We start from the raw sequence: 140,130 nt of genomic DNA, 5'->3' as shown, positions 1-140,130 counted from the left end.
AAAGATGTTGGTTGACTTAGGTAGTTTGTAGGATTTGCAAAGCGAAATATAATGTTTGGTTACTCACACTCCAGTGTTACAGTATTAAGGCTCTGAGCAGATTCCCACTTTCACCACAGTGTTTTTCTTAAGCATAGTTCGTCTCTACATACATATCCTATGTGAAAGAAAATTTAGAGCCCTCCATTTTAAAAAAGCTTTCTTGCTTTGCATAAAACTTGAAAATATTTAATTTCAAAGTTATATTGATATTAAAACATAGATTCAGTCTTGTCTTAAAAGTGTATTACAATTTATTTCTTGCCATTTTTGTGTAAAATTTACAGAAAGAGTGTTACACCGTGCGCTCCAAAGGTAATGTCTCATTACTCTAAGGCTCTCTTTTTCTTTCTTTGCCTTTATCTCTTTAATCCTATTGTTATGTGCATTGAACCATTTTAAGAAAAACTTTCTGCTTGATTTATGGCAGCAATACATGTAAAACAGTGTGTTTTATTGTTGGTGGTTAATCCTGGGAAGTATATTTTAATTTCGGTGGCTTGTTTCCACACCTCTTCTGGGGGAGGGCGGGAAAGAGGGTGTATTATATATAATGGTTTAGATTGCATTTCAGTACAGAACTGTTAATTTCTGTATAAGGCCAAAATCTTCTTTGATAATGGTATAATAATGCAGATTGTTTTTTGGAGTAATAGTGACACTTTTCAATTTTTGGAATTTACAAAGTTAAAATGAATCCTCATGCATATATTTTTAAAGTGTGTTCAGGGGGTGGAGGAAACTGGAAAATCAGTGTCTAAGTGACAGGAGAAAATGGAATTGTGAAAATATTGAAAGCTTTTATAATTTGAAATGTTCTTTGTGGTTCTTTCTCCTTTAGGTATGTTTTCATAAGTATGTATAAACTTACATATTTACGGTAGCCTCTGGCCTTAAGGTCTGAACTTACTGAGTGTCACCACTGCATGGGTCTTTACCACTGTATAGTTTTGAAAGATCAGTACAATTAAGAGTTGGAGGGATGAGATCTCTTTGTCTGGTTGAGTGGGATTGAGTAGCTTGGACCAAGTATATCATCTCTCCCTGCCCATTTGGCAGTGTCCTCTGTTTATCCATGTCTGGTGTTAGCCTAGTGCCAGTCTGCCTGCTTTACACTGTTATTTCTACTCCTGCAATGTAGGCTGAGAATCCTGAGGGGCTTCTTTGTTAAGATACTTTCAGTATTCTTAATATGTAGTCTAACCTGATTTAAGCATACATTTGTATTTCTGCCTCCTGAATTGTGGGTGCAAGCGATGGACTTAATTATTCACACAAGTTTAGGCACAGCAGTCCAGCTGAAGTTTGTCCCTGAAATAATTGTTCTTGTCTTCATTTGTTTTCTTCACTATTGCAGTAAAGGACCAAGTTTTTTTTGTCTTCAGTTGTCATTTGAATTCAAAACAAAACTGGAATCTGTCATAAAGCTAGCAATTCCATCCTCAAATTGAGTCTCAAGTAGTATGTTGCTATTTCACTGGGGTTAGAGTGTTTTCATTTCACCATTTGCTCCAAAGATTTGCCATAAGGTGGTTTTTACCAGACTCTGTTAGCCAGTGTGGCAAACTGAATGGGGTTCTGTGCATTTTAAAAAAATTTGTAGGCTTTTCCCAAAAAGACCTGAGAGTTTGAGAGACAGGATCAAGGAAGGAGGAGGAATATAACTAATCAATAAACCACTCCTTGTTTTCACTGCTACGTATTTGAAATCGATCCCATAACATTGTAGGACATTTTTTCCTTTACAAATTTTACCTCTTACATCTTTCATACAATGGGATCACTGTCTAGCATATGTACTAATTTCTTCCTGTCATAAGCGTGCTTTGGTAACGTTTTACATATATGGGAAGCACATTTCCATTTTAAGGTTATTATCCAAAGTAGTTTCTGGATGCTAGTTTAATTATTTGAGCATTAGTTCCTCACCTGCTTTCCAGATTTTCTGTCTTTTTTTCTTTCTTCTGTTTTTACTCATTTTTTACTATTATATCAGCTTGAATTACAACTTCTCAGTCTTCTAAGGAGAATTTGAGACTTTGTGGTTTTAAAACTCAAGATTGCTTTTAAAATTTTGGAACTTCTTAAATTGACAATTTTTAAAATTAAATTCTGTAGTGCTTTTACAGAACTGAATATTCTTAATGTAAGTATAAATGCTACCATTCCTCATAGAATAATGATTTTTAACATTGTTGTGAAGGTTAAAATTGTGTTTTGTTGAGTTACACGTAATATGGGAGATCCTAGCACAATTGACTGCTTTAACCATGGCCTGATATGCAGTGTCCTTTCTCAAATTCTTCTATTTCTCATTCTTATAAACTCAAATTTTTGTAGTACATACTTCTGAGTCTAGTTATCTGCTTTTGAATTTTTTCACTGCAATTCACATAGTGTGAAGATTTGTGAAAATGCTGTGGGAAACAACCAGTTTGGGTTCAAAATGTCTTAACAAAATAAATGTACCCCATAGGCTTCCCAAGAATGACTGTCTGCCAGTTTGTGACTGTTGAAGAAGCAGGTTGGGCATTTTGTGGGCCATAGAAATGTAAAGTGTCTATAATGTTACCACCCATCATTACTCACTTGCTGTCAGAAGTGTTAACAGAGGGAAAGTTTGCTCCCTATTGTGTTTTCAGAGTTGCTTTGAGTGGCAGAGCTTCACCTTAGGTGGGAGGGGCAGGAAGTTCTGGAAACAGGACTCCTGAGGCTTACCTCCATCTGCCTACTTAAAAGATGCAGACTGACTCAGTATGAGAAATAACAAATAGAAGAACTCATTTAGGTGTGGGGGCCGGGTATTGATCACACTTTTCTTTCCTTAGGGCTAATGATAGTGCTTTTTATTCTCTTTAATTATCTTGATAAATTTTGAGTTTGTGTTTGCTTTTGTTTTGGATTCGAGAGTAACTTTAATGTATTTTTATGCTATTTCAAAGCTGTTTCATACATATGTATTAAGAGTAGTCTTCATATTGGAGAAATAAATACAACTTTGTAATTTGTTATAATCTTGAGTGATTTTTTTTTTAACCAGTAAAATGGCTACTATTGATGTTTGTAAGGTTTTTAAGTTTAGATGTATACCACATTTAACTTTTTCCTTATCTTTTTATCTTTACCTCTTTGTTCTCTACATGTTGTGCTTTAAACCCTTCTGCTCTGTTCACCTGAACACCTGGTTTTCGCCATCTTCTTTGTGTTGATGTTTATTACACAGTACCACAAAACCTGCTCCACACCTGGATGGGTAAGAGTGATATTTTATTACCTTGGGGAGTTGTTTGGGTGGTCAGTCCAATACAGGTTGGATCATGGGTGAACCTCAAGGGGGTGCTCTTGATCTCTGGGTTAATCTCATAGCCAAGCCCCTTCTTAAGGATCACAGGTTGGTCAGTCCTGAGAACTCATAGCTGTCATGTCACTGAATGGGGTCTTTATCTGGGCACATGGGTAGACTCCCAGTTGTGCGCTCGAGTGAACCTGTAGCAATAGTTTCTGAGTATCAAGAGCAATCTGACTGTTCTCAGACTCTTTACCATAAAATAGTTAAGAAATATTGTTTTAGGCAGAAAACTGAGGCCCAGTTTGAATAATTGTTGTTTTTTCCTTTTATAAAGCAGATTTCAAGTTCTAATTCCCTTCTAGTTGTTTCATTCATCAAACACTTTGCTTTTATTTAAAGGTCTATAGACACGTCATTTATAGCAGTTTTGATTACTACTTATGGCTTAATCGTCATCAAACCAATTCTTTCCTGAATTTGTATTGTGACAGGGTTCATGTTGTCTTTGGATTAGTTATTTCTGGTTTTGAAGTAATCGAACAGATTGAAAATCTGAAAACAGATGCTGCAAGCAGACCTTATGCGGATGTGCGTGTTATTGACTGTGGGGTGCTTGCCACAAAATCAACAAAAGATGGTAAGAGTTTTTGGGAAGTGGAGGGAGCTAGGATATAGGTAAAACATGTTGACGACTATAACTTAAATATACCTCCAGGATTTTAGTAGTGGAGGAAACCATACAAGTAGTATAGCGATATCCCCGATGCTTCTGTATCATACCTTCTATCCAAGCCACGCACAAATCTTATCAAATCTCCCTTCTTTTTACTTCCGCCTGCTATCAGCCTTGTCCAGACCTGGATGATTGCAGTAGCTTCATACCTGTTCCATTTACCTCTGTCCTTCTCTATATCTTTTCTCAGCAGCAGTAAATTTCAGACTGGTCTCCTTGCTTGTACTCATGAGCCTCTGTAATCTGTCCTTAACAGCAACCAGAGTAACCTTCTCCAAGGGCTCCCTTCTCAGTCAGCCAAAGCTAGTCTTTACTTGGTCTGTAAGGCATCTGCTCTCTGCTGTTTCTCTCCCCTCTTCCCCCTCATTCATTGTCATCCTGGCCATGTTGACCTTTACTCAGACACGCCAAGCTTGCAGGGACCTTCGTGCTGGCTGTCCCCTCTGTCTGCCGCACATTCCATCCAGATATCTGTATGACCCCTTACCTCACTTTCTTCGGTCTCTGTTCCAGTGTAATTTTCAGTTACCCCCCACTCTCCCTATTCCCTTTACCCTGTTTTTTTGTGTGTGTTTCTCTCCTAGCACTTTCCATTTGTCATATTATGCAGTTTTTGTGTGTGTTTCTCTCCTAGCACTTTCCATTTGTCATATTATGCAGTTACTTATTTTCTTATCCGATCCAACTAGAATATAGGCCTCATGAGGGCAAGGGCTTTGTTACCGTACAATCTCAGCAGCAAATTGTATTATCAACATGAAGAAAAGTTTATTTAAATTTTGTCTTTAGTTTTCTGTTGATAAAGCATGTTTTACGATACTAGGTAGTCACATGTTTTACTCTGAAAGGTAGGCACTGAAATCCAGTACTAATATTCTTGTTAATATTTCTTAAAAGTTTTTGAGAAAAAAAGGAAGAAACCAACTCATTCAGAAGACTCGGANNCCTCTTCCGATTCCTCTTCCTCTTCAGAATCTTCTTCAGAAAGTGAAATTGAACATGAGAGAAGCAGGAGGAGGAAACGTAAGAGGCGGCCAAAAGTTAAACATTCTAAAAAGAGACGAAAGGAAGCAAGCAGTTCAGAAGAGCCAAGGAGTAAACATATAATGAGCCCAAAAGGGTGAGTGCGAAACACCAGGTGAATCTTAAGCTAAAAAACACACACGTATCCTGATGGGGAAAGCTTGTGCAATTGTGTAAACTTAGCTTCATAACCTGTTATTGAAAAAGGATAAGATTTTTTGGACTTTAATTTGAAATTTGACTATTCTAGGGGTAGCACAGACATTTCATATCAAAGATTTATGTGTTTGCACATAAAAAAAAAATCCTTGAAACTTAAAAAAGGATCACTTGACAATTTTCGTACCAGAATTTTAGTACTATGGCATTTAGCACTGTGTTTATATGTTCTCTTTGTGAAAACTGTACAAACCTTTTGAGTGAGATTTGTAAGTTATCAAATCTATTTTATTGCTATTATTAATTACTACATAGTAATATTTAAGATTATCGTGAAATGCAAACATTGCACATTTTAATTGGTGACATTCTTTGTTCTTTCTAAGTCACTCGGAGAGGAGTGATACCAATGAAAAAAGGTCAGTTGATTCAAATGCTAAAAGGGAAAAGCCTGTGGTCCGCCCGGAGGAGATTCCTCCAGTTCCTGAGAACCGATTTTTACTGAGAAGAGATATGCCTCTTGTCACAGTGGAACCCGAACCGTAAGTAGGGTTATAAACCGCTGTGTTTTCATTTCTGTGAATGATAATTCCATCAGCTCATTGCGGTTCCACACTCATTTATTGAGCATGACCTATAGTCAAAGCACTTGGAACTATACTGTGGGAGATGCCAGGTTAATGAATGACATGTACCCTGCCTTTCAGAATTCACATTCTACTTGTAGGGTAAGAGGGTTGGGCAAGTTGGCCAGGGGAGAAGTTCTTACTGGAGCTCTGGAAAGGTTTCTTTACTAATTTTTTTTCCTTTGCTTTTCATTAGCGGTGAGATTTGGTTGTCAGAACAAAGGGTCAGTTGAACTGTTTGGATTCAATTGAATGATAAAACGTGTTCCAGTCTGAATAGTGTAAAATTAATTGCATAGTGATTGGGGATACAACTTAGTATCATAAGTATGTGACTCTTGCTAACTTGCTCAGTGATAACTTCTCTGCATTGGGAAAGATAATGTGTAGCTTTAGATGTGGTCTCAAAAAATACTATGTAGTATATTTTGTGTGTTATCTCAGGTTGAGAATTATTAAAAGAAATGTTTGAACAAAAATACCATAATGTGGCATATCATTGATAAGTTCCCTATGAAGAGTTCTGTTGAAGGCTGAGAAGTGATGCAAATGTCCCTCTTTTCAGTCAGGTTTCTACATAAGCTTATCATTCAGTTCATTAAACATTTTTAAAGCCAAATATTGTCTCATTTTAAAAAGCTGTTATAGGGGGTGCCTGGGTGGCTCAGTCATTAAGCGTCTGCCTTCAGCCCAGGGCGTGATCCCAGAGTGCTGGGATCGAGTGCCGCATCGGGCTCCTCCCACTGGGAGCCTGCTTCTCCCTCTCCCACTCCCCCTGCTTGTGTTCCCTCTCTTGCTGGCTGTTTGTCTCTCTGTCACATAAATAAATAAAATCTTAAAAAAATAAATAAAAAGCTGTTATAAAATAGGATGTATCTTTTCAAAAGCTTTTCACATGCTGATATTTCATTTCAAATTCCGGCTTGTTAGTAAATTTTAGTGGGACTCTTCTTTCTTAAAATACAAGACACCAAGTTCATTGATCAAATCTGTTTGGCTTTCAAAAGGCAGGAAACTTGAAAGGTCAGTTTCTCTCTCATATGGCTGGCGTTGTCCATGGGCTATTTTTGTACAGCCTATGAGGTTAAAAAAAAAAAAAAGTTTTTACATGATTAAATGTTTGTAGAAAAAATAGAGTAGTATTTTGTGACGTTTGGAAATTAAATGAAACTCCAATTTCAGTGTGCGTAAATAAAGTTTTACTGGAACACAGCCATACCCATTTGTTCACTGTAAGAAAATATGAAAGGGCTGTTTCCATGTGACAGCAGCGGACTCGAGTAGTTGTAGCAGAGTTTGTATGTGGTGCCCTGTTGCTTTACACTGCAGCTTGGTGCGCTGCGAATCACAATGATGCTGTGTACAGCTCGCCAGGATTTCAGGTCCTGCATCTATAACCCCTGTATGTGAAAAGAGATTTTTAAAGATAAAATATGAACAATCTCATTACAGATCAGCATTACTGGAAGAACAGCATTATCTGTTTTGATAGGGAACACGATGAATCCTAATTAGGTGAAATGTTATTTGCCACCCCCCCCCCAGCCCAGAAGAACTCCATTCCTCTCCTTAGTAGATCTTTATTACAAAGAAATGATATCAGTTGTCATGTTGCAAATTTTACTGATTAAACATTAGTGAAAATCTGTTTTCTCACTTGTTATCTGAGTACCTATATAAAATCTTAATTTTCTTCTTGGCCTACAAATCCTAAAATACTTACTCCCAGATGTTTGTCAGAAAAAGTTTGCTGACTTTTTTAAATCTGGTGTTACTAAGCAGTGACTGCGTTTGTGATTGAAAAGTGCTGATAATTTTTTTGGTCATCACTCTTTGGTCACATAACATTTTTGGAAGTTATTTTGTGCAGAAGTATTTTAAATTATAATTGGCTGGTAGTTGTGTCATTTAAGATAGCACAGTTGGTCTATTTTATTAGGATCTTTGAGATTTTGACCAGTTGTTTGGGAGCTGTAATTAAGTGTGCTTCAAGAACTCAACATATGCAAGGGAAAGAAGCAGGGGCTATCAGCCATAGTGAACTTGCCACCTTACTGATTTACCAGCAGTTAAGCTTTTATCATTTGTAATTTGCTTAGCGGAATTTGGATTCCACACTTGGCTCTAGTTTATTTGTTCTCAACCTTAGCTGTAACAGCTTTAGAATAATTTGCAGGCTTTTAAAAATACCAACTTCTGAGCCATACAGCAAATCAAATCAGAGTGTTCTGGGGAGAGGTGGAGGGTGGTAGCATTGGACCAGTACCTAAAAGGTTCCCAGGTAAACTTTAATTTTTGCTGAACACGTTTAGGCAAGTTCAGTGCTTTTTCTTCATGAGGAAAATGGGGTTAACAGTTGCCTACCCAGAGTACCTACTTATCTTACTGTGAGAATTAAGTAATGTCATGAAATGACTGAAAAAACTACACATATACTTTGTTAAGATTTTTTTATAGTAACATTGTATGTTTATCTGGAGCCCGATTCCTGGAGCCTTAGAAAACCCTTTTTGTTGGCTTTAAGAGTCAAGTTACATTTCTTTCTGTGACTTAGGGCAAGATGTGTAACCTCTTAATCTTAAAATTCTCTGTCTTTAAAAATGCTAATAGTACCTACCTCATAGTGTTGTTACGAGAATTCAGTGAGCTAAACTTTAAAGTGCTTACTAACAACCAGCAATGAACAATCTGAAAAGGAAATTAAGAAAGCAATTCTATTTAAAACAACATCTAATAAAATACTTAGGAATAAATTTAAAGGGGTGAAAGACTTGTACAATGAAAATTACAAAATATTTAGACCTAAATAAATGGAAAGACGTTGCATGTTCATGGATTGGGAGACTTAATGTTGTTAAGATGTCAGTACTCTTCAAAGCAAGCTTTGGGTTCAGTGCAGTCCCTATCAAATTTCAGCAGCCTTTTTGCAGGAATGGAAAAGTCAATATCAAATCATGTGGAATTTTAGGGGGCCCCTGAATAGCCAAAACAGTCTTTGAAAAAGAAGGACAAAGTTGGAGCACTCATACCTTCTGATTTCAAAACTTAACACAAAGCTACAGTCATCAAAATAGTGTGGTACTGGCATTAAGATAGATATATAGACCAATGGGGTAGAATTGAGAGTCCAGAAATAAACCTGTACCGGTATGTATGGCCAGGTGATTTTAGAAAAGGATGCAAAATCCATTCAATAGAGAAAGAAGTCTGTCTCTTCAACAAATGGTGCTGGGAGAACTGGATTTCCACATGCGACAGAGTAATGTTGGACCCCTACCTCACATGATATATAGAAATTAAAATGGGTCCATGACCTAAATACAAGAACTAAAACTGTAAAACTCTTAGAAAACATAGGAGTAAATTTTTATGACCTTGGGTTTGGCAGTGAATTCTTACATTTGACACCAAAAGCATGGATAACAATAATAAAAAGCTCAATTTAAAAATAGGCATAACATTTGAATAGATGTTTCATACAAATGGCCAGTAAGCACAGGAAAAGATGCTTAACATAATTAGTCATTAGGGAAATACAAATCAAACCCACAGTGAGATAATACTCACCTGCCAGGATGGCTATAGTTTAAAACAAAACCCCAAAAAACTAGTGTCAGCAAGGATATGGAGAAATTCCAATCCTTATACATTGGTGGCAGGAGTCTAAGATGATTCAGACGTTGTGGAAAATAGTTTGGTTTTTCCTCAAAAAGTCAAATATAGATTTACCATATAACCAAGCAATTCCATGGCTAGGTATATATTCAAAAGAATTGAAAATAGAAAATCAAACAGATACTTGTATGTCAGTGCTCATTGCAACATATTCACAGTAGCAAAAAGGAAGAGACAGATCCCAAGTTACCAACAGATGGTTGGATAAACAAAATGTGATGTGTACATGCAATGGATGTTATTTGGCCATAAATTAGAGGTTACCAGAGGCTGAGGGAGTTCAGGGGGATGGGGGGGAGAGTATAATGAAACAAGTTTTAGAAAGATAGTAGTGATGGTTATACAACAGCAAATAATTAATACACTGAACTGTACACTTTTAATGGCCAATTTTACGTTACATACATTTGACTCAATTATGTTAATGCTTATTAACATAATGTCTGACACATCGTAAGTACTCAATAAGAGCTAGCCATCATGTTAGTAATAGATAAATTTGAGGTATGAAGACTTCTCATGCATGGAGGACGACAGCTGCCACAAAGTCTATGCTCTTAGAATTACCATAAGGCAGCAGATTCAGAGCATTGAAGAAGGGGCAGCTTATTGTAGAGTGGGGGAGACAAATGAGTTATTAAAAAATGTAAGATAAAATAAAATATAGTTTTAAAAACAAAATTTAAGCATCAGAGTCAGAAATATCTTAGGATTCTCTTAAAACATCACTGTTTTGACAAGAGACAGGTAAAAACGGGTTTTGTTTAAAAGTAGTACTATATTTATAAAGATGCATAGTATCATACATACATTTCTACCCAATTGGGTTTTTGGGTTTTTTTTTTTTTTAAGGTTTGGCATTTAAAGAGTTTGCCTAGAAAATGAGGTTACATGGAGTGCCTCATTCTACAAAAGTGTTAGATCTAAATGAAATGATTTTTTTGTATTATAGGAGCATAAATTCTGCATTTAAATATTGAGAACACTGCCTAGCATTTGCTTATTTTTAATTTTCAATCTTCTTTTCCAGGAAGATTCCTGATGTTACACCCATTGTAAGTGATCAGAAACCATCTGTATCAAAATCTGGACGGAGGATTAAAGGAAGGGGCACAATTGTATGTGTGTTAAGACTTTTCTTATTTTCAAATTACTTATCTAAGCAGTATAGGCGAAATCCTAGCTTTAATTTTAGGTACAGTCTAAGATCTGTTAAAGAGCTAGTTGTATTTTCCATAGGTACTGCTATTAGATAAAAATTTCTTGCTGCATTTTAAGTATGAAGTGATATGTGAAACAGTGAGTGAGTATGTTGAAAAATCTTAGTATGTTGACTAATCTAGGCTTTGAATGTAACCATTAGGACTTCCAAGAAAAAAAAATCCTGTTTAGTTTCTTATGTTTGAGATAACTTCATACCATCCTTTTGCACTTTAATCGTTCTTGCTTTTGAATGGCATCTGAGATTGAGTCTTCTACCTGTGTCCTACTGCAGACTGTAATTGAGCAGTGTTTTAAAAACGGTTACTCCTATCTTTGTTTTTGAAGCGCTATCACACTCCTCCAAGATCAAGATCATGTTCTGAATCAGACGATGATGATAGTAGTGAAACTCCTCCTCACTGGAAAGAGGAAATGCAGAGATTAAGAGCATACAGACCACCTAGTGGAGAAAAATGGAGTAAAGGAGACAAGTAAGAGCTTTGAGTTTGAGCACAATCCTGTGTTGACTATATTTTAAGTGTTAAGAGGCTAGAGACTTCTGGACTTTTCATTAAAGACTTAACATTTAAAGTTAGACCGTAACCAAAGAGAATACATTTGGGAATACGTGGCAGAAAGAGAGCTATTAAGTAGAAGGGCTGATGGGCTTCAGGGTGCTTTTAAATCAGAATTCTGTCTTCCCTCACAAAACCATAAAACTACTGAATCTTTCAAAGATATCGTGTACAATTTTAGAAATAATCAGGATTTAAAAATCATATAGCAGATTCTTTCCTAGCCAGGTCTCTTAGTCACTGATGAATGAATTGGTAGGTAGGAAAATCTGTGCCTGGCATGTGCATTAACTTCTGACCCCATGGACTGTTGCTTCTTCAGAAGTGCACCCATCGCTTACCCTCAGTAACACCCCATAGTGGAATAGCTATTGTAGAAATGGGGCTGGCTCTGGAACAGCTAGTGAAAAATACACCAGTGGACCCTCTATAGTTGTTCATGGTAGCAGTCTCTTCTCTGTGGGTGTCCAGTAGAATGGTTAGAAGTGGGAAGAGGGAATGCGTCTGCTGTGTAAGAGTGATTTAGACACAGTGGTGTAGATAACTCTCAATTTTGAGCCCTGACATTACGCATTACCACTAAGATTGTAAAGCCTGCATCTATTTTCATATGCTTTTTCCTCAGTTTCTGTAGTAAGTAATTTAAAATCTTAAGAGAAAGTCTTGATTACCTCTGTGAAGCTGAAATAAAAAATAGCCATGCTAGCTTCTTAAGAGGCTTCCTCTTTAAAGTTCAGGCCGCTGTCCTGTATCTAGGAATCAACAGAATTGTTTGGAAACTTGATTTGATCTCCCTCAGAAATTGTTCCCGGAGGCAGAGGGTCATGAACATCCTAGCCAGGGAACTCAGTATGTCAGCAGTGGTCTCGTGATGAATTGTTTTGGTTTGGTTCAAAACCGTTTTTCTGTCAAATTTGAAATCTTTTGCTTAGTTAAAAAATCCTTTTATAAGTGAATCTGTTAGTAGTTGTCAGTGTGTATCTCTGAAGTTATGAGGTCAAGATGGGGCCTATCAGCCTTTGATATATCCTTCCTATGTGTGCTTCAAGTGTTGATGGAGTCAGTACTTTGTTCTTAACTAGGCTTTTGTCAATACATTTGTATTGACAACAAATGTGTTTTAAACTTAGAGCATAGAAAACATGCTTGTAAATAACGGCATGCGTATTGTGTCCTTTTTAATAGATTAAGTGACCCCTGTTCAAGCCGATGGGATGAGAGAAGCCTGTCCCAGAGATCCAGATCGTGGTCCTATAATGGATATTATTCAGACCTTAGTGCAGCAAGACACTCCGATGGTCACCATAAAAAACGCAGGAAAGAGAAAAAGGTTAAACATAAAAAGAAAGCTAAAAAGCAGAAACATTGCAGAAGACACAAGCAGACTAAGAAGAGAAGGATTATTGTACCATCAGACAGAGAATCCTCAAAATCTTCCACCCGACGAATGAAATCCTCTTGTGACAGAGAAAGGAGATCTCGTTCTTCCTCGTTATCATCTCATCACTCATCAAAGAGGGACTGGTCTAAATCTGATAAGGATGACCAGAGCTCTTCAACCCATTCCAGTAGAGACTCCTATAGATCTAAATCTCACTCGCAGTCTTACTCTAGAGGAAGCTCAAGATCAAGGACTCCATCAAAATCCTCATCACATTCTCGGAGTAGATCAAAGTCCAGATCTACTTCCAAGTCAGGGCACCAAAGGACAGCATCAAAATCACCAAGACGAACAACGTCTCAGTTAAGCGAAAATAAACCAGTTAAGACGGAACCTTTAAGAGCAACAGTGCCACAAAATGAAAATGTCGTAGTACAACCAGTGGTGGCGGAAAATATTCCTGTAATACCATTGAGTGACAGTCCCCCTCCTTCAAGGTGGAAGCCCGGACAGAAGCCCTGGAAGCCCTCCTATGAGCGAATTCAGGAAATGAAAGCTAAAACAACCCATTTGCTGCCCCTCCAAAGCACTTACAGCTTAGCAAATATCAAAGAGACTGGAAGTTCATCATCCTACCATAAAAGAGAAAAAAATTCAGAAAGTGATCGGAGTGCTTATTCAAAATACAGTGATAGAAGTTCAGAAAGCTCACCAAGGTCAAGGAGCAGATCTTCTAGGAGTAGATCTTACTCCAGATCATACACAAGGTCACGAAGTATAGCTAGTTCACATTCAAGGTCTAGGTCTGCCTCATCCAGATCTCATTCACGAAATAAATACAGTGATCATTCACAATGTAGTAGATCATCGTCATACTCTTCTGTTAGCAGTGATGATGCAAGACGAGCCAAGAGAAAATTTAGATCCAGTGGGAAAAAAAACAGCACTTCAAATAGGAGGCATAGCAGCAGCTCTGAGAAGAGACTTCGCAATAAATATGTGAAAAGCAGAGAGAAGTCTTCGAGTCAGAGAAAGTATAGTGAAAGCAGGTCATCTTTAGATGATTCTTCAGACAGTGAACAGTCAAGTGTTCAGGTTACACAGTCAGCACAGGAAAAAGAGAAGCAAGTCCAAGTGGAAATGAACAACAAGCAAGAGAAAAACAGAGATGAAGAGAAATCCAAGCCTGGACAGGGGCCTTGAAAGAGAAGCTTTCTGATCACCTTAGAAATGGCAGTAAGCCCAAAAGGAAGAATTATGCTGGGAGTAGATGGGACTCGGAGTCAAACTCTGAACGAGATGTAACTAAAAACAGTAAAAATATTTCCCGGCCATCTTCTGATAAGGAGGAAGGTGAGGCTACATCAGATTCTGAGTCAGAGTTTGGTGAGATTCACAGCAAAGCCAAACCCCCAACAAAGTCTTCGGCAGGTAGTTCGCTGCCTGATGGTAATGGTGCTTGGAAATCAAGTAAGCGGCGGTCTTCAACCTCTGACTCTGAGGGGTCCTATTCCAATTCAGAAAACACTAGAAGAAAGGCACGGAAGCACAAACATGGGTCAAAGGAAAATCTTAAAAGGGAACAGACCAAAAAAGCGAAGGAGAAATTGAAAGGGAAAAAAGACAAAAAGCACAAAGCTCCAAAACGAAAACAGGCATTTCACTGGCAGCCTCCGCTAGAATTTGGTGAGGAGGAGGAGGAGGAGATTAGTGAAAAACAAGTTACTCAGGAGGCAAAAGAGAAAAAACCAGTTTCTGAAAATAGTGAAACCATGAAAGAAAATACTCCACACACTGAGAAGTCCTGCGAAGAGGGCAGCCTTTCAGGTAAATGTAATCCAGTCATGACTTCATCAGATGCTGATCAGCCTACTAAAGAGGATAGTAAACTCAGCGCTTCTCCCACGGCTTTCAATACTGAGGGACACGGAGCCACTTCTCCCTCCAGCATTCAGCGTGTTGCGGAAGGTGTCCCAAGCGCCGTGGAGGATGTGCTGCAGACAGATGACAACATGGAGATTTGCACCCCTGATAGGAGTTCCCCGGCCAAGGAGGCATCCCCTCTAGGGAATTCAAAGCTTGCCACCCCAGACATAAGCAGCGTTCTGAAACAGGATATGCACACAGAGCATCCTGAGACCGAGGAGGTAAAACAGGAAAGCAGCGTGTCTGAAAGCAAAATGATGGGGGACGTGGGGAAATGGGACACCAGCCCTGCTAGCCTGGCCAGTGCTGTAGAAAGCACTGTGAAGAGAGAGGGGGCTGAGAAGAGCCAGATTGGTCTCCGGGATAACAAATGGAAGCCCCTGCAAGGGGTGGGGAACCTGGCGGCACCGACGGCTCCCACATCCAGCGCCATGGAGGTGAAGGCGTTGACTGCTGTCCCTGAGATGAAGCCACAAGGCTTGAGGATAGAAATTAAAAGCAAAAATAAAGTTCGGCCTGGGTCTCTCTTTGATGAAGTAAGAAAGACAGCACGCTTAAACCGGAGGCCAAGGAATCAGGAGAGTTCAAGTGATGAGCAGACACCTAGTCGAGATGGGGATAGCCAGTCCAGGAGTCCAAGCAGATCTCGAAGTAAATCGGAAACCAAATCAAGACACAGAACAAGGTCTGTCTCCTACAGTCACTCAAGAAGTCGATCTCGAAGTTCCACGTCATCTTATCGGTGAGCAATGTAGTTAGCCCGCCCCCCCTCCCTCCCCCCCTCCCACCGCCAAGGAGCGTCTGTTACTGTTTAACTTGGAAGAACATCAGAATTACAGACAAGATCACTATTTCCAAATATCTGGAAAGGAATAAGGGGAAGTCTTGTGCTGTGTGACTAAGAGAGCCGATTGAGGACATAGGAAGTGGGGATTTTAGGCGAAGAAATTTGGATTCAGTGTCAAAAACTATTGCTTGTCAATTAAAGCTCTCTGGCAGTAGAAATGAATTGTCATGATAGGTGGCAAGTCTCTCTCTCTAATGGTGTGACGCTGCTCTTGCATCTCTTAGTGATGCTATAGAAGGAATCCTGAGTTTACAGAATTAGGTAGGCTTTAGAGATCATTAATCTAACGCTCCATTTTACACAAGTGGAAGGGGGAGCCAGAGAGCCAACGCTAACCTTCCCAAGACCTGCATCTAGTTGATCTTTATTCAAGGGTTAGCAGGGAGGGGAATGGTAAAAACCATCATCTTTAAATTTATTTATTTTGGTTCAAGTTGCATCTAACTTTTGTCGTCAGCATAGACTGGATTGTGCAGAAAATGAGAATTTTTACAAACTAAAAAAATTAGTGATGGTGATACGAAGTTAATAAGTAATTTGTGTTCCTTTTTTTTCCCCTTGTAAATATTTCATGGTTTTACTTCACTATCCCTCTTAATTGCTCATATTTCCTTAGTATATTGTGCTTGCTTTTCATCACTTGAGTCTAAAATAAAAAATTGATGGGATTTTTCCCCCCCTTTCTAGCTATTTATCTTCCCTTTCTCACCCGGATTTCTTTAAAAATAGGAACCAACACTTGCCATCTGTAATAACTGTCTCCCATTTACTTTTTAGTTGCTTGCAGTGTGTCTTCTGCGCCTTCCCTCCCCTGCTTCTTCCTAAAAGGGCTATTTTCGGGTACTTTGCATGAGTGCCAGAGCATGTTTTCAGTCCTTTTGGTCCTTCTGGAACCTGCTGCTAGCTCTCCCTGTCCCTCTCAGACCATTCCATGCTTGTGTTGCGGGCTCTTCTTCCTCCTCCTGCCCTGACTCCCAGCAGGCCCGAAGAGCTGGTGAACTGTACTGCTTTAGTTCCTTGTCTTAATACTAAATAATCTAAATGATTAGATATAGATAAATAATTTAAAATGTCATATAGGTTCAAAAAAATTGAGCTTTGACATACCTGATACATCCCTACCCAGTGCCACCCTACTTTCTCTCTTCTCTCCTAGAATTAAACATTATTGTAAACTTTTGTTGTAGTTTTGTTTTTCTTTAGTTTTGCTACAGATATTTCTATTTGTATACAGTATTTTTGCGTGTCTTCAAACAAAATCCATACAGATATACATAAAGTTCTATGCATTTTTCACTCAACATTATGTTCTCTGTTGATGTGTGTAGCTGTACTTCATTCAGTTTTCCTACTCGAGAATATTTTACTGTATATCTGTGCTTCCCCCCACACACACACACGCCATTCTGTCATTAATGGAGCTTTGGATTATTTCTTCTTCCAGTCTTACAAATAGGGCTCCAATGAATATACCTTTACCACCTTTTCTGGTTTATTTCAGTCTGTTCAGTTTAAACCCTCATTTGCTGTCACTGTCAAACCCACTGTGAAGAGTTTGTGGACGACCTTCCCTTTTGTTGTGTTCTCCCCTTCCTGTCCTACTAATAATTGAACAGCATGGTGAGTTAACATAATTATATTTTTTCACCTTAATTGTAGATCAAGAAGCTATTCTAGAAGTCGGAGCAGAGGATGGTACAGCAGAGGCCGCACCAGAAGCCGGAGCAGTTCCTACCGCAGTTACAAAAGTCATAGGTGAGTGTGGGAACCCCACCCTGCCATGTGGTCTGCATCCCGTCTGCTTTTCAAGGCCTGCACAGGCAGAGTGGGGGAGCTGTTGATAAGAATACTGTCATTGCTCAGTACCAGACAGGCCTGTTGTCTCGTCTAGTCGTTTCTTTCTAGGAACTGTCACATTCTCACTGGCTATCCTCAATCTTATCAGACTGAGGAAAGAGAAGCAATAGAAATCTTTTAAGAAGGCCCTGCCCACTATCTCCCCACCCCCCACCTCCAGTATATCTACCTTGACCTCAGTTCACATCTGCAGTCACCTCTTGGCTTGGGTTAGGGATTGGGCTAGGATTTGGTAATGGGCCACAGGGTGGAGCATGTGGGGGGTGATCCCAGGGTTGTATTTCTCCCAGCTTCATGAAACCCTCTTTTGCCTCTCAGGTATTTTCCACTGCTGCAGCTTCACTTTACCCACAGTGTCTGACCTGTTCAGACTTCCCCCTCCCCACCCAGTTAGAACCTCCTCGGTGACTTTGGTGATGTGCACCTCATAGAAGAACAAAAAATCAGAATGAAGTCCTTTAAAAAAAGGATTTTAAAAATCCAACGTACTTTTGTTAAAGAAATGAAATAAATACAGCTACTGGATTTCATTGTGTTTTTTCCTTGATGGGCAAATAAATGTCTAGATTTTTGATATTACCTGTCCTGACCCACAAAATGATGGTTCCTCATGTGATTCCTATTAGGACATCCAGCAGGAGCAGATCCAGGAGCAGCTCGTACGACCCCCACAGTCGGTCCAGGTATGGACAGCAGGTGGGGAACCACCTGTGGGGGCAGAATTAAAAGGCTTTGTTTTATAAAACCCTTCATTCCCTTTTAAAAAGTGTTGTAGTCTATTGAAAAATTTAAATACATGTATTTGTCTCATGAAATCATCTCCTGTCTACGTGAGGTTTTTTTGACAGCTTTTATCTGTCATTTTATCAATACAATGTTGGCCCATTGTATTCTAGTGTCAAAGTGACAGTTGATGTCCAGTTGTAATGGCAGGTATTTATTGAATATAATTACCTAAGAAGATCCACCAGATTCAGTCAAACTAAGTCAGTGTTAACTTTGTGATATTTTTCAGTGCAGAAAAGAACATTTTTCTGTTCCATGTGGTCAGTCTCACTGGCGCACTCGTTCAGTGTCTCCAGTACCTGCCGTACAGATGTGTCCTCACACGGTTGTATCGTGCCCGTGTTCTCAGAGAACACTGATGAGGTAGATCAGAAAAAGAAATGGAAGCATGTGAGTATTTGAGTGGGGAAATTAAGTGTCTGTTGTTGCCGTTGAAGCAGGTCCTACACTTACGATAGCTACTCCAGCCGGAGCCGGAGCCGGAGCCAGAGGAGTGACAGTTACCACCGAGGCAGAAGCTACAACAGGCGATCCAGGTGGGTCTCCTCCTCTTGCTGACTGCAAGGTATTGGGGGCACTTGGGTGGGGGAGGTGACAGACGGGCTCCAGGAAGAGAAAGCATAATCCTCTGAGGTGAGAGATAACTCCTTTCTCTTGAATTTCAGCAACCTACAGGCATCTACCAAAAGTGGCTTTTGTATTAAGGGTTGCTGGGTCAAGTGTGTTGGTTATTGTTAATGTTTGAATCTAAAATGGATTTTGTAATATTTACATACCCTCGGACAAACAGTTTTTTTGGAAGAAGTAAAGAGAGAAGGCCATTGAGACCATGTCCCACTCCTTTAAATAGGGCTAGTTGCTAAAAATAGCAAAACCAATTTTTAAATTAAAAAAAAAGTATACTAAAATGTCATCATTTGCTTCAGTAGCAGGGTTGAGGTTTATATCATCAATATTTAGTAAAAATATATTTTTATGTATTACAGATATTTATAGATACTATATTTTATATAACCTGTTTGGGCTGGTACTGCCAGTCTTTATGGCAACTTTTTGTAATGTCCCTTTCCTGGTTGCTTTTGGTCTTACCCTTCCCCCATCCATTGCAACTACAGTCAGTGATCCTTGTCTAAAATCAGTGTGATCTAGACACCCCCCTTGTTTGAAACTTGAAGAGCTCCGTACTGCCCAAAAGGGCAGGTCCAGGTTCTTTAGCATCGCATGTAAGGCCTCTCCGCCTACCAGCTCCAGCTGGGGCTTTTCTGTCTTGCCTCCTTTAATGTGCTAGAACCTGTCCTTCTGCCTGGAGATACACACGCCTCTTGAGATGGCCAGTTCCCACCTACCTACCCTATAGGTCTCAGCTGCAGCCCACCGCCCCAGGGGGCCATCCTGACTGATAACCCTGAGTTATGCCACCCCCGCCTCCCCGCGGTATGCCCTCTTTGTCTTGTCCACTATTCTGTGCAGTCCTTGAGCCCCAGGAAACTATATCTGGTCTACTGTGTATGTCCCTATCAACTAGCAAAGTGACTGGCTCCCTGAATATTTTTCAAAATAAGTGAATGGTGACCATTGCCAGGTCCTCTTGACACAGTATCCCAGTGGTCCTGTCCATGCCTGCCCCACCTTCACCCCTCACGGGGTCCCCATTTTGGTTTCCATATTTTTAATGAAACTCTTCATGTACCTTTTTTTATCCCTTGCTTCTTTGGTCTAATTAAATATTGATGTTCATTTTGGGTAACATGGAAAATTATTCTGCTCATTTGCATGAGTGGATTTCAAGTAATTTCCCAAGATGCGATGTTTCTTTATCTTAACCTTGATATTACTGCCATCTGTCATTTAAAACATCTTTGAAAAGTCTACACTGTTGCTACCGTCAGGACCCCACTCATCCACCCACTGTGCTATGCCATATCAGTATTGCTTTCAAGCCGCTCTTATCAAAAAAGAAGCTTCGGGAGAAATTCAAAGGGTCGAAGTTAAAAGGTGTCTGTGTATTTCTTTTGTCATACAGGAGTTGTAGATCTTATGGCTCTGAGAGTGAAAGTGACCGAAGTTATTCTCATCACCGGAGCCCCAGTGAAAGCAGCACATATAGTTGAAAATGTCCCCTTTTTTGATACAAATTATATCTCATTTGTAAATATCTGGTAACTTAAAAGTTTAAGAAAATTAATGGCAGTCTGTTGTTCTATTTCAGTATTAGAGATAAGTTTCAAAAATAGGCACTTCTTAATTGTTATTGTCCATTTACATGTGCACAGAATTTAAAATACAGATATGTCTCCTAAAAATATTTTTATGCCACATTTTACAGTAGCCAACTATGGAAATGAATTTCATTTTCTTGAATCAAGAAATCATGAAATTTAAGTATAATTTGCAATATTATTTTAGATTGTTTCTTTCCATCTCATGTATTCCTTAGAATACAGATTCTTTTTGCCCGTTTTTCAGGTTTTAGCATATATGTTGCCAAGCACAGAACTGTGAAGAACTGTTAAAAGGTGGCCAAATATTTATATACCAGTTACACCATCTTATACATATGTGCTCTTAAAAACAAACCACCCAGAATTGATACTGATGGTAGCCAGCAGTGTAAGGCAGTGGCTCTGCAGTTCTTAATTCATTCCTTCTTTCTTGGTTGTCTCAGAGGATCAGGAAAGTGGTCATCGTACAACCCATCATCTGTATTAGTCCAGGCTGGCGGGTGAGGTTAAGAAGAATAAATCAGCCTTAACTATCAATACCTGCACTGTCTCTAAGGCCCTGATGTTTTATGTGCTTTTTAATAAATACTACCAGAAGTTTAGATCGTAAAAGACAATTCTATTCCCGTTCATGTTTTGGTGCTCGGTACCTTTGGTGCCTCTTCAACTATACTTTACATTAGAATCTCAGAAGTGATTTTTTTTTTTTTTTTAATTTGCTGGCACCAGGCATGGTTCCTTCTGAGCTATATTCACATTAAATATTTGGAGGGTTTCTCTCAAGCTCAGCTGTGGCCTGGGGTCCCCTGGAGCAGGCAGGATTGGCACAGAGGGTCGTGTGGCCCCTTGGGGCTGCTGCCAGTAACGGGCACACGGGCCTCTGGAAGAGCAGATTGAAGAGCAGACTTCAAAGTACCACCAGAACCTCACTGCCACCATCCTGGAGACATTGTGGAGGGCTTTTAAGTCTTTCAAGTAGGAGAGATCTACCACAACAGCAGCTGAACTGTTCTAAGCACCAGCATGTTTTTCCTCTTTCTGCTGTGACCCCTTCTGACTCAGTGAAGCTTGCACGCCATGAGTAAGTCCAGGACACAGGGGAAGAGGGGTCTACAGGACTGCACAGATGACACCTTTTCAGTTTTGGGTGGTTCCTCCAAAAATGATTTGACCTGTAAAAATTGGTGGGTGTTTTTTTTTTTTTTAAATCTTTGAGTTTTTTCCCCCAAGTGTACTTAATCACCTTAGTGCCAGTTTAAGCCAGTTATGCAGAAGAAATTCATATTGGATGTTTGATGTGGAACTCCGCACCACCCTACCCAGGCCTTGCTTGGGGTACTTGGGAAGTGGGAAAGAGCCCTCGATTGGAGGGATCTGACAAACCTTGATGGGTGGAGGGGTGACCTTGGATATATTAAAACCATCACCCATAAAAGGTTCATAAATAGGGTTAAAATGGTCAGCTGTTTGCCAGGTTGATAGATGAGAGTACATTAGAAAAACAGGACTCAAGTCAAACAGACATACTTCATAGTGAATATAGAATAATGCGTGATTCATGTGAAGGGTTTTCAAAAGTTGCCTGTAATACTCTGTGAAAAAAAAAAACTGCATTCAGAACTCACAGAAACTGCCGGGTCTAATTAGGTTAAGAAAAGTTACCCTTGGACAATGTATTCGTTTTCTATTGCTATGTAACAAATTACCCCACACTTAGCAGCTTAAAACAACACCCATTTCTGAGCTCAGTTCTGTAGCTTGTGAGTCTGGCGTAGTATGGCTGGATTCTCTGCTCAGGGTCTCACAGGCTGAAATCAGGAGTCAGCAGGGCAGCATTCCTTTATGGAGGCTCTGGGGAAGAATCTACTTCCAAGTTCATTTGGTTCCTTGCTGGTTGTCAGCTGGTGGCTTCTCCCTCAGCTCCTGAAGGCTGCTCGCATTCCTTCTTACACGTTCCTCTCCATCTTCAGACCCTCAGTGGCCCATTATGCTTCCCATCCCCCTGCCTTCCTCCTCCATTTTTAAGGTTCGTATGATTAGATGAAGCCCACTGATCAAGTCTCCCTGTTTTCAGGTCGGCTCTGCCATAGATCATAGCGTAATCACAGGAGTGACTACATAGGTGCATGGTCCTGGGGTGGGGGCACGAAGTGGAGGGTGCAAGTGGGGCAGGATGTTCTAGAACCCTGCCTACTCCAGACAATAACTGCCCACTGCGGGGGAGTTCATCCCAAAAAGGTGGGCCCTGGAAGCCTCGATTGTTTCCTCCATGGAAAAGAACAGCCCTCAGCCACAGCATTCAATTGTGTGTTTACTGAATGAATTACAGAAATAGCTTTGCCTAGAGGGGATTGTTCTGTATTTTAAGTTATTTTTTAATAAAATTTAATTATGTTGTGTATTGTGCTTCTTAATAGAAAATGTATTATTGGACTGTTTTTGTAACATCTTGTTTACTGCAAATGAAACATGATATAGCTGGTATTCAAAAACTGTAGAAAATACTTTTGTACATATTGGCAATGTCTAATTTGTATACACTTCATTTAAATGTTCCTAAAACTTGAAAGGGGGACCTTGTAGAAATTAAAATATATACTTAGTCTAAATCTGTGCCTGTTCCATCTTTGTTTACTCGTCCAGACTTCAGATCTTTCTGAAGTGGAAAAGGAAATGTTGAGTCTCTTTGCTGACCCAGCCAGTAGGGAGACTTCATCTCTGCAGCTCACTTTCATCCTGTCGCTGAGTGTTAGTGGTGGGGCATGAGGTGGAGCTGGAGAGAACCTCAGGCAGAGATGGAGATGTTCGCCTGCCCACAGAAGCATTGATGGTACTTGGTCTCTCTTCCCCTGCAAACTCCACATTTCCTCCAGGCATTGTGGTCATTCAGCTGAGGTGACCGGCATGCGCATGTCTTTGCTGAGGAAGGAACAGGTCCCATCTTACCTGGGAGCTGCTGCCTCGGGACAGCGCACGTGCCTGCTGCACCACCGACAGCCTCCACACTTGCTCCCTGACAGCGGTTCACTGGGCACTGAGCACTTGCTCCTAGAGAAAACATTCATGGTGATATTTTTAGTGTCCACGTGAGAATTTGCAGGGCAAGTACAATTAACTTTTTTCTCCTCAGAACTCAGAGGAATTTGTATTTTCTTAGTGAATACAACACAACCTCTCACAGACTTCCAGAGATTCAGTTTTCAGAATCGAGTTAACAGTAGACCCCCAAGTCAGAATCCCTGACGATAGTCAAATCTAGACGCACTAAAATACAAAGAAAATATCAGTCTTTTTGCTGTAAGGAAATTCCCAAGTGAGGTTCCTTTTTAGTGAGCTCCAGCATTTTGTTCACGTTCTGATAGTGACCACTCTGATCAGCTGGCCAGTACTGGAGGGAAATGTGTCAAGGATTTTGGTCTTGGCTGTTCTGAATTAGCTGGGCATTAAATAAAAGAGGTAAGAGAATTCAAGAAAAATGCCCCTATCACCAGTGACCATGAACACTGGCTTGGCATCACTGTTGGGAAGGGAGAGGAAGCTGTAGTCAGCGTAGAGAGAAACTTGCCATGCTAGTGATGCAAATTAGCTGGCCAGGTGAGGCCTGGAAGCCGCGCCTCATGCTGGAGCCTGGTCTCAAGAGGGCTGGTTTCTAGAGTCCCATGAGGGACTTGGGATAGAATGAGCTGGGACGCAAGCTGAGAGGAATCCTGCTGGGCGGGAAGAAGTCCTTGGATGCTGTAGAGGTGGCAGGCAGCCTCAGGAGTTGGAGAGATCAGGGGGTAGGCATGGGGTACCCTGGAAGAACAGGGTACCTGCTTGTCTCGGGGCAGACCCTGGGCAGCTCCAGTCAGTGACCAATGTGTGTGGGAGGCAGGGGGAGCGCACTGCCACGAGACAAAGGGGCAGGAGGCTTTAATGGTCCATGTAAAGGTTTTGGTCGAGGGTAGAGGCAGTGCTTCCTTGCCCCTTGCCCCTCTCCTCCCTGTGAATCAGAAGGCCACGGTGGGGCTGTGCCAAGCTTGAGGCCAGGTACTTCTGCCTCTTGGAGACCCTCGGCCCACCATTCACAGCTCCACAGGCTAGCCTGAGGACTGTTGGGTCTCCTCAACCGGTTTAGAGCCCCAAGAAATCGGTCAAAAAGGAGTGACCCGGAGCTGCAGGAGAGACACCTGCGTTCTGCATCTGGAGACCTGGCCCTGAGCCTCTGACTGCTCATGTGTACTGAGAGGACTTGGACTGCCCGTTGCTTGGCTCACAAGCCCTGAAAGAGGGTGTGCACAGCTGGCGTAACTGGACATGGAAATCGGTGGTGCCCATCCCTTCCCAGGCCTGCCTGGAGAGGAGTCGGCCACCCAGAGGCCCTATAGGGGATGGAGGCATGGGCTGGCACTTTCCAGCCCCAGGTTACCCGGGTCCTCCTGCAACCAGCATCTCTACCAGCAGGCCAGGTTCCCAGAGACAGGCTGAGAAGGACCCCACTGATCTCAATGCCTCTGGTCTAATTTGATTTTATTTTGAATGAAGGACCTCTATGAGCAACTCTTCTGTGGTACCAGTCCTGAAGGGATTTGAGCCAGAGCCACACTGCCTGGGTTCCAGTTATACTCTGTTAATTCCTAGTTGGGTAACTAGATAAACTGCTTGAGCTTTATAATTCAGCTCCTCATTGGAAAATCTGGGATACCAAGGCCTCCCTCTTAGAAGTAGTGAGAATTAAATGCTTAGCATACATCAAAGGTCCAGGGACGTCGGCCCCTGGGATTGCCTCTGGGAGGAGGGTAGGAACCGATGAGTTTCATGTGGATGGCCAGGCTCAATCACTAATGAGAAGCCCAGGGTCCCTTGAATCAAAAGGGTGCGAGAGGATCCTGGAAGCTTCTGGTGAGGCCTTGAATGCCAGGGCCATGACGTTTACGCAGCAGGAGGGAACTGGGCAACCTGCTGGTTTGAATTAGGCCCCCACCCCCCAGCAGCTGTAGCCTATTAGTGTGGTGCTCAGTGGTGGCAGAACACAAGAGCAACACCCCAGCTCCACACCCAGAGCTCTATGCTCCCCGATCCTGCGGGGCCTTGGGTCAGCTCCTAGTGGGTAGCTTGAACCCTACCATCCCACTGACTTCATGCTGTTGTCCCCTTCTGTTCTGTGGCACTGTGCCCTCTGCTGTCCTCCTGTCTCAGCTACAGCAGCTACAAAACCTCCTGCCCACCTAGGGAGGCTGAGGCCTGCCCTCGCACGTACACGCACACGCACACCCCTAGCTGTGTGTTCTTTCCAGGCTCAGTAGGGGAGAGTCCGGGGTCCCCAAGCAAGCCTGGGAGCTGCCCTACCACAGTTTAGGTCTGTTTCTCCTCCTCGACATGGGAAAGAAACGGGGCTAGATGCTTAAGGAAGTCATGAGAACACCTATGAGCTGGCCTCTCAAGACAGGGGCATGGCTTTGCTGACCTTGCCAGCACCCAGCCCCAAGTGTCTGAAGGACTGTCCAGCTCTGCACCTGTCTCCACAAACTCCTGGATTACCCCTGGGGCCTGTGAGTCTGGCCTGGGATCCTCCTCCCCAGTAATCCATTCCTACCCTACCCCCTTCACAAAGCCTGCCTTGACCAACCTTGAAGTGAAGCTCCCAGGGCAGGCCCCTGTCCAAAGCCAAGAGCAATTTTGCCCTCCCTGTCCAGCCACTCCCACCCGACAAGAACCTTGACTCTACCACATCAAATCGCCTCTAGTTCTCTGCAGATGCTATCCTGTCTCCACTCTCCTGGCCTTTGCAGGTGCCGTTCTCTGCCTGGAGTACCCCTCTTCTCCCTCTGCTCTAGTTAATGTTAACTTTCAGGCCTCAGCTCTGAGCAGCCCCATTTGAGCCAACCATATTGGGTTCTTCAAACAGTCCCTTTCTGCCTGGTCTCATGGGACCCAAGTGCCCTTTCTGCCTGGTCTCATGGGACCCAAGTGCCCATAGCCTCTGCCCTGGGGCTCCCCTAGTAGATGGGCTAGAGACCAGAGACACAAGAGGGGAACAGCTGTGGTCTTCAGGAAGACCCCTATTCCCTCTCTTCTCACCCCAACCTCCGGCCCCTCCTTGGCTTGACTGCTGCAGCCAAGGCCAATCCCAAAGAGGCCAGCAGCCCTACCTTGGTTACTTAATGCTGGCCATACCCCCTTGCCAAGCCTTGGCTGGAAGTGGGCCCAGGAGTGTCCCGTGCAGTCCTCTCTGCCAGGCTCCTCCTAGCCTGAGGGGGAGGCCACACTCTCCCAACCTCTTCTTTCCCCGGCTCCTGACACTGGTGCCTGGCTGCATGATTTGTCCTGCTCTGGGCCTCACTGTTCTTATCCAACTAATGGGTACACAGCCTTCCCATGCCATCTCCCAGCTCACTGCAAGGATCCCCTGAGTCAGGTGAAGTGGGTTGGAACAGAGGAAGAGGCTGAAAGCAGCACTGAGGTGACCAGCTGGTCAGGCATGCTGGCCACTCTGGCCTGGCCTCAACCTGAGGCCTCTGGGAGCTGAACCAGCTGTCTGCACTTACCATCGCTACGGAAGTGCAGGATGGCAGGATGTCTGCAGTGGCTGCCTCCGGGAGCATGTCCCCACCTGTGCCCCCACCTCTCCCATGCCTTTATCCACCAGGGGCTCTCCCCACCCTCCATCTAGCTCTATGCTTTCTTCCCCTTCGTCTTGGCACTCTTTTGGTCACCCCCATCTTTGCCCCTGAGATGTCTTCTCCCTGGCCCCGGGGGTCCCTGCCATCTTACAGGACAGACCATCAGACTTTCTGATGGCACCTGCCTGGGATCTTCACCTCTGCTCCATTTCCTCCCTTGGCACCCAGAACCGAGTCACCCTGAGCAGGCCCCAGAGTCCCTGCCCACTCATGAGGAAGATGGCATTCCCAGGGGTGACTGCTCCAGCAGGGCTGACTGCCGTGTAAGCACAAGTGCCCATGTACGGGAAGGGGTGGGCGTACCGCCGGGATAAGGGTACTCTCAGAGTGACCAAAGATGGGGCAGCAGCCAGCCTGGGGTGGGGTGGGGGCACAGGAGGGCATCTGAGTGATGACATGGGCCACATGAGACGCCCGCAGAGGCCCCCTCTCCACCCTGGTGGCCCGGCTACCACCTGGGCCCTGCCAGGCCAGCGCCCTGTGGTCCCCACCCTGCTGTCTGCTCAGCCTGGCAGCGTTCCTTTGCAGCCTCCTGCCAGCACAGCTAGCCCCCTGCCCCCACTGATGTCCGTGCCAGAGCAGCATTCCGCAGGCCTGGCTGCGTCTCCCCAGCAGAGGCTGAGCGGGAGGCTACTCAGCAGTGGTCAGGTCACACGGCTGAGGGGCACAGTGGGGCCTGGGCCTCTGGCCCCCACTCCTCTCATCTTGCCTGTTCTGCGCCTGGGCCGGCCACCTTAAAGGCTTGGTCGCTGCAGCTGTGGTCTGGGTTCTTGTATCTCCTGCCCTGTGCGGGCGTGAGCAGCCAGAGGAGGCCACCAGGTAGGTATGGGTGCACCAGCACAGAGCAAAATTAGCCTTGGGCTGTCCTGGGGTAGGGGCGGGGGGCCGGGCTGGCTGGAGATCCCAGACTCACCCTCAGGTCAAAGCAGCCCAGGCCAGAGGGTGGGGGTGGTGAGCGAGGCTAGGGTACGGGGGCTCGGTCTCAGCGTGGGGTCGCTCAGGGGAGCAGGTGGAAGGCTTTCTGCAGCTGGCTGGGGAGTGGGCGCGCCCAGCTTCCCGATTTCAGGGCCGCCTCCTACTCCGACCCCGCCTCTGTGGCGCAGCTGGAAGGCACCGAGATTAGACTCTGGGACGAACTTCCCGGCAGAAAGGGGGCTCAGCGCGGGAGAGAGAGGCCGGGGCCCATCCGCTGGGATGGGAGCAGTGGGGCCTGGCTGGGGGCCCCGGCGGCCCGAGGCAGAGCAGACTGCGCTGGGACCGCGCACACCACGCGTGTCCGCGCCCCCCGCCGGCACGCAGGGCGGCCTGGCCCTTTAAGCGTCCAGACGGCGGCCCCAGCTGACGCGCGGGCTCCAATCGGCGCCCCGCGCCCCCCGCCCGCCGCGCCCGAGGCTCTGGGGCCGCAGCTGCTCAGCGGCTGGACTCGCCGCGGCCCTGCGCCTCCACCCGCCCGGCCGCGCCCCCGGGGGCCATGGTCGCGGGGCCCTGCGCGGGGGCGGCCCCCAGCGCGGCGCTTCATGGAGCGGCCCCGGCCCGGCCGCCGGGGGCAGCGCGATCCCGCGGGGCCCTGTGAGCCCCCAGCGCCACGGCACCATGGTACGCAAGGCCCTGCCTGTCCCCCCGCTTATCCGCCCACCTGCCCGCTCTGCCCTCCAGAGCGCACGGCCCGCCGGCTCCGGGTGGAAGAGTTGGAGGGATCTTCTCCCTCGCCGGGTCTCCCCGGCCCCTTCTCCCGGGTCCCCGCGGGCCAGGAATGCGGCGCTGTGGCGCGGCCCTCGGCGGGGAGGGGGTTAAATTCCTGGGGTGGGGGCGCGGGCGCGAAAGGCTGAGGTCTTGCTAGGCACCGGCAGAGGGGGGCGCTTCTCCGAGCCTGGGACGGCGCCGCCCTCGGACTGGGTGATGGGGGGGAGGGGGGAGGTCGGATTCCCGCCTGGGCCTTGGGCCACGTGGGCGCTGGAGCCGCCCTGCCTGGGGATTTGGGGCGACTGGGCCAAGCGGGGTGTGTTGGGGCGGGACGTCCGCAGCTCTGGTCCAAACTACTGTGTGACCTTGGGCCAGTCCTCTGCCCTCTCTGGGCCTGTGTCCTGGGAAGGGAGTGGGGCCATGAGTGCAGAAGAGGCTGGCACAGACACCCCATCTCCAAAAGGAGGCGCCTGGAAGTCATGAACCTGTGCCCCCTTGCTCAGTGTGGGCCCCACCCCCGGCTGCCCCGTAGTAAGGCTTGGCGTGGGCGTTTGGGGGGGTTGTGCAGATGCGTGCCCAGGTTTCATCCCAGGGCCTCCAGGGAGGCACTGGGGCAGGCTAGGGAGCCGGTGGCTTCATGGCACGGAGACAGGGTACCCCTCCGATGCAGAAGGCTCTGGCACTGGCCAGCAGTCTGGGCAGGTGTCCCTGGCACCTGGCCTCCCCCCACCCCCCACCCCCCGCCCCCAATGTCGTTGACCACTCCCCTGGTCTTGCATCTTAGATAGGCTGACCTGGCCTGGACTTCAGGGTGGGGTGTATGGCTGCAGCTGGCCCAGCCCATAGGGAGGGATGTGTGCAGTTTCAGGGAACTGGCACATCTGGCTGGGGAAGGGGTCTGGCACAGCTGGCGGGCCTTGCATGGGAGGTGCCAGCCAGGGGGGTGGCTGAGCCCTGCTGAGGTAGTTGATGGGTTAGGACTCCGGCAGCATGGGTGTGCCCTGTCAAGGAAGTCCAGTCAGGGTGCCTGGTTGAGACTCTTGGGTCCCTCCAGGGTGCAGGGTGGCGCTGGCTTGGGGCTTACTGCCGTGGGAACGGAGTCTTTGGGGCACCAATGTCCTCCAGGCTAACCCCTCCTTCCCTGCTGAGGCCAGAGGACCCTGAGACCAGATCTGCACACGGGAAGGTCAGGCACTGCCCTTTTTTTCCAATGCCAGGTAGGCACTGGAGGGCATTCTGTGAAGGGAGAGCAGAGTGGACTGGGGCCCTGTGGCCTAGGATGAGCTCCCCTCAACAGGCCTGGCTTTAACCAGCCCTTGTCCAAGCCACTTCTGCCACTATCTGGCCCCTGGTGGCCCTTAGGGGCCCTGTCACAACCTAAGTTGCATCCGGCCCCCTCACTGGCCTGCAGGTCAGTAGCTTGGGGGAGGAGGCTGCAGGTTGCAGGGCGTAGCGGTGGGGTCCGGGGAAGCACCGCTGATCCCCTGAGTCAGAGGTTCCCCAGATGCCTCTTCCTGCTTTTTAAGGCATTGAAAGCCAAGAAATCCATCCATGGGGACTGGTGTCCAGTCCAGCAGGGAAGGGGTGGCCTTAGCAGAGTTGGGAGTCCAGGAGCTCTGTTACTGCCCACTGTGCGACCCTCCCTTTCTGAGCCTCGGTTTCCCCATCTGTGCAGTAGTTTGGTCCCAGAAGATGAATCAGAATGAGTCAGAGGAGGGAGATGGGAGGGACTTGGCACCATATCCCTGTCAGATTGGCCAGGCCTGGACAGGCCAGCAACCCTGAGACAGAGGGGGCAGATGGGTGGCTTCTTGGCTGAGGGGAAGGAGGCGTGGGAGAACTCAAGGAAGATGGCGTCCATGGTCAAGAGTCTGGCCAGACTGGGATCGGAGAGAGCATCGGGTAGGTGCTGCCCTGGGTAGCTGGGCATGCAGTGGGGGGGCCCAGGGCAGATCTGGAAGCAGGCTGCCCCTGTGGCTCCTGAGGCCCCGGGCTGATTCTCATTCAGGTGACTGAGAAGTCGAACCCCCAAGCCCAGTCTGGGCCCACCCACTACTGCCCCACCAATGGAAGGACTAGCATGGAGGATTGCGGTGGGCTGTGAATGGACAGAACTGGGGTTTCATCAGGGCTTGCAGGGAGGTGCTTGGAGGAGAAGAGCTGATGGCTTTGTGGCAGTGGGACAAGGCACCCCTCAAATATAGGAGGCTCTGACTCAGTTCGACAGGGCTTGAGGATGGCCAGAAACTGGAACCTGCGGGGTTGGTCCAGCCAGGCAGGTGGTCGATAGATATTAACTGAACGTCTGTGCACTGGAGCCAGGCAAGGGAGTGGGCAGCCTGCCTCTCGGTGCTGTCCACCTTTTGGGAAAGCTGCTGTGCAGCAGCCAGGAATGATTAAGCCAGCCCTGATTCTGGACACTTCACAGGTGCTGGATGTGGCTCAAGGGCCTGCTAATCTGACCCCTAAGACTTTGAGGGCCTCTCTGGGACTCCAAAGGCCCGAGGAAGTGTGGCTTCCAAGATGGGGCCATCTCAGAGCCTCTGGGCCTGGACCATACCTGACCTGGGGTCTGGGGGCCTAGAGGGAAGAGGGTCCGGGGCAGGCCTTGGGGGCCTCCTGTCTCTAAACATGGTGGACAGGCAACACAGTTCTATCCCCACAGAACCCCTGTGTGAGAGGGCGCTGCCGGCAGCCAGGCCTGAGGCCATGGGCAGCAGCCTGGCCCAGTAAGAAGTGGCTGGCTAGATCCCACCAGCCTCCTCCAGCAGGGCAGGAGGACCAAGGCCTGGGCTGGATTTCTTCCCAAGAATTTCTACTCCTGCAAAGCCTGAGGCCCAGGCCTTGAGGCCCACTGCTGGTGAGGTGAGGGGTTTCCTAGGTACTATCCCTAGGGGTGCAGTAGCAGTCGGAGGCTGAGCAGTGAGCTAGTGAGCCTGACTTCCATTCTTGAGGGGCCTGGGGCTGGGCAGGCGTGGTTTTATTTGTATGTGTGAGTGAGTGTGAGGGAGAGAATCCGTGGAGCTCAGGAAATGTGAAGGAATGCTCACGTCTGGGGTGGCCACCTCTCCCGTTTGCCTGGATCGGCCCCAGTGTTAACACAGAAAGTCCCACATCCCAGGAAACCCCTAAGTGCCAGGCACCCCTGGATGTTGGTGACCCTAGTCCCTGTTCCTTCCTCTTTCCTTCTCTTCCCCTTCCCTGCCCAGGGTGACTTCTTGTTTCACAGGGAAGAGCTGGAGGCCCAGAAAAGTTAACCGACTCACCCAGGAGCTGCTGGTCATGATTGGAGTCTGAGCTCTAAGGGGCAGCTGGCTCGGGCCTGAGTCCTGATTCCCCTGCATCCTGGCTCGAGCTTCGGCTCCTTTTCTAGAACGCGGAACCAGGAGTGACGGGCAGGCTGCCTCCCGGATGGTGGGCGCTGCCCAGGTTGCTGGCCTTGACCTGACCTGTGCCCTGTGCCCCACAGTTGCTGGTTGAGAAGACGACAGACTCACCGGCGGCCGAGTTCTCGCTGGTGGAGGACGTGGCACTACACTTCGCCTGCTTGATGGGCCGCCTGAACGAGCAGCGCCTCTTCCAGCCTGACCTCTGCGACGTGGACCTGGTGCTGGTGCCCCAGCGCAGCGTCTTCCCGGCACACAAGGGCGTGCTGGCCGCCTACAGCCAGTTCTTCCACTCGCTCTTCACCCAGAACAAGCAGCTGCAGCGCGTGGAGCTGTCCCTGGAGGCGCTTGCCCCCGGCGGCCTGCAGCAGATCCTCAACTTCATCTACACCTCCAAGCTGCTGGTCAACGCGGCCAACGTGCACGAGGTGCTCAGTGCCGCCTCGTTGCTGCAGATGGCCGACATCGCCGCGTCCTGCCAGGAGCTGCTGGACGCCCGCTCCCTCGGCCCCCCGGGCCCCAGCGCAGTGGCCCTGGCCCCGCCGGCAGCCGGCTGCACCCCGGCCGCGCCTCCCTACTACTGTGACATCAAGCAGGAGGCGGACGCCCCGGGCCTGCCGAAGATCTATGCCCGCGAGGGCCCCGACCCCTACTCCGTGCGTGTCGAGGACGGGGCAGGGACCGCGGGGGGCACAGTGCCTGCCGCCATCGGGCCAGCTCAGCCCTTCTTCAAGGAGGAGAAGGAGGGTGGTGTCGAGGAGGCCGGCGGGCCCCCTGGCAGCCTCTGCAAGCTGGAGGGTGGGGAGGGGCTGGAGGAAGAGCTAGGGGCTTCTGGCACGTACAGCCGCCGGGAGCAGTCCCAGATCATCGTGGAGGTGAACCTCAACAACCAGACTCTGCACGTGTCCACGGGGCCCGAGGGCAAGCCGGGCACCACCACGGGCCCAGCCACCATGGTGCTGGGCCGGGAGGACGGGCTGCAGAGACACTCGGAGGACGAGGAGGAGGAAGAGGAGGAGGAGGAGGAGGAGGAAGAGGAAGAGGAGGGTGGCGGCAGTGGAGGGGAGGAGGAGGAGGAGGAGGAAGAGGAGGAAGGTGGCAGTCAGGGAGAGGAGGAAGACGAGGAGGAGGAAGGGCACAGCGAGCAGGAGGAGGAAGAAGAGGAGGAAGAGGAAGGGCACAGCGAGCAGGATCAAGAGAGCTCAGAGGAGGAGGAGGAAGAGGAGGAGGGCGGGGAGGCGGGGAGCAGGCAGGGGCCGGCGGGGAGGCGGGGCAGCAGGGCCGAGCCCCCTCCCCACAGTCGCATGGCCACACGGTCTCGAGAGAACGCCCGGCGCCGAGGCCCCCCTGAGGCTGAGGAGGCCAGGCCACGGGGCGGGAAGAGGCCCAAGCCCGCTCCAGGGGGAGCCTCTGCAGCCTCCCGAGGGCCGCAGGCCGCCGACGGGCTGGGGGCCAAGGTGAAGCTGGAAGAGAAGCAGCACCACCCGTGCCAGAAGTGCCCTCGCGTCTTCAACAACCGCTGGTACCTGGAGAAGCACATGAACGTGACCCACAGCCGCATGCAGATCTGTGACCAGTGTGGCAAGCGCTTCCTGCTGGAGAGCGAGCTGCTACTGCACCGGCAGACAGACTGCGAGCGCAACATCCAGGTGGGCCTCAGCCGCTCCTCGGGCGGGGCAGGGCAGGAGGGCCGCAGAAAGGCCACCCAGGCCACGCGCCCAGTGTCCTGCTGCCTGCACTGCCCAGACAGACTTACCCCTGGCCCGTGGGGCCAGCCCGAGCCCAGGGTGGTGAGAGCTCAGGGGATAACATTAAGGAGGGCTTCCCAGAGGAGGCAGGTAGAACTGGGCTTTGGCACATGGAGACATGTGCAGACGGGACAGGAACATACAGTACTCTTGGCCAGAGGGGCGAAGGGGAGAATGAGAGGAGGAGGGAGTTGTCTGAGTACTTGAGGCTGGTGGATAGCCAGCTCCCAGGAGGGGTGAGCCCGTATTTTGGTAAATCCTAGGGCTGCTGGAAGGTCAACAGGGTCATCCTGCAGAGTTTCACAGACTGTGCACCGCGCAGAAGCACAGATGAGATGGGGCAGGGTTTGCCCGGAGGGGGCGCCATTTCTACTTGCCACAAAGGCTGAATAGAGCAAGAGGTGGCCCCGAGGAGGAAGCCCCTGCTGTCAGCTCTTTGGAGATGCCAGCTGGCCTGGGCCTGGGAAAAGGGATTGGATGAGAAGTTTGGGAAGAGCAGGGGCTGCCGGGGCCAAGCAGGGGAGCTGGGCTGGCTGCCAGGCCTCGGGTCGGCCTGTGAGAGTGCCAACCCGGCCTCTCAGGGTGCAGGCAGCACAGGGCCCGCCAGGCTGCTTTTTATCTTTGCTGGCCGGGAGGGGTTGTGGGGGCAGCAGGTAGGCGGGTGCTAATTGCCTGAGCTAATTGCTAATTGCAGTGTCCTGTGGAGAAAGTGTTACCTGGGGGGTTACCTGGGCTCCTGCCCCACCCCCCTGTACCTGTTCCCACTTGCCTGCCCACTGGGCTGCCCGTTGCCTCTCCACCTGCACACACCTGAACCTTCCTCCTGAAGGGGAAAGGTGCATTTGCCTCTTCTGACCTGGGCACCCTGACCCATTTTCTGCCCAAGGCCTGACCTACTCCAGCCCTCTGGAAGTGTCTCCTGAAGGGATGGGGAGGACAAGAGGAGGAGGGGAGCATGGCCCCTGGGGTTCCCACCACTCTCTCTTTCCTCAGGGGACCCGGGAGCTCCTGCAGTCCCCCTCCCCCAGCCAGCACTTTGGTACCTCCCTCCTTGGGGGTCTCCAGGGTGCCAGGGCATGGGTCCCAGCAGGGGGGAGGGTGGACATGTGATGGAGAGGGGCTTCTCCATGTATTGTGTGTAGCCTGCTCACAGGCCATGGCCCTTCAGCCAGTTATGTGTCTCCCCTCTGTAGACAGGTGCCTTGTTGAAATGAGCACAGAGTAGGGGCTTCCTGGTATAGGTGGCCCATGACGAGTTGAGTTCAAGGATGAGGGAGGGCCCCAGGCCGCAGCCCTGGGTAGGTGGGCCTGTTTCTAGGGAGTTACCATCCCCAACTCCCAGAACATCAGATTTGGCAGGTCACTGGAGCACAGGCCTCCAGCACAGGCCAGGTAGAGAAACTGAGTCCAGAGAGGGGCAGATTGTCCCAGGTCACATGGTCCTGACTCAGGACCCAGGGCCTAATGTCCTCTTACCCTGCAGTGTGTGACATGTGGCAAGGCTTTTAAGAAGCTCTGGTCCCTCCATGAGCACAACAAGATCGTGCATGGCTATGCAGAGAAGAAGTTCTCATGTGAGATCTGCGAGAAGAAGTTCTACACCATGGCCCATGTGCGCAAGCACATGGTTGGTGAGTCTGGGCCAGGAGGGGATGAGGCCTGAGGTCAGAGCTGGGCCAGCTGCTGGTTGTGCTGGGAAGGACTTCCCATCCCAGGGCCGTATGAAGGCATGAGAAGGCCCCTCAACTGGCAAGCCTGGGGAGGCTGGTTGCAGTGGCAGGTGTGACCTGGAGAGGCTCAGAGGTCGGGGCTACCATGTACCGTTGGGCAGGTTGAACATTGCACAAGGGTTCCTGGACAAGATGGCAGGTGGAGGCCAGAATCCAGCTGGCACACTGCTAACCAGACTATGCATCTCAGCATAGGGTTGTGGCCACCAGGGAAAGAAGTATCTTTTCCTAAATTACACAAAATGCCATATGGGCTGACACAGGCCCTGTCTCACCTTGAGGACAGCTGTACCTCTAATTCTTTCTCACCTTCTGGCCCTTATAGGGCTTCAAGCTCCTCTAATTGAGGAGGCCCCCACAGATGTGTGCTGGGCTCCTCCTCTGCCTTGGCCATGGCTGTCCCTCCCCTCTAGGAGGGCCTGACTGGGAGTCTGGTGTTTAGGGGGCCCTCCCTTCTTTGCCTGCTTGGGGCCCGGGGCTCAAGGGAGGTGTGGTCCCTGGCCAGGCCTCACCCCTTTCTCCAGCCACATGGGAGCTGGGACCCTGGGGTGGAGGTCCAGGCCAGGAGCATGCTGGGTAGCCCAGGACTGGTGGTCTTCCTGGGCTCAGCTTCCCTAGGTCTGAGCTGTAAGGGGGACTCTCTGGCTCCAGTTGCTTCCTCACAGATCTTCCTTGAAGAGTTTGTTAGTCCTCACCTGTCCATGGTTTTGGGAGCAAAGCCAGCTCCCTCTGGACTGCCCAGTGTCATCCCCTGTAAAGCCCACCTTTGAGGCTCAGTACCACTCCTGGCCTCTCTCTGTAGCACAGATGCTGTGCAGAGAGCCAGTGGTGGGCCAGGGTTTGGGCCAAAGCCAGTCCTGCTCGGGGTCCTTGCCCGGAAGTCAGCCGCAGGTCCTAGACGGAGGCTCTGAGGCAGACCCTGAAGCAGGGGGGCCTCCCAGGAGGCTCAATATGGGAGGTGGTCAGGCAGGGATCCCCCAGGAGCAGCCATGGGGGTCCCCTTGAGACATAATGGCCTGCCCCGCAGCCCACACCAAGGACATGCCCTTCACCTGCGAGACCTGCGGGAAGTCCTTCAAACGAAGCATGTCTCTCAAAGTGCACTCGCTGCAGCACTCTGGGGAGAAACCCTTCCGATGTGAGGTGAGCCCCTTTCTCCACCTGCCCCAGGGGCCACCCTGGATGGGCAGGGGTCAGGAGCAGCAGCTGCTTCACAACCAGGGGGTTGGGAGCAGTGGAGTTCAGGATTCAGAAAGAGAGGTGGCCCCCCTGGTGTCTGTGGTCCCCGCCTCCCACAGCATCCTGACCCCGCTGCCCACCTGCCTGCCCCCCACCCCCACCCTCCGCCACCCCACCCCACCCCCTTACATTCAGGGTGGGCATCTTCTTGGGCTGCAACCAGGCATGGGGCAGGCTTTCTGGAGAGGTGGAGAGAGGCATATCTCAGGCACAGCAGTGATAGAGCTGCAGGCTGCAACGGGGCGGGGGGGGGGTGGGTGGAGGGGGGGGCATTCCAACAAGGAGGAAGGATGGGAGGGCCTTGGCTTTACACATGAGGACTCCCTCCATTCTGTGGCCTTTTCCCACTTCCTGCCTTCTGTACCCGCCTGGGCCCTGACCATCTTTGGCCCCTTCTCTGCCTGTGTGCTGCCTGCCCCAGGAGTCCCTCCCCATGTGTGTCCTCCCTGGGCCTTGCAGTCCCAGGCAGGTGCTCCCCACCCTGCCCCCGGGGCCTCACCGTCCACCCCCCACTCAGAACTGCAATGAGCGCTTCCAGTACAAGTACCAGCTGCGGTCCCACATGAGCATCCACATCGGCCACAAGCAGTTCATGTGCCAGTGGTGCGGCAAGGACTTCAACATGAAGCAGTACTTCGATGAGCACATGAAGACCCACACAGGTACGGCCGCCTGGGGGTGGGGGGGTGCAGGATGGGGATGCCTGCCTGCGAGGGCCCCAGCCACGCGCCTCCTCCGCTCTGGGGCTCAGTGCCATCCTCCCCGCCTCTCCCCGGGGTAGGTGGAGGGTGGGAGTGGGGGGGCAGGCAGGTGGGCAGCGGGGTCAGGATGCTGTGGGAGGCGGGGACCACAGACACCAGCTGGGCCCTACTGGGGTTCCGCGGGCTGGGGTGCGCTGACTTCGCGGTGACGCCCGTCTGCCCGTGCCGGCGCCCAGGGGAGAAGCCATACATCTGTGAGATCTGTGGCAAGAGCTTCACCAGCCGCCCCAACATGAAGCGGCACCGGCGCACGCACACGGGCGAGAAGCCTTACCCCTGCGACGTCTGCGGCCAGCGCTTCCGCTTCTCCAACATGCTCAAGGCCCACAAGGAGAAGTGCTTCCGCGTCAGTCACCCCCTGGCTGGCGACGGCCCCCCTCCCGGCCCAGGCCTGGCCCCCGCCCAGCCTCCGGCTCACACGCTGCCCCTGCTGCCGGGGCTGCCCCAGACCCTGCCGCCCCCACCCCACCTGCCGCCCCCGCCGCCCCTCTTCTCTACCACGGCCACTTCGGGCGGGAGGATGAGCGCCAACAACTGACTGCCGAGGTGCCCACGCGGGGCCTGGACCGGGCGGCCTCCAGGAGGGACCCCGGCCCTCCCTCCTGCCTGGGGGAGGCCAGCAACGCCGGCCTGGCACTGCCGCCCCCGCCTCCAGACGTGGCTGGACCTGTGCTGCTTGAGGCCCCTGACCGTGCGGGTGTGCGGGTGGAGGACACTTCACTCCCAAGTGCCCCCCTTTTCAGTGACTCCTTGAAGCCTTTGCTTTTTTTTTTTTTTTTTTTTTTTTTGGAAGTGAAAGAAAAAGAAAAGAGAGGAAACTATTTGCAGCACCCCCTCCAGGTGAGGGGGGTGCTGGAGGCGGCAGGTACAGCAGAGAGGGAGGGGCTAGGGAGCAGGTGTGACTGGTCACGCTGCTGAGGCCTGAGCCATAGGAGGTTGGCCAGGCAAGCCTGGGTCCCCTTCGGTGGCTCACCTCTGCCTCCCCTGTGCCCCCTAACTTGCCCCCTCATCCTGGAGGCTTTGGGGAAAAGTTGGGGTGTCAGCCTCCCTGGAAGGAGTCGTGGATCCTGTCTGTGGGCTGTGGACACTGAGGCAGGGGCTTGAGGGTGGATGCCCATGAGCGTGTTGTGGGGGGAGTGGCGAAGTGTGAAGGCTGCAGACCCAGCTTTGCACCGTGTGCAGTGGGGAAGGCAGGGGCTGGACCCCAGGCATTTGCTCTCCCACCCACCACTCTGCCAGCAGGCACAGGGATCCCTGATCTGTACCAGGCGGCATTGAGGACATCCCCAGAAGCTACTGGGCCTCAGGGGGCTGGGGGCTAGGCCCTGGGTGGGCAGACGGGCTGGCTCCCGCAGCACCAGATCCCAGGGGCTACAGTTAAAGAGTCCCTGCAAATGGGTGAACCCCAAGGGCAGGCCCTGAGAAGGAGGTGATGTTTTAAGGTTTCAAGGTGCTATCAGTGGGGCAGGGGGCGGGGCCGCTGTTCACAGAACACCTGGGTCCTCACCAGCTGCCCTGGTCGTGTCTCCCACACCAGACAAGTTGTGTGTGTGTCTGTCTCCATCCCTGCTCTGAAGGCAGAGGCCTCATCCTCTTCCCGGGCCTCCCATAACCCACCCGAGGCTTGTGTCCAGCATCCCTGTCCTTCCTGGGTCTCTGCACCGCGGGCAGGGAGTCTGTAGCACTGTTGGTGGGAGGAGCCTACACATTCAAGCCCCAGGGTGGGGGGTGGGGGTTCTGGGGGAGCCCCAGCCTGTGCCTGATGCTTGCCCCCATGAGGCCCGGCACTAATAGGACACCCTTTTTTGTTGTCATTTAACGTCTTTATTCCTGCCTTGAAAATGGGGAGGAAGATTTCCATAAGCTACGTGTTTCCTAGTTAAGCTCTTTCCTTTGTGTTTATACAGTTTTGTTTGTTATACTCTGCACCTTAAAACCCCATGACTACCCCCACACCACCACCTTCCCAAGCATGGCTGGAATGGGAAGAGGCCTGAGCCCAAGGGGGACAGTGGCAGGAGGCGGGGGCAACTGGGCCTCATCAGCCCAAGGGCTGAGGGGGTCAGAACCCCTCTGACCTCCTTGTGAGGCCCATGGCGCTGGGTGGGGGTTGGGGACATTTTAATCATCAATAAACGAAGCACTTTATTCTGTACAGATGTGGGCAGGTCCAAGAAGCCCGAGTGATTTGAGGATTTAATAATCCAAGCTACACAGCCCTGATTGTTCTCTGGGTGCAGAGGGGGGCAGTGCCCTGGCCTAGTTGCATTTGGGGCTGCGGCAGGAGTAGTGCAAGTCAGAGCCTCCAGACAAACCCTCAGAACGGCCCTGCTGTCCTCTGCAGAGAGAAGGTGGGCCCCTGAGAGAGGAAGCCTCCCTGTCTGGCTCCCAGTTCTGCAGCTCCCTCACCCCAAGGCTGGGGGTTCTGGACTCCAGCTTTACTCTAGCTCCCTCTCCTGCACCCCTTGATCTCTGGGCTTCCATGACGTCCTCAGGGTCCCCCTCCCCCCTGTTTCTTCCTCTTCCTTGCTATTTCTAACCTCTGGTCCCAGTGCCTGGCAGCTCTTCAGAGCTGGCTCACATTTTCCCCAAAAAAAGTTGATCTCCCCCGATGTGCTGTAGGTTGGGACCCCCATGGATTTCCCAACCCCTGTCGCTGACACCATGGTTTCCCATAGGGACTGCTGGCCTTGTCACCAGCTAGCCCCACTACAGCCTTAGTGAGTGAGCCTGGAGGGTCCTGGCTAGGCCTGGTCCCTATGAGGCCACCCTTTGATAAGCAGAGGCTGGAGATGGGTATGAGGGGGAGGTGGTGTTGAAACTCTGTCCTAAGACTTGGGTTCCCTGTTCTAATACACCTCTCCTCTGAGGGCAGGGGTCCAGGCAGCAGGCTGGGCTCTGATCAAAATGGTCATTGTAGCTGTGCGTGGGCACAGCCAAACCCTCTCCTGGGAGGCACCTGTCCCAGTGGGGACAGGAGCCCTGGTCCCTGGTGCTAAATGCTCTCTTCCCCTTGGGCCAGTGTGGGTGGGAGCTCCTTTCCAGCCAGATCACAAGGGTCTGAAGCAATAATGGAACCTCAGCAGTACCAGTATGGGTAGGGGTTCTTCTTTTACCAGCTTTTACATTTCCTTTTTATTTTTAAAACAAATGAACAAGCACCTAGATATTGGAGTAAGGGGACTGGGGCATCATACCCACTTCCCAGGGCTGGTGACAGGAAAGAGGGGTCGGGATCATCACCTCCCACTGGAGATGTGCTGGGTGTGGGGAACCCCTCAGTCCAAACTTTTCAGCCCATTTGGCCAGAACTTGGGTCTGAGACCTGGGCCTGCCTACTCACCAGTTCTCCCTGGGCTCCCTGGTCTTGGGCCAGCTGGGGGTGAGCAGAGAGATGAGGTGGGGCCTCAAGCTGGGGCTAGAGCTTCAGCCTCTGACCTTGGCATGTGTGGCCACCGTAACCCTCACCAGGGGTGGTCACCAGTGGCAGAATGGCTGTGCCAGGTGTGTGGACCCTTGATGTCTGGGCCCCAAGTGCATGGGGGGATAGCAGGAGGGTGAGGACAAGAGTGAAGGGGAATAAAGTCAGTACAACTGTCCCTTGGCCCAGCCTCTTCTTTACATGTTGCCTGCCCTGACCACTGGCTGGAAAGACCCAGACCAGAGCAAGGGAGCAGCTCAGCGGCAGGCCGCATGGGTCACTGCCCTAGAGCACCTGCAGACTCCACATCTCTCCCTTAAGGGGGCCTGGGCTTTAGGAACACCCAGAGTCAGGAGCTGAGGCAAGAGCGGAGACGTGCCCCCAAACCGGTGTTTGGTCCTGAGCTGGATACAGAAGGGGATCAAAAGAGGAGAGGTCCTGGGGCTGCCGACGCTGAGATCCCTACAGGCAGCGCCCACAGGAGGCCAGGGCCCCTGCAGGATGGTTTTCCACGAGCAGGGGGCCTGCCGCCACAGGAGCCCCAGGACAGCCGGGGCCGCTGCCACTCATGTGCTCAGCACTTGGCAGGCAATGGCGGTTCGAAGCAGCCAGCTATCAGAGATGCTGACGTGGGCACCAGGAAGACAAAAGCTCAGATGGAAGGCAGCTAGTGGCCTCCAAGGAGGGAGCAGACGGCTCTCCGTGGGGACCTCTGAGAATTAATTCGTTGCGCAGGTAACACATGGAGCCTTGGCTCTGTGCCAGGTGGAACTCTAGGCCCCGGGTCTACACGGTGAACGAGGCCCCTGTGATGCAACCCTTGGCCCCAGATACATGAGGAGGGGTCTGACCAGGAGGGGCTGGGTGGATTCCTGGGCCAGAGAGCAGGTGCCACTGCCCCAGTTCTGTGAGGCCACGCTGACAAGCAGAGGCTGGAGATGGGTGTGGTGGAGGGCAGGGGTCCAAACAGCAGGTCCCAGAATTTGGGAGCCTGCACTCTTCCACACAGCCCTACTTCTTTGACCAAAATGAACAGATCTGCTCAGGTCACCCTGAAAACGAGGCTCGCCAATGAGCTCGAGGGCCTGGCTGCTCCCCCAGACTCTTGGTATTCTGCTTCTGTGTTTCTGCTCACCACCCGTCCCACCACCTGTCTGCTTGCATGGCGCCTCTCTGCACAGCCTCTTCCTTCGGTCCCCCGTCACCCCCCTCATTCTAACCTTTCCAACTTCCTGCCCCAGTGCTGCTTAGGCATGAGTCTCGCTGGGCTGGGAGGAAGAGGCCGTGGGGTGGTGGTGGGCACCATGGCTGGCATCTCTGGAACCCTCATTCTCCCCCAGTTTTGCTCTTTGGGACCAAACAGCTCGTTAACGCCTCATGTCCCGGAGCACGGGTCCTCTACTTACACCCTAGTCGCCAGGGAGGCTGGGAAGGTGAGCGTGTCTTCTACTTCGGGCAGGTAGCACTCACGATCAGACGATGGCTGTCCAAAGGCACTGAGTGGCCACAAAGGGTCCCTCTCCCACCCCGAGTCCTGGTTCTGGGACCCAGGCGTCCTGAGAGAAACCGTGGCTCATACCTGCCTCCTGGGCACAGGACTGGAGTGTCTACTGCATCGTGTAGGAAGCTCCCAGCCTGGCAAGGTGAAGCCTCTGGGCTGGTTCCATAAGGGATTCTTCCCTAGGCAATGCCCCCTTCCATAGCAGCCCGCGGCTCCTGGGCCAAGGGCAAGACCAGTACATGTGGGGAATGCCAGCCCAATGCCACACGGCATCGTGTTGTGTAGAATCCTTGGGGAAATACCGATTTTTCTGCAACTAAAATTTTTCTTAGACATGGTTGAAAAAGCCAAATATTTCTGGACTATTTCCCAACACACACACACAGCTCCTCTTTCCCTTTTTCCAAGCATAGTTATAGTATTATTTGGAGTTGATTAACATTCAATGGATATATTATTATGACTATGTAAACACTGGTCTCAACCAAGCCATGTCATAGAATATGATTCTATTTCCTTTCCTGTATAACTTTTTACTTTTGTCTCTCTTTAAAATGTGGGCACTTCGGTTCCTAGGTGCTCATTGCTTCGTGTCCCCAAACCCTGCCATAAGTATAACTCTCCTCGTAAGTGCACACACAGCAGGTGTCCCATCGGCTCTCTCTTGGCACTGTCTCTCCAGAACCCTCCTCACATCTGGACTGGTTGATTTCCCCCAGCTGTCAGGGTGGGATCTCCCACCCTTCTGAGGATTCCCTTTGCCAATTCCTAGACGGATCTCCCCTTTCCCCCAATCCTCTATTTTCCTCTCTCTGGGTTTGCTCCCACAATTTGGTGAAGCACACCCTCCAGGGGCTTCCTGAGGAGGGGCTGATGGGCACGTGGAAAGCCGTGGCCAGGCCCGACGTGATCGGTCCTCCCCTAGTCACGCAGGAGGCAGCAGAGCTAGTGACCATCACCGCTTGTGAGCAGGGTGGCAAGATGACCCTGGTGTGCACAAAAGTGACGCCAATCTCCCCTAAGGACACTTCGGCTTAAGAACATCCCTGGACCTACATCCCCTGCCACGCTGCTGAGACTGTATCCCTTCAGATTGACTGCAGAAAACTAACTTCTAGAAGGCTTATGTCTTAGTGGACTACTTTTTTTCTAACCCTGAAATGTAGCTTCTCTTTGGGACCACTTCAGGGAATGAAATTCTGAAGATCTTGACTATTTTTATTCTACCCTCACACAGGGATGAGTTCGCCTGGGTACAGAACCCTAGGTTGGAAATCACTTTCCCCTTGGGATTTTTTATTTTTAAGATTTTATTTATTTCAGAGAGAGAGAGAGAGAGAGAGAGAGAGAGAGACATGAGAGGGGGGAGGGGCAGAGGGAGAAGTAGACTCCCCCCCTGAGCAGGGAGCCCGGATGTGGGGCTTGATCCCAGGACCCTGGGATCATGACCTGAGCCGAAGGCAGACCCTTTAACGACTGAGCCACCCAGGTGCCCTTCCCTCAGGGTTTTAGATGCCAGTGATCCGCTGAGACGCCCGATCCCCGTCTTGACCCCAATGCTGTGTGGGTGGCCTGAGTCTTGCTCTCTGAAGCCTTCACGGCCTCTGCTCCGCTTCCAGCGTCGTGAGTCTTCACAGCGAAGTCCTTGGTGTGGGTTTTTTCTCACCCAGTGCCCAGGGGACTCAGTGAGCCCTGTCAGTTCGGGAAACTATTCTGAATGATGGCTTTCAACTGTCCCTTCTCCAAGTTTTTCTCTGGTATTCAGCTCCTGTTATGTGGACATTGGAACCTCTGGACGACTTCTCTCATTCTCTTACCCAGTCTCATGGTCTTCACCTTTTTTGTTCTACTTTCTGGGAGATGTTCTCAAATTTGTTTTCCAACCGTTCTATTGAATATTACATTTCTGCCATTATACTTTTCAATTTCCAAAAGTTCTTCTTTGTTTCTCTGGGAGTTCTTTTTTTATAGCGTGTATCCCTTTATTATGTAAGCATCTTTCTGATACTATTACTAGCAGTGGGTGAATTTTTTCTGCTTCCAGCTATTTTTTTTATCTTTGTTTCCTCTGATTTCCTCTCCTTTTGCTTATTTTTTATGAGACTTTTTTTTTATGAGGCTTTCCTTAAATGTTGGGTGGTCTTTGATCATTTTCCTCATTGAAATTTTTATTGCAATAGGGGCACCTGGGTGACTTAGTTAAGTATCTGCTTTCGGCTCAGGTCATGATCCCAGAGTCCTGGGATCGAGCCCCATGTCAGGCTCCCTGCTCAGTGGGGAGCCTACTTCTCCCTCTGCCCTTTCCCCTATTCATGCTCTCTCTCTCTTGCTATTTCAAAAAAATAAATAAAATCTTTTAAGAAGTTTTTATTGCAGTAATTAGATTCATACGCAGCTATAAGAAATAATACAGAGAGACCTCCTGTACGTTACCTAGTTTCCCCCAAAAACATTTTGAAAAACTACTACAATATTACAACAAAGACATTGACAGTGACACTCCACCGATCTTACCCAGATTTCCCGTTTTACTTGTCCTCACTCGTGTGTGTTTTTACTTCTATAGAATTTTATCACACTGTATGTTCACATATCCACCACCACAACAGAGACAGAACATTGCAGAACCACGGGCTTCCGTCTCTTGCCCTTTTTGCCCTTTTATAACCTTACACAATCCCCTCCTGTGACCACCCACTCTGTCCCTAAGCACTGGCAACCACCAAACTGTTCTCCATTTAAAAATTTTTGTCATTTCAAAATGTTACATTAATGTATCTGGTATGTAATCTTTTGAGATTGACTTTTTTCTCTCAGCCTAATTGCCTGGAGATTGACCCAAGTGACTGTGTATGTCAATAGTTCATTCTTTTGTATTGACGAGTATTGAAAGTAAGTTTTACTTTCTCCGGGATAAATGCCCAAGAGGACAATTGCTGGGTTCTGTAAATAGTTGCGTGTTTAGTTTTATCAGAAACTGCCAATGTGTTTTCTACGAGGCTGTACCACTTTGCATCCCCACTAGCAATGTGTGAGGGATACAGTTTCCCTTCATCTTCACCAGCATTTGGGTGTTGTCACGATTTCTTATTTTAGCCGCTCTGACAGATGTGCAGTGATATTGTGGTTTTAATTTGGATTTCCCCGATGAGTGATGATATCGGACATCTTTTCAGATGATTTGCCATCTGTACATTATCTTTGATGAAATATCAGTTTGGGTCTTCTGCCTATTTTCTGGTTGGATTGTTGGGTTTTTTACTGTTGAGTTTTGGGATTTCCTTGCATGTCTACATATTGCAAATATTTTCTCCCAGTCTTCAGCGTGTCCTTCCAGCCTCTTCACATGGGCTTTTGCAGATTGAAAGTTCTGTATTTTGATGAGGTCTAACTTATCAAATTCTCCTTTCATAAAAGGATCATGCTTTCAGTGTTGGGTCTAAGAACTCTTTGCCTAGCCAAATGCCAAAGCTGTTCTATTGTTGTTGTTTTCCCTAAAAGTTACTTAGTTTTGTTTCACATTTTTTTGAAAAAAGATGCTCACTTACCTTATTCTTTAGGAACTCCAACTCCAGTCGTGGGACCAACAGCGCTCGCTATGTTGTTTTTTTTTACTTATGGTAAAATACACATAACATAAAGGTCACTGTCTTAACCATTTTTAAGTGTACAGTCACCGGCACTGAGTACATTCACACTGTTGTATGACCATCACCACCAACCATCCATAGAACTCTTTTCATCTCGCAAAACTGAAACTCTGTACCCATTAAACACTAGCTCCCTATGCCCGCCCTGGCCACCCCCAAGCCCTGACAACCACCATTCTACTTTCTGCCTCTTTGAATTTGACTATTGTGGGTACCTCGTATGAGTGGAATCAGACAGTATTTGTCTTTTTGTGACTGGTTTATTTCACTTACTATAATGTCCTCGAGGTTCACCCGTGTTGTGGCATGTGTCAGAATGTCCTTCGTTTGTAAGGCTGAATAATGTTCCATTGTGTGTATAAACCACATTTTATTTATCCGCTCATCCGTTGATGGACATGTGGGTTGCTTCCATCTTTTGGTTATTGTGACTCATGCCGCAACGAACACAGGTATACCTGTTTTTAATACCTTTGGGTGTATAACCAGAAGTGGATTACTAGATCACATGGTAATTGTATTTTTAATTTTTTGATGAACGACCATACTGTTTTTCATAGTGTCGGTGTCTGTACCATTTTACATTCCCACCAGCAGTACACAGAGTTCCAATTTCTGCACATCCTCATCAACGCCTATTTGTTTATTTGTTTGTTTTTAAATAGTAGCCATTCCAGGGGCGCCTGGGTGGCTCAGTCAATTAAGCATCTGCCTTCGACACAGGTCATGATCCCAGGGTCCTGGGATCAAGTCCCATGGCGGGCTCCTGCTCAGCGGGGAGTCCGCTTCTCCCTCTCCCTCTGCCCCTCCCCCCTGCTCGTGCCCTCTTTCAAATAAATAAAATCTCAAAAAAATAAAATAAAAAATAAAAATAAATAGTAGCCATTCTAATGGGTGAGGTGGCATCTTCTTGTTTGGGTTTACATTTCCCTAGTGATTAGTGATGTTGAATATCTGTTCATGTGCTTATGGGCCATTTGTACACCTTTTTGGAAAAATGTTGAGTCAAGTCCTTTGCCCACTTTTTAAAAAAGATTTTATTTTTAAGTAATCTCTGCACTGAACATGGGGCTTGAACTCAGAACCCTGAGATCAAGAGTCTCACACTCTACCAACTGAGCAAGCCAGGTGCCCCTATTTGCCCATTTTTAAATCAGGTTGTCTGTTTCATTGTTATTGTTGACTCTTAGGCATTCTTTATATTTTTTTGATATTAACCCTTCATATGATTTGCAAATATCTTCTACTATCCCATGGGTTGCCTTTTCTGTCAACTGTGTTCTCCCATATACAGAAGTTTTAATTTTGATATAGTCCAATCTGTTTTTTCAGCATGGATCCTGTACGTGTTTTGTTAGGAATAGTCATAAATATTTCAATTTCTTTGGAGTGAAACTATCACTGGATATAGAATTCACCACTGACAATCTTTCAGTTCTTGAAGAATGTTGTGCCACTTTTGGCCTCCGTGGTATCTGATGAGAAATTCACCATCATTTGAATTCGTGTTCCCCTCTAGGTCATGTGTTTTTTTCTTTCTGGCTGCTTCCACAATTTTTTTCTTTGTCTTTAGTGTTTGGAAGTTTAATTATGATGTGTTTCAGCATGGATTTCATTGGGTTTATCCCTGTTTAGGGTTTGCTCAGCTTTTTGAATTTGCAGGTTTGTGTCTTTCATCAAATTTTGGAAGTTTTCAGCCAGTTTTCTTCAGCCAGTTACTCTTCCAGTCCCTCTCTTTCTCTTCTCCTTCTGGGACTGTCATGAAACAAATGGTGGATCTTTGGTTACTGTCTCATGGGCCCAAGATGCCAACTGTTGTTTTTGGTTTTTTTTTCCTTCACCTCACTCTCGCTCTGTTCTTCAGATGGGATAAATCCTATTCACCTGTCCTCACGTGCCCTGATTTTTAATCTCTGTCATCTCCTCCTTAGAATTGAGGTCGTCCAGCAAGTCTTTATTTCTGTTATTGTATTTTTCAGTTCTATTATTTCCATTTGGCTCTTCTGTATAACTTCTATTTCTTTACTGACATTTTCTCTTTTCCAAATTTATTTCAAGGGCACTGTATTGATTGTTGAAGCATTTTTATGATAGCTGCTTTAAAATCCTTGCCAGATAATTTCAATATCTGATTAATGTCACTGTTGGCATCAGCTGATTCTTTTTGCATTTAAGTAGTGATTTTCCTGGTTATTATTATGACGGGTGATTTAAAAAAAATTTTTTTTTTTTTACTGTACCCTGGACTTTGGCTTTATGTTTAGAAGACTTTAGGTTCTATTTGGTTCTTTTTTAATAACAGGCAGTTGTCCTGTTTAAGTTTGGCATGTAGGTGCTGGCCTACTTTTGTGGGCTGAGGTTCCAACGACAATTTAATTTTCAGAGCCTTTGCGGTGTTATTTTCACCTGCTTGGTTTATCTGGTGCTGCTGGGGCTCCCACCTGTTCCTGCTGCTGCTGCTGCCAGAGAGAGCAGAAGGAGTTTCCCCAGGCCAGGTTGCCCAGGGTCCCTCGGCAGGGGAGGTGGGTCTCAGGCCAGGTATGGAAGGAGAGCACTTTCCCCGGGTGACTATCAGAGTGGCTGAGAGCAGAAGTGAAACAGGATCGGCCATGAGCTGGTGACTAGATAGTTGCTGAAATGGGGAGATGGGTATATGGGAAATTGGCATATTATTCTCTCTACTTGTGGATATATTTGCATTTCCATAATTCTAATCAAACAATAAATAGTGGTTCCCCATTTCACTGAAGGGAAAAACTGGTCTGCGGGGCCCTACGTGATTGATTCCCTCACTCTTAGGCCTCTGCCCTTATCTCCCCCTACTCATCTCCTCATTCATTGTTCCAGCCCCACCGTCTTCTGGCTTCCTTGCTGTTTCTGGAACCGGCCAGGTGCGCTCCTGCCTCAGGGCTTTTTCTCAAGCTGTACACCCCACCCCCCACCTGGAATCCTCCTATCCCATGGCTGGAACCTGCTCAAATGGAATCCTCTCAGTGACTCCATCCTGACTGTTCCACTAAAATTATTACTACTACCACCTGTCCCTTTCCATGCTCTCTTCTCTGCTACTTGTCACTTAGCAGTTATTATCATCTGACATCCTGTATAACTACTTGTTGCTGACTCCCCCCCCACCACTTTGGCTGAACATAAGCTCCATAAAGACAGGAATTCCTGCCTGATGTGTTCACTGTCGAATCCTCAACATGAGAAGAGTGCACAGTGGGTTCTCGATGAATGAATGAGCCACATATAAATATGCTAGCAGAATGCCTGGGAGGGAGTAAGCTCTATGGGATTCATCATAACCTAAAAATACGTCATTGAGTCATTTGATAAGCATAAGTTAATTGTTCCGTATGTACTTTCTGTCCCGGTCTTTGGAAAATGAAGCTACCACTAATTTTTTTGTTAATTTGTGGGAAGCAGTATGGTAGGGAGGGATTCCCACAGTCTTCGGAGGTGAGCAGATCTGCTTTGAATCCTGCCTCGGCCACTTGCCAGCTCTGTGACCTAGACCAGTTGCTCAGCCTCTCAAAGCCTGATGTCCTCACTGATGGCGCCTGTTGGAAATGCCCTGCAGTCCAGGGATGGGCTGGAAGCCCTGGGGTGAGACTTAACTCTTTCCGCAAGAGAGACAGGACCACCTCCAGAACCTGCCCACTGCTGTGCCTCTCTAAGACCTGCTGGTGGGGTGAGCAAATGATGGTTGAAGGCACTACTCAGGAGGCAGAGGGAGTGACATCTCTGAGATCATAAAAAAGGGGGATAACTCAGCCCTGACCCATCCTGAGGTCCCCTCTCCAATCCCTCTGCCCCTCAAGCCTGAGGTTATAAACAAGTGACTCAGAGGAATGATGGGAGAATGCCCCATAACAGTTCACACTAGCGTCCTGGGGGCTAAATTTAACCCACAGCTGCAGCTTCTGGCACTTTGGGAACAAGTTAATCTTGGTGGCTGAGGCTGGTGTGTGTGGGGGCGGGGTGGGGGGAGGGTGGTAAGGAGTCCAGAGAAGTCTGGGCATCAGGACTGGCTATCCTGGGCCTCTATCCTGACACCCGTTAGATGGTAGACAGGGTGCAAGGGCCCCAAGGCCAAGATAGGCTCAGGTCAATCTTCGTATGGACCAAGAACAGTGAGCACAGACAGCTATCCTGGAATATTAAACTCTTAGAGTGTTACTTTCTGAACACTAGACTTCAGACTGTCACTCCTCTAGAATGTTAAAACCCTGGGAATTTAAATACCTAGAATAATTGAATCCTAGGAAATTACTTTTCTAGCACGTCTGACACCTTACAATGTTAAAACTCCGTGACGGTGTACTCCCAGGAGCACTGAACCTCAGTGCTTCTGAACCTCAGCAGAACTATAACTGAGGCCCTTAGAATCTAACTCATCCAGTTCTCCGTTGTAGAAAGGGGGAAAGGGAAACGGAGGCTCAACAGAGCCATGTGACCTGTGCAGGCCCTTCAGAAAAGTGGGGACAGTGTTTACCCTAAGGTACCTTCTTGCTTTCTTGCACAGTCTAAGAAGGTTCTCAGATCTGGAGTAGAAAGCAGTAAAAGTCTTCCCATTTTAAAGGTAGGGCAACAAGGTCCCCAATGAGTGAGTGCCTTTCCAAGTTCATTGAACAGGAAACCCAAGCACACTGTATCCAGGGATGGCTGCGGTGAGACATACTCCAGGGAGGAAGAGAGAAGCACCCAGAAAGGCCCAGAAGGCATGAACGACGGGAGTTCCTGGAGGAGGGACACCAATGCTTCTCCCTCCCTGGACTGAGGGGCAGAGCTTGGGTCATCCCCTCCCCTCAGGGGCATTGCCTGACCAAGGAAGGTAGTCAAGGCCTTGCTGTGCTCCATTTAGAAATGAGGCATCAAGGCCCTCAGAGTCCCAAATACCCCACCCCTGTCCCATGAGCCCCTGGGGCTGAGTCAAGGCTGCTCTGGGAGGGGGCCTCTGCCCAGCTGTCCCCTCTGCGTCATGTGCAGGAAGCCAGGCAGCTCGCCTTACAGAGCCCTGTCCACCTCTATATATAGCCCCGAAAAGACAGCTGCGTAGACCGAGAGTGACCCAGAAGGAAAGCAGGGGACTAGAAAGAGGAGGCCCCTGGCCAGGCAGCGGCACCCCAAGCCTCCCACCATGACGCTGGGCTTGGAGCAGGCGGAGGAGCAGCGCCTGTACCAGCAGACGCTCCTGCAGGACGGGCTCAAGGACATGCTGGACCACGGCAAGTTCCTGGACTGCGTGGTGCGGGTGGGGGAGCGCGAGTTCCCATGCCACCGGCTGGTGCTGGCCGCCTGCAGCCCCTACTTCCGGGCGCGCTTCCTAGCTGAGCCCGAGCGCGCGGGCGAGCTGCGCCTGGAGGACGTGTCCCCGGACGTGGTGGCCCAGGTGCTGCACTACCTGTACACGTCGGAGATCGCGCTGGACGAGGCGAGCGTGCAGGACTTGTTCGCCGCGGCGCACCGCTTCCAGATCCCGTCCATCTTCACCATCTGCGTGTCCTTCCTCCAGAAGCGCCTGTGTCTCGCCAACTGCCTGGCCGTCTTCCGCCTCGGCCTCCTGCTCGACTGCGCGCGCCTGGCCGTGGCCGCCCGCGACTTCATCTGCGCACGCTTCTCGCTCGTGGCACGCGACACCGACTTCCTCGGGCTCTCGGCCGACGAGCTCATCGCCATCATCTCCAGTGACGGCCTCAATGTGGAGAAGGAGGAGGCGGTGTTCGAGGCGGTGATGCGCTGGGCGGCAAGCGGCGACGCCAAGGCGCAGGAGGAGCGCCAGCGCGCGCTGCCCACCGTCTTCGAGAGCGTGCGCTGCCGCCTGCTGCCGCGGGCCTTCCTGGAGAGCCGCGTGGAGAAACACCCTCTTGTGCGTGCCCAGCCCGAGCTGCTGCGCAAGGTGCAGATGGTGAAGGACGCCCACGAGGGCCGCCTCACCGTGCTGCGCAAGAAGAAGAAGGACAAGGGGAAGGAGGCGGCCGGGGCCAAGGCTGCTGACAAGGGCGCGGGCGAAGCCAAGGCGGAGGACGACGAGGAAGAGGCTGAACGTATCCTACCAGGGATCCTCAATGACACTCTGCGCTTTGGCATGTTTCTGCAGGACCTCATCTTCATGATCAGTGAGGAGGGGGCCGTGGCCTATGATCCAGCGGCCAACGAGTGCTACTGTGCCTCCCTGTCCTCCCAGATCCCTAAGAACCATGTCAGCCTCGTGACCAAGGAGAACCAGGTCTTTGTGGCTGGGGGCCTCTTCTACAACGAGGACAACAAAGAGGACCCCATGAGTGCTTACTTCTTGCAGGTGCCTGCCCAGCCCTGGGAGGGGCAGCCAGTGCTGGGTTCTGCTAACGGGGGTGGGGGAGTTAGCTTTGGGGCCCACGAGGGGCTTGTCTCTACTTGTTGGGGGTGCCATTGGGTTTAGGATGAGATGTAGACCAGGGAGGTTGACTGACAGCCACTTGCCTGAAGGTTGAAGACAGTTATAGGCAATTGACAATTAGCTGCCTAACTCTGATGTCTCAGAGGGATGTGAGCCCCAGGAAGGTCTGATACGTTGGAGGCCCTATCTCTGCACAGGGATTGGGGCCAGGCACAGTGAGAAGGAGGAGCAAGTCAGTGTAGGGGTCTGGGGCAGGACCTTTGCATGAGGCCAGGAGTGGAGTATAGAACAGAGTGTCCCAAACACAGAGACCATCCTGCCTAGTGTTCTCACTGTACAGATGAGAAAACTGAGGCCCAGAAAGGACCAGTAGAGTGGGGCGACCAGTCCAATCTGTAGTTTACTGTGGGATCTCAGAGGCAGAGATGGTTTCCTGGTGACTGGCCATGTAGGTTTGAGTCTTGCCATTTGGGTGGAATTTGGACACATGAAGGGGAAGTTAGGGTGTCTCTGCCTGAGGAATGGTGAGCAAGGGGCAGAGACTAGAATGAGCCTAGTGAGTGGTGTGCTCAGTGAGGCCTGACCAGGTGTGGAGAAGGGTGAGGGGCAAGGAGGTACCAGGGTTAAATCCCGGCAGGGAGGGAGGGGGCAGCTCCACCAGTTACCAGCCAAGTCATATCATGGGCATTCTTTATTTTCTCTGGGTCTCCGTTTGTAACTGGGGATATTATTCTTCCTGCTTGCTAAGGTTGTTTGAAGGTTACAGGCGGTTATAAAGTGTTCATCCGCACATTGCTCAGCCTTCAGAAAACTTTCCAGAAAGATGAGCCACAAATATCGTTGTAAGACTGTGGAGGTGGGACAGGGCCGCAGACTTACACTAGATTTTAAGGGACGAGTGGCAGAACTATATTTGGAGGTTTTCTGTGCAGTGGGATGGGGTGGAAAACGGAGGGGCAGGCAGGCCTCAGATTCGGGGTTGTACTGGGGAAGGGGCAGGGCTCTGCGTGGGGTGCCCCATTGTGGTGCTGTTGTTATGTGGTCTCGGGGTGCCTACCTCTGGAGGGCCTCGGTTGTTCTCAGCCTGGTAGGAGGAGAGGGCACTGTCTCCGGAGATGGCCTCCAGGCTGTGCTGGCCCTACCTGGAGACCTGGCCTCTTCTGTGACCTGGGGGTGGCCGGGCTGGGCTGGGGGAGTGGGGACGTGGGGGCCGATGGGTGACTGGGCTCCCCGCTCGCAGTTTGACCACCTGGACTCCGAGTGGCTGGGGATGCCGCCGCTGCCCTCGCCGCGCTGCCTCTTCGGCCTGGGAGAGGCTCTCAACTCCATCTACGTGGTCGGCGGCCGAGAGCTCAAGGACGGCGAGCGCAGCCTAGACTCGGTCATGTGCTACGACCGGCAGTGAGTGAGGGCCGGGGGCGGGGTTGCGGGGCCGGGGGCGGGGCGGGGCCAGGGGGCGGGGTTGAGGGGCGCGGCGGGAGCCAGGGCCAGAGCCCTGGGCCGCGGGTGGGCGGAGGCGGGCTCGGGTAGGGGCGGAGCGGTGGGCAGCGGGGTGGGAGCCGGGACCCGAGAGGTGCGGGTCATACATCGGGTGCACCCCGAGCATGTGTTGGGAGGGGTGGGTGAATGCAAGGACAGGGACCCAGCGCACTCCTGAACCGGGCGCTCGCCCTATTCCGGTCTCCTCCAGGTCGTTCAAATGGGGCGAATCGGATCCGCTGCCTTACGCCGTGTACGGCCACGCGGTGCTCTCCCATATGGACCTGGTCTACGTCATTGGCGGCAAAGGCAGTGACAGGTGAGGCTCGGGCCTGGAGCGAATGCGGCAACAGGGTTGTAGGGTCGAGCGGGAGCACAGGCTCCCCAGGCTGTCGGGGATTCGTGCGGGCTGCCTGGCAAGGCGTCCGCCGCCCCTGAAGCAGACGAGGGGCGCGGTGCTCAGACTTCCGCCCTCGCACTCACTGTCCCCCACTCCTCAGGAAGTGCCTGAAGAAGATGTGTGTCTACGACCCTAAGAAGTTCGAGTGGAAGGAGCTGGCGCCCATGCAGACTGCCCGGTCCCTCTTCGGGGCCACCATCCACGATGGCCGCATTTTCGTAGCCGCTGGGGTCACAGACACCGGGCTGACCAGTTCAGCTGAAGTGTATAGCATCGCAGACAACAAGTATGCCCGTTTCCCGCTCCTTCCGCTGGCCAGCCAGGGACCAAGGGCCCCACTGTGACTGCCTGGCTGTGAGGCTTTGGACCTGCTGGTTCTCTCAGTGACGGCCCTGCCAGGAGCCACAGTCGCTGCCCCTGGGTGTCTGCTGCCCAGCTTGGACATCCGCACAGCTTCCCCCACAATGTGGGGCCAGGGTTAGGGCCTGCCTGGTTGGCAGGAGAGAGCTCCCAGGAGTGGGGCGGGAGAGGCCAGGCTCCTCATTCAGAGAGTCATACCGGGCAGTGGTCTGGTGTTCCGGATACAGTGGTGATGGAGACAGAAGCTGCTCTGCCCTGGGAGGTCAGGAGACAACTGAGCTGGCAGTCCACTTGCGCTTTGCCAGCAAAAGGGATGGTGGGAGAAGGATGCCCCGGGCCAAGGAAAGTTGGTACCAAGGCAGTAAGGAGAAAAAAGGCAGGCCTGTTGGAGGAAAGGTTGGATGTGGGGTGGAGGGGTGGGGAGGGAGCACTGCGGCTGGAGAGGTGGCAAGCAGCGCTGAGGGACTTAATCCCGAGGGTGGTGCAATGCCTATGATGGGTTTTAGGCTCACATCTGTGTTTTATTAGGGGACAGCTGATGTAGAGGACAGATTAGAGATTTCCCAGGAGGCAGGGGTGCAGCCCAATAGCAAGAGGGGGTGGTGGCCTGCAAATGGGGGCACAGCCGAGATGGGGCAGAGGGGACGCAGGGGATAAAGACGTAGGCCAGGGCTTCTCACACTGTGATGTGCACACGAATCTCCTGGGGGTCATGTTAAAATGCGGATTCTCACTCTCGGGCCTGGGGAAGGGCCTGAGTGTGTATTTCTAGCCACCCCCAAGGCGATGCTGATGCTGCTGGTCCACGGGCCACACATAGAGTAGCAAGAGTTTAGGAGATAGAAGAAATACGATTTAGAGATTGATTGGATGATGGGGATAAGAGGGAGAAGTGGATGCTTTTGAGAGAGGGTGGGAGGTCATTTACTGGAAAACCACTGGGGTTAAATCGGAAATGTGAAGGTCCAGTTAGGACATGTGGATTTGAGGGACCAGGGAGTGTCCAGGAGGAGCCTACCAGGGCAGAGAGAATGCTGAGCTGGAGAGATCTGGGGCCAACAGTAAATGGAGGGGACGTGCTCCCTCAGGAGGGAGGGAAACTGAGGCCCAAGCCCTGAGGGATTGTGGGGGCAGATGCATTATCCAGGAAGGAGGCTGAGGACATGAGAGGCTGGGCAGGTGGGAGGTGAGAACATCGCATCAGCAGAGACGTGTGCTATGCCTGGATTTTATGCTCTGTGGTGGCTGGGGACCCGAGAGCTGTTTTGGAGGGTAGGGATGAAGGCCCAACTTCAGGGCCAGAGCTGGGGAGTGAAGATACCCTGAGAATAATTGGGCAGTGAAAGGGGGAAGAAGGATGGGGCAGGGGTGCCAGGGGAGGGCAGCTCAGTGGCCACTGAGGTAGCCAGCAAGGGAGAACTAGTTCGGGAGCAAAGGAGGGCCACTGGGGAGATCCATGGTGGATTGCACGGAGCAGGCTGGATGCAATGACCAGGGGACCACGAAGGGAAATGGGAGGGGCAGGAGAACACGGAAGACGGGAGGGTGGTGCTGGGAGGCTCAGGACACAGGAAGCTGTGCTGGGAGCTGGGAGCATGGGTGCCCGGGATTCAGGTTTCCAAGGGGTGTAGCTGAAGCTATGGGCCCTGGGGCTGCTGAGGCCCCTGGGTGACACACTTCTTCACACCCCCTCCTCCCCGCCAGGTGGGCACCCTTTGAGGCCTTCCCACAGGAACGCAGCTCGCTCAGCCTGGTCAGCCTGGCGGGCACCCTGTATGCCATCGGTGGCTTTGCCACACTGGAGACCGAGTCTGGAGAGTTGGTCCCCACAGAGCTCAACGACATCTGGAGGTGAGCCCGGGCCCAGGGAGGTGAGGGAAAACCCAAGCAAACTCATCTGGGGCTGGGGTGATCCCTCTTCTAGGGAGTCCTGTGGGGAAGGGACAGTAGACTGGCCCTGCACAGCTCAGTTCTTTCTGGTTTGCCTGGCAAGGTCCCGGTTTGCTCACAGGGCTCTACACCCCACTGTGGAGTCTCAAGCTTGCCCCTCTCAGGAGCTGCCCAAGCTTAGGGCCCAGACCCATGGAAACAGGCCCCGGAGAGTAGAGGGGGCCCTAAAGAAGCAGCCAGGCCTTTCCTCCCCGCTCCGTCCTGGGGACTCTGGCTGGAGGCCAGGATTGAGAAGAAGTTGGACCCCAACTTCTCAGAGCAATCACTTTCCATGCTGGCCCTTTCTGGGAGTGGAGGGAAGAGGTTGCAGAGCCTGGGGCACCCGCTGAACCTTCAGTTATTCCCACTGCTGCAGGCGTGGGGGCGGGTGGGTCTTGGGGGGACTTCTGGAGTGCTGAATACAGAAGTCTCCAGAGGAGGGGCTGCGGAGATGTGGGGCTTCCTGGAGGAGTATGGCACTCCTTGAGAGGTGACCCTCCCTGGAATGTGGGGTGGCTGTTCTGTGAGGGTGGGTCTTGTAGGGGGCCCCCCTCTCCCAGGGCATGAGAATTCTCTAGAAACAGACCTTTCTGGAGATGGGCCTGGGGCTTCGGGGAAAACTCCCCAGGGGTAGGCCTACTGGGGCCCACTCTGTACTCGGCTGACCCTGCTCTGTGTCCCTGTCCCACTCTTCCCTCCCACCCCCAGATATAATGAGGAGGAGAAGAAGTGGGAGGGCGTCCTGCGGGAGATAGCCTACGCAGCCGGAGCCACCTTCCTACCTGTGCGGCTCAACGTGCTACGCCTGACCAAGATGTGACCAGCCCCAAGGGCCTGAACTAAGCACCCCGCCTGTCCCGCGGCTACACAGGCCTGGACTTCCGGGGGCTCCCGAGAGGAGGCTGGGAGAGGCCAGAGCCCCCTGGGGTGCTCTTCAGCAGGGGAGGGAAATCGCTGCCCTGTCCTAGCCTTGCCGGCAGGGACCAGAAACTTTAGGGCTCTCCGGTGTCCCCATATCCCCAGTCTTCTTGTTGCATGAGCCCGAACCCCAGGGAGGTGTTCCAAGCTGCATTCTGGGCCAGTCCCAGCCTGCCTGTGCACAGGTGATTGTACCCACAGGACTCCATCTCCTTGCCTGTCAGATGGAGAGTGTCCCTCTCAAGCACACTCTGCAGCCTGGATAAGTCACCTTCCTTCCTTGAGAGGAATAAAGTGCCTTCTGAGCAAGTGGCTCAGGGTCTGGTCAGGTCCTCCAAGAGTCAGTGACCAGGTGGAAGATTCCAGGCTTCGGTGTTCAGCTGCCGGGTTGCCCAGGTCAGTGGCCTCCGCACTCCATGTGGGTATCTCCTCCGCGTTCTGTGCGCATGGAGAGCCTGACCCCCCTCCCGGGGCCCAGAACCCCCACCTCCTCATACAGCATGGACAGGGAGCCAGGAGATTGCTGGCGGAAGGGACAGGGAACAGCCGAACTGTGGTAGAAAAGTCTTTTATTCTAGTGGTCAGGCCCCATCCGGGCTGGCCTTGGCCCGGGCCTGGGAAGAGCTGAGCAGAGCCCATCCCTCTCTCCTCTCCCTCCTCCATCTACTCCAGCTTCTCTTTGTCCTGCTGCCCCTCCTCCATTGCCAGGGTCCGCTCTCGCTCCTTCACCAGCTGGACACCACAGTAGGTGACAAACAGGACGGCCAGAGTGTTCCGGGGAAACCCTGTGTGGGGACAAGGTCATCGATGCCTGGGCGCAGGACCCCAGCCTCAGTGCCTCTTTTCTTCTCATGCCTCTCCCTACTTGACTGGCCCGCCCCGCTGAGTCCCCAGGGTGTTGGGCCGGGGTGGGGGCATTTCAGGAGGTCACAGTCCTCAAGGTTGATGCCTGGCATTTTCTGTATCCACACCCCCCTGTCCCTCACCTGTGAGTAGCAGGCGCCTGGCAACCAGCTCTGTGAACTCAAGGCTGTTCAGGCTTACAAGGTTGTACATGATGATGGCCCAGAAGTTCATGGCTCCAAAGAGGGCCCGGACCCTGCGAGACATCTGCTCCGACAGAGAGGCCTGCCCAGTCCAGGAAAGCATTGGCAGTGGGGCAAGAGGGCCAGGGGAAAGAGGACACGGTTGGTTAGAGGCCCTGCCTGCATGGCTACCCCAGGTCCTGGGGATGTGCGTGGGTCTCTGAGAGTCCCCAGGGCAGCCCTCCCTCATTGTTAAAGATGGAAATACTGAGGACCAGAGAGAGGGGAGGGCCTGACGACCAACACAGCCTGGCCCAGGTGTCCACACCCCGCAGAAAGGAGTGCTAGATACCCACAGGGGGAGCCATTGTCCTGACAGCCAGAAAGTTGTGGTGAGAAAGTTCTGGACTGGGGGTTCTTCAGCAACTCCAGGTGTGGCTGGAAGATTCCAGAGAGCAGCAGTGCCACCCCCTCCAGTGACCCAGCCAACCCCTGTCCCAGACCTTCCCCACTCACCTCAATTTGTGCTAGAGGCCCCCACTCTGCCAGCTTCTGCACCCAGAGCTCAAAGTTGAGGCCAAAGCAGTTAAGGAATGACCATAGGTAAACAATATCACAAGGTCCAAGCCACAGGGTAGTGATGGCAAATGTGGCCACAGTGGCCCCGAGCTCTGGGATCACCTCAGAGTGCTCCCCACCAATGTGGTCATACACATACCTGCAAGAAAGGCAGGAGAAAGGACCAGCGGGGGTGTGGGAGAGGGCAGCTGGGAGACGGGCAAAGGATATACGACAGGGGCAGCCCTCCTCAACACCGTCATCCCAGGCACGTCCAACATTCCTGACCTCAGATGGCTGCTCCTCCCCTAACCGACTTCAGAATGTGGAAGGCTCAGCTTTGAACTTCGGTATCGCCTCCTCCATGCCCCAAGCAATCTCATCCAGACCCAAGACTTCGAACATTGTGTCTCTAGCCCGCTCTCTGGACTCACAAGTCCAACTGTCACCAGACGTCTCACTTGAATGACTGAGTCCCCCATCCCGGTCCAAACCCTCTGCATCCTCATCTCAGATAATGACACTTCCATCCATTCAGTAGCATCCAGAAGCCTTGGTGCCATCTTGGACTATCGGCTCCCCTCTCCACATCCACGCCAGCAAATTCAATGGGTTCCACACAGTCCTGACTGCTGCTTGCCACCCCCACTATCACCACCCTTGGCCAGCAGGTCTTCTCTTCTCATAGATTATTACAAGAGTCTCTTTAGTCATTTCCCTGCCTCTGTCTTTGGACTCCACACAGCAGCCAGAGTCAGATCACATGACTTCCACAATCAAACCTTCCCCAATGGCTCCCCATTACAATGAGAATAAACCACTTCCCTACTAAGACTAGGAGATCCCACGATGTCTGGTTTCTGCCTCCCTCTCTGACCACATCACCCACCATTTCTCCCTCATTCTTGCTTTACTGGCCTTCTTGTCCCTCAGACAAACACAGCTGGTTCCTGCCTTAAGCCTATGCCCTTGTTCCTTCTCCCTGGAATTCTCTTCCCTAGATTTCCTTATCACTCAAGTCTAAATTCAAATATCATCGCACAGAGGCCTGCCCAGACCACAACTGTAGAAGCTTCTGTCCTGTGGCCAGTTTCTATCCCATTACACTTGCTTTATTTTTTTCATAATGCTTACCACTCTCTGAAATTATCTTATTTATGTGTTTGTTTACCTGTTCATGGTCTGTTTCTCCCCACTAGACTGTAAGCTCCATGAGTTCAGGGTCTTTGCCATATTCGCTGCTGTATCCCCAGTGCCTAGAACAGTGCCTGGCACATAGTAGGTACTCAATAAATATTTGTTAAATAAATTCAGTAGAAGACCCATTGAGTTACTGGTCTCTTCATGCCTTGACCTCTTCGTTTCCAATGGTTTCTTCTCCACACCATCTCAGCCACCCACTCTCATGGTCATACTCCAACTTTGTCACCACTTGAAATTTCATTCTTTCCTAGTTACCATTCTCCACCCAGACCCTCCTGACGTGGGCCCCCAGCTCCAGTTCTTCAATCTCATTGACCCCTCCCCCTCTTCCTCACCTTTGAGACTCTATCTTTACCACCCTCTTTAACTGGCTTAAATTCAATGAGTCATCCTTATAAATAAACTAAAACCCCTTATCCTTCACTTCTTCCTTCTCACCCATCTGGGCGATCCCCATCACCCGTGTTCTCCTCACCTGCACCCAAGAAGCTAAGCCCTGATAAGGAAAATCTCACACCTTCACATATCAGAGCCCGTAAATCCACTACCTCCAGCCCCACCTGGGCTCTCAATGCCTAGGTTCCTCTAGTCAGCTTCTTCTGCCGTGCTCTGCCATGGCTACTCCACCTTAACTCTCCCCAGACTGTGAGTGGGTGTGGTGAGCTGGGCAAGAGGAAAGCAGGCACGAAGATGCTGCCTCCCTCCATGCCCAACCCTGCCACTCTCAGCTGGTGACCTTGCCTCCTACTTCCTGGAGAAAATGGAAGGCTTCAGGTGGATTCCTTACTTCTTGACACTAACCTGCCACCCTGCATCCAAGCTGGCTTCTCTTCCTCCTCCCTGGCCTGAAGCCAAGCCTCTGCCTCGCACTGGTTCCATCGCCTCCTCCCTCCTTGGGGACCTCACTCTATTAATTACCCCTCTATCCTGCCTCCCAAACTTAGGCTGCTTCTTAGCAACTAAGCATGCCCCACGATTTGCTGTCTTAAGAAACCTCACTTCTGGGGCGCCTGGGTGGCTCAGTCATTGGGCATCTGCCTTCAGCTTGGGTCGTGATCCTAGGGTTCTGGGATGGAGCCCCACGTGGGGCTCCCTGCTCAGCGGGAAGCCTGCTTCTCCCTCTCCCGCTCCCCCTGCTTGTGTTCCCTTTCTCTGTCAAATAAATAAATAAAATCTTAAAAAAAAAAAAGACACCTCACTTCTCCCCTCAGCAACTCCTCTGTCTCCCGCTCAGTAGCTAGCTTCCCCAGCAGCATCTGACGCAGCTGCCCCCACCATGCCTGAATGGTCTTCCTTGTTTCCAGACTGTCATGTGGTCTTGACTGTTGTGCTCCTCTGACAACACCTTTCAGTCCCTTCTGTCACTCTCCCTCTCCCCCAGTGGGAGTCCTCCCAGCTCCAATCTCAGGCATACCTTCTCTTCTCTTCTTTACTCTCTCACCTTGGGACTTACGCACTCCCAAGCACTAAAGACCACCCTCCCACACTCCTCATGCTCAGAGCTGCATAGGTCCTCCAGACTTCTCTGAACCCCAGACCGTCAGACCCAACCACCTCCCTGAACCTCCACAAGGATATCTCCCAGATTCCAACCATTTCTTACACAGAAACCCTCTTTGGACACCACCCCTCCATCTCCCCAGGCAAATAGGAATCTGGGAGTCATTTCCCTCTCCTTCTTGATCCCCTCAATCCGTGGCCAAGTCCTGTCCAGACTCCCTGCTGTGTCTCCACTCCTACCATTTCTCTCACCTCCAGCGCCCCCACCCATGTCCTAACCTCTCTCTTTCACCTAGACCTCTGTGACGACCTCCTTCGTGCTTCCTCTGGCCCAGGGCTGATCTTTTAAAATGCGGACCCATCTCTGCACTGCCCTGCTCAGACGCCTGGTGGGATGACTGTGACCATTGCCCCACCCCACCCCAACTCACTTGCAAAGCCAGTCGTTGATGCCACGGTCAAAGTGCCTGAGGGATTAGAGCGGATGGGTGTGAATCAGCCAGGAGCAGCGCTCTGGCGGAATGGGGGAAAGAGGCTACGGGAAAGTGGGGATCCCAGCGGCGTGTCCCCCGAACCTCGCACTCACGTTTCAGCGAAGACATAGAGCGTGGTGATGCACTTGGGAGGCTGGGGCGGGTCCAAGTGGTCAAGGCGCGCCACGGTGTTGACCACGCCGAAGAGGACGGCCGCCTTCACCCAGTCGTACACCAGGTTTGAGTAGGCTAGGCCAGCTGGGGACAGGTTGTCGTCACTGCCTGGGGGGCGTCACACGTGTCTCCGCTCCCTGGATCTCCCAAATCATGGTGGGGAGGCGCAGAGCCGGGCACTTCCCTACCCGGGACCTCTCTCCACAGGTCTTAGGGGAGGTGCTGGCAGCTGGCCCACCGCCCCACGGAGACCCACCCCCCCAGTTCCTGGGGGAGGAGCTGGGCCCTGCCCAGCCCAGGGAGACCCCACCAGGGCTGTGGAGATCAACCCGAGGCCCTTGTGAGGCGGGCTCTGCCCATACGACTCTGGCCTCACAGAACAAAGGTAACTCCAACTCCCAGGTATTTCCAAGAGTAAATCCGGCTCCCCCACTCTAGGACCTGGGAGTACCCTAGGTGCTGTGCCCTTGCAGGGTGTCAGCTCCCAGCAGTGAGGCCATGGGGTGCAGAGGGTCTGTCTTTCTGTCTTTCCCAGTCCCTGTTCTGGCCCGGACGTGCACCCACCGAGAGCACTGTCCGGGAGGCGGTTGGCAAACTTCAGGTCACTGGGGATGGTGAGGATGTAGAAGAAGTGGAAGAAGATGTCCACGGCCATGATGGCCACGACGCTGAGGCCGGCCTGGGTCCGGATGCGCCACAGCTCGCCCTCGCGCCTCACCGGCTCCACCTGGCTCATCTGGGGGATGCGAAGTGTCTGAGTGGGGAGGCAAGCCCTGCCGGAGGAATCCTGTCTGAATGGGGGGTCACCAACTGCCCGGGGATCCAAGGGTAAGGGGACACACACCTTCATCCTGGTGGCCCTGCCTGAGAGTGGAGTCACTTCTCCAGCCTGTGCTCCCTGTCTGAGCAGGGAATGTGGCCCCATCCCTGGGTCGGAGGAGGTGGCCTATTATGGCTTCATCCTGGAGTCATGCCTGAGGGTGAGGACACAGCCTGCCCTGGGAGCCTTAGCTGAGATGGGAGTCCCTGTCTGAAGAGAGGGACCCAGCCCTGTTCTGGAAGCCCACAGGGTGGCCGCTCACCTGGGCGTGGAAGCGATCAAAGGTCATGATGGGCCCGAAGAAGAAGAAAGGCAGGTAGAAGTTGTACTTGAGCAGGTCAGCTAGGGAGTAGCGGCGGTCAGGGTGGGCACAGCTCTCCAGCGCAAAGCTGGTACAACGCAGCACCGTGAAACCGCTTCCCCCGTGAAACAGCACCTCTTGAAGATCAAAAGTGCCTGTTACAAACCCGCTCTGGATGGGAGAGAACAAGCCGCCAGCTCACCAGGTGCCCCTGTCTCTGGGAAGCCCACCCAGCTTCCCACAGGGGCCCAGCCTTGTCCTGCCCCTTCCTCTCTTGCGGAGTCGGTCAGCACTGGCCACTGAGGGCTAATCCATGTTGAGTGCTTAGATAGAGCAGGGAACGAGCTGGACACGTCCCTGCTGCAGTGGAGGGGACCACTTTGTGGGCAGATATGTGCCATAGTCAAAGGCTTGGAGACAGGTGGGAAAGTGAAGGATATGCTTGGGGAGACTCGGAAGCAAGGGCTTTGGATAGGGTGAGAAGTTTGGGGTCCTATTCCTGCACCCTCCACCCTTGCCCCTCCCCAGTGCACACCTGCCAGGAGATTAGGGGATCCAGCTTGAAGGAGGCAAGGCTGGCCAGGCCGAGGCCAAGACAGAGCCAGGGCTGGCCCAAGAGTGAGGCCACATAGAGGCTGACACAGTGGCCAAGCAGCAGCAGCAGGTACCAAGGGCCCATTGTGCCCAGCACAGCCAGGGCCCCATACACAGCATACATCCAGGAGCGGAACTGCGGACAGGGAGAAGGAAAGGTTTATCTATCCATACAAGTGGAGGTGGGACCCCAACCCTTGTAGCTCAGGGAGAGCTGGCAGGGGAGGCTGGGGTGGCTCAGGTCCAGCTCACCTGGGGGGCAACCATCGTGCAGAGTTTAGCAAACAGCACATGTCCAGAGAGGGCGAAGACGATGATGTTGCGGAAGGAGGTGAACCACATCACCCACTCGAAGTCAGCCACGTCCTGGGGCAGGCCGGGCAGATTAAGGAGGGGCAGGGGGCAGGATGGGCTGGCCCTTCGGCTGAGCAGAGTCCCATCACCTCCCCAGCCCCCATATTCTTATGCATTAGAGGACAGCCATGGCTGGAGGCTCTTGCCTTCCCCTCTGGGGGAAGTACCAGCCCATGTGAGAGAAACAAGGGGCACCATGTGAGCTGCCCCGGCTCTCAGAGCTCCCCCTCTGTTCAGCATATTGCCTGACATTTCATTAATGGCACTGTTCCTGGGAAGGATGGTGCTGGAGGCCCCTGCCGAAACATGTCTCAATTTAATTCCTAAAGGAGCAGCGTCTGGGGGCAGGCTGGATGTGGCCCCAGGAGGACACAGGATGGGCCGGTGGAGAAGTGGAAGGCTCTGAAGCTCAAGCCAGAGACCCTCCTCACTGTGAGCCCTCTGTTACATGGGAACATGTGGAATGGGGGGGTCAGAAAGGGTCTGGGATGGGGGAGCCATGCCAGGGATCGGGGACCTCAGTCAGGGACACTGGGGTGTGGGGGACCTACCATCTTCCGGCCAATGTACTCCCAGCCAGGTCGCACAGACTCCCGGAAGGCCTTCCTGTGGGCCCCATCTGAGAACAGAGTGCGACCTCAGTGGGGGCTGGGGGGACTTCACACCCATACCCACACCTGCCCCTACAGCCAGGCCGACCCCCACCCTAAGGGGATGGGAATGGGTCTAGGTCTCTCTCTCTCTGCCTCTGCTTCTCTCTGGGTCTCATTGTGTGTCTCGGGCCAGGTCTCTGACTGTACCCCCGAGTGTCTGAGTCTCTGTCTCTCCGTGGCTCTGTGTGTAGGTCCTGTCACCGCCTCGGCATCTGTCTCTCCCTGTGACTGCACCTAGCTCAAACCAAACCCCTGGGCTTAGGGAATATCATGGGTCTGGAGCCTTTAAGTTTATGGCCTTGATGGGTGGAACCCTGAGGGCCGCAGGGGAAGGAGGGTCCCACCCCCTGCTCCAGAGCCCGGCTGTTACCTTGAGAAGCTGCAAGGAGGCCCCGACCAGCATAGGCCAGAGCCCCACTCAGCACCAGGGAGTATAAGCCCAGCTCCGCCGCGGGCAGTGCTGTCTTGATGCCCATAGCCTGGATGGCGCTGGGGGAGACAGATGGGGTGAGAGCACTGCTGCCCCCCAGCCCTGCCTAGCCCCACCTGATGGTCCCCCACAGAGGTGATGGGGATCCCATTCTGAAGAGAGATTGCCCCCCCTGCCCTTTAGGGATCGCATGCTATTATCCTACCCTCCCCCGTTCCCCACTCCTCCCAGATGCCATAACATCCAGGGCCAATTCCTAGCTGCTGCTCTAGCTCTCACCTTCCCTTTGAAGGCTCTTGAAAGCATAATCTTCTCTCTCAGCCTGCCTGCCCCACCTTCACTTACCCCTTCATACCTTTCAGGTGGACCGGTCCCCACCCTTTGCCCGAACTGCTCCTGCCGAGGCCTCAGATAACCTTCATGTGGAGGGACTCCATCTATGGTACCTCAATCATGTTCCTGGCCCCCAGGGTCCCCACCCCCGTCAGTAAGCCTCCTTCAGTTCCTGAAAATGCCCCCACCCCCACCTCAATGCCCCATTCTCTGATTCCCACACCCCTCCCGAGCGGCCTTTACTTCCCTGAGATCTCCTGGCCTCCCAGGTCCTCTCCCCAGCATTAAGCTTCCTTACCTCTCATTCAGCCTCCAGCCTCTCACTGATTCCCATTGCCCCAATCAGCCCCTGAGACCCAGCCTGCCACTTCCCTTGTCCCTGCCTTGTGTCTGTGGCCACACCAGCCCAATCTCTCAGTGCTTGTGTCTGTGGCCACACCAGCCCAATCTCTCTGGATGCTGGCTAAAGGCGGTGCTATTTGAAGAGGTGCCCTAGGGTAGTGGGTGTGGGGCCAGGCAGGGCCAGACGGGACCCCGGGACAGTGCTGGCCTCTGTCCAAGGTGCTGACAGGTATCAGGCTCAGGGTGAGCCTAGCTACTCCCTTCTTCCAGCGCCTAGTTCATCCCCAGGAGTCCGGCTGGGCCACCCCCTCCTATGCCCCTCCTATGCTCCAGCCTGGCCTTGGGCTTTCCCAAGGGTGCCATGGTTAGCAGACCCAGGGCCAAATTAAAGGAGGAACATGTCTAGGCACTTTCTTGGACTGGGCTGGGCCAAGAGGTGGCTGGCGTGGCCCTGTCTGCCACCCCTGACGCTCCCCCAAATCTCCCTTACCAGCACTGCAACCAGCTCTCCCAGGGCCCCCATAGTCAGCATTCTCCTCACTACATAGACAGAGGGATCATGGACCAGAAAGGGGCAGGGAACTGTCAAGGTCACACAGTGAGCCTGGGACAGGATTGTGTGTTCTCGGTGAGCCGTCTGGAATCCCAGATAAGAGAAGAGCATTGCTGCCCCTGCCCATACCGGGGGACTTCCCAGACTGACTTCTGCACTGCTGGCCTGAGGGCTGAGTGCCTCCTCATCGGCCAGGTGGGGGAGGGAGGCCTAGAGGATCGGGTTAATGGAGCAGGAGCTTGAAACCGGAGCACGGTGAAGAGCCCGCGAAATAGCTTTGTCAGCTGCCTCCCACTTGCCACTTTCCAATTTTAGCTCCCCATGGCCGGTGTGGGGTGTCCCCAGTGAGGCCTCCGTGAGCAGGGCCAGGTCTGGCCCCCGGCCTGGGACCTCTTCCGATAGACCCCCGGACCTGGGCCCCCATTGGATACAGCAGTCCCCCCTGCCCCCAGGTCCTGCCTGCCTCAGGTGCACCTGAGATAAAGACTACTTTGGGGCCTGAAGTCTGAGATGAGGGGCTTGAGATGGGCTCCACAGGTCTCAAGGACCCCAGAGTGGCTGAATTCCCGGCTGGCACTGACCTTGAGGAGGCTGTGAGAGACCCTGGCAAGCTGCCCACCTCAGGGCTCCGGGGTCCTGCGTCCGACCGTGCGTCCGTCCGACCAGCTAGGCTCTGGGGCCACAGTGGGGTGTGTCCAGCCCTGGGGTCCCCACCCCCTCAAGGCTACGAGCGGTGAGTGGTGACAGCAGGAGGAGGGTGGAGGAGGGCAGGGAGGAGGTGGCCTTCCTGGAGCGGAGCTGAGCAGAGTGGAGCAGAGCCGAGCGCTGCAGAGCTGCTGGCCACAGGGAGCCGCAGGGAGGATCGTGGGGGTGGGGAGGAAAGGGTGGCCAGTGGCATCCTGGGCCTCACTTCAGCCTGCCTTTCCTGGTCTGTAGAGCCTGTGCCTCCCTCTCACTGCCGGCCAGGACTCCCCTCTTCCAGGAAGCCTTCGGGCAGCCCCCACTGACCTCTTGTGAGTCCTGCCCCCATTGCACGCACACGCATGCACACTTCATGCTCAGCTCCATACTCTAGCCTGCACCTTTACATGAGAACTCCCAACGGCTGTCCCAGGGCAGATCCATCTAGTCCCCTGCCCTGGTTCATTTCATTATGCCAAGAGTCCTAGCTGGCCAGGTATTACGCACGCTTGGGGGAGGACTGGCTTGACTAGTCGGATTGGAACTGGTATGAGACATGTGGCAGAGGGGGTACCATACCCCAGCCCTCTCCCATACGCAGTTGCCCAGGTGGAGGGGTGCTAGCAGGTTCACCTGGCAAGGCTTAAATAGGTTCCTGGAGTGGCTGGCCTCTCTTGAATCTCCCTAACCAACCAGGAGCCCTCTGGGAGCAGAGGGACATGGCCCTGACTCGTGAAAGGGGCAGCCAAAGCCTCAGCCCAGCCTTCCCAATACGGAAAGGTATCCTGAAGAACTTGCCAAGAGGACAGGAACATCTGAGAGTCTCCCTTTAGGAGGAGGACCTCAGAGTCTAGAGGAGTTGGATGTACTTGTGCCACCTCTGGGGGGGCCAGCTCATGAAAGTGCAGTGAGCAGGACCTGCGGTCTGTGGGGTTGAAGGAGCTGTGTGACTGTAACAAGTCACAGGACGGGTCCTGGAGCTCCTGCTGATCCCTTACTCCAGCCATGGGCTCAGCGGAGGAAGGGGCTGTGCTCTATGTCCCTCCCCCACCCCCAAGCAGGGTAACTTCCAGGGCCTGACCAAGGTCTGAGAAGGGGAGAGTCTCCTACCCTCCTGCGATGCCCTTAGGCAATGAGCTTCCTCCCAGGCAGACAAACTGGCCCAGAGGAAGAAGCAAGGAGACCCCAGAATACATAGCACAGAACGACACAGAGGCCTTCGTCTCTCGTGCCCGGCCCCGAGAAGTATACACCAGGATTACCGCACAGTGTAGGTGCTGGGTGAGGGCCGCCGTTGGGTTCATGGGCACTAGAGTGGGCCAGCATCGGGGATGGATGCCTGAGCCAGGCTGCAGGGGTTAGGGAGGGCTTCCTGGACAGGGGTGGGGGTGAGGGTACACCTGAGCAGAGTCCTGAGGTGGAGTCAATGGTTGTTAGACGGACAGTAAGTTCACCACAGTAGCTGGGCGCAGTTCTAAGGCTTTACGTGGACTCTTTTCAATGTCACAACCCCTAGGGAAGGTGTTCCCATTTTCCCCAGTTGATAGAAGGGGATCCTGACACACAAGGAGTACAGCCCCGTAAGCTCCTGGAGCTGTCACCCCACAGGGGCAAGAACCCCACTCATCCACCCTGGGTGCGGGCTGAGACCAGCGTGGGCCATCCGTCCAGTTGGTGCCCCCATGAGGCTCAAAGAGACGGACTCAGAGAAGCAGGTGGGGGCTTCGGCTCTGCAGTTCAGAGTGCCGGTTCAGTCGGCTGACTTGCGCCTGAGCCCGAGATCTGCCTCGCTGGTGGGATCCACTTCTCAGAGCCTCAGATCCTCATTTGTAAATGGGCCTGCTCTGACCTTGTTGGGCTTTTGGGGGGATTCCATGACTCGCTCCACGAAGGGCGTGGCTCACTGAATTGCTCATACAGAGAGCCACAGATGCCGCATTCCAGAAGCCCAGAGAGGCAGGGCTCACATAGCAGGACCTGTGTACCAGGTGACCCCACGCAGCGGGGTCTGCAGGGAGCCTGGCATTTGGGGATGGCAGGCTGGATAGAGGGCTAAGGAGGCCTCTTGGACCTGGCGCTGGACAGTCCAAAGCCAGCTGTACTCTGTATGAGGGTGGTGTCAAGGGAGGGTGCCTGGCATGACCAGCCCACAAAACAAGGGCAGGAAGCTGACTGGGCTTCGACCAGCACAAAGGCCTGGGGTCAGCTTCCCGAGTCCTGCCAGGGCCACTGAGAAAGATGCAATGGACAGGGGGACAGTTCTCTCAAGTCTCAGCATCCCTTTTCATTTCTCGGTGTGTTGTTGTAAAGTCAAAATGCACAGAGAGTATCCCGTGTGCCTGTAATTGTGTTTTTGTGTCAGTTGTATGTGGGGTCTGTGTGTATGCTTTGCATTGCGCGTTGTTTATGGCAGGTTTGCTGTATATGCGTGTGCTGCGTGCACTTTGTGTGTGCACGTGTTGAGTCTGTATGTATGTGATGTGTGTACTGTGTTTGTGGGTCTATGCAAGGCTCAGAGACTGTAGGCAGTGCCTGTGGAGAGGGGGTAGTGGGACTGTGGGCTCGCTGGTGGTGGAGAGGGAGAGGCGAGGCTGGTTCTGGCCACTGCAAATGGGGGCTCTGAGGAGGGCCCCACTGTAAGCCATCCTGTCCTGAGCTCCGAAAGCATGGAGGGGGCCCGTGGTGATGGAATATATTTGGGGCTCACATCAGCCTGAGCCAGGCTGTGACCTTGTCCAGCTCAGCTGCAGTGCCTGAGAGGCCTTCATTGGGATGGTGGCCAAGCCACACCCATAGCTCCGCCAGGTCTCACCTGTCAGTGTGGGAACCTGAGCACCAGGCCTGGGGTGCAGCCAGGGACAGTCCTCACGTGAGGCCTCTCCCCAGCCCAGCCTCTTGTCCTTGCCCCTCTCTCCTCCTCCTACCACCTTTGGTTCTGGGCAGGGACCTCAGTGTTCTCATCTGTGAAAGGCAAGTCCAGCTCACCTGCTGCGTACCGGCCGCCCACCTGCCTGAGGGCTGGGGAGGTCCTCCTCAGGGTCCCAGGGACAGATGGTGCTGCTCAGGAGGGGCCACAGGCACTAAGCTGGACAGACCAGGCTGCCCACTCCCCACTGGGCCCACTTGCATTAGATCCTCAGGGCTCAAGTCCTTGGCCCCTTTGATAATGTCTCCCTTCCTTAAAAAGTTCTTCTCCCCAGCTCTCCTGGGCCTTCCCCTTCACCTGCCATCCCCCTCTCCTTAGGGAAATATGGACAGTCCCCTGCCCACCCAGATCTGGGCGATGAGCCTGGAAGCCTCAGCACAGGCGGTGAGAGGCTCTGAGGAGCTGTGTTCTGTCTCTGCATCCCAACCCCCCACCCCACACCATCCTGCTCCATCATGGCCCGATTTCCCGAGCCTCTCTGACCTGACCCTGAAAACAGCAAGTCAGATTCACCTGTGGGCCCCTCACAGGCCTGAAGAGGCTGGCAAGCAGGTGGCTGGCCGGCTGAGTGTGTGATGTCCTGTAAGTCTGTCTGCCCAGCCGGCAGGGGACTTCCTAGAGCTCACCCGACACCGCCATCCCTGGGGTGGGGGGCTGCTCAACTGGTGCCTGCTGGACTAACCGAGGTAGTGCTGAGGGCCAACATTTATCGAGTGCTTTCTGTGTGCCAGCCGCTGCTCTAGCACTCGACACTTTTTCACGCAGCGACTCCCGCAGAGGGATGTGATGGCGGCCGGAGCAGCCTTGGTCTTGCTAAGCTGGGGTGCTGATGGCAGGTGCCAGCAGATGTGACAGGGACTCCTGGCTGGCAGCTCCACAGCAAAGCTCGCAAGGCTGCCCGCAGAACCTGTAAGTTGAGACAGTTGTCTTTATGCCCACAGTTGGCCTAAGCAAGGACTGGACGCCCAGACTGACCTCTGCAAGATGCCAGTTAATCAGTGGACCCCAAATGAGCAAACAAGATTTACTGTGCCTGACTGCCGTTTTTCTGCCCGCTCTCTCTCTTGAAAATCGTGTTTTATCTTTGTGGAATGAAATCAATCTATTGATACATGTCCCTTGTACAGAAGTGAAAGGCAACCTAATAATTAGCTACATGTCTGTGAGCTATTCTCTGACACATACAACAACAGCCCCTGAAGGAGGTTTCTGTTCTTGTGCCCATTTTACAGATGAGGACATGGAGGCTCAGGGAGGTTAAGCAACCCGCCCAAAGCCACACAGCTGTTGAATGGGGAGAAAGGGATGTGCCCCAGGCGCACCTATTGAGACCCTGTGACTTGATGCTATTGCCTCTCTCAGATGCAGCCTGAGCCAGGAAGGGTGGCCAAACCACCCTCGAGTGGTTAGAGTGTGGCTTATGCCACCCTGCACTTTCCTGAGGTGACCCCTGCCACTCTGCCCATCCCTGAGGAAGGGTAGCTGGTCCTCTGCCTGCTTCTCCCTACTAGGGACTCCACTGAGGGCCAGAGCCCGCACCCGCGCACACTCAGATCCCCCCCGGGGGGCTCCCCCACGCCTGCAGGGGAAGGTACGGGCTACTCGGTCTGGTGCCCCAACTCTGCGTGGGGCCCACTCCTCACCGTCACACACCGTTCCCTCCTGGCACGGGGCCTCTCAGTCCCCCCGGCTTTGCCTGGCCATCTCCTTTCACAAGGAATCAGAGAAAAACCCTTCCTTTCCCGGGACCCCTAGGACCGCGTCAGCTTTGCTGCTTCATCCTCATGGCCTTCACTGCACATTGCCAGGGGACCTCTAGACCTGAGTCATACCAGGCAGGGTCAGGGGCATCCTGGGGACAGGGGCAGCACATAGTTCCTCCACAGCCCCACCCCTGAGCAAGGGCCTGAGCAGATGGGTCCCTGGAGCCCCAGGTGGCTTCCCCGCGGGGGGGTCTCCGCCCAGCACGTGCGCCCGCACCTGTGAGTCACTGTGGTAGTGACTGGGCTTCCTGTGTGGGAGTGTGAGCGCATGCGCATGTGGAGGGCCTGTGAGTGCGGAGCCGGCACTGGCTGGGGGCGCATGTATGCACCATGCAGCTGTGTGCTTCTGAGTCTAGGTATTTCTGTGCACCTGCTGCTTTGCGGGGGGCGGGGGGGCTGCTGTGTGGACACTGGTGTGGCCAAGAGGTCTGGTCAGAATGTGTGGCTTTGGGTGACTTTCCTTAGGGCCACCCTTAGCCAGAGCTGTGAGTGCAGTGAGGCAGGGGTGACGCTGTGACCGTTACAGAGGGATGTGGGGGGCTCAACCCTATGTGGCCATGAGGGAGGAGCACCAGGCCTTGGCCTGGACTCTCTGACTTAGAACCCTCCGGCCCGGAGCTCCTGCCCAGCCCCTGCCCCTCCCCCTGCAGCCTTGTGCAAGCAAATGGAGGGGACTCGGGAACAGCTGCCTGGGGGTGGGCACCCCCACCCTGGGAATCGCTCAACTTGGAGGACCTTGCTTTCGCAGCCAGGCGGCCCAGGGTTAAATGTTAGCCCCGCTTCTTTCTATAAGCCTCAATCCCGGGGTTACTAGAGGACTAGACGGGGTCAGTTTCCACGGTAGATGCTCACTCACTGGGACCTGTGGCGATTGTGAAAATAATCATTATTATTATAAATCCGAGGGGCTGCGGCTAAGGAAGAGCCCTGAAGAGTGGGCTGACAAAGTGGCTGCGAGCATGTGCCCCCAAGTCTGCGAAGGTTGGGGGTGGCCACAGATGGAGCCGTGCAGAGGGAGCTGGGTGACGGCAGGTGTAGGCCCTGGTGAGGAGGGTGGGTGGGGCTGGGGGAGGCTTGCAGCTGGAGCCCTGAGAGGGGTCCTGTGCGGATGGATGGAGCCCTGTGGGCACACAAGGCCCAGCTAGGCCCAAGGCCAAGGGCGACAAGCACCTGCCCTGGGGGCTGCATCTCTCTGTCCACGGCCGGCTTGTCCTGGAGCTCTCGCTGGTGCTGAGCAGATCACCCGGCCTCCTCCGCTGCCATTGCCCAGCCTGTCCGGGGTCGCCTCCAGGGCTCCGCCAGAGCTTCTCCTTTGCCCTCCTGGTCTGAGGTGTTGGCTTTGCTCACCCTTGGGGAACCTCTTCTGGGAGAAAGGGCTGAGCTGATTGCCCCAAGCTGGCTTCTGGGAGCACATGGAGTCCTCTCCGGGCCTAAGACTGCCCCGTCCCGCCAGGCTGACACTGGGCCACCATCCTAGTACTGTCCGCCTTCTGTTGCCGCAGGGCCTGCAGAAAGACCCCTTTCACCTGGCCCAGGGTCTCGTGGTACATTCGGAAATCCTCCTCCTTTCCACGCAGGGCACTGCCCAGGGCAGCCTTCAGCATTTCATTCTCCTCCACCTGGATGGCCAGCCTGGGCCACACGAAGAAAGGGCTCAGTGTGGCCCACGCTGGCATACGTACACGATCACGCGTGTGTCCAAGGGTGCTGGGGACAGGGCTGCCAGCGTGGCTGCTCTCAAGGCTTGGGGTTCTCTCTGACCCGTCCCCTCCTCCCACAGACGCTGGGGGAATACCATGTGGGATTCTTCTCTGGACCTACCCACAGCCCTGGGCCTGGCACCCAGTAGCTCCCCCAAATGTTGGCTGCCTCAAGGATGAGTACTAATCTGTAGGGGTCCTCCCATCCTTCCTTGAACATCACTGCCTTTGACCCTGAAAGTTTAACTGAGAAAAGTGGCTTCAGCAACCCCAGCTTAGTCAAGCTCTTGGAACTTTGAGGTCATCAGAGACACGGCTGGGTCTCTCTGCCCTCTGATGGCCAGCTGCTGAATTGTGGGCTTAGAACCCAGGACCCAGCAGGCAGCCCTCTGGGCAAACAGAAGTCAGATGGGGAGGGATCCTTCTGCCCATGAAAGTACCTCCACCGAGACAATGCCACCCTCAGGAAGACGGGGCAGGAGAGCACCTGGTGGTCAGCTCCTCCATCTGTGATTCCATGGGCACATTGGAGAGCTGGGTGAAGGATGGGTCCTTCCTTTCACTCCCGTTCGGGTTGTGTCTGGTGTTGGAGGTGGGCAGACCTGTGGGGCAGTAGCAGCCACTTTGTGTGATGAGGCCGTGGCCCTGTGTAAATGCTTTCCTTCTCGCCTCTCCACCCCACTGCCTATGTTCTGCTTTTCCACTCACTGGAACATTATACTTCCTTCAAGTTGGAGGACAAGGCATAGCATAACATATTAAGTTGTCAAATCACTGCGCTGTACACCTGAAACTAACACTGTGTGTCAACTATATACGTCAATTAAAAAAAATTGTTTTTTAAGATGCAGGACAAGGGCTGCCTCCCTCCAGAAGCCCTCCCTGATGCCTGCTTTGCATTGCCTTGGACTCACACTTTGGTCTCTGCTACAGCCCTGATTGTGTTTGCTTTATACCAAGGTGGTTCCTCTTGTTACTATCTCCATCTTTGCACTTCACAAGTTTCTGGAAGGCAGCCAGGCCTGAAGTCTGCTCTGCCTGTTGAGCCTGAGTCTAGATCATCCCTGCCTCTGATGCCCTCACACCACTGGGTCCCCCCTGCCTCCAAAGCCTACCCTGACCAGCAGCTCCCTACATACATACAAGGTGTCCAGGGTGGCCAGGGCCAGAGGTCACAGAATACTCGGAAGAAAAAATCAAAGGCAACTGGTGGGAATTTGGGCCCAATCCAGCGTCAGAAAACCTGTGCTGAAAAGGCCTTCAAAGGTGGTGTGGTTCTCAGGGATGGAGTGGCCCAGGGAAAATCACCTGGCATCAGGAGACTTGGCTTTCACCCCCTGCTGTGTGGCCTCGGGTAAACCATCAACCTCTCTGAGCTCGTTTTCTCATCTGTAAAATGAGGATAATAGTTCTTGCCTCTAGAGCTTTGTGAGGTCTGGGTGAATTCACATTTATACCTCAAGGCCTTGTGTGATCGGACCACCTCCTCAGTATTCTGTCACTTCTCTGACCTTGCCTCACACTCCCCTCCCTTCCCCCATGCCAGCCTCACTTGCTCCTCCTTGTTGTTCCTTCAAGCCTCCAGCCAAGCTCTCACCACAGTGCCTTTGCACTTGCTCTTCCCTCATGCATCCATATGCCTCACTCCTGCCCCTCCCACTGTCTCTGTGCAGATGTCAACTCCTCGGTGAGGCCTTCACTGGCCTCCTGGAAACCAGCTGCTCTCTTAGCACCTCCTCTCCCCTCCCCTCCCTCCTCTGCTTCAAGCCCCAGCACCTGCCTCCATCTCAGTTAGCATGTTTTTTACTGGTGTTTGGGTAATTATCCATCTTCCCCACTGGACTGGAACTGCCATGCAGGGACCAAATTCCAGAATCAGGTCTCCTCATTCTACAGATGGGGGGGGGCTCTACTCCCTGAAGCGGTGGTGCTCTGCCCACGTCGCAGGTCAGCAGGGGACAAAGGCCACATGGACGCTTTCTCTCAGGCAGCCGCTCTGTGCTGTCTAGGCAGAACCAAAATGGTTTTTCCTGCCATGGCTGAGCACCCCCTGGGTGGGTCACTCAGGACATAAGCCCAATGCCTAGAGACACCACACTCCTAGAGGACCTATTCTTGAGGGCCCCGCAGGGCTAAGCTAGAGGGACTGTCCTCAGCCTGGACTCTCAGAGGCAACTGGAAGGGCCCTTGAGTGCTGGGCCCTGCTGGTGGGGGAAGGGAAAAGGGCCCAACTCCTGCTCTGTGCCTCACTCCTGGCACATCCTTCTGAAATGTTCTGATCTCATCTGGCCTGGAGACAAAGGTCTGCGTGTCCTTGCTAGGGCAGGGGGTGGGGGAGATACTGGGGTGTGGAGAGGCAGGGCAGGGGGGTAGCACCTTCACTGCAGGGCCTGTAGGGGGTTGGGCTGGGGACATCAGAGGGAGGCAGGTCTAGTCCCTCCACACTAAAGGCTCTTCCTTCCTTGGCTTCTGGCTCTGGCACCCTATGCCCCCAGCTGGCCCCAGCCACACAAGATGCTGACTCTGCTGGTCCAGGGACCACAACTTAAGACTCACTGGGTTAGGGGCGACTGGGTGGCTCAGTCGGTTAAGCATCTGCCTTCAGCTCAAGTCACGATTCCGGGTTCCTGGGATCGAGCCTCACATGGAGCCCAGCATCGGGCTTCTGACTCAGTGGGGAGTCTGCTTCTCCCTCTCCCTCTGCCCCTCACCCCACTCTTGTGCTCTCTCTCTCAAAAAAAAAAAAAAAAAAAAAAAAGAATCACTGTGTTGGAGCAATAGATCTTTTAGTTTAGGACAACAAAATCTCCCTCTGCAGCTAGGCATGGTCACATGACTAGGATCTGCCCAGGGGATGAAGGCGGAAGTCACACAAGCAACCTTAGGATCATGCCCTTAAAAGGGGAGGAACAGGTTGTCCCCGTCCCCCTTCCCCTTCCCGCAGCTGATGGGGAAGCTAAAGCAGCCATCTTGGGCCACGGTGGCTGCATGTTGAGCATGGTGGAACCCAAGACAGAGAAGCCTGGTCCCCAAGCCTATGGAGAGGCCACTTCATCCCTGCTCAACTGCTGGGAAGCAGCTGACTCTTCTCCCGGTCAGGCACTGCCGTCCTGGCCTCCTCAGCAGGCCAACTTTGCCCCAGGACCAACTCTAAACAGAGTCAGCTTGGGACAGAGGGTTAAGGGCTGGGGTAGGGGTGACCGTGGGGGTGGTAGCTGAGGGCACTTAGCGGAGGCACTGCCACCTCATAGAAGGGTTTGTAGGTGTCTGGGTCAGGGCCACCCGCAAGCCCTTTGGGGCTCCTGGTTCTGACTAAGAGGCCAAGGAAAGAGGACCCCCAGTAGCATGGGCAGGCAGAGCTCCACCGTGATGGAGGCCTCTGCTTCCCACATGCTTCTCGAAGGGACTGAAGTGGTGCTGCTGACCGGTTCCTCCATTAGCAGCAAGGCCGCCCCCTGCCACTGGGGCCCCTGATCCAGCCCCTACCTGTTTTGCTCCTGGGGGCTGCTCTCTGACCAGCTGACGTCCTCCCAGTTTCCAAGCGCATCTTCTCCAGATGTTGCTCCAGCACCACGCTGCGTTGCCGCTCCTCCTGCAGCTTCTTCTCTGATTCCAGAAGCTTGCTGTTGCTCTCCTCCACCCTGGTGATTAGACAGGAGGGGCTGCCATACCCCAGGGTAGGCAGGGGCAGCCCCCACCCCAGCGGCTCTGGCTCTCAGAGAGGCAGGCACATCTTACACTGTGATGGTGTGACTTGTTCTTTATTTTTACTGCAGGAACATAGGAACATGTGTTTAAAAATCATATAGTTCTCTCCAAGGCTTAAAATGAAAAGCTTGCCAGCCGCTCACACTCCTCCCCACTCTCATTTCCGGCTCTCCAGAAGCAATCACTTAGAACACTTTTAGCTGTTTCTTTGAATATTTACTGCCATATTTCTACAGATGCCCATACTGCTATTTTTTAAGGTTTAAATATAATCTTTCGACTTCCTGTCATGCAACATGAGAATTTAGTTTTAGTTTAGCCCTCTCCCCTTACCAAACAGAATCACCCCTCCACCTCCCAGTGTAGTTACATACCATTTGTCAGCTGAATTAATAGTAGGGGGTGTATTAGTTTTCTATCGCTGCTCTAACTAATTACCACACACTTAGCAGCTTAAAACAACACACGTTTATTATCTCAAAGTTCTGGAAGTCAGAAATCCAGCAGGCTCTGTTGGTTTGTCTTCTCCAGGTTCCACAAGGCAAAATCAAGGTGTTGGCTGAGCTGGGCGCTTACCTGGAGGTTCTGGGGGAGAATCCACTTCCAGGCTCACTCAGGTTATTGAGAGAATTCAGTCCCAACTGAAGGACTAAGGTCCCTGTCCCCTGCTGGACTAAGGTCCCTGTCCCCAAATGGCTGGGTCATTTTCATCTTTTAGAGGCCACTTGGCCCTCTCCATCTTCAAGGCCAACCAAACACCCTTAGCATGCTTTGAATCTCTCTCATTTCTTCCACAGTATCTCTCTGACTGACCCCAGCTGGAGAAATTTCTCTGCTTTTAAGGGCTCAAGTGATTAGACTGGGCCCACCTGGTAATCCAGGATAATCTTCCTATTTTAGGGCCCATAACTATAATTACGTCTGCAAAGTCCCTTTTGCTGTATATCATAAAATATTCACAGGCACGACAGTGAAGGGCATGGGGGACAAAATCCTGTCTAGCACAGGGAGTCACATTAGAACAATTAATTATTCAGACATGGAGCATGGTAATGATCACATTTTCTTTCTTATTTAATTTTTTGCTTTTCTCGGAGTTAGTGATTGCTGTTTATTATTATTTATTTTTATTACTTATTATTATTTTGTAAAAGCCCATCATGAATTCACGGGGCTTGAAGAAATTGCCATTCAGGCATTTCACATGAAGGATTTGTCCAATCTCACTGGGGCTGGGGCTAAGGTCTTTCCTGTGGCTAGGTATGGCATTCCAGACTTCTGTGATACAAAAGGCTCAGCTGGAAGGCCAGGACTCCCTGAAATTTAACCTAAGCAAAGGGTTGCATACACACATGCAAATCAGGGTGGAGGTCTGGAAATTTACAGTGTTGGAAGAAGTGGTCTTCCACTTTGGTGAAGAGTCAAGAAGGAGCAGAATGGTGACAATTTTGAACAACATACAACTATTAACACAAAGCTGTATACTGACACAGTTATACAGCTACTAACATGACTCGTTCAAGCATGTTCCTTGAAACTTCATTTGCGAAAGCAAAAAAAAAAAAAAAAGTCTACAGGTCCCTCAACAGAGGAAATACAGAATAAGTGGTAAATAGTCATACCACGGAATGTGATAGAATACAACAGGCTTCAACACAGTGGCTGCCAGCCTCATGTCCACAGGTAGCTATTTCGATTAAAATGAATGAAAATGAAATATAATTAAAAATTCAGTTCTTCATCACACCAGCCACACTTCAAGTGATCCAAGCCACATGTGGCTAACGGCCACTGCGTTGGACAGCAGAGTGAAGGAACAGCTGCAGCATCACAGAAAGTTCTGCGGGACAGCACCGCTCTGGCAAGGAGAAAGAATGAGGTAGAGCTCCATGTACAAACACAGATCTCTGAATCACAGGGCTGGAGAAGAAAAACAAGCGCCACAAAAAGTCATACAACAAGACGCCATTTATGTAAACACAGGACAAATAAATCGTAGTGGATTAACACAATGAACACACTCCTTAACCAGAAAACGACTATGTACGGACCTGAAGAGGATGTCTGAGATGTATTATTGAGTGAGCTAAGTAGCAGGAGATGATGCATAATATATGACCTAATTAAAAATTTCATAACAGATTAAAAATTTAAAAACAAACAGATAGCAGTGCTACTGAAAGTCAGCTGGCGAGCTGACAACAGGGGTGCGCGGGGGTCACCGACTACTCAGCGGGGGGTGAGGGGCTTTCTTTTCTCGGTCGTGTATTTCAGCAACGTTTGCATTTTGTTGAGGTTTGTATTGTGTGTGCTAGGGGAAATCAGAAACTAACAGCAAACACCCTATCAACGCTAAAGCACTTTATGAATTCCGACAAAATTTAGGAACAACCAAACTTTTGGTTTCTCCTCCCAGAACGTGCCTTCCTCATCGTGAGAAATGTCACCACCAGACATGCAGTTGCCTGGCCTACACAGCCTGGTGTCCTTCTTGCCTGCTCTCTCTTCCTGGCTGCTTTCAGCTTCCAATTTACCAGCAGGCCCTGCTGTTTTCCTCTAAACACACGCCAGAGCCAGCTCCTTCTCCCTCCTTCCCCTGGGAGGCCTGGTCCGGGGCGGCTCCTCCCTCCTCCACCGACCTCCCCACCCTTTCCCTTTCTACTCAACACTGCCCATTGGGATTCTGAGGATTCTTCTTTGACAGTCTTCATTCTCACAGATTTGTTTCTTCTTCAATCATTAACTGGGCTAATTCGGCTCCATGCGTGTTTGTCATGGCTCTGGGGGTGACTCTCACAGCTCTCTCACACCACGTGCATCAACCTCCTGACCAGATTTTTTTTGACTTTAGAATTGATTTTTTTTTAAAGATTTTTATTTATTTATTCAACAGAGAGAGACAGCCAGCGAGAGAGGGAACACAAGCAGGGGGAGTGGGAGAGGAAGAAGCAGGCTTCCAGCAGAGGAGCCTGATGTGGGGCTCGATCCCAGAACGCCGGGATCACGCCCTGAGCTGAAGGCAGACAGACGCTTAACGACTGAGCCACTCAGGCGCCTCTTGGTAATTGATTTTTATTATATTTCAAGAGTCTGACCACATTGACCCAATGGCAGTGTAAAGTGAACAATATTAAGTAAGGCAAGTCATTAGAGAATGTTTTCATGTAAAAATTTTGCTTTCGTGAGGACTGCAAGTGTGGGGATACGGATAAAGGATACTCAGATAAGGAGGACCCCCTACCCAGGTATTAATTCAATGTAAATGATACAAAACAAACATACCTAATACTATACTACATACATAATACTATATACATAATTCATAAAGAGCTCTCTATGGAGGTAAAGAAAAATTATAATTGACTCCCTAAAAGATGTGCAAGAGTATGAATAGATATTTAACAGGAAAGAGCATATAAAAGGCTACACACATGTGAAAAATATGCTCACCCCCACTTTTGGTTACAGCAAAGTAGATAAAAACGACTGAGATAATAGTGTTTCTTTACTAGTTTGGCAAAAATGTTATGCACTGATAAAACTTTGTAGAGGAGAGGGTATGGGGAAATGGTAGATAGTTCACATTATTAATGGGAATGCAAATGGATTCGTGTTAAAAGGGCAGTTTACCATTATTTGTGAACATTTAAATGGACACATTCTTTGATCCAGTGATTTCACATTCAGAAATTTAGTGATATACTCTCGTAAAAATGTGAAGATGTGTTTAGTGTCAGTCTATCTTGTAATAAAAATGTCAGTGCATATACGTGCACATATGTATATGCACATTATACACATATAGTTGCAGGTACCTTCTTGGATGTGCAAAGAAAACATTTTAGAAGTACTGACAGTTCTTTTCTATGAGGAATGGAGAATTGCAGGTCGGAAAAGGAGGCTTTTTACAATAAATAAGTATATGTTTGTAATAGAAAAACTAATTAAACTTCCAATAGCATAGAGCAGGGATTTTGATGCCAATGTGAGGGCAGAAGCTGTAAAACTGGGCTCCTATAAAGCAGCAAGCTGCAAGGAAGCTCTCTGCATGATTCTGGAAGCCTCAAGAGTGCCTTGTTTGCGATAAAAGACTGAGACATCCGTAAGCCAGGGAAGTGGTAAGGAAGCTTGTAGTCTACCAGGACCTTAAATGTGGGAGATGATGGGAAAATTGAAACACAAGGCCAGCGCTCATGTGCTCAGGAAATCCTAAACCAATAAATTAGCAGAAGTACCAATCAGAGCCCACTGAAACCCCCAAAGTCCCACAGAGACAAGAGCAGAATCATTCTATAGGAGCACTTTCATAACCCCAGAACTCCCACAAGAAAAAACCTCAAAAAACCAACAACACTGAAGACAAGCTCACAGAGATAACACAGAAGTACAAACCACATAGAGAAATTATTCACTGTGGGGAGAAGTCAACAGCCATTACTCAGGATCCTAAGTAATGAAGATGAGATAGAGCAACTCTAAAGGGATGAAGGAGCAAAGCAAGAAGTCTTCATGAAGAAGACTTCTTTTACACAAAAAAGAACTGCTAGAAATGAAAAAATACAGTTATTAAAATAGGTTTTGTGGCAGATGAAGTCCAACTGAAGAGATTTAGGGAGCTGAAAGGCAGATTTGAAGAAACTACGCAGTTATCAGCCCAAAATATCACGAAGTTTTAAGTACTGAGGAGGAAAAAAGAAGGTCTAACAGGGGCTGACTAGGCATTTCAGATGAAAAGAACAGAAACAATGGGGAGAGGCAACATATGGAGAGATGTCCTTGGCAATATATAGATTGAAGTCCTTGGAATGAAAAAGCACACCAACTCCTAAGTGGGAGAAATAAAATGAAATAGAGTACCTAGACCCATCACAGTGAGACCTCAAAATACCAAAGACAAAAGGAATATCTGAAAAAACATCTAGAGAGAGAGGACATAACTACAAAGGAACAGCAACCAAACTGACAGCAGATTTCTTTTTGGAGATCGCGGACGCTCAAAGACAATGAGCTATCATAGTCTTCTGGTGCTGACAGAAAGTACCCAACCATATAGAATTCTACACCAAATGAAATTCTCCTTCAAGAATGAAGATTCCAAAGTAAGCAAAGATGCAGGAAGTCTACCATCCACGAGGTCTCACTGAACTGAAGGATGCACTTCAATAAGAAAGAAGCTGAACCCAGAAGGGAGATTGGGATGCAAGAAGAAAGAGTGAGGGAAGACATTTTTAAGTGTGTTGGCCAAAGTCAATGAACACTGACTAATTTTTTTAAAGATGAATTTGGAGGGTAAATTTTAGAGGGTTTACAAAGAAGAATGCAATATTAGAGAAATATTAGAAACCAGTAACATGAAAGACACAAGTAGGGGAATCAGAGTTAAACACTGTAAACTTATCGGGGCGCCTGGCTGGCTCAGTCAGAGAAGCATGTGATTCTTGATCTCGGGGTTGTGAGTTCAAGCCCCACGTTGGCGGTAGAGATTACTAAAACAAAACCAACACCTATAAAGTTATCCTATTGCTCAAAGGGATAACATAGAAATCTACTGACTTTAGACTTGCTGAATTCTATGTTAAAAGTCACAGGTAACCACTAAACGAATAGAGATAGGATGTATAACTTCCAAACTTGCATGGAAGAGAGGGAAATAAAACCTGACCTATCCAACAGAAAGGAGAACAGAGAAAAAGGAGCAGAAAAATCATGGCAACTAGAAAATACTAACTGAGATGATCAAAATATTTCCAAATATTACAAAAATGAAAATGGATTAAACTCTCCTCCTCAAACATCAATTCTCGGACTGAATTTCAAAACAAAGCCAAGGGGTGTCTGGGTGGCTTGGTCGGTTAAGTGTCCCACTTGGTTTCAGCTCATGATCTCAGGGTTATGGGATTGAGCCCTGCATCCAGTTCCATGTGGGGCTCCACACTTAGCAGGGAGTCTGCTTGGGATTCTCTCTCTCCTTCCGCCTCTGTCCCTCCTGCTTCTCTCACCCACACGTTCTCTCTCTCTCTCAAATAAATATATGAGATCTTAAAAAAATAAAAATAAAAACAAAGCCAATTATACGCTTTTCAAAAAGAAACATGTTAAGTGACCTCTGTCATGGCAGACTAAGCAGACTAGCCCCTCCTATCGTTAACAAATAGAAAAGTGGGTAAAATATAAGAAATAAGAAATAGCAATGTTCACAGACACTGGACAACAGGACAAGAGGCACAGACCACTGGACACAAGACTTGCGAGAAGGGAAACAAGGACGAGCTCTATTGTGGTTTTTAGTCTGACTGCACCGGGTGAGGGAGTAAGGGGACCCCAAGCAGAGCACAGCGGTCTCACTGGGATAAGGACACAGGGCTGGAGACTTGCAGGGAGCCTGAGGCCGCTGGAAGTGGTAGGGCAGAGTGTGAGAGTGGGAAGCTCTGCCTCTCTGATGCGAGACTGGAAGAGACTCCCCAGAAAAAGAAGGGAGTAGATACTGGGGATCTCTGAGAAGGGCAGGTCCTATACTTGGGGTGAGAAATCCAGACAGGTTTGGGGGCATCCGAATGCTTTCCTTGTTAGAGTGCTGGGAGACAGCAATGCCCTAGAGCAGAAAAGGCCATGTGTCTTGGCCAGTGGGCCTGGGACAGCCTCAGAAAGCTAGCTCCCCCACACCCCAAAATGACACAGAGCAGCAGAGTGAACCCAAGAAGGTCAAGCTAAGAGAAAATCACACACACATGACTCATAGTGAGTGCCCCCTTAAATTTTGTGCCCTGAGTGCCTTGCTGGCCTCACGCAAATCCCAGCTCTGCATGGGGAGACCCTGGAAGAGGAAATAGCACGTGGAGAGAAAAGTCAGGAAAGGAGAAGTGAGGCACCTCTGCTGAGCTTCCAGCAGAACCAGGCCATGTGGGTGATGCGGGGGTTATGTGGAGTAGAATCCCCTAGGTGACCCACGGAACCACGAGAAAGAATAAACCATCGTGTTCGAAGCCATGGAGTTTGGAATGGTTTGTTACATAGCAATACGTAACTGAGTCACCCTGATTCACAATACTCCCCAAAACTCAGGTGCCACTCGAGGGAAATGGGAGTATGTATCTTCCGTGTGATACACTAGAGGCTTGTACTATCTATCACATTTCAGTTACAGAAAAAGAATTAATTACTTTTCTCTTATCCCTGAGTATGTCTGAAATTCATATCCTCTTCATGGATTACATGGAAAAAAAAAAACCACTAAAGCCGGTCACGTCTCACGGCTTAGGTACTGGCCATCCATTGACCACTTCCCAGCACCCCTCACTCCTTCTTTGGTAATGGTACTCTGTTTTTCCCTTTGGCAAGCTGCCCCTCCTCTATTCTATGAGCACCAGCAGGTGCTTCCAGTCAAGGTGCCTGGCCTACGTCCAGGGATGGATCTGTGAGCAACCCAGGCCAGCCAGACCTTCTGTCCCAGAACCTGCTGGCACAAGAACCGGAAGCCATCGGGCCTGTGTTGTTCCAGGGCCCCAGGAGAGACCGCCAAGGGTTCCTGCTACTGCATCCAGCCCCCAAGATTCCCAGACTTCCTTGGGCTCCTCTCCTGCCCCGCCCCTTGAAGTCTGCCAGCACCTTCCAAAATCTGCCTTTCCTTTAACCTAGCCAGAATTGGTTTCTGCTGCCTGTCACCAAAGAGCCTGGCCGTATGCCCTGGTAGGGCAGGAACTCAGTAGTGTCCTTTATGTTTTTCAGTGTGGAGGTCACATGGTTGGGCCATGCGTTGGCCTGAGTACCTGCAATCCTTGCCAAAAGGGTCACTTGAGCGAGGAGCACTGATTTATCTGAATGGGAGTCTGTCAACAGCCCCTTGGAGAAAACTATGCCTCCTGGTCCACTGCCTTGGGCCACATGCTTCCCTCCCCCTCCCCAGAGAAGTCTCAGCTGCCATCTCCGAGCAACTCTCTTGTTCTTTGTAACTCGGATGTCCGTCTAGACTTTGTCTTCCCACCAAATGCCCCAGTGCCCTGAGGAAGGTGGACTGTTCATTAGAGATTTTAATTATTTGTGGACTGATTTGACTGATTTAACTACTGCCGAGGGCCTCTCCCCTGAGACTCCCACCTCCTGTCCACGTGCATGCAACAGTCCCATTGAATACACGTAGGACAGGGTAAACCACAAGTGTGACAATAGGGCCCCAAGGCTGTGGGACACCTAGGTGAGCACACAGGTGGTAACTGGGAATACCCTAGACCAACACCGTGGAGGCCAAACTCTGCAGGAAGGTGGACCCAGTCATAGGTGAGACCGGGTCCCTGTCCAAGAAGGATGCCCTTGTGCCAGGCTGTCACACCCCCAGCCCACATAGGCCCAAGAGAACATGTCCCTGGGTGCCATGTGTTACCGTTTCTGCAGGACAGTGACAAACTCGGTGAGCCGGTCACGCTCCACTTCCGTGGCCTGCCAGAGGGCCTTGAGCTCTGTCACCTGTGCCTGCCAGCCTTTTTGTTCGGGGGAGTCTGAGAACCTGGGGACCAGGGTGGGGGCAGAGGACAGAGGTCATTTGAGGGGTTATCTGAAGACATACACTTACCTGTGATGGTGGGAGGGATTGGAAGAACATTCAGGGATCCTCAGAGACAGCCACAGAGAAGGAAGTCAACCCAGTCCTTCCTGGCCCTGCTCGTCCTCCTGCTCTGGCTTCTTCTCAGCCCACCATTCCTGTGCCTGCTGAAGTCTCTAGACCTCACTAAGCTGGCTGCACAGCCGACCCCACCGGGGCTGGAGCTGTGTCAGTCCCTCTGTCCATCCAGTCCCTGTAGGGGCCGGGAATTAGGCTGGCTGCTAGGGAATTTGGCCCTTGAGGGCCTAGGGTGCCCTGGGTGCCTGTGTGGTCGGGGGCCTGGCCACCCTGCCCATTTCTAGGTGGGCCCAGCCTCTGTCCCCTGTCAGCCTGCCCCACCCTCCTGCATCTCCTGGCTTGGCCCCAAGCCCAGCCCACTTTCCTAGACGCTTGGCTTTGTGACTTGGTCAGTTTTCTTCAGTGCTGATCTAGCTGGTCACTGCTTCCCTCCTCACCCCTGGGCCTGCCCACTAGCCCCTGACCTGCTGGCTGGAGCCCAGACAGGAGCTCTGCCTCCCACCCAACCCTCCCCCCGCAGCCTGCACGTGAGTCCCAAGCTACTCTGTGCTTTGCCCTCACCTTTCCCCCTGAGACCCTGGGGGCCCTGGGTTTGCTCTTCTAGCATCACAGGACACATGGAGAGCTGGGCTGGGGTGGGCGAGGCCAGAGGCTAACTGGGTCTGGGGTCTTGGGCAGATCTCTTTCCATCTCTGGGCCCGGTCCTCCCTCTGAACACTGAGGGGGTTGGCTGAGATGGGCGTGAGGACTGCAGACCCCTCCGTGTCCTGACTCCTGAATATACCTGAAGGCCTTGCTGCTCAAAGTACAGTCTCCGAGTCGGCGGCTACGGATCCAGACCTGCCGAGTCAGAGCCTGCGTCTAACCCGGCAGGTACCCGGCTGATCAGTGTGCACGCTGCACTTCGGAAAAGCTCTGACCACGATTTTGGGGGGTGATGGGGGGGCTGCGGTGGGGGGGAGTAGGGGCAGCTGCAGGAGAAAGGGGCTCTCTACTCAGACACCCCATCACAGTCACCACGCCAGCCCCAGTACACACCCTGTCTGGGGTCGCTCCCGCCTGTCTTGTCGCTGATGGAAGAGGACTGTACGCTCCTTGGGGGTAAGGCCCACACGTGGTTGGGTTCAGTAAGCATCTGTTGGCCCAGAAGCTTGAGAACCAGCAGTCTGGACAGCTGAGCAGCACATCTGCTCCCGCCTCCCTGTGCAGTGCAAAGGCCACAGCCACACACACCTGGAAGGGACCTTGAGGACCATCTTGTCCTTCTTCCTGCTCCCACTACTGTGACTAAAACCTCGGAGAGATAGAGCCTGTCTCCCAGGACATTCTCCCTGGGGCACCAGGAGGCCACCCACTCTCAGAAGCGTGGCGTGTGCCCTTGTGGCTCGGAGCAACCCACTCACCCCCAAGTGCCCTTGTGACCCCAGGCTGATGGGTGGGACAGCTGCAGGGCTGGCCTTCGCCCACGGAGGTCCCACGTGCTGCCAAATGTCAGGCCAGAATTCTTGGGAAACAGCATCCCTGAGAGGACCAATGCCTGGAGCCACGGAGCAAGTCGAACACGGACTCGGACTCGAGCCCCTCCGAGGCCTGGCCTGGAACCTGGGCTGACCTGCCTGAGGGGTGGGGATGGGGGCCGACAGCAGGCGCATGGCTCCACGGACAGTGGGCAGGGCTCAGGACAGGGCTGGGAGGCAGGACAAAGCCACCATTTGTCTGTGAGCTGGCAGGAAGAACAAAAGGCCCATTTAAGCCCTAGGCTTGATTCTAACAACAAAGAAGGGGCTAGAGAGCTAAGGGGATATCAGTGACTTAAAGTGGGAACCCATATGACATGAAATTCTCCCCCTAGAGACTGATTCTCAGTGGGGAAGAGAAGACAAGGAAAGGAGCTGGGCTCCTGGAACTGTTAAATCTGTGGAAGCAGGAAGGGACACTAGACTGCAAGCCAGAGGCCAAGACTCTGGTTCAGTAGCCACTTGCTCTACCAACTCGGATAAGGCTCTGGCCCTCCCTGACCCTCCATGTCCTTATGTAAACTTGGAAGAGTCCCTGGACTTGGCCTGGCCCCAGTTTCCCCTCCTTTTAGTGGGATGGCATTACTGGCTGAACGATCAAGGGTGGGAGGGACTGTGAGGGCCCTGAGGTCCTGGGTTCATACCTGGGAGAGGCCCCGTGAGGACTGGGCAGAGAAGGCCACGTGAGAGCAGATTCCACCAGCGTGTGGCCCAGGCTGGTCACGGAGCTGTGTGAATGCAAAAGGGGCTCATCACCACAGGAAGGCAGGCTGGGCCCCGCCTGGGAGGAGAGCAGAGGCCAGCAGAGATCTGGGGAGCCCGAAGAGGTGGCCAGCGCTGACCCTCGCGGCAACCCTGGCCGGGCAGTCCTGTAGATTTGCAGCCCTTCTTTCTAGAACTCTTGCTGGCTCAAAACGAGACAGAACCAGGAGACATCAGAGCCTCGAGCAATCCAACACAGGTCTGTCTGAGAGTCCTAGAAACAGGTGCGTTTCAAGACCAGCTCAGAGAGGATATTACAGGGAGCTGCAACCAGACGTCTTACAGTAACAATATCTGGGTCGGACCGGCTCCTCCATGCAGATGCAGGGCTAATGGAATACGAGAGGCCCACATATTGGAAGGACACAGTCATCTTAAAATTGCACCCGTGGCTTCCCAGCAGAGGCAACCTTTCTTCTGAATAATTAATATTCACTTTCCAACCCCTGTCTCCCATTTTTTTTTTCTTACCGAGAAGATCCAAGCCTGCCAACGTGATCGCCTGCTGAGGCCGGGGGCTTGGTCTGGCCCGGGTCCTCCAGGAACTTGGCGTAGGCGGGGTTGCCCTCAGTCCCACCGGACCCTTTGCCCACTCCTTTATTCTGAAGATACTGCAGGGAACAGATGTGGGTTCGATTCTCAGCGCTTTGGCTCAGAGGCCTGGAGAAGGCAGGAGGGGGCCTTGGCTTGAGTTCGGGGCTTTTAGGGGATTTGAAAGAGGCTTCTTTTCAGGAGTGAAAAGCGAGGCCTGTTTGGTGAAGGCACTCCTTGCATGATAATGACAGCTAATAATGCCTCTCTTCAGAAAGGGAGCTACAGGGCTCGAGGTGCTGACGGGGCCAGGAAGCTGTTCTACAGTCAGGTCCCAAAGGGGAGTGCATGGCCTTTGATTCAGGCCAGATCAGAGGCTGATGTCTTTGAGTGGACCCACCTCTCGGGGGCAGCCCCACCCACACAGGGTGACTGCCAGGTGTGACTTGAGGCCAGCTGCCTTTGTCAGCTGGAGACACTTGGACTTTGCAGACACCCGGAGCCATAGAGGCTGGCTGGGCCTCAGCAAGGGCCAGCAGACTTGGGGGGAGGCTGGGCTTACCAGACCACCTTCCCTCCTCCCGCCTCCTTCTTCTGGATAGCTGGTGAGGCCAGATTGAAGAAGGAGCCCTGGAGGACCCTCAGCAGGGCGTCAGGCCATCGGGGGTGGACAGTTGATGTGAGCCCCAGACAACCTGGCATGTCCCCCAGCCCCACCCATCCTGAGGTGCATGCGTCAACTGTCTGGTGGGTAACGCTTGTCCCCCAGTCGGCTGATGATCTCTGAGGTAAGAATCGGTTCCCTTTTGTGTGCCTGGAGCCAGGACAATGGTGAGGTGAATGTTCCCATGTGTTCCTTCAGATTTCACTTCCCAGTGGGAAGCAGGGCTAGGACTGCAAGGCTACTCACTGCCACACACACCCTGTCCCCAGGCCTTTGTCAGAACCCTGGGCTCCCCCTCAGCCCTCAGGGGTCCCATGCTGCCCTGGCCTCTGGGGATGGATGGCTCCAAGATAAACCACCAACCCCAGCCAACACCAGCCTGCGGCTGGGGCTAAGGGGCTCCCGGGGTCCCATGCTTTTGACAGGACCATGGATCCCTGGGAATAAAGGGCAGGGCTGCTCTGCGACATGCCTTAGGCTATACCAGTCAACCTGGCTATGAGGCTTCTCTGTCACTGGGAGACTTGTGTGCCTGTCAAGGTCACCAAGTCCCCTCCCCGCTGAGCACCACCACCACAGGAGGGAGCCACAGAGAGCCCACGGGGCCTCACCCCCAGCAGCCCAGGCTGTGCTGGTATGGCATCTGTCTTCAGGGGCTCCCTCATTAGAGGAGCATTTATGAGCACCTGGCTGCTCCGCCCTGTGCCAGGCAATGAGGCACCAAGGTATGCGCCCCTGAAGAGAAGAGGAATTGGAGGGCAGGAAAATGATCACATAGGGTGACACAAGCTTGTCTTGGGGATGCACAGGGAGTTAGAAGAGTGCCCAGGAGGGGCATGGGACACAGCCTGGGCCCTGGGGCTCCCTGGAGGAACTCATGACCTAGTAAGACGTAAAGGCTGGGGGCCCCGGCCAGGTAGCGGCAAGTGGGGGAGGAAAGGGAAGGCACCTGCTGCAGGTGTGCGCACAAGCCTGGAGTGAGGAGAAAGCAGGGCTATGTGAGGAGCTAAATGGTGGCCATGTGGCCAGAGTGTGGAGGAAAGGGAGGGGTGAAGAGGAGAAGCAGGAGGGGTGGCAGCAGGAGCTTGTTACGTGGGGCCCTGCAAGCTGGATGGAGCGCAGCTTCCTTTCCGCCATCCCGCCGCCTGGAATGTGAACATAAAGCCTGGCACTGTAGCCACCATCTTGGATCGTTAGCATGAGGGCCACAGAGGGGGTGGGTGAGGAAGAGCTGGAAGGAGCCTGGACCCTTGAGGATTGGGTGAGGCCAACGGTGACAGGGAGCCACAGACAGTTTTTGTGCAGAGACGGGAGACAATCAGGGATGAGAGGAAATGTATGTGAGAATGCGTGAGAAGCCAGATGGAAGCAGGGGACCAGAGTGGAGCCAGGGAGGACGTGGCGTGGCCTGAGTGAAAGCAGGTGGAAAGCCTGGAAGTTGCCGAGATTTCTCTGGACGGTAGACAGGCTTACCGTGGCTTGGAACTGGCCTTCGGGCCAGGCCAGTGCCCTACTCACCTGCATGCTGAGTTGGCCAATCTCCAGCTCCAGCTGCTGCACCTTGGCCTCCCGCTCAGCCACCATGGCCCGCAACTCGGTGATGAGGCCGCTGCTCTGCTGAGCCTCACTATGGACCCGCTGGTCCAGGCGGAGCTGCGACGCCCGGGTCTTCTCCTCCTGCAGACTCAGGCTGCCCAGGATCTCCTGTAGCTGCTTCAGCTGGTCCTGCGGAGCCAAGCAGGAGGGCAGATAACACGCCAGTCAGCCATGAGCCCTGGGCAAGGCAGGACAGGGACGGCTGCCTTCCCGCACCCACTCCCTGTGGCTGCAGGAACCTAGCAGTGGGACCCGGCCTGTTCCCTTGAGGAGTAGGGGGGGGCACTTCCCTCGCCTGCCCTTGGGGGGCTCGCCAGCAGGTGGGGGCCACGCCCTTTTCCTGTCCTCAAAGTCCTTCTCTGAGATTGGGCCAAGAAGGACATTGAAGGGGCTCTCGGGACGACAGAAAGCAGCTCAGACAGTGGGCCCTCAGCCAGTGGGGGAGATATTTGGAGAAAGAGAAATCCTATCCCTCTGCTGGGAGATGGCCTTGGAGGCAGTACCTGGACCCCTCGCCAGGGATCTTTCAGCACTTGACAGAGGCCCCATTCCTTGCAGATGCCCCCAGGAGACTAGCGGGCCGGAGGCTTCATCTGAACTCAGTGACTGGGAACAGGGAGGGAACTGAGGCCCAGAGAGCCCAAGGGCACAGTGCTGGTGGATGGCCGGGCTGGGGCTTCTCTGCCCTTTCATCATGCCATCTGCAGTAACACAGAATGGTGGCACAGAGCGACCTCCGAGGATAGCCAGCTCCACACCTTATTTGAAAACCGGAAGCTGAGGCTCAGAGAGGGGGTGCCACTGCACTGGCCTTACGTACCCCCCAGGGCCACCCAAGGAGGTCAACAGAGGCAGGCCTAGAGCTCAGGTCTTCTGAGCTCCGCCTACCACCCCACGTCCCCCAGCCAAGCCAGGCATGGCCACCCCAGGGGCCTGGGACACAATTTGGGATTTAGAGACCAAAACCCTGGGGCACCACAGGTCCCAGAGAGAAAAGGCCAGTCTAGGGTCAGAAAGCGGTGTGGCCTCGATCATCAAGGCAGGCCTTATGGTCAGAGCAACCCGGTTTGAACTCAGTTGTACAGTCTTGGACAATGTAGCTAACTTATTGGAGTCTTCGTTTCCCCATGTGTGAAATGGGATTATGACACACGACCCTAGGGGCTGTTTTGGTGACTGACCGTTATGAACCACATGCACCCCAAGTTCCCGGAAGGGGCTGCAGGCTGTCACACAGACGAGAATTTATACTGGCCCCTCAGTTGTCCCTTCCATTCCCTGATGGAAAAATGAGAAAGGGTGTAAACCCATCTCCTTCCCCCGCAACCACTTCTTCCTCCTCTGAGGTCCACAGGACCAGTGGCTCTAACACGTCACAGCCAGCACCAACACCACACAACGGACGTGTACACGTGCTCAGGCAGCCTCTGAGCTGCTCCTGTCCCTGAGGTGTGGCTTTGGGGCTGGTGCCCAGGTGAGACCATGGGCTTCTGGATGATGCAGGTGGCCTCTGGGGTAAGTGAGGGCTCACTCTGACTGGAGCTGGGTCATGGGCTCCCGGGCAGGGTGGAGGCCCATGTTGGAGGGACTGGGCCCTGGCTCTCGTGGGACGTGAGTGGCTGGGCCATACCATAAGGGCGTCGATGAGCTCGTCGTCATGCCGGCCTTTCTCCACCAGGGTCCCCATCTGATTCCTGAGGGTCTTCACTTCGCTTGACAGCACCTTATTCCGGGACTTGACACCCTCCAACTTCTTTTTCAGTTCTTCAAGCTCTCTCTGGAGGGCATCCCGCTCACCCACAAGTTTCTGTAATCAGGAAGTACAGTCCAGGGCAGTGGGGCTGCATGGGCCCCGGGGTCCCGCTCACAGGTGAGGCCCAGTGACAGGAGGGGACTTCTGAAGGCCGGAGAGCAAGGCAGCAGAGCCAGGGCCCTGGCTCCCAGCCCCCATGTCTCAGAGGTGTCAGGTGGGGCCCTGCCCTTGCACGTGATGGACGTCACTAATAGATGATGGCGCCCCTCCGTCAGCCTGAGAACACAGGCGTCCAGGCAGCCGCCTTTGCTCTGCCAGGGTCAGACATGAGAGGAGTCACACTTGCCAACCGTGGGCGTGTCCTCCAGAGAACATGGCTGTCGCTCAGTCCCGGCCTNNNNGGGGAAAGAGTAGAGCCACGCTGTCGTGAACAGCACTAAGCCTAGGGTTCAAACAGAAGTGGCTCACCCCACCAAGAGCCAGAATGAGAGGGAGGTGCCACCCCGCTGCATTGCCTCCCCGCCTCCGCGCACGTCCAGCACGTCAGCCCAGACTGCGCCCCACTTGTGCTCGGGCCAGCTACTGACTGGCGGCTCAAGTGCTGTGCACGCCTTCGGAGGCTCCCTCCTTCCTTCCCTCCATCCCTCAGCCCTTCCTTCCTTCCTTCCTTCCTTCCTTCCTTCCTTCCTTCCCTCCTTCTCTCCTTCTCTCCTTCCCACCTTCCTTCTCAAATATTTCCTGAGGGCCTACGTTGTACTTAAAACTGTTACAGGTGCTGGGGAGACAGTAGAGAACAAAACAGAGTGTTTGTCCCCACGAAGCTAACATCCTAGCTGGGGAGACAGATGTTAAATGGTGACAAGCGCTTATTGAAAACTGGGGAAGGGAATGCGGTGGGAGGGACAATGGCATGGTCAGGAAGGCCTCTCGGAAAGGCGACATCTGAGAAGAGACTAAAGGAGGCGAGAGGAGGAGCAAAGGCCCTGGGATAGGACATGTGTGGTAGAGCGGAGTGAGAGAGGGGACAGGTCAGGAGCAAGGTTGGAGGGGGCAGAGTCCAGGTTAGGTAAACCATCAAGAGCCAAGCCTGAGACCCTGAGGGTTCTGGGCAATGGCTGACATAATCTGCTTTGGTCTTGAGGGTTAATTATCACTGGAAAAGTGTTTTCAGATCCCTGTGGAAGTGAATTATAGAAACGAAAAGTAGGAGATGATGAATCCGGAAGACCGCCGATCTCTGCGGGCGGGCAGCCATTGTTTACCAGTTGCTCTGCTGGCTGCACACTCGAGGCTCTAGCAGGCGCCTGGCAGAGGAAGGCCGCACAGGGAACAGCTTCCTTCCACCCGCGTTGTGGCTTACAATTGGTTCAACGACTGCGACATATTCTGTTCTGTGTGAGCGTGTAAGTCTGAGCTAGGGGCACCTCAAAGCCAACATTTTCAAATCTCAGCTCCCCCCATCTCCCTTGAGCCCCCTCCCTGTCTCCCCTACCCACCTGCTACACTCACTGGAAGTCCTTCACAACCCTTCCGCTTCTCTCCCTTCCATCCCGTCATTGAGCCCTGTAAAGTCGACCCTCAAATGTTGCAGGTGTCTGGCCTTTGGCGATAGTCCTACTGCCTTAGCTCAGGTCCTTGGTCATGTCTCAAGTGGATTATTGCCTCTGCCTCCCACGCCTCCTCCGACCTAGCCCCCCCTTCCTGACCATGTGACCTTCCCAACCTGCACAGCGGTCCATGTCCCTCCATGACTTAAAACCCTTTGGTGGTTCTCCACTTCCTTCAAGATAAAAGCCCAAAACCCCTGGCTGGCATACAAGGTCCAGGAGGCCCTGGCCCAGCCCGCCTCTCCAGCCCCACTGTTCCTTCCTCACACCCGATGATCTAGGATGCTGGGGGTGCAATATAGCGACGGTCACAATGTTTCTAGCACGGGGTCTAGTCCTGAATCAGCACTTGCAAATGGAAGTCTTCTAATGAAAAAGTAAGGCCTCGCTGTTAGGAAGCCCACTGCCAGGGCCACTGAAGTGGGTCTGCTCGGCCTGCCAGCACCCCATCCTGCTTCTTCCTCTACTTCCTTTGAGAAAGCTGTGCTCCCCATCCTCACGCCAACTTCTGAGAGGCTGACTCATCTCCCAGACCTAGGGGTGGGGATTGGAAGCCCAGCCGGTCAGAGCAGTCGGGACCCTCAGCTGCAGTGACTGGCTGAGGTATGGGCTCACGGCCTGAGAGACCTGGGTGACGCTTCATTCTGGGACTTTGTTGGAACTACGGGAAAGAGAAGCCCTTTGTTTGCGGGGCTGGGCTGGAAGATAGAAGCTGGGACAACCAGGAGTCCCCACGGGAGAGAGGGAAGCCGGTCCGGAAAAAGGGACACCAAGACCGAGTCCCCAGATCCCTGGATCCAGCTGTGCCAAACACTAGGCCACCTCTAGACCATTCGTCTACATGGGCCTATCACTTCTGTTTGTCCCATAAGCCTGGTAGAGCTCGGCTTCTGCCACTGCCGGCACAGCGCTGCGAGGTGCAGCCAGCGAGACGCAGCGCCCACTCTTCTCCATCAGGCCCCCCAACCCTGTCCCTGGGCCATCGCTCTGGGCTGTGACCATCTCCTCTCCTTCTACAGGGGCAATTTCAGGTCTAGCATCCAGAACAGCCAGGATGGGGCCACCCTAAGCTCATGAAATGGGCTGACGACACAGTCAGGCAATTCCAGCTGGAGGGACAGGACGTGAGGAACAGGCACTGAGGCGACCCCAGACCCCAGGTGTCTCCTGCCTCTAACGGGTGGCTCAGAGCTCGTGACCACATGGGCCTCAGGGTGGTCGCCGTCTCCCGGTGCCACGTGCCCAGCTGGCCTCCTCCCTGGAGGTGCGTTACCTCCCAGCCATCCTGTCTCTCCCTCTCCAGGCTGCGGATCCTCAGCAGGTTTCTCTCCTGTGCCGACAGCTTCCTTGGGTCTGGACAGACAGACAGCTCGTCCCTGGATGTTCCTGCAGACGGGCTGCGGGTCTGTGCCAACTGCTTCTCAAGCTCGCGGACCTGAGGGTGGTGAAACTCGTCATTCTGCAGGGGGTCTGCTCCCCCAGACTCAGCCACTCGGGCTGTCCCCAGGGGCGACGGGAAGCCCCACTACACAGAGGACGCTGCTCTTGGAGATGGACGCGGGAGTCCTGTGTCAGGGGCACTGAGGTGGGGGCGGAAGCTGAGGTGGCCTCTCGAGCCAAGCGGGGGGAGGACAGGAGGAAGGTTTAGCTTGAGAATGAGAAAAATCACCCCCTCGCTGAGGGGCTATGTGAGACCAAGAAGCAGATGCGTGACTCCAGGAACCTGGGAGGGAATGGATGGAGGACGTCAGTACAAGGACAAACTCTCTAACGCAAGTCTGGGTGCGCTCCTTGGGAGACCATGGGCTCCTGGACGCTTGCAGGAGACGCTGCTGAGGGAGGGTGGGGTTTAAAAGCTCAGAGACCAGCTCCAAGCCTCACTAGCTGTGTGACTGTGCACAGCTTACTGAACCTCTCTGAATCTCGGGTCCCTCATCTGTGAAATGGGCCTAAGGGTACACTCTGCACAATGTTATAAGGATTCAGTATACTGAACTTGTCTGAGTCTGGGAACCCCCAAGATGCTTCTTGGAATGACAAATCTTGGGGCCCACTCCAGACCAACAAGTCAGAGCTCCAGGGCAAGGACGGGGAATCTGCATTTTAAACAAGTCCTATGAGTGCTTTTTAGGATTAGACAACTTTGAGAAACCCCAAGATGGCCCAGGTGAAGCCCTCAGTGCACCGTCCAGCGCTCATAGGCTCTCGGCAAGTGGCAGGTAGATGTCATCCCACAGAACGATGGCTTTATTGCACTTTATTGAAGTGAGTAACTCCTAGAGTCCTTCTAACCCTGGTTTCCATGTTGATACAACATAAATGATGGAACACAGTTGGGTAAACCTGTGCCAGGGGAAAATTCACCAGGATCCCCTGTAAAGGGCAGCGGCGTGGTTTTGAAAGCACACATCAGCGCCCTCGCGTGGCACTGTGCGGTAATTGCATTTAAGCACTAGAGAACACAGTATGAAATTTTCACTCACTTATGTACGCAGCTAAACAACAATAACAACTAATGCGTCGGAGTGCTTATTATGGCCGGGCACTGAGGTGGGGGTTTTACAGATGTTATTTCATTTAACCCACAACACTTTCCATTTTTCAGGTGAGGAGACTGAGGTGCAGAGGGACAAAGTGACTTGCCTAAGGTCACCGAAACTGTAGACCAGCGACTGAGGCCAGACTCAAACTGGGGTCCCCTGAACCCGAAGGCCACACATTGGTCACGAGTCACAGTGTTTTGGACACCATGCCCCCTTCGTGTTGGCTTCAAGGATCCCACAGGAGGTCCCGAGGATAAAAGCTACCCAGGAACTGTGAACTTGAGGTCCCTGGGGATGAGGCCATGTGCTTGGCCAAGAGGGGAAGTTGCACACCTACTCTTGCACTTCTTGGTTTGAAGGCAAAAGAGGAAAATAGCCACAGCTAACCTCTGTACAGTGTTCGCTCCACACCAGGCACTGTGTTGGCCATTTTACGTGTATTGACTCATTGAGTCTTCCCATCAGCCCTGTGGGCTAGCTGCTACCATTATCCACGGCATAGGAGAATGAAACTGAGGCCCAGAGAGGTGAAGGAACTTGCCCCAGGTCGTACAGCTGCTGAGTCAAGAGCTGAGGTTTGAATCCAAGCAGCCTGGCTCCGGAGCCCCAGCTTCTAGCCTCTAGAATGCTCCAAAATATTTAGAACATAAAGAGGGAGACAAGGCTACATCTTTATAGGGTAATTCAAACTTTCAAAAGTCTACAAGCATCTGGATGAAACTGGAAAAAGCCGGCGAGTACAACAGTCACGCAAATTTACATGAACTAGGGGAAAAAATATGCCTAGGGTAAAATAAATCAAAGGTTTTGGCATTCGCTAAGCGCCAGTGCCTGGCACGTGGTGTTATATAAATGCTTGTTCATCAAATAACAATTAAAATCAGGCCGGTGGGGGAGAATATCAAACGACAGTCCTGCAAGTATGCTCTGCCGGGCCTGAGGGCCTTTTTAGGGTTCCGCGTCTCTCATGTGGGGTGGGGCGACCTTTCCGGGGCGTTTCAAGCCGTCTGTTCAGGGCCAGAAGTTCACTCACCTTGCTTTGCAGCACGAGAATCTGCTGAGCCCGGCCCCTCCAGGTCCCCGGGGAGGACAGGAGCTGCTGGACATTCACATCTTCCCCGACCTCGCTGGTCAAAACCTGAAAAAGGCAGGGTCTTCAGCGAGGCCAGGAGAGAGAGTCCCACCAGAGCCCCCAAACTGCTGCCCCCTCAGAAGCGGTGCTGGCGCGTGGGGCTCCCAGAGGGCCTGGCCCCCGCCTGCACGCCTTCTTCCTGCCTCCAAGGCCGGCTGACCGTGCTCTCTGAGCAGCAGTCCCTGGGAAAGTAGTGACCCCCCTCGTCCCCTGCATTTCTTGGTGATGCTTCCAGCAGGCGAGGAACTGCCAATAGGGCTCAGATGGGGCCCTCTGCTCTTGACATATTCTGGGATGCGTGAACCACAAAGTTGACCAAAATCTGCTTCCTCAATTTGTTCACCTGCCACTTAGACCCGAGATCATTCTGGATGGCTACAGGAAGTACACTGCCACAGGCCTCCACCTCTGTGAAAAGCCACTGACTGGGGGCCGCGTGTGAGTGCCCCAAGAAGGAGGACCAGCAAACGTCAGGTGCGGATGTTTGACTCCAGAAAGGCCCAGAAATTGTGGCTGTTGAAGGGTGGGGTGCAGGCCCTACCTCAAGGCTTCGAGGTGGAAACAAAACACTCCAGCTGGTGCCCCGGGCCCCTCCGAAGCCTGTCACAGGAGGCAATCTAGCGCATGGAGTCTCTGGCGCTTGTTTCCACAATAAAACACTGTTTTGGAAATCTTGGCTAGTCTGAGTGGTTCCAGCAGGGAAGACAAATGCCAGAGAATTCACTATGTAAATAAAAATAAATAATGAACCAGCTGGGCCTGCATCCCAAGTCTGAGTATTTTCCTTTGAAAGGGGCCTTTAATACACAAACAACCTATTCATTTTCTAATATTACAGACAGCAAAGGGCAGGAGGCAAGTCTTGGCTGGCTTCCAAGTCCAAGGTGGCTCATTAAGGAGAGACTCGGGACCTACTAGGGTGCACGGAGCACAAAGAAAGTCTACAGGATTCTCGCTGGGTAAAGGGCACTGTCCTCCTCTGTCCAGGGCGGGGAAGGCACCACGAGGGCCGCGCAGGCAGCCAGGAACCCCTCTCTCCGCCGGTCTGTAGGAAGGGCGGACAGAAGGAAGCTCCTGGAGCTGGAGCCTGCCCGGCGCATGTTGCTCACGGGGCCAAGCACTTGCTGCTCCCGAATGGAACCTATTGTCCTGGCCCCGCTCTTCCCAAGCTCAGCCAGACGAGAACCCCTGACCCCTGGCTCTGGAATACCTTCTGGGCCATCCGGAGCTCCTGCTTCACGGACTGGATCTGGTTGCGGAGGTCGCTCATTTTCAGGTTTGTGGCTGCCAGCCTGTCCTGCAAGACCTTCACCTCTGGGGTCTCTGGCTAGTTGGGCAGGACAGAGGAGAGAACGGGTCACTTGTTGCCGAAGTAGTAACGATAATCATAGCTCCGTTCAGCCAGGGCTGTGCCAGGCCCCACGCTCGGTGCTCCACGTGGAGCAACTCACTGAATCCTCTCGAACCTCTGTGACGTGGGTTCTGTTGTCAGTCCCTTCCAGAGGCAAAGCTGAGGCTGGCGGAGGGGGAGTGCCCTTGGCTGGGGGGGACCTGGCTGGGAAAGGGGGAGCAAGGACGTGAATCCTGGCAGCACACCTCTGGGGGTAAGCCCTTCGCTCAGAGCATTGCACATCCAGGGACGCAGGCGGTGGCCACAGACGGGGAGCCCCTGCAGGAGGCCCGCAGGCTCCAGAAACTTCCTAGACGTGGGCACTCTGCTGTGCTCCGGAGGCTGGCACCGTGGCTAAACCATCTCCACTCAGAATAACGAGGGGGCTAACTCCATCACAGAAGGCAACCCCCAACGACCATCCTAACTTGGGGCCTCCTTCTTCCGAAACCATCAGCTTGGGCCTTGGGCCCCCTTTCCTGGCAATGAGCTCACGCAACAGAAATCAGGACCCAGTTTCATCGCCAAATGCTCCATTTCTGTGGCTTGAAGGACTGCTGCAACCACGAGAACTCTGCCTGCTGGAACTCTGAGCAAATTTTTTTTTTAAATAATGTTTGATTTAAATTACTGGGATGTAAATTTTTCTCAAATGTGTTGCCCATTTCACGGTCTTCAGTAGAAGTTTCTGCGACTCACAGAAGGCTGACATTAAAGGAATTTCACAGTCAGCCTACTGGAACCCCTTCCATAAGTGATGAAAATAAGGCCCAAAGACGGGGAGTCACTTGCCCTAGGGCACACAGCCGGTTGAGGGTGACACGGTCAGATTAGAAGAAGCCGGGTCCTTCCCCTGACCTGGCTGATTCTCCCACTTGAAGCTGTTTCAGGACCCCAGGCATCGTGGGTGGGCTGAACATTCCATCAGGCAATGATACCAAAACCATCTGCTCCTGCCCCAACAGACCAGGTGGGCTGAACTTCTGGGAAGCAGGGCAGGTGCTGCGGTGGCTTTCTGAGCTTTCCTCAGCAGGCGCACAGAATCCCCTGGGGCCACTAGTGCGGAAGGCAGATCCACGGAGATCGGGTCTGGGAAGTTCCTGGGTCCCCAGAAGTTGTGGACAGCCCAGGTGAAAACCACTGGGGAAGGAAATGGGAACCGGACACCCAGTCCAAGAAGCCTGACCTCATCTGGTTTCCTCACTGATGGAATGGGTAGAAGAATCCTTCTCTGTCCTGCTTCTTCACAGCACCACCATGAGGCTAAACAGAATACCCAGCGTGAACAGAGTATAAACTGGGAACTTACATAAAACACAAATGTATCTTTAAAAAAAAGTGTGTGCGTGTGCGTGTGCGTGTGTGTGTGTGTGTGTGTGTGTGTCCCTTCCCCCGCCTGGCTGCTTGCCATTCCTTCTCCCTGCTGTTGGATGCCTGTCCTTCCCCAGCTAAGGCGCTACTCTGCACGTGCCCCGGGCTGGGAAGCAGCGCCCCCTGCCTGTCGGGTCCTCGGTGCCACGAGGCCCGCTGGCCCCGACAGGCGGTGGTGCTGGAGCTGTGTTTAGGAGCGTCCCACATGATGGCCGTGACCCTGCTCAAAGCACGGGGAGAGCACGCATCTTGGACCGGAGCTAGAACGCAGGCAATGACGCCCCTCTCCAAGCCTGGTTTCCTCTTCTGTAAAATAGGGGTGTATTAACACCAGCGTCCAGGGGGCCTGGGAGTGTTGAGAGGAGATGCGTATGAAGGCTGCTGTCTGGGGCAGATTCCGACAGAGGGCAATGCGGGGGGCCTTGCTTGGCGTGGGGTCGCTGCCAAAGGGGGCTGAGGGCTAGCCAGTGTCCTAGTGAGGGCTGGGCCCACATGCGTGGCAGCCCTCTCCCCACTGCTCCGCCAAGCCCCCAGTCCTCCCCTCCTGGACGGCTGGGCCAGCCCCACGTCGCTGCCATCTCAGAGCTGCCTCTGCCCAGAGCGAAATTCCACAGGCTTTGTGGGGGACTTGAGCATGGGCCTAGCCCTCCCCTTCCCTGGGCTATTTTCTTTGAGGGAATAACTGGAAGGCAGTCCGAGGGGAACAGACAATGCCAATGCTGCTCGCAGCACAGCCCCTGGGAGCCCCACGCCGACCATGCCAAGTGGAGGCAGGGCATTCAGCTCCGCTCCAGAACACTCTCCGGCACATGGCGGCCAGAACATGCAGTGAGCGCAGGCCTCCGAAGGGCGGTTCAGGCTTGTGCTACCCTGAACCGTGTAGTGAGGGGCAACGTTGCTTTTGCTCTCTCTCCGATCAGAAGTGCCCTGGAAAACACAGGGTGCTGCTGAACTGAGGCTCACCGCCCGTCACCCACTCCTCTGTCAGAAGCCTACCAGGCTCCCTGCGGCCACCGAGCAAAGCTGAGCGCGCCCGCTCCAGCTGCCAGTCAAGACCGCCCTCCGTGGTGACCCCACCCTAGCCTCGTTCGGCTTACATTGCCCTTTCCCCTCGTGGGCCCTAGGCTGCGGCCAAACATTGTCCAGCCGACACCCAGCTAGCAAACAGAATAGGAATACTCAGGTTCCCCGGCCTCTCAGCTTTGGCTGGTACCGCACCTGCTGGAGTGCCCTCCCCTACTCCCCCTCTCCAGCAAGGCCCACCTCAGGACCCCCTCCTCCAGCCCACCTCCTAGCCGCCTCACATGGAGGGTGTGCTCCCTCTGTGAACTTTGAGGCCCTGGGGCCCTTTCTGAAGGCCCTGTCCCCCTCCTTCCTTCAGTGTGGCTGCTCGTCTCCCCTCTTGGGCTCCCCTATGGACGAAGGCCCTGTCTTGGATTCCCTGTGTCACAGGGCTCAGAAAATCCTATCACGCTCAACAAGTGACTGAACAAGCAGTCTCCCACCACTGGCAGCCTAGTCAGGGACACGGCGATGCTCAGTGTTCTAGATAAAGTGGGAACAGCTTAGCTGTGTCCCCTGGAGCCAGGAGAGGCCCTACAGAACAGCCCCTGCCAAGGGCAGAGCCCCTCTATCACTTCCCCAGCGGTGAGACAGGGTTACACAAGACTAGCTTTCACCCCACTAGGCTCCCTCCTGGAACCCTAGAGGCCTATCACTCTAGACTGACGGCTGAATTCTCCCCAAGACAGGCATGAGGTGGCTTGCCCCTGAGTTGTAGGCAAAGGGAGGTGGAGCAAGAAAAGGAGCACTGAACAGGGAGCCCTAAGGCTTGACTCCCTGTGTCTCCAAGAACACCCCTGGGGAGGCCTCCTGGGTTGTTCTTAAGACTCTGAGGCTACTTATTATCTGGCGTGGGTTCCTTGCCCCTCCCTTGTCGCCCACAGGGTCAGACTGCCTTCCTTTCATGGAGCTGCAATTCCCATTTCCTTGGTTCCGGGCCCTACTCACTGGCTAAGTAGAATGGAATCTGGGGAACAAGCTGCTGTTCCCAATAGTCACTTTGACTTTGTAGACTTGGAGCTCCACAAAGGGAAGACTTCTCACGATATGAATGCCTCCCACCCCCAACAGGGCTCTATTGTGCAGTAGTGAGCTCCCTGTCCCTGGGGGTAAGTAAGGGGCTGGATGTCTCCCCAGTGAGGATACTGTAAAGGATGCAGCTGGGCTGAGAGTGGGAGGCCAGTTGGACAAGGCCTTCCCTGCTCGTCCTGAAATTCAAGGGTTCCATGCTCCTCAGGCCCTTCCTATTCTCCCTCTCTGGGGACTGAATCAGAGTTAGACCTTCACTGGCCTGCCCTGGGGCATTCCTGGCCTCAGGCCACAGACTAAGTTGCTGTTCCCTGATGATGGCGCTGAAGATGCTGCCCTGGTGGGCATGGGCTCAGCCATGGGGTGGACCCCGGACGGAGGCGCCCACACTCCCATAGGGGACAGGAGGCCCAGGCCCATGGCAGCCTCGCAGACTCCCCAGCACAGAAGAGAATTCATACCAAGGCTCTGTCTCCCATCTGAGTCCTCGACGCCTTGGCTCCCACGTCGGTGGCTGCCTTGGCTGGTAGCCTGGCCAGGGCCGCCTGCAGCTGAAAAGCAAACCTTGCATTTAATACTGGATTCTGCTTGGCAACTGTGATGTCTGAGTGCGGTGCTCCGTGCCGCGGCGGGTGTGTGGTCACTGATCTCACTGGCTCACCTCTCAGCTCGCTTCAGGACCATTAACAGAAGAGCTCGCCCCTACAAACTGCTCTGCGATGCGAAAGGGTTTAACTGATGGTCCGCCCCACTCCCCGGTCACACACTGGGATTCACTAACAGCTTCATACGTAATGCTGCAGCCGTGGTCTGTATCCTGGAGCTCTGTCCACAATCTGGGAGGCGCAGCGTAAAGGGATTATGGACTTCATGTGGTAGACAAGAAGACAGGGTCAGAAATGCTAAGAAACCTGCCCCACGGGCTCACGGCCTGGAGCCAGCCAAGCCCAGCGCTCCATACAGCCAGCCAACTGCCCCTTTAAAACTTTCCCGACTGTTCACACAAAGACCAGACCATGTCTGACAAGGCCGGGGGTGGCCTGCCCTCCCACCCCTGTGACCTCATCTTCCTCCACTCTTGGCCACCCGAGTTTCTTCTCAGACCTTCTTCCCCACTCGGGGCCTTGGTTCTCGGTGGCGGGGGCGGGGGGCAGGTCCCACCTTTCCCAGTGTGGCCCCTTTCCACCCTCCAGGGACCCACTGTGCGCGTCCCCTGCTCTAAGAGGCCCTCGGTGCTGGGTCTGCCTCTGAGGAGGGCAAGGCCCATGCCTATTTCGTTCCCCCCTGCAGGGCCTGGCACAGAGCTTGAGGTGGTTCAGGACCATGAACTGCTTGGGCTGTGTCCTGGCAAGGCCGGAGGGGGCCTGTGCCTAGCTGTGGGAGGGCAGGGGGCAGCGGAAAGAGGAAAATGGGCACAAGTGAGACGGGCTGCTGGAGTGCTCCTGGCTCTAGCTTCGCACTAGCGAGGATCCCTGTTAGTTTAGGCAACAAACATTTATCCGGTGCTTGCTACGTGCCGGGCACCGGCCGAAGCATCTTCTGTTGTTCCGTCTCTTCATTGTCAGAAACACCTCAGGGTGAGGACTCTTAGGACTACTGTGTGTCAGCTGGAGGAAACTGAGGCACAGTGAGTTTATAACCTACTCGAAGTCACAAAGCCGGTCAGTGACGGAGCTGAGATTCACACCCGGGTGGTCAGGCTCCGGGTCAGTGTCCTCACCACTCCGACAGCTGCCTTCCTGTGCCCTGTGCCCCCTTGCTTCCTGACACACTTTCCCCCCTCAGGACATGACAAAGACTGAGGAGCTCTTTGCAAACACTGACCCACAAGCCCTTCAGAAGGCCCAAAGCATCTAAGTGTGGCTGCCTCTCTGGAGGAGTGGCCCCGGGTCCTGGGAGTCCCCTCTAGAGGCAGGAATGACCAAGGCCCCTCACTTCCCGCTCCAGCGCCTGGACGCGATTGCTCAGCTGTTTCACTCGGGTTTTCGCGCCCTCGGACTCTGCCGTCAGCACCCGGTTCTTTTTGGACAGCTCGACGATTTTGGTGGCGATCACATCCCCGGCCACACCGGCTGTCCCTGCCATGAAGGAGAACAGCGAGGTGAGTGAAACACGCAGGCCCACACATCAAACTCCGGCCACGCTACCGACGGCCCCAGGGTGTTCAAAGCTAGAACACTCACCAAAGGGCAGAGGCTCAGGGGAGTGACCGCATACCTCGGAACCCTGAAACCCAACTCCAATGAGAAGAAATGCAGCCACTCAGAAAAGTATAAATTTTACTTCTATGGGATATAAGTTTATTGCCCCAATTCTTCATGCCCTCCTCCGTGACAGGGTTACACCTCCACACCTCAGGCTCTGTGACTCTGCCGTGCCCTCCAGCCAATACGCTGGACCCCCTCGACCCTTCTACGGCCCCCTGACTCTGGCTCAGCCAATGACTTGTTTGGCTAATGGCTTGTTAGCAGATAACGCACACGTAGAGACTTGAAAAGCACTTGTGCAGTTAATTCCCCCTCTTTTGTTCGTGCCATCTCCACGGGCACACAGCCAGCCCAGCTGGCAGGTCCCAGGAAGAGGAAGAGACACGTGGAACAAGGCTGAACCACCCTAGCCAGGCCTGGCCTAGATCTGTGGAGCCCCAATTAACCCCAGATGTTTGAGCTCAATACGTGCTTCTTGCTGAATGCTGCTGACGTTATGTGGTGGTTTCTTACCCAGAGTTTTGTGGTGACACCTGACCGGTACAAATGCACGCATCCCTTTGCAGATGTTGATTGGGTTACACCAAGTACTGGGCACTGTCTGTACTAGGGATTCAATGGTGAATAAAAAAGACTTATGGAGTTTACATTCTAGCCGGGGAGACAGATGATAAAAACAAATAAATATGGATTCTGATGTCTGGGAGGACTACATACTATGAAACAAAGCGAAGCTGGGCAAGAGGGTGAGAGGGAGGGGTGATGCTATTTCAGACGGAGTGGTCAGGAAAGGCCTGCCTGAGGAGGTCTGTGTGAACAGAGACCTGGATGAATGAAGTGAGCGGTCAAGCCATCAAGAAGAGTGTTTTCAACTAGGAGGAGTATTCTAAGAAGAGGGCACAGCAAGTGCAAAGGTCCAGAGGCAGGAATATGTTTGGAGTATCGGAGGACCATCAGGCAAGGCGGAGTAGCTGGAACACAGCGGGCAAGGGCAGGAGGCTGGGGAAGAGGTAGCTGGAAGGGTGTGAGTGTGGGAAGTTAAACGGTGTGGGGCTGTGCAGATGGCAGGCAATGGGAGCTAGCCCAGCGTGGCCACTGACTGACTGGGTAGCCTTGGAACCCCCAGGCCAGCTGTGCAACAGCAGGTCCCCTCAGATGGTCTGCAGGTTCTCTGACTGCTTCTGACCCCCCAGCAATGGCAGGGACACCTTCCTAGGCCTGCTTTTTAATACAACCATCCTGAGCCCCAGAACAGCCTGAGAGTGACAACTGATGGGAGGTAAACAAGCATGCTGGATGGTTTTCAAAGCGACTCAGCCCAGGCTTGTTGCTGCTGGCCTGGGCCGGGCATTGAGTAGGGCAACTAGGAGCAGCTGCCCTTGGCCACCTCCTATCTGCTGAAGAGGCTGGGGACGCTTCAAGAGAAAGGGCTCAGAACCTGGGGATGGAAGCCAGACCTAGAAGTGCACGTGGCCCAGCAGTGAGTTTTCTGGGTTATGTTTTCCTTCCAGGACTCAAAAATCCTGGAACTAGAGGCCATGAAGAGGTCCAAGAGAGGCCCTCTCTAGTCTAAAGGGCGGGAAGGGGGACTCAGAGAAAACAAGAAAAATCTGAGTTTTTTTGTTAGTTTGCTTTCCCAAGCCCCACTCTTGAGGCTGTAGCCACAGGGTAAGGGGGCAGCAGTCAAGGGACAAGCACAAAAATGCTAAATATGTAGGTAAATATAATATTTTTTCCCCTTAGGCTCTTTATGTGTAATGATTGACAGCAAATATTACAACACTGTTGGGATTTTCGCTATATAGAGATAGAATACATATCCAAGCGGCACTACATGGGGGAGGGTAAAGGGATCCACGGGGTGGTAGTTTCTTCATTCTGCTTGAAGTGGTAAAACACTCATTCTAAGTAGACTGGGAAAAGGTATGTATTTTGTGATCACCTGAGCAATCACTAAAAACTCGTACAAAGAAATATAGTTTTTAAAAAACAGAATAAAAGCGATAACTAAAAATCCAGACGAAGGAAAACCAGTCCACCAGCTGTCAGCAGCCCGTTGCTTGCGGCCTGGTCTAAAAACATGTGCCGGGCCCGGCAGACTTTTCTCTTCCAAACTTGACGTTGGAAGTCAGAAATGGGGACTACACAGTGAGGACTGGATTCAAGAGGTCTTGGGGAAGATTAGGGCTGCAATCGGATGAGGCTATGAGCAACCGGGCAGAGACAACAAAGAGAGAGCATGGGACAGGCTGGGCGAGAGGGAGGAGTCCCTGGGTCCCCAGTCTCCTGGGGCAAGGAAGCATCTTCTGCTTCTCCCTGGAGCTCATTGGTTTCTCTACAGCCTTGCCGAAGGGCAAGCTGCCCCTTTGCATGTGAACCCGAGCCAGGATGGGTGTGTTTCTGTGTCTCACAAGTCCTTCTCCTTAGTGTGGTTTTTGTTTTAGACAGAAAAGGCCAAAGAATGGAGGGAGACACAATAGGCTACCAAGGGCCTTCAGGATACCAAATTCCCTTTGCTTTTTAATTCAGTACTGGTGCTTTGCATGCATCTAACCTTAAAGAGACTGGCTCTCAAAGGTAGGGAGGGATGCCCTGGTAGATGTCGGCGGAGGCCCGCTGTTATCTGTGATTGGTTACACCAACTTTCTGGTTTAGTCAGCTACCTGGGAATTGCTCAATGGGTATATATGGAACAGAGAACAGTCAGGACCAAGGTCCCTACCAGATCTGCAGGGCCAAGGTTTAGCTCATAACCACAGAGCCAATGTCCAGCCCACACCCACAGAGCTAAGGTCATCTCCAGGCCCAGAGGCCAACATCCTTACCAACAGAGCCAAAGTCCAGCCCAGACCTGAAGGGCTGGGCCCACTCTAGACCCTACTGGGTCCTAGGAAATCCCCTCAGAACAGCTACCTTCGCTGTCCCATCTGCTTTTCTGGAAGAGCAAGTGCTGTGGAGTAAATGCCTACTTCACCGGGGCTTTTTCCCACCCATAACACAGTGTCTGAGCCAGAGAGCAAGACCAAATGGACCCTGCTGGCCCACCCCGTGCAGCAAGCATCCATGGGGAGTCCTTGTCGTGAGTCCTAGCTGGGCCACCGACACTACCCAGAATGCCTGCCGACTGTCCCTGCTGTTCCTGCGCTCCTGTTTCCTGGCACGCTGGCGCCCTGCGCCTGCTCTCTTCCTCTACCCTCTCCTTCATTTCCGGGACTCATCTGGACAAGCCTGACCACAGCTGACCCTTGGCACTCTCTCTCGAGAACCTGCCCTCTGGAACCTGCTGGTTGCCCTGCCCAGGGGGCTCCTCGGTGGCTGGGCCGGCTACTGGGACTTCTGGGCAGGGACTGTTACAGCCATGCCCGAGCTACCTGTGAAGGCAAATCTGTCCTCTTCTATTTTCTTTTTGAGATGTTTGATTTCAAAGTCCCTTTCTTTCAGCAGCTTGTACAATCGCCCGTTTTCATCCACCGTCTCCCTGAGCTGCTCTCGAAGGTGTGCGATCTCATCTTCAAGCATCCTACAGGGCAAGGGCAGAATTATAGGGACGGGTGGGCGGGAGATAGGCCTCCACCGCCCAGGTGTGTTGTATCTGGTCGGACACTAGGTGGTGATAAGACCGGTCTGTATGAAATGGAAAACGTCAATGGGCAGATTTTAACACACTGTTCTCACAACAGAGTGATTACACACGCACATGCTTGTGCGCACACACACACATACACACACGAAAGGAGAGACAAGGTTTGAATAACATCATTTACCATGGATTAGAGGGAGGGCTATATAACTGACTGCCCCTCTCCAAGAATCCATACTCCTTCAAGCACCCATGGAATGTGGATAAAAACGTATTATATAACAGGCCACAAAGGCAATCTTGGCAAATTCCACATAGTGGACATCATACAGGCCATTTTCTTTAATGGCAATTGACTAAAATTAGAAATCAATAGTAAAAAAGGTGGCAAAAATTAAAAGAAAGAGCAAGCCCCAAAACCCATCATCTGTTTGGAACTAAAAAACACACACACACTCCTAAATTACAAATGGGTTGAGAAGAAATTGTAATGTGTGTCATAAAGCATTTAGAACAGACTGACCGTAGCAGCATCAAAGCTTGTGACATGCACATAAGTGATACCCGGAACGACACTGAAGGTCGTGACTGCATGTATGTATATATACACACACATTAGGAGACCAAATAGCAATTGCGGGCAAACCGGGTAGAAAGTCAGAGCAGGTGGCTGGTTTTGTTTATCATGAGTCGCCTTGCCAGGCTCTCTTCAGCACTTTAAAACATGAGAAATGCGTGGCTGATGGGTCTGGGATCACGTCTACTGTGAGGCGTGGAACGGGCTCCCTAGGAACAGGTGTGCGGGAAGCAAGGAAGTTAGATAAGTTAGAGGGAACAGTAATTAATAGGTAACAACTGATATTATCATGATCATGATCATTATTACTATTTTTAAAGTAGGCTCCGCACTGAGCATGGAGCCCAACACAGGGCTTGAACTCACAACCCTGAAATCAAGACCTGAGCCAAAATCAAAAGTTGGACGTTTAACCGACTGAGCTACCCAGGCGCCCCTGATACTGTCATTAGTGTTGTTACTCTACCAATAGCTCAAGTCTCCACCAATTCCAGTTTCTCTGATTTGGGGAAAGATCATCGGGAAATAGGTCTCGGGTGAACTTAGAGCTCATATTCAGGAGCCACAGGAACTTTGTCAATTATTGAGCAACCTGTATGTTTTTCCCAATTAGCATTTTTTAGCAGAATATTTTGAAAATTGAGAAGCCATGAAAAGTAAGAATCTGAAAATGGAGAAGATAGATTCTGGGCCAAACCAGAAGCAAAGAGTCAACTCAACAATTATTGTGGTTTCTTTTTCTTTTCTTTTCTTCTCTTTTCTTTTCTTTTCTCTTTTCTTTTCTTTTCTTTTCTTTCTTTCTTTCTTTCTTTTTTTTTTTTTGCTAGCAGAAAATTTTGTATCAACATAGCCTTCTGCTTCTAATAGCAAGTAAAAATCAACATGCATCTGTGATATTGTTGAATTTAGAGCAAAATGAGAAGATTCTGGACTCCTTTCAAATGAAGAACCAAGGAACCCACAAGAGCTTTTTTACACAGGTATGTTTATGGGTTGTTATGTGTCAGGAAAGGGAAACTGGCATAGGAGAACGATCCCAGATGAGAATTTGGAGCAATGATCATTTATGAACCATCAGAGTTAGCCAACCAGCTCCTCAGAAACCCAAACATGGTTTTCATGAGAGACTGAATAAGAAAATTCGAGTGAATAAACTACACCCCGCTGAGCTTCAAATTTTCCATTTGACTTTAAATGATTTTTAAATATAGTTCATATCAAGTTATAACCACAGGAGCACAGATCTATCAGACCCAAGTCTTCAGTAACAACCTGTGTCAAATCCTCTGTGGCTCAACTTATAAAGACACATCTAGTCAACCTGATGGCCCGGTGGTCTGTGACCAGTTCGCCCCCACCCTCCCTACCCCCCTCCAGTGTTCCTGAGAGAGTTCAAACTTGCCTTTACCTCTGCTCAAAGCTGTTTTTCGAGTTTTGCTCCCCAGCTTGGAGAAGGCTGAGGCCGTCGGAGATCTCCAAGAGCTCTTTTTGGTCATCGACTTTGATTCCGAGGCTCAGTTCCTTTTCCTTCTGTTTCTCCATCTGCTTCTGCAGCCTTTTGTGCTGCATCTCCTGCATGGCTTTGAACTGGAGCCGTAAGGTGTCCTGTGCACCTTCATCTGCTGCCATCTTGTCCTAGGAGTAGGAAAAGACGCAACCCCTCCAAGTACACATTTCCCGAGAGTGCTCCGCACACAGTCAGCTCTGTCTACAGCTTGCAAGTCTGGAGGACCCTGTTTAGCCTTGTGTGGGTCCATATAGAAGCTCAGGAGACCCACCCTGACCTCAAATCCCCTGAAAGCCAAAGCTGAGCCAAGCATCCTCCCCGGCACTGAATGTGCCCCCAGACCGCGAGTGGTGTCAGAATACTCCCCGCCACTGCTCAGACTCAACACTGTTCTCCTTCCTGTCTCTAAAAACAGTGGCTCTCAACTCTGGCTGGATATTAGACTCTCCTAGGAGCCCCTAAAATATAGCACAGCTTGGGCACAGCATCCTTGCACCAATTAAATCCCAATTTCTGCGACTAGGGTCCAGACATCATTACTTTTTAAATTTTAAGTATAATTTACAGATGGTAAATTGCATAGGTCCTGAGTGTACAGCTCAATGAATCTTAATAGAAGTATACATTCCTATGGTGACTACCTAGATCAAGATATAGAGTACTTCCTGTCCCCCCAAACAGGCCATCTTGTGCCCTCTCCAGGCAGGTGTCCCCCCTTCCCCAAGTAACCACTATTCTGACCTCTGCTATTAAAGATAAGTTTTGTTTTCTTTTTAATTAGTTCTATTGAAGTATAATTCATTGACAATAAAATAGACCATTTTATGTGTGCAAACGAGTCTTGACAAATACATATACTTGTGTAAACCACGACCATCATCGCTGTAGAACATTTCTTTCACATCGAAGAAGTTCCTTTGTGCACCTTTGCAGTCAGTCTCCCTGCCAGGCCCAACCCCAGGCAAATTCCAGTCTGCTTTTGGTCACTTATGGTTTTGCTTTTTCTAGAATCTCATATAATTGGAATCCCCTGGTAGGTCTGTGGTTTGTTTTTGTTTTGTTCTGTGTTTAGTTTTGCTGTTTTGTGTGCGTGTGTGCTTAGTACTATCTTCTAGAGACTCATCCATGCTGTTGCATGCGTCATTAGTTCGTTCCTATTTACGGTTAGGTAGTATCCCACTGTGTAGATATATCCCAGTTTGTTCCCACACTCACCTGTTATTGGACACCAGAGCTGTTTCCATTGTCAGCTATTATGAATAAAGCTGCTATGAACATTCATATACAGGAAAGTCTGTGTGTGAACATAGGTTTGTTTTTTTTTTTAATTTCCCTTGGGTAAAGACACAGAAGTGGAAATGCCATGTTGTATGGTAAATTTATGTTAGCTTTATCAGAAACTGCTAACTTGTTTCCTAGAGTGACTGTAACAATTTCCATCCCCACCAGCAGGGTATGAGAGTTCCCGTTGCTCCCCATCCTTGCCAGCATTTAATATGGTCAGTCTCAATTTTAGTCTTTCTAGTGGGTATGCAGTAGGATCTCAGCGTGCTTTCAATTTGCATTTCCCTCATGTCCAATTATATTGATTATCTTATCATGGGCTTACTGGCCATTTCCATATATCTTCTTTTGTGACATGTTTCTTTATATTTTTTTGGCCCAGTTTTAAATTGCGCGGTCTGCTTAGTATTGAGTGGTCAGAGTTCCTTATAGATTCTGGGTGGTTTTGTTACTTGAACTTCAGATAGGCAGAATAATCAGAGCACGGAACTGGAGTTTTTAAACAGTCCCCACATGATTTTAAAGCGTAGCAAGGGTTAAGCACCCCTGCCTTAAGCCAAACTGAAGTCATATCATCCACCCACCGTCTAACTAGTCATAAACTTTGTTCATTCTCCATAAGTATCTTCACATCTGCCCCCATATTTCCAGCCCCCCAGACACCACTCTCACCATCATGCTCATGGCCACCTCAGGGCCTTTGCACTTGCGGCTCTCTCTCCCTGGAAGGTTCTCCCACCCCTCCCCTGGCCAACGTCCACTTTACTCACTTCTCTCAAATGTCATCTTATCAGAGAGGCCTCTGCACTCTTCTCTTGTAGGAAGCTTTCTTACTCTCACTCCCCACACTCCTTACCCCATGGTATCTTCCTCCCCAACACTTGGCTTCACCTGACACACTGTATGTTTGTTGATTGTTTCTCTCCCTGTCTGCTAGCCCAACAATGGCAGGCACTGTGTGATGGGCACTGTTGGGCTCTCAGTGCCTAGAATGGGGCCTGGTGTGTAGCAGGCATGAAATGAGTATTTGGTGAACTAATGATGGGTGATTCTGTTCCCAGGACTGCTCAGCAGGTCCCTACTCCCTGGCTGTCCTCTCCCTCTTCCCACCTTACTTATAGGCTAGCCTGCATTGGCCAAGAGACTACTTTCTTTAAAGCACAGCTCTGAGCCTGACACGCCCAGCACCAAAGAGCCTCACTAGATGCCCACTAGCCACAAAACCAAGTCCAAAGGCATTAAAGGCTTTGGGGGATTAAGCCTCTGTTTCTCCTTCCAGCCTATTGTCCCCTCTAGTGTCCCCTTGCTCCTCTATCTTACATTTCCCCCTCCCCTAGGCTTAATCCTTGCTGGTTCCCCCAGGCCCAGCACAAATAGCACATCCTTTCCTGACCCTCCAAAAAGAACATGCTCCCTCTGTCTACACCTCTCCACTGTGCTTATCTCCACCCTGTCCACCAGGGCAGTCCCAGAGCCTGTACCAAGGGCTTCTTAAACCCGTCTCAATATCGAATCTCTGGGGATACAATCTACAAGGACTGATGTCTAGGCCCCAGCCCTGGAGGATTCAATCTAATGAGTCCGGAGTGGAGACCGGGCATGGGGCTGTGTTAACACTGCCTGGGTGGCTGGGATGTGCTGAGGACTGAGCCTGCAGTCTGACCCTTGAGCCTGTTACAGTAAAAGAGGCGCTGGTGTTACCTTGAAATTCCTTACCAGGTTGCTCAGCCCATTAGAGGAATTGTACAGTAAAGAGTTAACTCATCGCATCTGGGTTGTCCACACCCCACCCATTCCAAAGAAAGGTTGGACCCTTGACCTGTTCCCAGGAGGTAACCTCTAAGTCTTTGTATATCCTGCCTGGCAACAATGCCCTTCTTGGGCACCTGGGTAGCGCAGTCATTACGTGTCTGCTTTCGGCTCAGGGCGTGATCCCGGCGATCCGGGATCGAGTCTCACATCGGGCTCCTCCGCTGGGAGCCTGCTTCTTCCTCTCCCACTCCCCCTGCTGTGTTCCCTCTCTCGCTGGCTATCTATCTCTGTCAAATAAATAAATAAAAAAATCTTAAACACACACACACACACACACACACACAAACAAACAATGCCCTTCTTTACCTGGGGGACTTGGGCCACTCCAGATGGTCTGTGCTAACAATGTGATTTTATGATGGGGGCCTTGGGCCACACCAGTATCAGCTTGACCTCTAGAGGGGTAGGAAATTGAATGACTAAGGTCAGCCATTCAGGCAGTCAGCCATGCCTGTGTGACTGACCCACAGTAAAAACCCTGGACCCCAAGGCTTGGGTGAGCTTCCCTGGCTGGCAGTGCTCCATGCACGTTGTCATGCACTGTTGCTGGGAGAAGCAAGCCCTGACCCTGAGACCCCACTGGGAGAGGACAACCGGAACCTTGTGCCTCATGTCTCCTGGCCTCTGCCCAATGTGCCTTTTTCCTTTGCTGATTTTAATCTGTACCCTTTTGTCTTAATTAACTGTATAACAGCTTTTCTGAGTTCTGTGAGTGCTTCTATCGAATTGTGGATCGTCTTGGGGAGCCTCAAACTACAGGAAGCCCTGGATACCTCTGCCGAATGTGCTACAGCCATAGGTAAGTCTCCACTCAGACTTTACTAAACAAGCAGACTACAAACAAAAGGGTTTTTACTGGGGGTCAGTCACATAGGCATGGCTGATGGCCTGTGTGGTTGACCTTAGTCATTCAATTTCCCACTCCATCTTTTGGGACACCCAGGGATATAATGTAACTTAACAATTGGACTCAATGTTATAAACAGGCAAATCAGACTTTTTCTGTAAAGGGCCAGATAGTAAACATTTTGGGCGCTGTGAGTCATACGGTCTCAGTTCCAAGTATTGCACTCTGCTGTTGCAGCAGAAAGTAGCACTGGCAAAGCCGGAGATGGGTGGGTGTGGTTGTGTTCCAATAAAACTTTACTACAAAAACAGGTAGTGGGCTGGATTTGGACTGTGGGCCTTAGCTTGCCAACCCAATTTAGGGGAATTTCACCTGAAAAGGTGTCTAGAGATTGAAGAAAACCCTACTGAGCCTATTATTTGAAGATGTAACTTAAGAGTTTAAAAATAAGTGTATCCTGTGATTCCCTATTTCTGTAGATTGCAAGAAGGGACATTCATGTACTTCATTTTCCAAATTGGGTCACCTTGGAGAGTGAAAGGAAGAGCTATTAATAATCATTCTGGGTCAACAGCAACTTGGAGAAGCAACTTGGAGGCTGTGCCCAGGATATAAAGCAGAAGTTCCCACCCCTCCTGCACACTGCAACCACCTGGGGGGGCTTTAAAGATAGGGTGCCTGGGTCACATACCCAGGACTCCTGATGTCACTGGTCAGGGCGCAGCCTGGGTGTTGGACATGCCGGTCTGGGCTACTGGACACGTAGCCTGGCCCAAGCTGGGACAGAGCCAAGGGTTCAGGGTGAACTTGGCTCTGTGTGAGTCTGGAGTGGTCCTAGACCTCTTTGGGCCTCAATCCCTCTTCAGTAAGCAGGAGATGATGACAGGGAGGCCACAGATATGCTGTGAGAGGCAAATGCAAAGCGGGGGTGGGATGTGTGTGTGTGAAGATACTTTGTCAGCTATGCATTGGTAGGAACAAAACATTATTTTTTTCTCCCTTCCTGGTGGTCTCTCTTGGGGACTCCCTTCCTCTTCCTCCTGTCCCACACCCAGATGCTTCCTGTCCCTCACAGTGATGCTTGTGACCCATCAGCAGAAAGCCTTCCCTGGCTGCTGGGCCTGCAGTGACCCACCCCCATGACATGGCTGCTTTTAGCCTCCACAGCCACTCCTTCACATCACAAGGTCACCTCCTCTGCACCTTATCTCCTGCCTGCTCACCCCAGTATCCTCCTAGTGCCTCCCCATCTCTCTGGCTGACTGCTTCCCACCTTAGCTCCCTGGTACCTCTAATCTATACTGCATATGACCATTTGGGACCTTTCTAAAACCAGATCTAAGTGGCTCCTATCTCTCCAACACCCTGCCAGGACTCATGGAGGGTACTCTGGCTGGCCCGAGGGCGGCATCCATCCCACATTTTTATTTAATTTTCACAGAACGCTCTGTGAGGATTTGAATTTGTTACCAACACTCAAAGATCTGTAGATTTTAAGTAAATCCAGATTTCCAGCTTCTTTTAAAAGTTTAGAGGTCTGGCCATGCTGGGTCCATAGCCCTGCACGGATAGCAGCGGCTGAGCAGAAGGAGCTCCCTCTGGGAAGGCTATCTTCTTCCGTTCAACACCATCCCTACCACTCCCAGACGCTGCAGCTGGCACATCACTGCTCGTGAATGCTGTTCTTTCTCTTACACCTGCTGGATTCACCCACTTTCGTTTCCCAGCAGCCCCAGCAGATGTTTGGGTTTGTGACTCCTCCCGATGCTCAAGCCTAGAGGCATCTCAGAAGCCTGCTTCAGCCACTCCACCTTCCTGGGATGTGTTCCTCCCCAGGCTTTCCCCCCCTGTCCCTTTCTCCTTCCCATAAACTCCTGTTTAGCCTTGAGGATTCCCCTGGGGGAACTCGGCGGACTCCTAGAACCCCCTGGGCACCCCTTAATCACTAAACGTACCTCAATGTATTATAATTATCTATGGCTTTGTTTCTATTCCTTCCTTTTACTAAGAGGACTCTTAAGGGCAGAGGTCTTATGTCTTATTTTTTAATTCTCAGCATCTTGCCCAGAATGGGCCTTCAATTATGTATAGAATTGTCATTGAATGAATGTAGCAGGTGCTCAAGGATGAAGGGGGAAAAAATGAATGAATGAGATAGAGAACAAACTGGTGGTTGCCAGAGAGGTGGTGGTGGGAGATGGGCAAAATGGGTGAAGAGGAGTGGTACAGACTTGCAGGTATGGAATGAATAAGTCACGGGATGAAAGGTACAGCACAGAGAGTAGAGTCAATGGTACTGTAAGAGCACTGTATGGTGACCGAAGCTGGCTACACTTACTGTGGTGAGCACAGTATAACACACAGAGATGTCCGATCACTATATTTGATATATACCCATCACCTGAAACTAATGTAACATTGTGTCAACTATACTTCAATTTTAAAAAAACTTAAAAAATGAATGACTGAGTAAATAAATGAATGAAGAGTAACATGTGAAGCCTTTCTTCTATTCCTGATGTGCACTTGAAGTCACTGGGAACAGGTTCTTCTTGGATGCACACTGTTTCCTGGGCAAATTAATCTCTGTGCTTCAGTTTCCTCATCTGTAAAATGGGATGATAGTCCTTATATACATCACAGGGTGGCCGTGAGGAGCAAACAAGAGAACGCGTGGGAAGTGTGTGCTACAGGGCTTGGCACAAAGCACTCCTGACAGTTTAGCTCTTATTATTTTTCTCCTCTTATGAAATGGGGTGTCCTCGACCCAATCAAGCCTGTGGGAGACAGACAGCATGTCTGCACTGACAGGGCACCTTTGGTCTACATCAGCCCCCAGGCCATTGGCACCTGCTCTGTGCTGTGCCGGCAACCAGTGGAGATTTGGATGTCCTTGGTCTGGGCTGTGGCCTGGGCATCTGTCTATTTTCATTTTTTAAAAATTTTGTTTACTTATTGCATCTATTTTTAACGTTTCTCAGGTGAGTCTAATGACGAGCTAGGCCTGAGAATGAAGGGAGGTAAGTGGTCTGAGAGGCTGGGGAGACCTGCAGGAGAGGCGGCATCCCAGTCAGCCTGAAGCTGAGTGCTAAAGAAACTGGCTTAGCTTGGGGAATGGGGTTGGGGGGAGAGGGCTGTCCTGCCAGAAGATGAGCATTTGCAGAAGAATGGGATGAGTGTGGGGAACCGAGAAAGGCTCAGGATGGCCAGAGGGCAGGGCAGAGGTTTGGGGAGGGACTGGAAAGAAGGCTTTCTCTGGCCCAACTAAGGAGCCTGAACTTCATCCTGAGGACACTGGGGATGTTCAGAGGGCGCAGACAGGATCACACTTGCATTTTGTGAAGCTGGAGGCAAAGGAGCCTTGCTGGGAGGACGTTTCCAGGAAGGAACAAGTAACGTGGTCCTGAATCAAGGCTGTGGCAGTGGGGATGGAGGATGGGGAACAGTGATGGTGCCAAATGGAAGAGATGGGAGGCAAGGGTGCAGCCTGGAAGGAGAGAAGAGTCTAGCGGGTTTGGGTTTGAGTGGCTGGGGAGATGTGGGTGCAGGCAGAGGACTTTTCCAAGCTGCAGGCAAGCCTGGTGCTGGGCACTGCTGAATTTGAGACTCCCTGGGCTTTCCACATGGAGATGCTGGATCTGTGGCTCAGAGGGACAGCCTGACCTGGAGCCTCAAGAGTTCAAGACTGGGGTGCGGACAAAATACTGTGGGGGAAAAGTGAGTAGGAGGCTGGGAAGGAGGTGGGAGAGAGGGAAGGGGACGATGGAGGAAGAAGAGATGGCCAGGAGCAGATAGAGGTGAGCAGACATCACCAGCTAGAGATGGGGACGGATGGGTAAATCTGAGCAAAGAAGAGGCAGGGTGGGCTGATCAGGGCAGAGGCTGTGGGGTCAGGAAGCTGTAGTTAGGGACAGTTGAAGGGTGGATGCCAGGGACCTCCTGAGATGGGCCCCAGACCACGTTCTTCCTCCTCTTCCTAAACAACTTAATTACAAATCAAGGTAGACCCTTGACCAAAGACAACACGGATCTCAGTGGGGGTGCTGATTCCCAGGAAGCAGAAAGGAAAACCTGTACTTTTTAAAAGCAAATAACAATAATGCTCAGGCTAAATTTTTCAAAACACCCCTTGGCCCTGCCTGATTCCTGACTACTTCATGACAATGTGGTTGGTGTACATTAAAAGCAGGAGCAAAAATATGCCTGTTCTTTATATCTTGGGGAGTCCAGATGAAAGAGTGGAAGACTTTCTGTCACCTTCTACCTACCCTCAACATAGAAGCTGTTATGCTCATCTCTGAATCTTGTCTCTGCAATATAAGCCAGCATGGGTATGCAGTGGGTACTAAATTAACATGTGTGCCATGAATGAATAAAGGAACCACAGCAGCAATTTAGGCCTTAGAGCAAACAGCACTAAAGACACTCAACTTGATTTCATTTGGTCCTGTAGAATGTAGGTTAGAGTCACTCATCACGTATGTGTTGGCATTGCACAGAGAGCTACGATAGATCTCTTCCTATGGAGCTTATAGTCTGGTGGAGGAGACAGACACTGATCAAATGATCACATAAAAAAGCATTAAATGATAATTGGGATGCTCTGAAGGAGATACATAGGGTTGAGAGTCTCTATCAGGGAGTTTGACATAGTCTGGGGAATCCAGGAGAGCAATGTCAAGGAAGTGAGCTGAGACCTGAGGTACGAGTAAGAGTTAAGTAGAGGAAGAGCATTTGGGGCAGAGGGATAGCAGGTGCAAAGGGTCTGTGGCAAAATGAAAATGATCAGTGCCCTCTACTCCCCCTGCACATCTAATCCATCAGCAAATTCTCTTGGTCTACATTCAAAATATACCCAGAACCTGAGCACGTCTCACCTCCTGATCCTTACTGTAGCCTCCTAATTCCTGTCCCTACATCTGCCCTTGCCCCCAACCGCACGGTCTCTTCTCGACACATTGGCCAGAGTGACCCTGCTAAAACGTAGGTCAGACCATGCCCACCTCAGCATAAAAATAGGGCCCGGTGTAATCTGGTTCCTCTGCCAACCCATCTTTCATTAGCAAGGACACATCAAACTCACAGACTTTTCTGCTGGCTGTTCCTCTGCTGGAATGTTCTTCTCCAGGTGCTTACATTTAGTTCCAGGATTTTTGTTGTTATTGTTGATTCTTTGGGGTTTTCTACATAGACAATGAGGTCGTCTGAGTATAAGACAGTTTTCTTTCTTCCTTTCCAACCTGTAATGGTTATTTTTCTTCTTCCACTACCAGACAGGTAGACAGATGTCTATTCAAAGGGTATCTTCTTAGGGACACCTCCCCTGCCCACCCTACCTAATACTGCATTCCCTTCCCCTCCTTCCGCCCCTTGAACTCCCTCTCCCCTGCCCATGTTTATTTTTCTCTATCACACTTTTCACCATCTTATATACAGAACATTCTACTTGCTTATCATCTATGTTCTCCAACCAGTATGTAAGCTACCTGAGCGGGCACGTTTTAATCTGTTTTGTTCATTGCCGTATTGTAGACCTGCAACAGTATTTAGCACACAGTAGGTGTTCAGTAAATATTTCTGGAAAAATGACAGAATTTGGCCTTTCTTAGTCCAACCATCTTTGGTAACCAGCTGTATCTGTGAACATGCTATTCATAACTAATTGTAACGAGTGCTTAGACAGCATTATCTTTTAAAATCCATCTTAATAACATTTCTGTCTTCTACACGTGGTGCTCTGGGGCATGCCCAGGGTCTTGTTACTTGCTCTGGACTTAAGTAGTAGAAGTGGAGGTGCAGAGAGTTTCAAAAGTTAAAGCTGAACAGAACTTCTGACATGTGAAGAGTTTAGAAGCTGTCATTCTTATCCTCACAATAAGAAAAAATCTAAACTAAAAATTAACAACTGGAAATCAATGGAACTCAGAATCATTAGACAATACAGGTCACAAGGCAAAGTGCTCCCTGAAAACTGGAGAGTTAGGTGAATATAGAGAATCACAGTTTACTGGGAGCAGAAGCCTGCAGCTAGAGTCAATATCAGTAGACACGCTGACCTGTAATTGATGAATTGCTGGGGGCTTCCTGTGGACTAGCTGGCAGTTTTAAAACTCCAAGGAGTCTAGTTCTTTGGGGACCCTCATACTTTTATGATTTTTACCCCCAGGAATCCTACCAGATTCTCACTGTGAAAATCGGAGGAAAATCTGTTCCTGCTTCTGGCAGTAGGAGAGGAAAAGTAACCATTATAGGCCAGAAAGAAAAAAAAATAAAACGGTCTTATTCTCAGATGACATGATTGTTTATGTAGGAAATCCCAAAGAATCAACAAAAAGAACAACAACAACAAAAAAAAAATCCTGAAACTAGCAAGCAACTATAGCAAGGTTGCAGGACACAAGGTTAATAAACAACAGTCAATTATTTTCCTACATACCGGCAAAGAACAACTAGAAATTGAAATTTAAATGTAACACCATTTACATCGACACAAAAAATGGAAATACTTTAGGATACATCTAACAAGATACGTAAAAGATCTGTATGGGGAAAACTATAAAACTCTGATGAAAGAAATCAAAGAAGAACTAAATAAATATTCCATGTTCATGGATAGGAAGGCTTCACTACTGTTAAGATGTCAGTTCTTCCCCCAAACAAACAAACAAAGATGTCGGTTCTTCCCAACTTGATCTATAGTTTCAACACAATCCCAGTCAAACTCCCAGCAAGTTACTTTGTGGCTACTAACAAACTGATACTAAAGTTTATATGAAAAGGCATAAGACCTAGAATAGCCAACACAATTTTGAAGGAGAAGAACAAAATTGAAGGACTGATGCTACCCAACTTTAAGACTCCCTATAAAGCTAAAGAAATTAAAACAGTGTAGTACTGGGGAAAGAACAAATTGATCAATGGAACAGAACTGAGAGAACCCAGAAATCAGACCCACACAAATAGAGTCAACTGATCTTTGAAAAGAAGCAAAGGCAATTCAATAGTCTTTTTGACAAATGGTGCTGGAACAACTGGTCATCACATATAATGAAATGAATCTAGACACAGACCTTAAATCTTTCAAAAACTTAACTCAAAATGGGTCATAGACCTAAATGTAAAATGAAAAACTATAAAACTACTCGAAGATAATCTGGGAAAAAATCTAGATGGTCTTGGGTTTGGCCATGAGTTTTAAGATACAACACCAAAAGCATGATCCGTGAAAGAAAAAATGGATTAGTTGGACTTCATTAAAATTTAAAACGTCTGCTCTTCAAAAGCCATTGTTAAGAGAATGAAAAGCTCAGCTGCAGTCTGGAAGAAAACTTTGACTGCAGGACACATATCTGATAAAGGACTGCATGCAAAATATACAAAAGAACTCTTAAAACTTAACAATATGAAAACAACCCAATTAAAAAGTGAGCAAAAGATCTGAATACACATCTTACCAAAGAAGATATATAGATGGCAAAAAATCATATGAAAAGATGTTCAACATCGTATGTCGTTAGGAATAGCAAATTAAAACAACAATGAGATACCACTGCACACCTACTAGAATGGCTAAAATCCAAAATACTGACAACACCAAATGCTGACAAGGATTTGAAGCAACAGGAAATTTTATTCATTGCTGGTGGGAATGCACAATGGTACAGCCACTTTGGAAGACAGTTTGGCAGTTTCTTGCAAAGCTTACCATAGTCTTACCAAATGATCCAACAATCATATTTACCCAAATATGTTGAAAAGTTATGTCTACACAAAAACCTGTAAGCGAATATTTATAGCAGCTTTATGCATAATTACCTAAAATGAGAAGCAACCAAGATATCCTTCAATACGTGAAAAGATAAACAAACTGGTACAACTATACAAGGGACTATTGTTTAGTGATGAAAAGAAATGAGTTATTAAGCCATGAAAAAAATGTTAGCTGTGAAGGAAAGTTAAAAGCATATGGCTATGTGAAGAAGCCAGTCTGAAAAGGCTACATTCTGTATGATTCCAACTATATGACATTCGGGAAAGGGCAAAACTACAGAGAAGTAAAAAGATCAGTGGTTGCCAGGGTTTGGGAAGAGGGAAAGAGGGATGAACAGTGGAGCACAGGGGGTTCTTAGGGCAGTGAAACTCTTTGGTAAGATACTTTAATGGTGGATACTTGACATTATGCATTTGGCAAAACCCACAGAACTGTACAACACACACATTGACACAACCCCTAATGTAAACTATGGGCTTTTTAAGTTAATGACATATAGATGTATCGGTAGTAACAATGGTCCACACCAATGCAAGAGGTTAATAATGAGGAAAAGGGAGGAGTATATAGGAACTCTTTGTATTTTCTGTTCAATGTTTCTGTAAATCCAAAACTGCTCTAAGAAATAAAGCCTATTAGTTAATTTTTTAAAAAAAGTTAAAGCTAAGTCTGCATGGAAGGAACTCTCCACTCAGGAAAGACTTGGAGCCAAGGGATGGGGAGAGTGGCACCCACCCACCAGGCTGCTTCCTGCAGCAAAGCAAAGTCTCAGAGGCAATTGAGCACTGGAGACAGAGACCAGGAAGGAAGAGCTGAGGCCCCTTCCAGGCATGTGCCTCCTCTGCCCCCACAAGCCTCCCTCTTCCTTCTCCCTCTCTCTTTTCTTTATGTTCTCCTAGAGTATTCCCAGCAACAGTCTGGGGTCCTGGAGGGGTGTAGAGGAGAAGCTCAAGAGATTCCTAGTTGGGAGCCCTGCGCACGGACTGCCTGTCAGGCCCGCATCAACGTAGGGACCAGTTTGGGGGTGGGGCTGGGGCGCAAATGTCTGGTTGGCCGGACGGGAGTCCCGCTCTGAGGGGACTCGCTCGTCCGGGTCTCGGTCCCGTGGGGGCTGGCCCTGAATCGGGAATATGCGGGAAGTGGATACCAACAAGTCGCTTAGTTCCCGCTCCGCCTCTCCGTACTGTGCAGCAGGGCTCTGTAGCCGAGAACCAGAAGAGGGTGCTGGTCCGACGGACCTGGGTCTGAGTTCTGACCATGCCACCTACTGTGTGACTTTGGGCAGGTGACCCACTCTCCGCACCTCACTAACTCCTGTACCCTACGGAAATGAAGTGTCTGTTTGGAGAGGCGAGGGGGCTGTAAGCGGAGATTCACAGAATGAAGTGGGGAGAGACCTCGCTCGCCAGGCAGGCAACGAGCATCGAGCATCGGGCCAGCGGCAGGGCAGGGAGCCCGGGCGAGCTTGCGTGCTCCGACTCAGGTCCAGGCCCCCCCAGCAGCTGCGGGTTCCCCCGGCTTCAGCTGGGACCTTCCGCCCGTCCCCGCACTTACAGCAGTCACTCGGCTCCTCACTTCTAAGGCCAGAGCAGCTCTGTCTCCTCTTCCGGACGCTTGCACGCGCTGCCCCAGCAACCGTCACCAGGGAAACCAGCAACGCTGTATGCGTGACGTCACCATGTGACTACGGTGGCTGAGGGGGCTCCTGGAGCTGGAAAAGTGGAGGTAGCAATCGTGGCCCAGGTTGAGGTGTGGGAATGGGAGTGGTGGGCTGGGTGGAAAAAGGCGTCGTGTGCCTGAGACTGTAAAGTTGGTCCAGTCATCCGAGTCTGGAACATATATCTTAAAAGTTTCGTGGGCCAAACATTCTGCGCAGAGATGCACATTCAGTTCTCCTCTAAGGGACCTGAAAAATGAATCATCCCACCACGAAATTTAACGCATTCAGAATGTCTTTGAAAAATGTGGGGGCGGGCGCCTGGGTGGCTCAGTGGGTTAAGCCTCTGCCTTAGGCTCAGGTCATGATCTCAGGGTCCTGGGATCCGGTCCCACATCATGCTCCTTGCTCATCCATCGGAGAGCCTGCTTCTCACTCCCTCTGTCTCCTCCCCACTGCTCATGCTGTCTCTCTCTCAAATAAATAAAATCTTTAAAAATACATACGGAAAAGGGGCGCCTGGGTGGCACAGCGGTTAAGCGTCTGCCTTCGGCTCAGGGCGTGATCCCGGCGTTATGGGATCGAGCCCCACATCAGGCTCCTCTGCTATGAGCCTGCTTCTTCCTCTCCCACTCCCCCTGCTTGTGTTCCCTCTCTCGCTGGCTGTCTCTATCTCTGTCGAATAAATAAATAAAATCTTTAAAAAAAAAAATACATACGGAAAAGAAAAATGGGGAAAATTGTGTTGTGACGGTGAGTGAAAAAAAGCAGGACACAAAATAGTAATTGCTAAATAAAGTTATGTTTTTTAAAACAAACAAGACTGTGAGGAATACATAGAAATATTAGAAAATAGTTATATTTGTGTGGTGGAATTACAGTGCTGTTTTTATTTTTGCATTTTAGGGGATTTTAAAAATAATGAATGTGGTTTATTTTCATCATGGAAAACACTTGTTTTTTGTTTTGTTTTGTTTTGTTTTGTTTTAAGACACTGCCCAACTTAAGTCACTACTATATTCAGGGCTATATGGAAGTGGGAGGCAAATTTCTATGAAAGGAGATCCAAGGAAGCTTTCCAAATATTTATCCAGGTCTTTATAATTTGAAAATGTCCAGACATCTCATAATTGCTTTTCTTTCTTTTTTCCTCATAAGGCATTCACTCCATAGACATTCACGAAGATGTGGCACCAAACCACATTTTGCAATATCAATCAAAATATTGACACTGATACACCTACCTTATTCGTGTTTTATTTATATTCATGTTTGTGATGTATTTTGTCCTGTTCAATTTTACAGAAGGTGTAGGTTTTCGTACCTACCACCACAGTCAGGACACTGAATACTTCATTCACCAGGAAGATCCCTCTCTTGAGCTTTTATAACCACACCCACATTCCTCCCCCATCTCCCAGCCCCTAAACCTTGGTAACCGCTCATCTGTTTTCCTTTTCTAAAAATTGATGTCATTTCAAAAATTTTATATAAATATGCAATATCTAACTTTTGGGGATCGATTTTTTTTTTTTTTAGCTTAGAGGAAGTCTCTGAAAATTCATCCAAATTGTTGTGTATCAATAATTTGTTCCTTTTTATTGCTGGGTATGCCAGTTTGTTCAACCATTTACCCATTCAAAGACTTCTGGGTTGTTTCCAGTTTGGGGATATTATGAATAAAACTGATATGAACATTTATGTACAGTTTTTTGTGTGAACTTAACTCCCATTTCCCTGGGATAAACGCTCAAGAGTGCAGTTGTATGGCAACTGCATGTTTAGTTCTGTAAGACACAGCCAACCTGTTTTCTAGAGTGGCTGTACCACTTTACATTTCCACCAACAATTGTACATTGAGTGATCCAGTTTCTCCACATCCTTGCCAGTATTTGATGTAATTACTATTTTGTGTTAGCCATTCCAATAGGTATGTAGTGACATCTCATTGTGGTTCTAATGTGCATGATGGGTAATGATATAGAGCATTTTTTCATGTGCTTATTTGTTGTCTATCCTCTTTGGTATTCATGTCTTTTGCCCCATATCTGTTGAGTTTTGAGAATTCTTTGTATATTCTAGATACCAGTCTTTTGTTGGATATGTAGCCTGTAAAATATTTCCTTCCAATCTGTAGCTTGTCTTTTCATTTTCTTCACATGGGCTTTCACAGAACAAAAGGTTTTGGTTTTGATGAAGTCCATTTTATCAATCTTTTATGGATCGTGCTTTTATAAGAACTCCTTGCCTCGCCCTGGGTCCCAAAGATTTTCCCTCTGATTTTCTAAAAGTGTTAGAGTTTTATGTCACGATTTACTTTGACATAATCTTTGTATGAAATGTAAAGTTTAGGTTGAGGTTCCCCCCCCACCCTTTGGCTTATGGATGTCCAATTGCTACAGCAGCATTGTTGAAAGGTATCCTTCCTCCACTGAATTGCTTTTGAACCTTCATCAAAAATCAGTTGAGCAAACTCAACAACAAAACAAACAGCCTAATTTGAAAATAGGGAAAGGACTTGAATGGATTCCTCCAAAAAAGATACACAGATGGCCAATAGGCACATAGAAAGATGCTCAACATCACTACCCATTAGGGGAATACAAATCAAAACCACAATGAGATACCACTCCATATCCATTAGGATGACTATCAGAAAAATGGAAAATAACAAGTATTGATCAGGATGTGGAAAAACTGGAACCCTTATGCTTTGTTAATGGGAATTTAAAATGGTGCAGCTGCTATAGAAAAGTCTGGCAGTTCCTCAAGAACTTACACATAGAATTACTGTATGATTCATTATAGACCCAAAATATGAAAGCAAGAACTCAGACAGATATTCGTACACCAGTGTTCATAGCAGCACTATTCACAATAGTCCAAAGGCGGAAACAACTGATGAATGTCCACCAACGGATGAACGGATAAACAAAATGTGCTCTAGCCATACACTGGAGTATTATACAGCCGTAAAAAGGAATTCTGACATGCTACAATATGGATGAAACTTGCAAACATTATGCAAAAGTGAAATGAGCCAGACATAAAAGGACAAATGTTGTATAATTCCACTTATATCAGGTACCTAGAATAGGCAAATTCATAGAAAGTAGAAGAGAGGTTGCCAGGGGGCAGGAGAAGAGGGAAATGGGATTTATTGAAGGGTATTAAGTTTCTCTTTGGGATGATGACAAAGTTCTGGAGGCAGATGGTGGTAACAGTTGCACAGTGTTAAGTGTACTTAGTGCCACTGAACTGTACACTTAAGAATGGTTAAAATGGTATATTTTGTTATGTATATTTTATAATACAATAAAAACATCAGTTGCACGGATTTGTGTGGACCTAACTGCTCTTTTTCCGAATCCCTTAATTAGGTCCTTCCGTAGCTCCAGCTTTAAAGTGGGACCTTTATTCATGCTTATTTATTTTTTAAAAGATGATCGTAAGGTCACCAAATAGATTTTCCCTCACTGAAATTATATGCAGTCTCCCACAAATAAATATAACACAAGCGGTCAGTGATTCCATTCTTACTATGAGAAACAAAACCGAATAAACGATCAGAAGAAAGAATACCTGGGTTTTAACTCTCTGACATTAGTCAAGTCACAAACCTCAACTTTCTTCTTAAAGTAACAGTAGTACTCTTATTACCCTGATAATCAAATAGGTCATGAAAGTGTTTTGTAAGCTGTGAAATGCTCTTCAGGCGTATTATTACATATTTTGCTGTTTTGCCTCAAAATAGAAGCAAGCTTTGCTGCAGCTTAAAACTAAGGCTCCATTTGGCTCTACATATTTCAGACCTCTCCGCTTATGGACTTCAGCTTTGCAGGTCCAAAATCTAATTTGGTCATTATACCATAAATGTCTCTCTGGGCTAGACTTAACAGCAGTCATGGTATTACATGACTGACATGTAAACCAGAACACTAAGCCACTAGTTTACATTAGGGAATTGTGACCCATACCCAGAGCCCCTCCCTTCCCAGAATCAAACACCCCCAAAGCTAGAAGAGTCATCAGAAAGATATTCTGAGCATGGATTCAGAGCAAACAGAGGCAAACTGCCTTGAGATATTTTTGACCCAGTGTTAAGCCTTATAAAAGTATTCCTCATCACAATCAGGAAGCCCCTTCTCCCATAGATTAAAAACTGTTCATTTTCTTCAGGGGCAAGATCCTTCTTGCTGGAAGGTGCTGAATACACCTGTCAGTTCTGCCTCTTAACTCACCATGGGTTTGGGCTTTCTTTGCTGGCCATCAGCCTCTCATAGACCCCTCCCAGTACACTTTGTGTTTTAGTGTAACAACATTTTGGCTACAGTCAAGTCTTATTTTATCCATGGTGCTATTTCATCTAAAATGTGTTTGTAGATATGCTGATCTCACTCATGTTCATCTTAATTAGAAAACTCAATGTTCTGCCAAGATTCAGTAGTCCTTAGTTCCAAGGGACCTCTCTGATGGATGAGATCTACCCTGGCTCTCCTCCAAGGATTCAGCACAATGGACTGGTCATATATTTTATAGTTTACCTCAAATTTCTCAATTTCACTCTTGGCTCATATCATGGTCTTTCAAAACCACTTGGATGAGTCACCTGGTCTCAGGAATTATTGGCTTCTCCCTGCTTAGGTCCCCAGTGCCTCGTGTACCTACTAGTTTTTGATTTACCACCTTCACAGTCAAGACCATTTATCTGAGGGAATTCCTTCATCTTTCTTCTCATTAAGGCCAAAACAAGTACTGAGAATTTTCATAAATGAAGAAATCCGAGGACAAACCAGCTATGGTACATTGGAAAAAAAACACTGGACTTGGGACCTGAATGGGGAATGAGTGCGTGTATGTGTGTGATGGAAGGTGGAAATGAAGGTAAGAACAAGTATTTCTTGAACAGGTATTACTTTACGTACCCGCCTTCCCTTCCGTCATGCAGTCTCTCCATGTGACCAAGACTCTCCGTTTGTGCTCTGCCACTTTTCAATTGTACGGCCTCGAGGAAATTACAGCTTTCCTTGTTGATACAGGGTAATACATATTTCAGCGTTTTTGTGAAAAACTAGTAGAAAAGAGTACTGAAGCATTTACTATACAGCAAAGCAGTATTGTCATGGTGGAGCATGCATTTACAACTCATTATGGGAAGATGTGAGAAAAGGGAAAGTTCACTGTGGCCTACAAGAGTTCAGAGAAGCTTTACTGAAAGTAGAATTTGGGGTGGGTCTTTATGGTGTGCACTTGAATTGTCTGGGAATGGGGAAAGGGAACATTCAGGAAACCAGTGGAGCATGAGCAAAGGTGTTGGGGGCAGTGGTGAGCACAGGGCTTTGGCACTGCTGGACTAGGTCGCAGAACAGGAGATAAAGGGCCTACATTTAAAGTAGTAGCAACAGGTGGAAAAGGCCAAATTAAGAGAGACTGTTTCTGGCAGATTCATGGAGTGGATTACCAGTGATCACAACACAGGAAGAAGGAAACACATTCCTAAGAGTTTGAGCCCAGAGCGCGGCAGAGGGAGATGGAGGGTGTCAGTGACAGAGATGGGTGAGCAACGAAGGGGCACCCCTGGGGAAGACAGTGAGTACAATTATGTGTGGGCTGAGTTTAGGTAATTGGCATGAAAGGTAATTGGCATTTCCTCCTCACATTGTAAAATTTTAAGTCTGTGACACTTCAGTTACACTGGAGACAGGAAAAAACCCAAACACCATTATAAAAAAGCTCAGAATACTACAGAGGGGACCTGTTACTGGGTTCCTCTGAGGGGACTAAGTGGACACTGACCTCCAACCTAGAACCATTTATCACTGCTGAATTTAGGAAAAAATTTTCTAATGTTTACCTTGCTAAAAAATTTTCTAATATTTACCTTGCTAAAAATTTTCTAATGTTTACCTTTATTTCAAACAGGATCAGGTATACAAATAGTAATTGGCAGCTCTATTACTTGACACAGGAAAACTTTAAAATACCTTATATTCATTCAGCTTTGTTCTGGCCTAGTAGGTATGCTACAATGGTCTGTAGATTTACATGGAGATAGAGCCTAAATTCAAGTTCCTGAAACTCTCCAAGTAGCATTTCCTCATCTGTGAGGCAAGAGGCTTGCCCTACCTGACCAATCCTTGACTCCAAAATCCTGTGTACTTTGAAAATTTCAGTTCCAACTCTTACCACCAGATGTCACTGTTGCCCATCAGACATAAGGGACTTCTGGGGACAGAATCATAAATGTAAAAAAACAAAACCTACTTATTCCAATTAATTAAACAAATATTTATTGTTTAAATAAATCTGCATCTTCATCTACATCTATATGAGCCAGGCACTAATGCCACGTGCTTCTGATGAAAAAGATCATCATGCCCTCAAAGAGACTAGAAGAAATCACACATCAATGCCCCAACAACATGTAACATTAAGCCAAAGAATCAAACTCTCAGTGAAAATCAACATACCATCTCTTTAAGGTACAACACAGCTTCCTGAGGGATACTTTCTCTGACTCCAACCCTAGGTTAAGTCCCCCCGCTGGATGTTACTGCTGCTACCTGTATCTAGCACTCCACATGCTTTTTGTAATCACTTAATGGCAGCCTTCCCTTATGGACTTGTCAGTTGTGAGGACAGAGCCCACACATCAGCCCTGCTGCTTTCCCAAGCTTAGCACAGTACTGACGGCAGTAGCAGTCATTCGCTGAGTTTACTTCTGCATCAGGTGCTACGCTAGGCTCCTTACAGTCACCACTGCATTTCATCTTCCTAATGAACCTCGGCCACAGACACTGTCCCCATCTTACAGATGAGGAAACCATGGCTACTTAGCTAGTAGGTGGTAGAACTGTGATCCCAGGACTGACTTAATAACATGTAATAGCACATCCGCCTGAGCCACTTTTAAGAACTTCCATTATTTCATGCCAAGCTATTCATCCAGCTAATTTACCACTCTCTTCCTTGGATGAGCAACCCCACCCTTAATTACAAAATGCTCACTACCCTTTCAACACTTCACTTGTGTTTGCCCTATCCTCTGGCATTGGTCTAGATCAGCTTTTTTCAAATGAGTATTTATTTAGTTTAACAAATTAATTATGTACTCACCTATTAGAACAACAATTTTCTGAAAATTGTTCCCAAATTTGTTCTACAGAAGGCTTATCCTTCATGAAGCAACTGTTAGGACTGCCTTCCAGGATCTCCTATTAGGTCTACTGGAACCTGAGAAAATAGTTCCTAGTAATAGCTTTTATTTTTAAAGCACTTTTCACAGACTCATATAATGACCTATAAGCTATATAGGACTGTAGAAATTACCTAGCTCAATCTCTCATACAGCTAAGATTGAGAAAACTTGGATTTGATCCAAGTTATACAGTCAGTGATGAGTCAAGACCATGCTGTAACCACTCCAGCATTAATTTCACAAAAGCCAACATTTCTAATACCTGTTGGTATCTACAACTTGACTGCCCGGGTTCCAGTCCCAAACCTATAACCCTCTCTAGCTCTGTGATCCTGGGTTAGATATTTACATCTTCATGCCTCAGTCTCCTCCTCTGTTAAATAAGGATCATAGTTCCCACCTCTTAGGGTTGTTAGGAAATCTAAATGACATTATACATGAAAAGCACTTAGAATACTCAGTGGCACATAGTAAACACTCAATTGCTATTAACTATTATTCCTATTTGATAAATATTCTTTAACCTTAGTTCCTACCAAAGGTACAAAACATTCTCTCTTTTCTTGGAACTTAATTCTTGTGTTACTTTGAGGAATGATTTTTTCCAAACTGAAATAAATACAAGGCAACTGATGTGTTCACTTGCTTTACTAACACTACATTTACTGTGTTACCACCATGGAATGTAAATTCAGATTAGACAAGAAAATTTCACAAGTGTAATAAAGCATTCTGGAGTACACCAAAATTTGTGTATAATGTCTGACCAAACCACCTTGCTGATAATCACTTCAACTATAGGTAATTTGTTAACATTTATGATTCTTACAGAGTAAATAAACAAACTTCATACATTTAAAAAGTGTTTTTCATTTAACCTTTGCATTAGTATTTAAAATACACATTTCTATTTCAAGATAACATTTAAAAATTATTCTAATACAATAGAAGCATAAATATAACTCTGCAATTACAAAAAAAAAACTAAACTGGGACCCACAGTTAAGTTATTCTCATGTTTACAATTATGATTCTTGAAATAAATACTACTTCTAAGCAGCTGTTATCGGCTTTTTAGGTTTGGTTTAAATACACGTATTTTCAGTTGTGGGGAAGCTTATAATTATTATATTCCATGCACTGTTCCGAAAGGGTTAAGAGCCAACTAGCCCTAAAAACTGAAGTACTCAATCAGTCTGCAAAACAGGCAGAAAAAAGGTAAACGGGATAACATCAAAAGCATGTGATGTTCTGCAGCAACTGGGAGTACTTCAGGATTGGCAAATTGTCCTCTTTATAACTGATTTTATCAGAAGAGTTTAAGAAGGAGCATATTTTACCACTATGAAGTACATTTAAAAGTGACATGTTTCTTTTGTGGTAATTTGACTCCCCTGAATGACCTAGCTAGTTAACTGGTCACTAGGCAAATCAAGCCTGCAAGTAAGGAAGCCAGTATTTAAATTACCATGTTATTGTCTGACCCATTCAAATGATTTATTTTCAACATAAACATATAAACTCAATATGAGATGCCTAACTAAAGCAAGCACCACCAACAAAACCAAGACAGCTTCTCTTCTTCTAAGGTTTAGGCTTTGCCCAGAATTCCTTATACATGGAATAGCCCATACCTAAAGAAAAAAAAATATTAGTTAAGCATTTGATATTTTCCACAATATTAAGAAAACTGAAAACAGTTCATAAAGTAGCTAAAAGTAGCACCTTGCTAGCATGCAATATTTACAAGGGGAACTAGACCTTAGGCTGCTTATACTCTTGCCTTCCCAAACTACTTACATTCCTGAAATTCTTTTTATATATACGTAGCTCAAGGCTAGTATGACTAGTTCAGACTATTGAAATATTTGTTTTAAAGAACGATCAATATTTATCTTACAATTTTAAAAGAAGTCACTCTTGCTATGTAACAATAAGTAAAATCAATGAATTACAAAGCCAATAAAAGAGTGTAATATCTACATTTAAAAAATCTTTTCCGGGGCACCTGGGTGGCTTAGTCAGTTAAGCATCCGACTCTTTGGTTTTGGCTCAGGTCATGACCTCAGGGTTGTGAGATCAAGCCCCGTGTTGGGCTCTGCACTGAGTGTGGAGGCTGCTTAAGATTCTCTCCCTCAGCCTGTCCCACCCCTTCCAGCTCTCTCTAAAAAAACAAATTTTTCCACTTTCAAAAATTCAATAAAATAGCAGTCATATGTCTCTCCCAGATATTGGATCTTACTACCAACCTTGTTACATATCTAGACTTCAATGAAATTATAAACTCTGTGATGGACAGAATTGCCTATTCTTTCTTTAAAACATTAATAAGATGTATCACAGACAGTAAAACTATGTCATTAATTGAACTTATTTTTATTAATCCAATTTTTACGTGAAAAGAAATATAAGTGACATTTCAAACGACTTCAAAGTCAGCTAAAAGAATCTACCTTGATTTATAAAATCTATTAATGGGAATTACAAACTTGAAAATTTCCTCGAAGAACCTACCGAGAGTCATTGCTCCCACAACAAAGCCTTGGGCGGCCACACGCATGTGAATCAGGTGAATAGACATTTTAGTATTTCCCCTGCTCTTCAATTTATATAATCCATATGCAACGATTGCTGCAAACCCTGCCATTCCTGTAAAACAAATAGTCACAAGTATGTCATATGCATGGGGTCAGGGAACCAAGATGACTTTACTATCAGTCAATGTACTTCTACTATTTTTACAAAGATGATTTATTGAGACCATTAATTAACTAACATACGAATTGAGTTTTTAATTTTCCCCCTCAAAACCCAAAATCCATAATCGACAGCAAACAGTAGCAGATTCAGAAAGTTAAGATCATCTTCAAAACGTGGGCTGTGGAGCCAGTAGGGTGCTTTGAGAGTGTCAAGGGAACTCTTCCTCAGTCCTACTTCCTTCCCTGAAGGGAATCAGTTAACATAGCAGAGACTATATTAACCATAACTGTGAGTGTGAGCTTTTTTTTTTTTTTTGAGTCTTGTTGAGTCCTTCTAGCAAATCACTGAGACTGAGGGTGGTTGTGGGGTTCCCCAACACATTCACTGAAATAAGAGTCAATAAACAAAGGCTGAAGACACACAGAAGAATTTTTATATAGAGTTGTATCAAGCAAATCTTACATATTTCAACAACACATGAACAAAATATATGAAACAAATGCTTTCAGGATGTGCTTAATAAACGAGTTGACCACACTTCTACTGATTTAAAGCTTACAACAGACTGATTATTAGGACATCAAAAGTCAAACTTACCAATGGGAACAAATGGAGCCTCTTTAGCTTTTCGGATAAGTTTAGATCCCTGATCTTCATCATATGAAGAAAGAGAAACATCTGTGCTGGTTGACATAGTGGCTGAAGAATCCTCCTGAAAGAGAATTTCCAGGAGGTTCTACAATTAAAGCATCTAGAACACTGAATGGTTAGATGTACTTAAAATACTCCTGGTTTCCACATAAAAACCTGGTATGTTGTCCATGAAGTTTAAGAAGTATTTTTTAGAAATTAACTGTATTTTTAACCCATCGCTACCTTTAGGAAGAGTTGTATTTATTCCCCCCTATTATTTTGATGTTTATCCCATACAACCAATTCCTTTTTTTTTTAATTTATTTATGTTTAAGTAGGCTCCACACCCAGCATGGACCCTAACATGGGGCTTGAACTCACAACCCTGAGATCAAGACCTGAGCTTAACCAACTGATCTACTGGGGCACCCCAACCAATTCCTTTTTAGCACCACATTGCTGATAACAGCAAAAGTTTTTTTTTTTTTTTTTGATTGAAATAACTTCCCCCCCATGAAACCATGTTTTTTTTGCTTTTTAAAGATTTTATTTATTTTTTTGACAGAGAGAGACAGCCAGCGAGAGAGGGAACACAGGCAGGGCAAGTGGGAGAGGAAGAAGCAGGCTCCCAGCAGAGGAGCCTGATGTGGGACTCGATCCCAGGATCTGGGATCACGCCCTGAGCCGAAGGCAGACGCTTAACGACTGAGCCACCCAGGCGCCCCTAACTGAAATAACTGTTGTCAATTAAAATAGTAGCTGTTGATTTTCTGGCTATTTTCACCCTTAATCAATTTAACTTAACAATTTCACTCAAACCAAACCAATATTCCTTACTGCCTCTTCAAAACACACTGAATCTAAGTGTAGTTTTTACTGGTTACAACTGAGACTGACTTATTGACTCCAACGTGCTCATGGCTTCAGTTCTCACCTCTGAACAGTTTCCAACCTATATTACACGAATTTCTATTATTGATGGTGGCTATTTTGGGAAAAGACTACAGCTGTCCTGAATAACCAAAATTTCTACTTAGCTCATTATTTACTTCTTTATAAGGATAATAAAGCTTTTATAGGGGCACCTAGGTGGCTCAGGTCATGATCTCAAGGTCCTGAGACTGAGCCCCATATTGGGCTCTCTGCTCAGTCAGCAGCAAGCCTGCTTCTCCCTCTCCCTCTGTGATCTCTCTCGCTTTCTCTCAAATAAATAAAATCTTAAAAAAAAAGAAAAAGAAAAAGTGTTTTATTTTATTTATTTTTTTAAGATTTTATTTATTTATTCGACAGAGATAGAGACAGCCAGCGAGAGAGGGAACACAGGCAGGGGGAGTGGGAGAAGAAGAAGAAGGCTCATAGCAGAGGAGCCTGATGTGGGGCTCGATCCCATAACGCCGGGATCACGCCCTGAGCTGAAGGCAGACGCTTAACTGCTGTGCCACCCAGGCGCCCCCAAAAGTGTTTATTTTAAATACTATTGCTAGAAATGCCTCTTTTTAAGCATAATTTACATTCAGTTGAACATAATATAGCCTTTTAGGTTTCTTTTTCTTTTACTTAGGGTTACCATTTTTAACATCACTGCAGCAAAAAAAAAATCTGAACAACCCTCAGGGTCTTCTTAATGAATATCTCCTAAGCTTCCGCTCTACTTTCCCTTACATACATTACATTCCCTGGACCTCCCTCTTAAAATTCTCTACATTCTTTTATAGAGAACAAAGGCTTCATTCTCCCTTTTTCAGTCATCTCCCTTTACACAGGAAACTATTTAATAGGTGTTTCATCACAATGAAAAAATAACAAATTCAGTTTCACCTTAATCACAATAAATATGTATATACTTCTTTCTTCACTGAGCTGATTTAAACCGCCCGTAAATGTTACCCAGAGATAAAAGAAGGGAGTCAAACATAGTATGTTAAGTGTACGAGTCTGATTAGTGTCAGTTACAATAAATTCAAAAGTCAACTGCCCATCCCACCACCCATATAACATCTTACCTTCACTTCTGGGTTTTTCATGCACATCATGCGTCATACTCCCTTCAATAACAACTCTCATTCAACACTCTGCTATTCCAGGGTTGTTAGTAGTAGGTAAGACCCTCAAAGTAAATTCAACTCTAGAGGGAGGCGTAGTGCTTAGTTTGAAAATTGAAATCATCCTTCCGAGCCCCCATCCCCATTGGGAAGAATCCAATTCTGTCATCTGACAAGGAAAACCTTAATCCAGAGGAGTTGTGCAGCATCGCACAGCTCAGTAAGAGGAAACTCAGACTAGAACTAGTCTTTCTCTTCTTTTTTTGCACTCCATTACTTGTTAACTGAATAAACCCCTACTAAACTAAAAGTTTAGTAACTTTTATTTATTTATTTTTTTTTTTTTAAAGATTTTATTTATTTATTTGACAGAGATAGAGACAGCCAGCGAGAGAGGGAACACAAGCAGGGAGAGTAGGAGAGGAAGAAGCAGGCTCATAGCGGAGGAGCCTGATGTGGGGCTTGATCCCAGAACGCCGGGATCACGCCCTGATCCGAAGGCAGACGCTTAACGACTGAGCCACCCAGGCGCCCCAAGTAACTTTTATTAAACACAAGGTTCAACAAGCTTTAAGTTTAGGACGCTCATTATATATGTGAAGAGTTAAAACAAACACTGAAATAATTAATGGTTAAAAATTCGATCTTTTTTAAAAAAGGGACAGGATGGATAGAGTATTATTACTTGCAAGAGCCTAACAGAGAATGACAACTGAATTTAGAGTGTGGTATCTTTTAGCTAAAGTAGGTTTGGGAACTTTCACAGAGAAATATTTGAGACCGGCCTTCAAGAAACCACAAAAATGGACTAGATGGAGAGATTAAACATTATATTTTAGGCTAGTATATGCTTATTTGCTGCTTTCAAAACTAACCATAACATAAGCTTTTCAAAGTCATGAGGGTTTATCACAGATCCTCCTTCCACCTTTCTTGCCAATGAACCCCGCAATCCTATCACATTAAATTTCTTAAAGATGTTCTCTATACTTCAGAGCCTTTGTACTAGCTGATTTCTCTGCCTAACACTTTTCCTCCCTTTTCATCTCCTTCAGATACTCTTTTTCCTAGCTAACTCCTCTCATTTTTCAGGTTCTTATCTTCATTAACTTTCACTAGAAGTCTCCTTTGACTTTCTCAGTTTATGATCATTGCTTTGATTATGCAGTCCTATAGGACCCCATGCTTTCTCTAAAATAATTCTGTCTTATAAATGCCTGTTGAATTGTTTCTCTTGCTAGAATCCTTGAAGTTAGCAGGCTATACATGCCCTGCTTGTATCTATCTCCATTGCCTGGCATGATATTTTGCATGTAGTAAGCGTACCACAAAACATTTATTGAATAAATTTGAAAATAATATATTTCAACAATTAAAATTATTCTCAGTTAATTTAGGAAAATTTAGTGAAAACAATAACAAGGATATACATTTGTAGAGTTTAATTGGTCACTAAGAAAAATGCCAAACTGTACGTACCTAAGTACTTATTTAATTCTTATATTTATGAAAGAAGAAATGATAACTTGAGTAGGTCTTGGTTCCCTGCAACCACAGGAGACAAAACTATTATATAACACAATCCACTTTTAAAAACTAGCACCTTCTTTTGCAGATATATGCATGTTTTCTTCCTTTGCCTTAATTATTCTAAACTAAGAAGTCATTTGGGAATTATCTTTAAAAACAAGAAAGTCAGTGGTCTTTCATCTAATCTCTCACATCTGGATCAGTATAATTATTCAACAGGTCAATGGAGCAAGAGTTTTTTCTCCCTCCTTCAGGAAGGAAGGGGATGTCAGTCTCTCTACTATATATAAAAGAAGAAAATCCACTCATCTCCATTCCTCACCTAGGATACAGACTCTGAAGTTTGTATGGGTAGGACATTTGATCTGGTTTTCAGAAAGTTAATCTTTAGGATAAGAATAAAGGTGTAGGGGAAACCATGTAGTCATTGTTTGCTTTCAGTGACTAATGATAACCTGTCTCTGTTCGAGAATACCTTGTGGCACATTTAAAGGTAAAATTAATAAAGAAGAAAATAAAAAGTCCCACACTCACATCACAGATTTATTATACTATACTTCAAATTATATTTTTATACCTAATATACTATATATTTGTAACACTCCTTGCATATAAAATTTTTGACAATTCTCTTCCTAATTACCATCCGAAAATTTCCCAAGTATTCATGATTTACAGCCACACAAACTGAAAATGGCTAACTTTTAAAGCATCAGGATCAAAAACTATGAATCATATAATCTGAGAATAACAACCCAGACAATTAATCCATGCTAGCAGCCTAATTTTACAGATGGAAAAAGGGTTATATGAATTGTTCAACATCAAGAATATATCTCTGACAGGGGAGGATTAGAACCCAGATCTCCTGATACACAGTCCAGAGTTCTTCTGCTTGACAGTATACTGCCAAAGCATCAAGTTTATGATGCTGTTAATATGTTTAATCTGAGAGATATTAAAATCCAGTCCTTAACAGAAGCCTGCATTTCTTTCAATTGTAAAAAATATGCAAGTCATGCCTAAAGTTAAATGGAACTTTCTTCCCCAGTGACTTAACTCATCCACCAATTTCAACTATGCTTTGAATAGATCTTTTTCACTAGGACCACTTCTAGATTTTCCTTTAATTTTTTCATCTTTCCATAGCAATTGACCCAGATCTCTGTCAAAAAGTTGAACATGTACAAAAAGAGGCACCAGTGACCAGATGATATTCAAAGCCAGTTTGAAAACACTAATTATTCTCTAAACTTAGTAAGACACTACTGCAGACCTTTCCAAATGTATGGGAACCTAGAAAAGAGGTCAGGGAAGATGAGCTGCCCAGCATGAGGTGATGTAACAGACTGAAGGTATCTTCACAGCCTGTCATTTTGGTCACAGGACTACTAACAACAAGGGCTTCATATTTTGATTTTCCATCAGTCACCTGTCAGGTTGTTTAAAATGGCTGCAAAGGCCCCACCCTGGAGATTCTGATTCAGAGGGTAAGGGGCAGGGCCCAAGGAATCTGTATTTCAAGAAGCCCCC

General features: G+C 50.1%; 6 protein-coding genes and 1 long non-coding RNA gene across 9 annotated transcripts in view; 3 read left to right on the top strand and 4 right to left on the bottom strand.

Annotated features, from left to right (window-relative positions):
* The window catches only part of NKTR (natural killer cell triggering receptor), a 54,683-nt gene extending 31,737 nt beyond the window's left edge, over positions 1-22,946 (top strand). The window contains 12 exon segments of the mRNA XM_008709820.2: positions 3,263-3,292; positions 3,820-3,965; positions 4,959-5,181; positions 5,630-5,785; positions 10,575-10,662; positions 11,093-11,238; positions 12,508-13,895; positions 13,898-15,371; positions 17,136-17,231; positions 17,960-18,016; positions 18,560-18,655; positions 20,143-22,946. Coding sequence (XP_008708042.2) covers positions 3,263-3,292; positions 3,820-3,965; positions 4,959-5,181; positions 5,630-5,785; positions 10,575-10,662; positions 11,093-11,238; positions 12,508-13,895; positions 13,898-15,371; positions 17,136-17,231; positions 17,960-18,016; positions 18,560-18,655; positions 20,143-20,230 — 3,988 coding nt within the window. The 3' untranslated portion in view covers positions 20,231-22,946.
* Positions 6,618-28,259, bottom strand: LOC103680281. 2 transcript variants are annotated; one of them, XR_573099.2, is made up of 4 exons: positions 27,917-28,259; positions 22,941-23,389; positions 17,914-18,041; positions 6,618-7,269 (listed from the first exon to the last, which is right to left on the bottom strand). It is a non-coding gene; the product is annotated as an uncharacterized LOC103680281 (long non-coding RNA). The 2 variants fall into 2 exon arrangements; XR_573098.2 differs by lacking the exons at positions 6,618-7,269; positions 17,914-18,041 and having other exon boundaries at positions 21,057-23,389.
* A 238-nt stretch (positions 28,260-28,497) lies between these two features.
* Positions 28,498-41,149, top strand: ZBTB47 (zinc finger and BTB domain containing 47). The gene is made up of 6 exons (XM_040636911.1): positions 28,498-28,599; positions 32,156-33,721; positions 35,304-35,451; positions 36,578-36,693; positions 37,307-37,451; positions 37,727-41,149. The coding sequence occupies exons 1-6, from the start codon at positions 28,597-28,599 to the stop codon at positions 38,086-38,088; spliced, it is 2,340 nt and encodes a 779-aa protein (XP_040492845.1). The 5' UTR covers positions 28,498-28,596; the 3' UTR covers positions 38,089-41,149.
* A 9,498-nt stretch (positions 41,150-50,647) lies between these two features.
* Positions 50,648-57,495, top strand: KLHL40 (kelch like family member 40). The gene is made up of 6 exons (XM_040636910.1): positions 50,648-52,426; positions 53,745-53,905; positions 54,195-54,302; positions 54,484-54,669; positions 56,448-56,594; positions 57,381-57,495. The coding sequence occupies exons 1-6, from the start codon at positions 51,266-51,268 to the stop codon at positions 57,490-57,492; spliced, it is 1,875 nt and encodes a 624-aa protein (XP_040492844.1). The 5' UTR covers positions 50,648-51,265; the 3' UTR covers positions 57,493-57,495.
* Positions 57,496-58,248: 753 nt separating this feature from the next.
* On the bottom strand, positions 58,249-65,920 carry HHATL (hedgehog acyltransferase like). Its single transcript, XM_008709806.2, has 11 exons — positions 65,616-65,920; positions 65,144-65,211; positions 64,491-64,604; positions 64,180-64,374; positions 63,606-63,815; positions 63,088-63,259; positions 62,463-62,607; positions 62,308-62,343; positions 59,132-59,333; positions 58,577-58,718; positions 58,249-58,375 (listed from the first exon to the last, which is right to left on the bottom strand). The coding sequence occupies exons 1-11, from the start codon at positions 65,719-65,721 to the stop codon at positions 58,254-58,256; spliced, it is 1,512 nt and encodes a 503-aa protein (XP_008708028.1). The 5' UTR covers positions 65,722-65,920; the 3' UTR covers positions 58,249-58,253.
* Positions 65,921-73,148: 7,228 nt separating this feature from the next.
* Positions 73,149-111,245, bottom strand: CCDC13 (coiled-coil domain containing 13). The gene is made up of 15 exons (XM_008709794.1): positions 111,025-111,245; positions 108,831-108,979; positions 105,188-105,330; positions 103,714-103,803; positions 99,611-99,727; positions 98,302-98,406; positions 95,999-96,160; positions 92,996-93,172; positions 91,288-91,494; positions 89,046-89,185; positions 88,457-88,540; positions 86,059-86,181; positions 77,460-77,614; positions 74,461-74,575; positions 73,149-73,905 (listed from the first exon to the last, which is right to left on the bottom strand). The coding sequence occupies exons 1-15, from the start codon at positions 111,243-111,245 to the stop codon at positions 73,704-73,706; spliced, it is 2,190 nt and encodes a 729-aa protein (XP_008708016.1). The 3' UTR covers positions 73,149-73,703.
* A 21,080-nt stretch (positions 111,246-132,325) lies between these two features.
* HIGD1A (HIG1 hypoxia inducible domain family member 1A) overlaps positions 132,326-140,130 on the bottom strand; it is an 8,901-nt gene continuing 1,096 nt past the window's right edge. For both annotated transcript variants that reach the window (XM_008709776.2, XM_008709783.2), the window contains exons 2-4: positions 134,990-135,104; positions 134,207-134,341; positions 132,326-133,326 (exon numbers count right to left, since the gene is read on the bottom strand). In XM_008709776.2, coding sequence (XP_008707998.1) covers positions 133,277-133,326; positions 134,207-134,341; positions 134,990-135,086 — 282 coding nt within the window. In that variant the 5' untranslated portion in view covers positions 135,087-135,104 and the 3' untranslated portion in view covers positions 132,326-133,276. The remainder of the gene's footprint in view (positions 133,327-134,206; positions 134,342-134,989; positions 135,105-140,130) is intronic.

This window comes from Ursus maritimus, unplaced genomic scaffold, assembly GCF_017311325.1.
Source record: "Ursus maritimus isolate PB19 unplaced genomic scaffold, ASM1731132v1 scaffold_20, whole genome shotgun sequence".
Classification (NCBI taxonomy): domain Eukaryota; kingdom Metazoa; phylum Chordata; class Mammalia; order Carnivora; family Ursidae; genus Ursus; species Ursus maritimus.
This window is presented reverse-complemented; position numbering and strand designations above follow the sequence as displayed.

Coding starts and splice junctions, on each gene's coding strand:
- CCDC13 (XM_008709794.1), bottom strand. CDS start 111,245: ATGGCAGCAGATGAAGGTGCACAGGACACCTTACGGCTCCAGTTCAAA. Junction 108,980..111,024: donor AAAAACAGCTTTGAGCAGAG/GTAAAGGCAAGT, acceptor CTTGCCCTGTAG/GATGCTTGAAGATGAGATCG. Junction 98,407..99,610: donor AGCTCCGGATGGCCCAGAAG/GTATTCCAGAGC, acceptor TGCCTTTTTCAG/GTTTTGACCAGCGAGGTCGG.
- HHATL (XM_008709806.2), bottom strand. CDS start 65,721: ATGGGCATCAAGACAGCACTGCCCGCGGCGGAGCTGGGCTTATACTCC. Junction 65,212..65,615: donor CCTCCTTGCAGCTTCTCAAG/GTAACAGCCGGG, acceptor CTCTGTTCTCAG/ATGGGGCCCACAGGAAGGCC. Junction 63,260..63,605: donor TTGATCGCTTCCACGCCCAG/GTGAGCGGCCAC, acceptor CGCATCCCCCAG/ATGAGCCAGGTGGAGCCGGT.
- KLHL40 (XM_040636910.1), top strand. CDS start 51,266: ATGACGCTGGGCTTGGAGCAGGCGGAGGAGCAGCGCCTGTACCAGCAG. Junction 54,303..54,483: donor GGCGGCAAAGGCAGTGACAG/GTGAGGCTCGGG, acceptor CCCACTCCTCAG/GAAGTGCCTGAAGAAGATGT. Junction 54,670..56,447: donor TATAGCATCGCAGACAACAA/GTATGCCCGTTT, acceptor CCTCCCCGCCAG/GTGGGCACCCTTTGAGGCCT.
- ZBTB47 (XM_040636911.1), top strand. Junction 33,722..35,303: donor ACTGCGAGCGCAACATCCAG/GTGGGCCTCAGC, acceptor CTTACCCTGCAG/TGTGTGACATGTGGCAAGGC. Junction 35,452..36,577: donor TGTGCGCAAGCACATGGTTG/GTGAGTCTGGGC, acceptor CCTGCCCCGCAG/CCCACACCAAGGACATGCCC.